Source organism: Schistocerca piceifrons, chromosome 1, assembly GCF_021461385.2.
Source record: "Schistocerca piceifrons isolate TAMUIC-IGC-003096 chromosome 1, iqSchPice1.1, whole genome shotgun sequence".
In the NCBI taxonomy this organism is placed as follows: domain Eukaryota; kingdom Metazoa; phylum Arthropoda; class Insecta; order Orthoptera; family Acrididae; genus Schistocerca; species Schistocerca piceifrons.
Genome location: NC_060138.1, coordinates 446,110,019 through 446,254,197, shown reverse-complemented (window position 1 = coordinate 446,254,197; position 144,179 = coordinate 446,110,019). Strand labels below are relative to the sequence as shown.

The window sequence follows — 144,179 nt, the reverse complement described above, 5'->3', positions numbered from 1 at the left end:
AAACTACACGTCATATACCAGCTGTTATGTAAACACTATTACACCTTCTACATTGCCATGACTACCACCAAATTATCAATTAGGATGAATGGATATAGGCAGAGGGTGTATACTGGCAACTAGCAGTATCCTTTGCAGAGTATGCTCTTCAACATGACATTCATGACATTGGTGCCTGTTTCACCACATGCGCCATCTGAATTCTTCCTGTAGACACCAGTTTGTCAGAACTAGCACCACAACATGTCCTTGGTTTTGCCACCCATCTGGCCTTAACTTCCGTTAATTTCTTCAGTCTCAGTGCTTCTTCACTGTAACTACTCTTTGCTTCAATCTGTTTTAGTTTACTACATCTTTCATTGTCTTTCCCAACTATTTTTCACTGCCCCTCTCCCACCTCTGTTATGTACAATGCACTTAGCTTTTCACTCTTATTAACTCATGCATGATGTTTAAGCAGTAATCTCTTTCTGCATACTACCCTGTCTTCGACTTTTAAGCTCTCATGTTGTCAAATCTCATCTAATGCAGTCCCTAACAATCAGTCTCTCCTTCTCATTCCATACAGTAAGTCTCCCCTGACCTGTGGTTCAGGTGACTTACCTGAAATCTACCCCAGTTCCTACACCTCTCCAGTCCTTTTCCTTCACCCCTCTTCCTTCCCCTTCAACCCTTCTGCCTGAAGAAAGAGCCACTGGCTCCAAAAGCTTGCCAATTACAACCCTCTTTTGTATGAGTGTTCTGGCACCACCCTTTCAGAAGATTTTTTATCTATCCAATTAAACACTTAAAACAGCAGTAGATGGGAGATATTACTAACAAGACTGAGAGTACAGCTGACATGGAGATTACCTATGTGATGCGTATATGCTGGTACTTATGGTACAGCCTAATATGCCTAAATAGTTGCTCTATTGAAATCTGACAGTTCTGAGCGGCTAGCATTTGGCCCAGAGAGGCAATAAATGTTGAGTTCAGGGTGGCTTGCAGGTGGATCAGGCTCTCTCCAGAAAGGGGGACCAGATATGTCACAATAGGTGTCACTAATTATCAGGCCTTGTCCTTACACCTCTAAAAGTTGTGTGTTACTCAAGCTTCCCCAGTGATAACATGTGCAGATGGCAGTTACTGGATCAGACACTGAGAAGAGCTGATATGATCCTCCCCTTTGGAAGTATTCAGTTTTACTTGTAATCACTTCCCAAGAACACACATACGCAGGCTACTTGATGATGATGATGATGATAATGATCATGAATACAATGGGGTTTCATGGGCACATGATAGAAAGTTCATTACCGCCCAAACTAAAATGTAATGTGGAGGAAGATCATAAAAGTGTTAAAATGGGAACTGTGAATACAAATGTGAAGAAACTCCTGAAAACTTGTGCACGTGCCCGCCCCCCCCCCCCCCCCCCCCCACACACACACACACACACACACACAAACAACTAAAAGCATATCGTCAGATCTATCACATGGTAAAAAGGGAAGAATCAGTAGAAAAAATTAAAAGAAGACAGCAGATAGCTTCAGCTGACTGATCACTGCAACACACTAAAATCTCCATCCTAAAAACTTAGGCCGGAGTCCAGACATATCACAAAATTTTTAAAGCTTGACCACACTCGCCTTGTCATCAGATAAAATAGAGAGCAGATTCCAAGCTAAATTTGCTTCTATGTGCTTATTATAAAATACAATTCACTCAATTAAAATGTGGTAGATACTGACTTGCAAGCTGTAAGTATCACACACAGTAGGGGTCTCTCACAGGAATAGAATGCCATGTTTTAGGGGACAGTGCCCAACATAGAGACAGGCCATGGCCATTTCATCTGGTGAGTGACTGGCATGAGGGATGCCACAGCTGGATAGCTTGCTTCACTGACCACAACTTACCACCTGTCACTGCCAGTCACTCCTCCCCCCACAACTGCATGGATCTGTAACTCAGCAGTGAAATGATAGTCTGCAGGGGAATGGTGGAATGGTACATTCTGTAACATTATGCTCCTTGCAGGCCTCCTTGGTGGCTTTGCCTGCCTATTCATTTCCACAAATTCCCATGTGGCCTGGTAGCCAGCAGGATGAAGCTGTCTTCCCCTACTGCTGTAGGAAGTACCAGTTTGCCATTTATGAGCTGTACCATTTTCTCTGCTGGGTACACTAGTTGTAACTATGTACGGCACTGAGGAAATCAGAGCAGTGACAAGCTATTTGCCCTGAGATGCCTAATCTGCTTCAGTACCTTCAGGATTGCATGGAGCTCTGCAGAGAATACTGTATAGGTATGGGAAAGAAGAATCCTGGAGACATGGTCGGGGAATATGATGAAATAGCCAAGAGAGTCGTCTTGTTGTAACCTGTTGGTGCACACAACTGTAAAACAGTGATCCCTATCTAAAATGTTATAAAACAGAGACTGAAATGTAAAATAGGGAGTCAAATCTTTCTTAAAATTCGCCAAGTCTAAAATAATTCTGGGCCTCTGAAGGAGCCAAGGCAGAGATCTGATCCAGCCACAACCATCTCTAAAAGGCAATCCATCATGCGAATTCCATAGGGACACGCTGCTCAGTTTCAAGTATGAAAACATGTTTCCACTGGTCGTCATTCAATGGTATTGTTTCCAATTGTGTATGGTGTGGACAGTAATTACAGGTCAGTCACACCATGAGGAGTCGTCACCTGATGTGAAGCAGCAGCTCACCATCCTCAACACAGTGGCTTGGTATGGGGTTGTTTCTAAAGGCCCCAGTGGCCAGCATAAATACTTCAAGATGCACAACACCTGAAATCTTTAAATAAGAGGGTTGTACAGATATATACACAGCAAAACTGGAGAAGACAAGTCCAGTCTCCTCTCCATGAATTGTGGCCCAAGACATTTTAAAATACTGGGTGCTTTTAGGGACTGTCTTTTCAGGTCCCTAAGGTGTGGCAACCATGTAACTTTTGAGTACAATGTGAGAACACCGGATGGGACATTTAACAACAGACATCATACTACTAATAGCTATGGCAAAACAGTCACACTTAAAACACTGTCTTGAGGGACATCATTTTCCTGCTCACAGTGATCAAAAAGGATGTCACCAACTTACTATCTAAAAAAATAGTGGAATGAGTGGAAGGACTGTATGAAGACAGCAAGACATCCTTAATAACCTCATGCATGGAGCTGCCCAAAAATAATATCACAGGCATTCTTGATGTCAAAAAATATACCCAGAAGGTGATGATGGCACAGGAATGTCTGTTGTGTAGCCATTTCCAGAAGGGCCAGGTTATTAAGACATTGGAGCCTAATGGGTCAGCAATCCAGTTAATACCCAGGTCCTGAGGAAATTTGCTACAATTTACAATTTTTTAATAAATTTACTAATCAATTTACCTCTTTAGGCAGTATATCAGCTTAACCTTCTATCCTTCCTCTTTATGAATATGTATATGTTTAGCACAAATAAATTATACAGGGATTTGTAGATATTACTCTAAAGATGCTGTTGTTTAGCATTTTTATTTTCCCCCGAAGTGGACAATTTTTTCATAAGTCGTAGGGAATGGTAGGCTATTGACTTAAAATCACTTGTCAGCAGGAAATACTAAATGCTTCATTTTATAGGTAAAGTGTTTTAGAGTGAAATGTTTTTTTTTCTCATTTTTACAAATTAGAGAAATTCACTCGGGTATGAAATCTTTCAAAACACTCAGGAACACAAAGGCCTACGTTACATGGCCAATAGTAATATCTGGTCCAAATCAAACAATGGAAAATCCAGGATGGAAGGTAACAATACCAGAAAAGGAAAGTTGCTACTCACCATATAGCGGAGATGCTGAGTCATGATAGGCACAACAAAAAGATTCACACAATTAAAGCTTTCTGCCATTAAGGCCTTTGTCAGGAGTAGACACACATACACACACGCACACACACACACACACACACACACACACTCACATAAACACAACTTGCACACACGTCTGCAGTCTCAGAGAGCTGAGACCACACCATATCTGGTCCCTTTCGTCACTACCTTTCCTGCAGCTTTCCCTTGTTCCCAACAGACCTTGATCTTCTAGCTGGGTTTGTTTTCTTTTCTGATGGTGGCAGTTTCTCAGGAAAACGATGTGCTGTGAGTCTGTCTGCACTTGCAATTCCAGATGCTGAATGTGTTTTTCTTCACCATAGTTCCAACTCCCAATGTATTTCTTTCCCATAGTTCTTCAAGGACTGCAGGACTTGTATAAAATCTGTCCATGTATACCACATGTCCCTTTCCCAATAAAGAGGAAGCAGCAGTAATTTGACTGAATTGTCAACATTGCTTTTTCCTCCAGTACAAACTTCAGCACCGCACATGTAACCTGTTTGAGAATCACTTACAACATACAGTTTTATCCCATATTTCTCTGGTTCGTCTTTCAGATAAACAGGGAATCCAAGTTTTCCTCAAAAAGAACATATTGCTTCATCCACAGTCAGATTTCATGATGGATGAAAGACTTTTCTGCATCTTTCTGTGAAAAAGTCCCAAACACGTCTTATTTTATGCAGAGGGTCATGGCCTGGTTCCACTTGAGGTGTCCATAGTGCATTATTGTTCACACACAGCATCCTGAATGTAGCAAAAAATCCGTCTCATGACATTAGCTGAGAAGCAAATGATGAAACAAGCACAGGGTCTTTAGACCAATAATCCCTAACTTAAGGTTTCCTTACAACACACATGTGCAAAATGATTGCAAAATTTGACACACTTCATGTATCCTCACTGCTCTCAATTTCTTCCATAAAGATCTTGGTTTGAATCTGTTCTGACAGCGAAGTTCAGAAATAGTATCAGTAGCAATATATTTGTCTCTGATTTTACTTTTAGAAACATTCTGTGATAAAAAAACTGCAACAGTCTAGTTCTGTTGATAATGTATCAACAGGAACCTGAATTCCACTCGTTTCTCCAAATAGATGTAATTCAGGGAGTGCATTCATTCTGAAGGGCACGCTGCTGAACTGAATGACAAACCTAACTAATAGAAACTTGTGCATTAGCTTCTTCATACTCACTACCATCGTTTCTATCAGCAGCACAGGTTTCACTCTCCAGCTCATGTGAGTCATCATTGTCTTCTGAAAAATTGGCAATGTCATCCAAAAGATCGTCAAGTTCTGAGCCATTGTTCAAGAGTACTTCAATCTCTAAGTTTGACAAGCGATGTCTGTTAGCCATATTCACCAGTTATATGTTTTTACACATGGGGAGGATGCACACAATAGCACAACAAGGCAGCCGACATAGAACAAAACAACCTTCATCAATATTCTGAGCATGCACGCAGTTCACATAACACTGGTACCATTCATGAGACACTGGCACATGCTAGGCACCAACAATGCACTTACAACATGCAAAACAATTAGTCTTGCCACTTACAAATGTAAAACACGTGTTTAAATCACAAATAAATAAGTCAGAAGTGAAGAACGTATGACATACGTCCGTCGGCTCCAATGTGTTGAAGGCAGAGTGACACCTCCTGAACCCAGACTGAAAGACAACAGATGACCATCCATTTCAAGGTCTTTCCCACACAGCTAATGAGGGCAATACTATGATAATTACTTCCTTCCCTTAAATGTTTAAAATGGCCTCTCACTATGAGCCATGGAAGTGACCTGATACCCAATTGAGATTAAAAAGGGTGAGGAGGATTTCTTTGCTCCACCCCATGAGGTGCCATAACATACTATAATGGACTCTTATCATGACCAGGTGATGTGTCACAAACTTTAGTTAACAGGGAATCCAACTCCCACATGGAGAAGAGGTACTTGTAGTCTTCATTAGTTATGTAACTGAAGTCCCTACCGCCCATCTCAGCAGCCACTCTATGGTGCCAGAAAGCTGAATCCTGACTGGCAGACGTGGTAACTGTGGCAAAATGGGCCACCATAGTCCGGAACGTGTTTTGCAGGTTGGCCTGGAGACTTCCATTGCCTAACACAATAGCCACAGAGCACCTCCCTCCTCACCCAGAAATAGTTCTGATGGTCTTCCATACAACTGTACCTTTAGTGGTCAGGAACCATTGCCATGTGTTCTTCTCACCCTCTCTAATAATTCATCGAAATTTCACCCTTGCTACCAAAAGGTAGGTGAGGTTCCCTGCAGCTGCCAGCACTTTATCCTATATAGAGCCACCTACCTGGTCCTGATGGCAGAGTGGCATTTGTTACTCCATCAAGGGAAAAGTTGCGTTTTCAGCTAGCCTGGAGGCTGCTGAGTGGATGTTTCACTGATGTGGCAGATTACTTGGGTAATATGATCCACCCGTTTCTGGACACTGTCATGGAGTTCAAACACAGCAAGTTGGCTGCAAGGCAACCAGTCCGCAATAATGAGCATCCATCAGGTACTGTACTGTCTGGCAAGTGAAACCAGACTGGGAAGTGAACACTTGAGTCAAGACATCGAACACTTAGAGTTGAGTGGTGTGTGCGAAGGCTGGAGAGAGTACTGAGAGACTGACAGCAGTGCACGATGCTGTTTCAGTGCTGAAATGTGTGCTCTGCCTCATGTTCGATACACATGCATGTGAGGACATGAGAAGGCTCTCAATTGCTCTATCCCTGGATAGGTGGTTGCACAGCCCCAAGCACGTCATGTGCATTAAAATCACCACAAAGAATGAAGGGGTGGGGGATCTGAGTAAGAAGATCATGCAGAGGCTCTTCATCCAGCTCTTCATACCGGTGGGGGTAAGGGGGAAGATGGAGGGCTGGTAGAGTGAACATACCATCAAATGATGACACACATGTAGTGATGCAGTGACTGCTTGTGGGCTGTTTGTGAGAAGACAAGTCAGGAGTGGTAGGCATTATTTATGAAAATAGCCACTCCTCCTTTAGCTCTCTCTCCACTAAGATCATCCTTTTCGTGGAGTGCATAGCCACGTAACTCAGAGTGTCACAGAATTTAAAATGCATCTCTTGAAGACAACACACTTGTTTACCCTGAGGTAATAGACATAGTTCCCCCCCAAGTGTCTTGAAACCATTTAAGTTCCATTGCAGTATGGAAGCCATCTTAATGATGAGGTTTTTCCTCTGTCTTTCCCCTTTTGTTGGTGAGAGGGCACTAGTGGGGGGCAGGGTGGGGGTGGGGGAGTAACGTGAGAGACGTTGTAGTTGCCTCATGTAGACACTGACATCCATACTGTCAAAAATATCTCCTTTTTTTTGGAGGGGGGGGGGGGGGGGGGTGAAAGCAGCCTTCGTGGCAAAATTGTTTTTATTACTACCAACTAATGCGTTTCAGCCTTGTAATGCAACATCTGAGTGTCTGGAGACAATAGAATAAAAATTAATATGACAAAATGATAAACAGAATGAGGTATGGTTCTAAGCTGTGCACCCATGCGTACAGGGGACAGTAATATATGCATAAAATCACATAAAAATGTAATGGGATAAGCTTCATCCATCAGTTTCCATGGATGGGCAATAGATAAGAATTAGAAGGGTCCCATTAAGTTTCGGATGTGCAGCCACAAGATTTCTCCTTCTTCTTCTAATATTTCAGCTGTATAACGTTCAGCCTTCTTCAGAGTGAGCCGCAAGACTGCTGCTCCACTGCTTGCTTTGTTCCTTTATACTCATGTACCGTGCAACTGCGCATGTGGCCACATATGCAAATGTGCCAGAGACGTTGGTCAGCGGCAGAGATGTGCACAAAGCACGAGTTACATCTATGACTCAGCAGTTGATCTGTGTTGGCATGTCGATATATCATTGTGAGCTGCACTGTGATGACGTTTTTGTGAGTTTATCACACCAACTGCCAGATGTAAATTCATCATCAAGTGAATCTCAATTGCCTCCTTCACTATCGAGTCCCAAAAAGATGATGTAGTTTCCCAAAATTTCAGTGTTGTCATACAATATACTGTGACCAGTGTCAATACAGTGCTCTGCCACTGCCGACTCGTTAGGTTGTAAAAGTTGTGTGTACCTCCGGTGTTCCGTACATCTTTCTTGGACACTACAAGTTGTTTGTCCAATGTAAGAAAGGTCACATTCACTGATATATTAGTTAGTTTTGATGTAGTGCCTTTATTTACAAAGGTTCCCCTTCCAAAATCTCTACAACTTATTGAAAGAAGTTTTGACAAAGAGATTTCAGTTTTATTCAAACATGTTCTGGCCTCTACATACTTCTTATTTAACAACAAACTTTTTGAACAGATGGATGGAGTCGTCATGGGTAGTCCCTTATCCCTTCTGGTGGCCGATTTATTTATGGAAGACTTCGAGGAGAAGGCGCTTGAATCTGCTGACTTGAAACCCACAATATTCTGGAGCTATGTTGATGATACCTTTGTAGTTTGGCCCCATGGTGAAGATAACTTGCAAGACTTCTTAAGACATCTGAACTCCCTCCATGATCAAATAAAGTTCACAATGGAAATTGAAAAGGAGGGATGGCTTCCATTCTTGGATGTTCTGGTTCGGTGCAGAGGGGATGGCACTTTGGGACATGAAGTGTATTTGAAGCCGACACACACGGATTTGTATTTATGTGCAAATAGCTGCCACCATCCTGCCCACACGATAAGTGTTCTCCAAACTTTGACCCATAGAGCGCATATTATTTCTGATGAAAGCAGTCTGCAAGATGAACTTTCCCACTTACAAAGAGTGTTTGAAGACAATGGGTACTCCCCACAGCAAATACAGAAGGCACTGAAAATTAAGAGGCCACAAAGAAAGCAGAAGAAGACAAAGAAATCTTTAAATCAATGGCCTTCCTGCCATATGTGGGTAGCCTCACATCAAAAATAGGACAGATTCTCAGCAGACACGAAGTAAAAGTGATTTTTCATCCTCCACCCAAGACAGCTGCACTCGTGGTCTCTGTCAAAGATGATTTGCTGCTCTGAAAATCTGGAGTTTGCAAAATTCCATGTGAATGTGGCCTTTCTTACATTGGACAAACAACCCATCCTGTCCAAGAAAGATGTACAGAACACTGGAGGTACACATGATCTTTACAACCTAAAAAGTCGGCAGTGGCAGAGCACTGTATTGACACTGGTCACAGTATGTTGTATGACAACGTCAAAATTTTGGCAACTATATCATCTTTTTGGGACTCGATAGTCAAGGAGGTAACTGAGATTCACTTGATGATGAATTTAATTAATAGAGATACTGGTTTCAACCTTCATAAATCATGGAATCTGGCACTTGGTGTAATAAACTCACAAAGACGTCATCACAGTGCAGCTCACAATGATATATCAACATGCCAACACAGATCAACTGCGGAGTCATAGATCCCGGAGTCATAGATGTAACTCGCGCTTTGTGCATGTCTCTGCCGCCGACCAACGTCTCTGGTACATTTGCATCTGTGGCCACATGCGCAGTTGTGCGGTACACGAGTATAAAGGGACAAAGCGAGCAGTGGTGCGGCAGTCTTGCGGCTCACTCTGAAGTTGGCTGAATGTTATACAGCCAAAATATTAGAAGAAGAAGGAGAATTCTTGCAGCTGCACACTTGAAACTTAATGGAACAGTCTTTGTGCCATCAAAACCTGAAGATTCACAACAAGAATTAGAAGTGTCTGGATGTAGCCTGCAGCCCTCAAATGTCTTACCAGATGTGGGAAGAACCTAATTGGGAAGTAAATGTAGAAAAATAAAATTAACCATGATTAAGGGTGGTTGGCAGGAGAAATGGAATCTAAAATAGATAAATTACTACAGCAGTTAGTTACTTTACATGTACTAAAGCAGGCGCAGCATGTACACAGCACAGAGCCAAACATACGGCATGTGGATGAAGAGCAGAAAATGGCTAAGCAGGTCCACCCAGCACACCAACAGAACTGACTAAGAGGTGTGCGACTGGATTGCCACACTAGTATCATGGGTATGGGCTAGATGGCACAAAGACTGAACCATAACAGATAACACTAATTGCACTGCTTAATGTTAACAATTTAAAAACTTATTAAAATATAAGGGATACCATGTAGAAAGAGAACAAATCACATTGCAGTTAAAAAAGTGTAAATATGTGACAGAAACTTGCTAATAACAAATGTAATAAATGTGTAAAAATACACAGAACATGTGATTAGTACAAGATTAATCAGTGCCGCATCCCAGAACACTCTTAATTGCAAGTTAAATAAAAGTACAGCAACACTAATAAAATACAGTAGAGTCCTGTTAATCCGAACTAACTGGGACCGGATCTTGTTTGGATTACCGATTTGTTCGGATTAGTCAGAATCATGGTGACGAGTTTCTAGAATGAAGTATACCAAGCAGATAAGTAAGTACACCATGACAGCAAATGGGAACAAGTGTGGGAACAATGGATCACTCTCACTCCCTGCCCTTGTTGTTGTGATTGTTGAGACCTTTGTAATGTCAGAGGTCAGTGCACTGCAAGTTGGCTTGCAAAGCGCTTGATTATGTTAGTTATCAATCGCTGGCACATGCAACAGTTGTATTGTATTCGTTCAGGTGTAGTGGTGTACTTATTTTCGTCATGAGTAAACGGAAACATACAATGTTAACTCTCAAAGAAAAACTGAATGCTTTGAAGCGGATAGATAATAGTGAGAATGTACCTAAACTGGCAACGGAACTGGGAGTTGGTAAAGCAACCATTTGTGATTGGAAGAAGAACCGAGTGAAGCTCGAACAGTCCTGTGCAACGTCTTCGGGAAAAACACTCAAAATTCGGCATACTCTGAAACAGTCCCAGTACGATAAAGTGGATGAAGCTCTTTTCCTTTGGTTTACGCAAGAAAGAGAAAGGGGAACTCATTTGAGTGGAGCACTGGTTCAGGAGAAGGCTGTTTACCTGAACAAGTTAATGAATGGTGATGAGTCTTTTAGTGCGAGTACGGGTTGGTTAGACAGATTCAAAAAACATCATGGAATCCGTCAGCTAGCAGTTACTGGAGAGAAGCTTTCTTCTGACCGTGATGCAGCGAAGGAATACTTGGGCGAATTTGCAAAAATGATAAGAGGAGGAAAGTATTCTCCCCAACAAATTTATAATGCTAATGAGACGGGTCTTAATTTTAGGGCATTGCCAACAAAAAGCCTGGCATCAAAAGCAGAAGTCCATATATCCTGGTTTTAAAATGTGCAAAGATCGTGTGACTTTATTAGCATGCAGCAATGCTGCTGGTAATCACAAGCTGCCTTTAATGCTGATCGGCAAATCTGCTAGGCTCAGAGCTTTTGAAAACTGCAACATGAAGTCCCTGCCCGTATATCATCGCAACCAGAGAAAAGCATAGACGCACGGTAAGCTGTTCAAAGAATGGTTTCACGGCCAGTTTTTTCCCTCTGATCGACTGTTTTCTTAGGAAAATCATTTATGTCCCCTTGCAATCCTTTGATTGATAACTCGCAATCTCATCCCAGCACTAAGTAATCGTGTGATGGAGAAATTGCGGGGAAGTTTTTGCTGCCGAATGTTACACCACTTCTACAGCTGATGGACCAAGGCGTACTGCATACATTAAAACTGATTTACAGAAAACAATTTTTAAGAATGCTAATCCAAGATGATAGCATTCCTTTAGTGAACAAAATAAAAAAGACCAATGTGAAGGATGTTGTTTATTGAGCCGCTGAAGCATGGCAGAATATTTCAGACAATACTCTGGGAAAATCATGGAGAAAACTGTGGACATCTCTTGAATTTCAGGACAACCTAGTTGAAAATGAACAGGAAAATCTACTACAAATGATACAGACAATCCCTGGATATGAAGTAGCTAGTGAAGGAGATGTAGATGAGTGGATGGAATGAGATGGGGTGTGCGTGGAGGACCTTAATGATGCTGATTTAGTTGCTGCTGTGACTCAAGACCAGAAAGAACTGGACTGCTGTGATGGAAGTGACAATGAGCCTTAAAGCAACAAAGGAGAGCTGGTGCCACACAGTGGCGCAGCAGAAGCCCTTGACCTCGCGCTACATTATTTGGAGCAACAGCCAACTGCTACACCTGCTGATTTGATGTTTATGATGATGGTGCAACTATCCATCATATAAAAGACTGTCTTCATTGTGCCAAAAAACAATGACAGAGTTTTTGTCATTAGAAGAGTAGAAATATAATGTCCGCTGTATTTTAGTAAGTTTGACAGCTTTTCTTTCATTATTATGCATTGTTTAAATGTAATGTTTTCTTGCCAATTTTTCTAATACATGTGTACTATAATGTGTAAATTAAAATAGTGTATACATAAAGCAGCTTACTGCATGGTTTTCTATACTTAGACTAACATTTTTCATGTTTGGATTAACCAAATGTTTGGATTACCGGGATTCGGATTAGTGGGACTATGTTGTAATTACAAATGCCAAAGAGAGTCTTATGATGTTGCCAAAGAAACAACCTACATGAAATGTGTCACAAATGCTGGCAGGCTGTGGAGCCAACACATCAATTTATAAACTGCACTAATTTCTAAAATATTGCAAGAGAACCTTAAATAAAACCATACAGAAGTGAAATAAGAGTAGCTAGCATAATAAATATGCTCTATGCATGCATTTCATCTATGATAGATAGTAAGAATAAAACCACTGCCAAAAAAAATGATTTACATAAAAATTCCACAGATAAAAGAATAAGTACTAGACAAAAGCACACTTTAGTGTAGAAGAGAGAATAAACAAAAGTTATTCTGTTCAAATCTGAAAGTAAGCAATATCATCTTATAATTGGCACAATTACAACATCAGAAGGCTGGTTTTTACTAACCAGATGATCACTGTCATCCTTTCTTTATTATGATGTGAGTGTTTAATGATCTCCATCTCTTCTAACAAATTCATCTTCTTTCCTTTGCAAGCAGTATGGAGCACGCTCATATTGATTAACACTGGAGGCTGATGGTCGCATGATTTTAGGTACTCAGCAAAGGTTGAGTGACGCTTAATTTGTCCTGTCTTATTTAGTTCTAAACATTTTGCCAGTTTGCCATATATAAGATGCATTGCACTCACTGCTACACCAGAGCCTGTGTATTGGTTGTTCATTATGCATATTCAGCACTTCAGAACTTTGTTAACCAATGAAGAAACAACTTCCATGCCCCGCTTCTTAAATAGCTTAGCTAGGCAATATAAGTTGTCTACAAACTGGATCTTCACAAATTTCATGTTTGAGACTGTCAAGCCTAATGGGATTTTGGATTCATTTGGTGAAGATTTTATTTGTACAAAACATCAACTATCACTGGTTTGTAATCCAAGTGTTAGATTGCCTAACTCCTTCTCTACAGATGACTGGCTTAGTAGAAATTCGATGATTCAATGTCACATTGATTTGAAGGAACTGATCTCTGAAACTGGTAAGGGTGACAAGAGGAAGCACATATAATTGAATCACTTATGGTCAGTTTACAAAATATATCAAAATTATATATGTGAAGACAGTAACTGTACTCGAAAGAACAGAATACTGTTGATGACCGTGCAGCTTTTCCCTGAAATAAATGATGACTAACTGAAACCCTCAGCTGCCGACAGGTGTTGTTGATATACCTCGATACGGACAGTTGAAAATGTGTGCCCCGACCGGGACTCGAACCCGGGATCTCCTGCTTACATGGCAGACACTCTATCCATCTGAGCCACCGAGGACACAGATGAATAGCGCGACTGCAGGGACTTATCCCTTGCACGCTTCCCGTGAGACTCACATTCCCAACTGTCCACAATTCTACATATGTACGGTAATGTACCTTATAGACATTTGCCCATCCACTCATTACTCGCGCTCGCTTTGGCGATTCCCGTAAGAGTTTGGACAACCTGTGCGCATTCGCACAGATGAAGGTCAATGGCTGGGTAGCCTTTAACTATATATGTGAAGACAGTAACTGTTGGGCAAATGACTATAAGGGTCATTACATATGTAGAATTGTGGACAGTTGGGAATGTGAGTCTCGCGGGAAGCGTGCAAAGGGATAAGTCCCTGCAGTCACGCTATTCATCTGTGTCCTCAGTGGCTCAGATGGATAGAGCGTCTACCATGTAAGCAGGAGATCCCGGGTTCGAGTCCCGGTCGGGGCACACATTTTCAACTGTCCGTATCGAGGTATATCAACAACACCTGTCGGCAGCTGAGGGTTTCAGTTAGTCATCATTTATATCGAAATTTACTGTCTCCTCCCCCCCCCCTCCCCCCTCTAAATCTGGAATTGTAGGTTCAATTCATTAAGAATTTTTTTATCATCCATTAATTCATGAGTGAAAGTCATGTTTGGGTATAATGAGTTGAAGTCATCCACCAACAATGGGACGTTGACTACAGGCCTGTAAGCAACAATGAAATTGAGCGTCTGCATAATGCTGATAAAAAAAAGGATCTGCTTTGATCTGTTCAAGTTTTGTCTAAGGTAACTGTGTTCTAAGTGGTTGACCAAGGCATCAGCAACAGAACCTGTCAAACCAGTGCCCGTGGCTAGGCCATCATTTTCTGTTAAAGACCGAGCGTATTGAATTACGTAGCTTATGTGTCTTAATCTGAGCAGGAAGGGTTGGGGTCTTCGGGATCATAACTTTCATCTTAGTAGCAAGGTCTGTGCTTAAAATGTTAGGGCAATCTTCAAATGAAATTTTCAGCTCTTCGCATATGTCTTGGCTGTGTCAGAATCTATTTGCTGAATATTATTTTCTTCAAAGAAAGATAGTGACTTAGCAGTGTAGACCTTTTTATAGAGTACCACCAATGTGTTGCCCTGATTTGCACAGATTAACATTGCTTCTTCAATTTTAATCGATTATTAATAGCATTTAAAGCAAATTGGTCCTTGTTGGAACTCTGATGGGTAGGTTTCTGAATTAGCTTGCTAGCTCTACATGTTATTTTCAATTTATTGGCATTACTACAAGGAGTGGCATCGAGCACAACCTTCACGTCCACTACTAAAGATGTAGTAATCCTATCATCCAGTCTCAGCTGAACGCTGTGCTTGGCCTTTGATTAATAACTGTCTCTCCTGTGTGTTGAACACTATCTCACTATCTTAATCAGACTGAGCACATGCTCAGCAAACGGGAAATACTGTTGTGTTTAAAACACACTTCTTAAGATGGTGGCCACACACCTTTAACTTCTGTCATTTATGGTCATGTGTTTGGGCAATCAATTGACTGGCCTTGCAGATAATGTAACTAATAATTTTCAATAAACTGTCTAAAAGATCACTAGATAAAATGTTAACAGCAAAAAAAGAAACATCATATGTTAAAATGTCAAGTTTGTCTTTTTCTTTGTAAAGATGCCTAATTTCACCAAAAATAATAATTTTAGCTATACTTTTGGAAATCCTTGTTGAGGTGCATATTCTTCCATATCTTTTAAGTTCTCATGAAGATACTGGGGAGTAGGTTCCCTTGGAGATGATGTTTATTAAATTGTATGGTCATGGAGATATTCATGATTTTTAGCTTAAATTTCCTTAATGTCAGAGCCACCAACTCGGGTGCCCGACATGACAAATCTAGGTAATATTGGTTCCACTGTAATTTGGCTGTCTGATGCAGCAAGTGGTTATGAATACTTGTTAATGAAGACAGCCTTCACTGAGCACCTGAAATCAAATGGCCATCAGCTTCCAACATTGAGCAATGTGAGCATGCTGCATACCACTCACAAAAGGAAGGAGATAAATTTGTTAGAAGCAATAGAGATCATTAAAGACTTACGTTGTAATAAAGAAAGACTACCGAGTGATCAATTGTTTAGTGAAAACCAGTTTTCTCATGATGTAATGGTACCAATTATAAGGTCCCTCCCATAATATTGCCAATTTCCAAATTTGGACAGCATAACTTTTGTTTATTCTCTCTTTTGTGCTAAAGCATCTCTTTGTCTTAGTACTTATTCTTTTATCTGTGGGATTTATATGTAAATCAAAATGTTATACAAATTTTTTATTCTTATTATGCTGGCATAATCAAAATGCATGCAACCATCATATTTATTATGCTAGATGCTGTTGTTTCACCTCTATATGGTTTCATTTAAGGTTCTCTGTGACTCTTTTAGAAACTTGTGCAGTTTATAAATTAATGTGTTGGTTTTGCAGCCCTCTGGCACTTTTGACACACACATCAAGCAGGTGCTTTTTCAGCCACATCATAAGATTTCCTTATGCATTTGCAAATTATTTTATTAATGCCACTGTACTTTTGTTTACCTTTCTATCAAGAGCATTCTAGGATGTGACACTGATTAATCTTGCACTAATCACATTTTCTGTGTTTTTACACATCCATTACATTCAGTCGTTATTAGCAAGTTTCCATTAGTTCTTTACAATTTTGTAACTGCACCATTATTTGTTCTCTTTTTAAGTGGTTTCCCACATATTTTTAAATTGTTGACATTAAGTAGTGCAATGATACATTTGAATCTTTGCCCCATCTAGCTCATACCCATGATCCTAGTGTAGTGCATCGGGTCTCACACCTCACAGACATCTGAACAGACATGCTTAGGCAATCATTTTCTGCTCTTCATCCACGTTTTACATGTGGCTCTATACTGTGTAGACCGTGCTGAGCCTGCTTTAGCACATTTAAGGCATCGAACTGGTGTAGTACTAGATATTTTACATTCCCATTTCTCCTGCCACCCACCATTAATCATGGCTAATTTTATTTTTATACATTTACTTCCCACTTAGGTCCTTCACATATCTGATAAGAAATTTGATGACCAGATGTTATATCAAGAAGCTTCTTATACTTGTTTAGTACCCTTCAGTGACTTCTGAAAGATGAGGCTTATCTTACTGTCGTCGTGTATGAGTTTATGGATATATTACTGTCCATTGTATGGGTGGCTGCATCGCTTAGAACCATGCCTCATTCTGTTTGCTATTTTGTGATATTCATATGTGTTCTATCGTCTATGATGCCTTGCAGGGGCAAAATACATAATTGTTCCTTATAAAAATAATTTTGGAGCCAAAACTTTTTTCATTCAAAAATATTCATAACCGGTTGCTGCATCAGACAGCCAAACTGGTACCAATATTATGATTGAAAGTATTGACATCATCTGATCCATCACACAGGACCAAGATCATATTGTCTGACAGCTTCAGACATGATTGTTTTGGCCTAGTCGTATTCATCCCTTGCTTGGATTTTAGGGATGGTGGCTGTTTGCTCGGTCTCTTCTACAATCTGCTGAGAGGGGCTGTTATCCTTTCTGCCATTCAGTTTGATTATAGCTATGGTGGGTAGGCTTGTTTCTAGTGATACAGCCTTGTGGCTGCATTTACAGGTGCAGGTTGAGGTGCCCCAATCAGCTGTCAAGGTCTGGTTGTCGGTACTAGTTTCCTTTACAGGCTGCTTCAACACTGAGTCAAACAACAGCACTACAGTTGGTGGCTGATCTTAAACATTTTTTCCATGTATGAGTATGAGATGTTCTCTGTCTCTTTGACCGCCTGGGTTTTCTCTTCTGTGGAGAAAGGACGTTCTTTGTTCCAAACAGGATGGGTTTGGCAAGAACTGACACACATGGGCAGGACAGAACATCGAATACTGGGTTCATGTACATTGGAGCCACATCTTCCACCAGTAGCTTGATCGTTGCAACCCTTGACTGTATGACCAAAGCACTGACACTTATAGCAGCACATTGGGTTAGGTACATAGGGCCTAACTTTAAGACAGGAAAAGCTGGCCACAATAAATTCAAGCAACTTTGATGAACTGAATGTCAGGATAAAAGATGCCAACTTGTGGAGTTTACCATCAAGCTTGTTCATGAGATTCTGAACTTCAGTGACTGTTGAGCTTTCCATTCCTGCAGCAGTTTTTTGGTGTCCCTGTCCATAATGTCCTGGCACTTCCCAACATCTCCTTCACAACAATTTAGCCTAGTCTGAAGTTCACTGCTTATAGGATATTCTCCAAGTAGTTTGCCACTTAATAACTTGTTTACTTTGTTAGGTTGCAGTGTATCAATCAGCAGTGGACCATTTTGAGCCTCTTGGCAGATTTAAAGTGACCTGAAAGTCCCTCTACAGCTTTATGGAGTGGAAAGATGTCAACTTTTCAAATGAACCTCCTACAGACTTTACATTATACACACTATACATAATTAACCACAGGATGTAAGTCTGTTACTATTATTGGACACATTGAAATTCACAGGTGTTTCAGGTGGATTCGCCACACAAGGTCATTTTGAGGTTTGGGTGTTAATACCGCCGTATGGACCACTCAAACCTCTCATTGTAAAGGAAAGTGATTTAGGCTTCATGGAAGTCCTACTAGCACCTAGGCAAGTAAGTGTCCACCCAGACAGAGCCTCACTTGTCTGGGTAAGTCTTATACAACTGAGTTGTGGCAGGTTTTTCTAGAGGTTACCCATTAACAGAAGTTCAGTCCAAACAAACAGGCCTCCCCCCCCCCCCCCCCCCCACCACCACACACACTTTTTAATCCTACCCAGAGCTTATAGTTGCAGATTACTGGTGGCACTCAACAGTCACCAGCCCAAACCCATACCCAGCAAATGAATGCTCAGCTCCCAAAGGTGCTTGCCATTTAGAATGACCCAGGGCAGGGGCAGTGATGAAACAGTTGTAGGATTTTCAGTTCATACTTCTGCAATGCATCCATGCAACCATATCAATTTCTGGCATCAGTGTGCTGCTACGTAAAGAAAAATTGTTCCATTGTTAGAGATGTCAGGCGTGGATGACAGTTTTAAGTGCATGCTGGCGAGCCTGAGGTGATTGGTGGACTGGAAGATATAGGGCGGAGTAAGCCATGTAGTGAGAGCCAGGTACATGCTAGTTGTGGACTGCAAGCACGGGGAGTGCTACGCCATTGTCTGCATGAGGGGTCAGTGGCTGCTGCTTCATCAGCAGATGGCAGGGAGCGCATCACATCAAAATTAGTGTTTTGCACTCCCACTGATTTTGGTGAGCATCGGCATTCTGCTTGGAATTTGAACTATGTCATTCGCCTTGTCTGGAACAGTAATTTGTCCATCTGTCATCAACTCCAGTTGCATCCAGGTTCATTCTGTAAATTGAACTGCTTTCTGTTAGCACGTTCCAGGAGCATTTTTGCTATATCCTCTGGGGCACATTACATGGGATGTTGTGCTGAAGAGTGAGTTGGGCTTAGCATTTCCCTGGGAGCTTACAGCAAATTTCACTGTATGTGTGGTTAATAGGATGCCTTTCTGATGCAGACTTTCTGGTGTGTGTGAATCATGTTGTCTATAAGGTACATTACCATACATATGTAGAATTGTGGACAGTTGGGAATGTGAGTCTCACGGGAAGCGTGCAAGGGATAAGTCCCTGCAGTCGCGCTATTCATCTGTGTCCTCGGTGGCTCAGATGGATAGAGTGTCTGCCATGTAAGCAGGAGATCCCGGGTTCGAGTCCCGGTCGGGGCACACATTTTCAACTGTCCGTATCGAGGTATATCAACAACACCTGTCGGCAGCTGAGGGTTTCAGTTAGTCATCATTTATTCCAGGGAAAAGCTGCACGGTCATCAACAGTATTCTGTTCTTTCGAGTACAGTTACTGTCTTCACATATATAATTTTGATATATTTTGTAAACCTACCATAAGTGATTCAATTATATGTGCTTCCTCTTGTCACCCTTACCAGTTTCAGAGATCAGTTCCTTCAAATCAATGTGACATTGAATCATCGAATTCCTACTAAGCCAGTCATCTGTAGAGAAGGAGTTAGCAATCTAACACCTGGATTACAAACCAGTGATAGTTGATGTTTTGTACAAACAAAATCTTCACCAAATGAATCCAAAATCCCATTAGGCTTGACAGTCTCAAACATGAAATTTGTGAAGATCCAGTTTGTAGGCAACTTATACTGCCTAGCTAAGCTATTTAAGAAGTGGGGCATGGAATTTGTTTCTTCATTGGTTAACAAAGTTCTTAAGTGCTGAATATGCATAATGAACAACCAATACACAGGCTCTGGTGTAGCAGTGAGTGCAATGCATCTTATATATGGCAAACTGGCAAAATGTTTAGAACTAAATAAGACAGGACAAGTTAAGCGTCACTCAACCTTTCCTGAATATCTAAAATCATGCGACCATCAGCCTCCAGTGTTAATCAATATGAGCGTGCTCCATACTGCTTGCAAAGGAAAGAAGATGAATTTGTTAGAAGAGATGGAGATCATTAAACACTCACATCATAATAAAGAAAGGATGACAGTGATCATCTGGTTAGTAAAAACCAGCCTTCTGATGTTGTAATTGTGCCAATTATAAGACGATATTGCTTACTTTCAGATTTGAACAGAATAACTTTTGTTTATTCTCTCTTCTACACTAAAGTGTGCTTTTGTCTAGTACTTATTCTTTTATCTGTGGAATTTTTATGTAAATCTTTTTTTTTTTTTTTTTTTTTTTTTGCAGTGGTTTTATTCTTACTATCTATCATAGATGAAATGCATGCATAGAGCATATTTATTATGCTAGCTACTCTTATTTCACTTCTGTATGGTTTTATTTAAGGTTCTCTTGCAATATTTTAGAAATTAGTGCAGTTTATAAATTGATGTGTTGGCTCCACAACCTGCCAGCATTTGTGACACATTTCATGTAGGTTGTTTCTTTGGCAACATCATAAGACTCTCTTTGGCATTTGCAATTTCAACATAGTCCCACTAATCCGAATCTCGGTAATTCAAACATACTCTAGAGAAGTCATGTCAGCTCCAGGCACTTCATAATTATGGACACATGTTCTCAAGTTCCACTGGCTAAAAATTTGTATGTAAGGGAGTTACTGTATTTACTCGAATCTAAGCCGCACTTTTTTTTCCAGTTTTTGTAATCCAAAAAACTGCCTGCGGCTTAGAATCGAGTGCAAAGTATGCGGAAGTTCTGAAAAATAATGGTAGGTGTCGCCACAACTAACTTCTGCCGTCAAATATATGTCGCGCTAGACAAGTATGCTTTCCCAGCACAAAGATAAATACTAGCACCAAACCCTCTGCGTCAGTAAGTAAATTAAAAGGTAGAAGAAAGTAAACATTATGCAATGTATTCTTTCGTGTTTGCTGCTGTTTCATTTAAATCCTGTCTGCCTAATAAACTACGAAACTAGAACAGCAAACGCGGAAGAATACACATATCATGTTATGTTTATATTCGTATTATTCTTATGCTGAATAGTGATACAGTCAGAAACTAAGCACGGCAACTGACTAGATTTTTAAATCTAAGATGACTCTAATTTCTGTGCAGAATGTAATGCACTAAAGAAGCCGTCTGCAAAGATTTTCAAACAGAGAAAAATTTTCGCTAAACTCTCGTTCAGAACATCTTCTATCATTCGCAGTCTGTTATTTGGTTCTTGTTGATCATTATCAAAGAAAGCAGCAGTTTAAGTAACAACAAATAGCAGACTCCCGCCATTGTTTCGCTTATGAGACAATTCCTCTCTTTTTTTTCCTTTTTTTTTAAATTGTAAGCCCCGGTAGCGCGCACAAAAGCAAGCCTTGCCGCGAGCGGCGACAGGTCGTAAACACGCATTATCAGAATGTAACAAACACTGCATGACACAGTACAATAATGCATTTTCAGCTTAGAGTGCCATAAACACATATAACAAAGAGAACGGCACTTATCAGATCAAAGCAAAATAAGCAATCGATTCAAACCAGACGAAGCACACGAAAAAGGAAGGGTACTCGTATAAATACGGACGGAGCGCCTGACATAGCAATGGCTACCTGGTAAAGCTTAACTGTTAAGCTTAAGACTCGAACCAAACTACTGTAGCTGTATCTTCATCCATTCGACCTCAATTGTGTTTCACGTTACAATGGACCAACTGTTTTTCGATTTGGAGGGGCGGTCTAAAACTTTTCTCTCACCTTGAATTTCGAGTCTCAAATTTCGGGAGCGGCTTAGATTCGGAAAAAATTGTTTTCCTTGATTTAGAGTCTCATTTTTCGGGTGCGGCTTAGATTCGAGTAAATACGGTAGTTAATTTCTGTGATTACAAAGCTGTCAATCAATCCTATCAAGGTTTAACTGTATTGTTCCATATTGCGTCACGTTCAACAGGCAGTGTGGATGTAAAGTTGATTAAGACTGTTGTTGTCTTCAGTCCTGAGACTGGTTTGATGCAGCTCTCCATGCTAATCTATCCTGTGCAAGCTTCTTCATCTCCCAGTACTTACTGCAACCTACATCCTTCTGAATCTGCTGAGTGTATTCATCTCTTGGTCTCCCTCTATGATTTTTACCCTCCACGCTGCCCTCCAATGCTAAATTTGTGATCCCTTCATGCCTCAGAACATGTCCTACTAACCGGTCCCTTCTTCTTGTCAAGTTGCGCCACAAACTCCTCTTCTCCCCAATTCTATTGAATACCTCCTCATTAGTTATGTGATCTACCCATCTAATCTTCAGCATTCTTCTGTAGCACCACATTTTGAAAGCTTCTATTCTCTTCTTGTCCAAACTACTTATTGTCCATGTTTCACTTCCATACATGGCTACACTCCACACACATACTTTCAGAAACGACTTCCTGACACTTAAATCTATACTCGACGTTAACAAATTTCTCTTCTTCAGAAACGCTTTCCTTGCGATTGCCAGTCTACATTTTATATCCTCTCTAATTCGACCATCATCAGTTATTTTACTCCGTAAATAGCAAAACTCCTTTACTACTTTAAGTGTCTCATTTCCTAATCTAATTCCCTCAGCATCACCAGACTTAATTCGACTACATTCCATTATCCTTGTTTTGCTTTTGTTGATGTTCATCTTACATCCTCCTTTCAAGACACTACCCATTCCGTTCAACTGCTCTTCCAAGTCCTTTGCTGTCTCTGACAGAATTACAATGTCATCGGCGAACCTCAAAGTTTTTATTTCTTCTCCATGGATTTTAATACCTACTCCGAATTTTTCTTTTGTTTCTTTTACTGCTTGCTCAATATACAGATTGAATAACATTGGGGACAGGCTACAACCCTGTCTCACTCCCTTCCCAACCACTGCTTCCCTTTCATGTCCCTCTTATAACTGCCATCTGGTTTCTGTACAAATTGTAAATAGCCTTTTGCTCCCTGTATTTTACCCCTGCCACCTTTAGAATTTGAAAGAGAGTATTCCAGTCAACATTGTCGAAAGCTTTCTCTAAGTCTACAAATGCTAGAAACGTAGGTTTGCCTTTCCTTAACCTAGCTTCTAAGATAAGTCGTAGGGTCAGTATTGCCTCACGTGTTCCAACATTTCTGCGGAATCCAAACTGATCTTCCCTGAGGTCGGCTTCTACCAGTTTTTCCATTCGTCTGTAAAGAATTCGCGTTAGTATTTTTGCAGCTGTGACTTATTAGACTGATAGTTCGGTAATTTTCACATCTGTCAACACATGCTTTCTTTGGGATTGGAATTATTATACTCTTCTTGAAGACCGGTAATGATAATTTTCATTTACAGAGTTTGTCCATAGCCTGGGACTGTAGTAAAGTGGGATATGTATTGACGTATCTGATACTGATGAAAAGTTAATTTGTACGCAGCCGCATTAGTGTGTGTCATGCTTTAGTGAATTGTAATTAAATTTTGTTATTGGTTCTTCTGTAACTACCGTAACATTGGTTTTCTCACACTCAGATTGGCTGAACTGGCCTCAGGTCATTTGCATGTCATTGTCCCTATGACAAGTTCCGGTCCATTAATGTGAAACTGTTTCTAAATATAAGCTTATTTGGTTGACAAAGAATACCTTGTACAATTGATTCTAATGTTCAAAGAAAAAGGAGACTTTGGCAATCTAGAACTTCAGTGATTATTCTTAATACCTTGGATCACAAATTTTTTGTAGATTATTGGTTCCAATGATAAAGGGAAAGGAAATTTTGGATAATTTAGAATCTCAGTATTACCTTTAAATATTTTGAGAGATTCAACATTCTTAAAAAAAATGAATATTAATGTTTTATTGATTATTGATTTTAATGTTTTAAGAAAAAGACAATATGAATTTTTCTGCATATCTATGTAAACTAAGTAAATCAAAAAATGTTCAGCTACTGGGCTCAACTGTTTACCACATCAGAACCATTGTGTTCCAGCTTGACCAGCTCCAAACGTTACCTTTCCCTTTTGAATCCTTAAGAGAAGATACCAGATGGCACTTACGGCTTTATCAAAAATACGATGGACACAGCGATCATCACCCACTGCAAACTTCTTCACATGGAAGAGGTTGGGCTTGCAAGACCCTGGGACTGTACGTATGAGCTTTGTAGAGCACATTGTGACTCATTCAGCCTGACACTGTAGCAATTCCAACACTGAAAGTATGACGTGGAACTTCCTGTCAGATGTGACTAGGAGTATGTCATGCACCTTCATCTGCACAAACTTCTTCAGAGTCCCCATGCTACTTGGTAGAAGCTGATGACATAGCACTAAAACTGACACCCTTCTTACATTAAGAACATGTAATAGTGTCCCATCTTGGGTGACACTAGCACTGACCATGCAGTAACACAAGAGTATTAACAGTATCTATAACAATTCCAGGTGTGGCTGTAACTCTTCCTGAACCCTCTGTAGTTCTTCGAGAAACTATCTTGGGGATAAAATTGCTGATGTCAGGTGTCCACTGTTAGTGTGGTTGAATGCTTCCTGCAACTCGGTAGCCTCAACGCACAAGTAAGTGGTACTATCTGTACGAGTCTGAAAAAGTCTCACAGTGACAAACTTGGTGCCAATTACATCCGTGCAGATCCTAAAAATGCCCATCTTGGTATACTATTATTCTTGCCTCCTAGAGCGAGACATTAACAGGACAAACAAAATATGAAGATGCCGAGTATTATTTACTATGTCTCTCTCAAGGCTTGCTAACTGTGTTGTGTTGAGTTCAATTGTGTCCTGATTATTCTCTGCTTTGGTCTGTATGTGTCTCAAAACAGAGCACACTTTTTCCAGGTCCTTTGCACCAACTGTACCAAAGACTGTTTTCAGACTCCATCCATCTGCATCTATCCAACCTTTCTTCTGCTGACGCTGGACTCACAGTACAAGTTCTGCAGTCTGATCTTGCTTGAAGACATTTGAACGTTGCAAGATCCCCTCGCTTCTAAATTGATACTGTTATTACTCAGCTTAGCCGCGAGTCCGTAAAGGATCGTATATGTGACGTACAGTATTACTGGTCAGCATTTCCACCCGGAATTTGTGAGGGTAAGTCGGACCTTCCTTGATCTGCCTTGGAGGGTCGTGTTGTCGGATTTCCTCCTACCTGTGCGCGGTGCAGCTCTCGTAAATGTCATCCCGTACAGATTCTTCGTCGGCGCATTGGATGTCTCTGTCGGTGGAAGCTAATTATCTGAAACTGCTGGCGATCAACTTTGGGGTATCTATTTATTCAAAATTAACATTCAGAATGCCGTAATATCACTTTTACTCCTATTAGATCAATAATGAAACACTCATGTCACAAACTACTCGTAACCGAGAGCATGGCTACCATCGAAAAAGACAGGAAGAGCTCGTAAGGCCGACTGCCGACTTTGGTGCGCAGTCCATATCTCTTACTAGTTTCATCACAGTTCATGGATTTCTGATCAAGTTCGTACTTACTAAGATATGCATTTGTCAATGAACGGGTGTGAATTTTAACGAGGCAAAATCATGATATATAGTTTTAAACATCCAGACGCTCCTCCTAGTATTCATGTTGTCACGAATGACTTCAATTATTAAATATAAACAAAATTGGTGACTTTGGCGCCAAGATGGCGGTACTTCCCGTCATGTATATTTCCCAGGCTAAGGCTTGTTGCTACGGTCCAGCACCAAACCCCACCCCACTCTGTGCGACATATGGTCGTTTCATCATCTAGCCAGCCAGCATGGGAAATGCGCTCCGATTCATGGCCGGCCACGGACTACAGTACTTCCTAACTATCGTGAATACATCAATAAAAGACAATAATTTATTAAAACTGGTAAAATTGTCTTCCTCACGTAAGAGGCACCTTTCAAGGTGGACCATCAAAACTGACATTCTGCTTGGATGACATTTACACCTACTTGTCCTGAACCATGAGCTGCGGCTTCTCAAAGGTGTCATCCACCAACCTCATTTTTTATTGCCCAGGCACTGAAGTCCATCCCAACCTCCATCAATGATCAGACAATATCACATCCAACTGCTGAGCGAACAGTGCATTGCTATCCTTAAGGGCTCACGTCGTCCTATAGTGCTAAATAGGCCAAAGACCAAGACTGTGACGATGTCTCATTGTTCTCCCAGTTTTCTGTAGTTACTGTGGTGAGTATCCACATAAATAGCCTAACATTTTTCCCTGTGGTTCTATCCTTCCACTCACTCCAGGATGCGGTACATTCAACCCAAATCTTTGAATCTGTAGCACTCAACATAGCTGTTTCATCAGCTCAGATATAAGATTAATATTATGATTGGATATCGTGGTCAATGGTCTCCCAAACTTCAAAATCCAGTAGTTAGCCATTGCCCGAGCTATCATCTCTGCTCGCTGACTTGGCACAGCAATTATATATGCAACTGAGCACTCACTGTGGCAGCTTCCCTTCATGCACCACTCTGTTTGGCAGGTGTGTACAGATAGGGAACTGATCACTTAAGTGCATGTCACCAATCACTTCTGATTGAGGACTGTGTACAAGGGTCAGAGAGTATTCCAAGATACTGATAGAAGTAAAGGACCCTGTTGCAGTGCTGAAGTGTGTGCTATACCCCACGATCAACAAAAATGCACCTGAGGACATGAAAGGTATCTCAATTGCTCTATCCCTGCAACAGGTGCTGCAAAGCCCAAAAGCACATTGTGTGTGATAGAACCACACAGAGGGAGAAGGGTTGCGGGAGCTGAGAATGGAGTTCACCGAGAGCCTCTTCTTGTAGTACCGCACATGGGGGCAGGTAGAGTGGACATATTGTCAACCTGGGACTGGCAAGTGTTGTTCATGAAAATAGTTTCCATTCCTTTAGCCCTCACTCCACTAAGATTGTCCTTCCTGTGGACATAAGCCACATAGCTCATGGATTTCAGAGAATTTAAAATGTGTCCCTTGAGGAAAGATACACATTGCTCTACACTGAGCTGATAGGCATGGTTCCTCCAAATGTGTCTTGAACCCATTCAAGTTCCACTGAAGTACAGAAGCTTCTTAACAGTAAAGTTTTCCTGTTTCTTTCCTCCTGTCATTCCTCCATGGTGGGCAGATTGTATACAGAGGGAGAGTTATGAGAGGGACCCGCTGATTTTCTCTAGCAGATGTCAGCATCCATTCCATCAACACTATGGTCATCATCTTATCCATCAGACAGGACCAGGGTCGCATGGTCTGATGGCTTTGACACGCTCATTTTGGCCTGTTGGTTTTTGTCACCAGCTGGATTTTGGGAATGGTGGTAAGAACATTTAAACAGAAATATGCTTTTGGTTCTCCTCTTCTGTCTGTCAAGAGGGTCTGTTATTCTTTCCAACATGAGGCACTGCTGCAACTATTATTTCGGATGCGGGAATGCTTGGTTGTTTGACTTGCTGTGCAGGTTTGCAGGATTCTCCAGAGCTGGTGCAAATGACTGCATAGAAGTGGGTGGCTGCAAGATCTTAAATGTCTTCTTTGTGTCAGAGTATGAGATGCCTTGTGTCACTTTAATCTCCTGTATTTTATCCTCTTCTGCAAAGACAGGACATTCTTCCCCTCAAATGGGATGGGCACAGCTGGGTGGGGCTACATATTGAATACAAAGTTTGTGAGCAGTGGAGTCATGGCTCTCACATGTAGCCTGACTATTGCAACCCATGGTGGCATGACCAAAGTGATGACTTTTGATTAGGTTCTTAGAGCATAACATCAAAGCAAAGAAAACCTGCTGCAATATATTCAGGCAACTTGGGTAAATCAAGTGTCAAAATAAAATATGCTGACTTCTTTAGCTCACAATCAAGCCTTTTTATGAAATTCTGAACTTCAGTGACCTTTTCCATTCAAATTCCTGTTGTAGTTCTGTGATATCTACACCCATAATGTCCCAGCACGTTACAACTTCTTTACAACAATTTAGTCCAGTGTGCAGCTTACTGCTGATAGCATATTATTGAAGTAGTTTGGCATTTAATAACTTATTTACATGTATAGAATTCATGCGTGCGTCTCAGCTGTGTACCACTTTACAGCCTCTTTAAGTTGATCTGCAAATCCCTCTACAGTTTTATGGATTTAAGAAGGTGGTGATTTTTCAAATGAACCTTTGACACATTTAACAATAAGCACATTATTTACCACCAGATATGGCTCGTTCCTACTGCTGCTGTCACCTATATTACGAGACATTTCAGGTGGACTAGTCACTTGTGGTCTCTTTGGGGTTTGGTTGTTAATATTATCTAACAGATCACTAACAGATCACCTGAACTACTGCGAGCAGAAAAATGGGATTTACACTTCATGGAAGTTCCAGGAGCGGCTAGGGAAAGTATCTGGACACCTGGCTGAAAATGACTTACAAGTTCATGGCACGCTCCATCGGTAATTCTGGAATTCAACATGTTGCCCCACCCTTAGTCTTGATGGCAGCTTCCACTCTTGCAAGCATGCGCTCAGTCAGGTGCTAGAAGGTTTCTTGGGGAATTGCAGCCCATTCTTCATGGAGTGCTGCACTGAGGAGATGTATCAACGTCAGTCGGCGAGGCCGGGCACAAAGTCAGCATTCCAAAACATCCCAAAGGTGGTCTATAGGATTCAGATCAGGACTCTGTGCAGGCCAGTCCATTATAGGGATGTTATTGTTGTGTAACCACTTCACCACAGAACGTGCATTATGAACAGGTGCTCGATCGTGTTGAGAGATGCAATCGCCATCCCCGAATTGCTCATCAACTGTAGGAAACAAGAAGGTGCTTAAAACATCAATGTAGGCCTGTGCTATGATAGTGCCACGCAAAACAACAAGGGGTGCAAGCCCCATCCATGAAACACACGACCACACCATAACACCACTGCCTCTGAATTTCATTGTTGGAACTACACTCGTTGGCAGATGACGTTCACCGAGCATTCACCTTCCCCCCCCCCCCCCCCCCCCCCCCCCCCCCCCCCCCCCCCCCCCCCCCCGCCATCGGATCACCACATCATGCATGTGATTCGTCACTCCACACAACACTTTTCCACTGTTCAATCATCCAATGTTTATGCTCCTTACACCAAGCGACGTGTCGTTTGGCATTTACTGGCATGATGTGTGGCGTATGAGCAGCTGCTCAACCATGAAATCCAAGTTTTCTCACCTCCCGCCTAACTGTCATAGTACTTGCAGTGAATCCTGATGCAGTTTGGAATCCCTGTGTGATGGTCAGGATAGGTGTCTGCCTATCACACATTATGACCCTCTTCAAATGTTGGCGGTCTCCATCAGTCAACACACGAGGTCGGCATGTACGCTTTTATGCTGTATGTGTCCCTTCACGTTTACACTTCACTATCACATCAGATATAGTGGACCTAGGGATGTTTAGGAGTGTGGAAATCTTGTGTACAGACATATGACACCCAATCACCTGACCACGTTAGAAGTCCATGAGTTCCACGGAGGGCCCCATTCTGATCTCTCAGTTGACTGCACATCAGATACGTATGTACCTAATGAACATTTCATGTGTAACGACGTGTTTCAAACAAAAGGACGTTCTCTATGCCAACAACAAAAACAATGGTCATGAGAAACCCAACTCACACTTCATTCACATGACTCCTTTATAACTATAAATCAAAACAGTAAGGTAGATGCAGTATTTCTTGACTTCAAAAAAATTTGACTCAGTGCATCACTTCAATGCTTATGAATGAAATTATGACCATATGGGATAACAAATAAAATGGGTAACTGGGTTTCGTAATAGGAAGGACGCAGCGTGTTATCTTGGCTGTAGTTGTAACTTTAGGTGTGACCTGGTAGACAAAATTAACAGTAACCTCAGACTTTTTCTGAATTATGTGGTTACCTACAGTTAAGCACTCTCCGGAAAAAGCTGCACCTCCTGTATACAATTTCAAAGTTGTGCAAAGACTGGCAAAGTGCTTCAATGTTCAGAAATGTAAAATTAGGCTCTTCAGGAAACATAGATGACTACTGTATTGGTGAGTCACAATTGTAATCAGTCAACTCATACAAATACCCGAGAGTAACAATTTGCAGCAATACGAAACAGACTGACCACATAGGCTAAATCCTAGGTAAAGTGGTTTGCAAACTTAAATTCATTGGTAGGACACTGGGACATTGTGATCAGTCTACAAAAGAGATTTCTAGAAAAACCCTTGTGTGACCCATTCTAGATTATCTATATTACTAACAGACTATCCCAGAACCTGTGGCCTTGTACCCAGACCCATTCACAGGTTGCCTGTCTAATGGCTTCATGGGCAACAAAAATTTGATTTTCAATATTTCACGTGATTTACTGACCAAATTTCAAAATTTAAAGCAGTCAATCTATTCACTAAGAGGTATAATCATGTGTAAAAAGTATACCATAATAAGGTGAGTATTACAGTCAGAAAATGTGTGACTCAACACAAGGTAACTGATGGTACACAAATGTTTCTACTTGATTCATCCAGTACTTGAGAATGACAGCACTTAGTGACATCCAACAAACTAGACATAATTTAAAACCCCAAAAAATGATGAAAGGAAAAAAATTCTTCTGCTGTCCATGCAGTAAAATTTTACTTCCTAACTACTAACCTATTCACAACACAGTTTCCAGATAGTATTCTCACACACACACACACACACACACACACACACACACACACACATGAATGTACCTGCAAAATTATATGACTCATAGTTCAGGAGATATGAAGTCACAAATATTTACATGTGTGAAAAACTAGTTTTTGCCTAAAATGGAGTGCAAATTACTGAATTTTATTCATCCTGAGTTTCATAATGAGACCACTTAGCAACTTCCAATAAACTTTAAGCATAATTTCAAACCTCTTCTAAACTAAGCATTAAGAACCAGTATTAAATGAGAAATCCGGCTTTCTTTGTATCACTCCTATAGCAAGCACAAAGACAAGTTAGATGAATTACAGTGGGCACAGAGGCATTTAAGCAACCATTCTCTTCCTGCTCCATTTGCAAATGGAATCGAACAAAACCCTGATGTATGGAACAATGGGAGGCACCCTCTGCCATGCATTTCACATTGGTTTGCAGGGCACAGTTGTAGATATTTCGAACGTTGGGTCCTGAAGATAAGTGCTGGCCAGCCATTCTGTGTCCTTGTAATTTTAAATCTTATACACATTGATGAAGTTATGTAGATAGCTCACTCTTGTTGAGTACTGGTTTACCATGATGTGGTAACTCATGGCAGTTACTTAAGTGTCATCTAAAAAGTTATGAATAAGAAAACAGCCAGGGAGCATCTAGTACCCATTATATATCTAATGTTTTGCACATTGAATTCAGCCTGCAGTAATGTACAAGACTTCTTTCATTAGAAAGCTTTACACTCTGATGTTTAAATTGTTATAAATTTACTCTGATTGTATGGCAACATAAAAAAATCAGCGGGGTAAGTGCCGATTAAGTTGTATCCTCAGTCACTTTGATGGTGTACCATTTGGATCGACAGCGGAGTAATTTGCTTCTCAAATTTGTTCATGTTATATGCCAATTTTTTGTTACTGGGCATTGATGACACCCAAAAAAATTTTCACACAAAATTTTCACACTTTTAAGCATATTCAAAGCAGAATGTGTGTTTTTGGCAAATTTAGTCACTCTTAGGTTTCTACCTGATAATTTCATTAAGTTACAGGATTTCAAAATTCTGAATTCTGTCAGAGATGGGAAAGGACTTGGATGAGCTGCTAAAAAGCATGCATAGTGTATTTAAAATAGGTTATATGATGAATATCAACAGGTAAAAGATGGTAATGGTAAAGGTAACAAAATGTAGTCAAATTAAATCAGGCTACGTTGGAGGAATTACATTAGGATATGAGATACCAAAAGTAGATAAGTTTTGCTATTTGGGCAGCAAAATAACAGACAGTGGCTGAAGTAGAGAGGACATTAAATGTAGGCTGGCAATAACAAGGAAAGCATTTCTAAAAAGAACAATTTGTTACAAACTAATATAAATTTAAGTCTCCTGAAGGCATTTGTCCAGAGCGTAAAATAATGCCGAAGACTAGTTGGGTATTAGTTTCTTCATTTGTGGATCTATATCCTTGACATAACATCTGAATGATAAAACCATTTTAAATATCAGCCTAGGCTGTGCCATTGAGAACCTAGGTGGATATTTAAAATGATTTTATCATTCAAGGAATAGTTAGGTAGTTCAGATAACTAATGAAGAAGTATTAAATTGAAAAAGAAATTTATGATTTGAGTAAAGAAAAGAAATCAGTGATAGAACACATCTAAGGCATGAAGTAGTCAATTTGGTAATGAAGGGAAGTGTGTTGGGGGGGGGGGGGGGAGGGTTAAAAAATTTAGTGGTAGATCTAAGCATGAATACAGTATGCAGATCCAAATTAATCAAGTCGCAATGGTTATTCAGAGATGATGAGACTTGCACCGGGTAGAATAGCATAGGGACTTATGTCAAATCAGTCTTCAGACTGAAGGCCACATCGTCATCTACAATAGTATTAAAAAAGTCTTTCAAAATAGTTCTAAAAATACTAAATAAGTAACATATTAATCTAACATAGAACTAGTACAAAATTACAGAATTTTTGTGTCCACAGCAGGGAGTCCACTCAGGCCTGGCTTAGTTCTGATTTTGCAAACCATACATTTGCAACTTGTGGACTGGCTTTTACTTTTTTTAGCAATCACTGCTGGAAGTGATAGAAAAACATTGTGCAATGTGGAGAGCAGAGGTGTTTTCTTAACCATTTGGATCCCCAAAACAGTATGAACAACTACTGAAGATACTCAAAACAGGTGTAACGGTACTGAGGAACGGATGTCAATGCTAAGACTTTTAGATTAGACAGAACTGTCTTAGCATGGATTACTGGTTCAGGATAAATGAAGCAAAAATGAGGGGTACTGAGGAACAATAAAAAGAGAGGAAAACCGACTGATAGTATTTTGAAATATGATGTAATACAATTTGTATTACAAGGAGAGAAAAGAGAAATAAAGAAGGGGAAAGAAATATGCAAGTGCACGAAGGGGGTGGGGGGTGAGGATGAAAGCAGGTATGCATAGGGCTGGAGTGGGAGAAGGGACTAGCAAAGGTTGAGGCTGGGGGAGATTACAGGAACGGATATATTGTCAGGAGAGTTCCCAGTACTGTCAAGCACATTGTGTTTGGTGACACGATCAGCAGCTGGGTGGTCCAGCTCTCTCCTGGCCACAGTTTGGTAGTGGTCATTCATGCCAAGTTGTTAGTGGTCGTGCCAACACAGAATATGGCACAAAGGTTGCAGCTAATTGGTAGATCACATGTCTGCTTTCACATCTGGCCCTGTCTTTACTCAGGTAGGAGATGCCAGTGACACAACCAGAGTAGCAGCAGTGGATCAATGTATGTATATTGTTATTCCATTCCGGGTTTTCTACTGTCTCATTAAGTATTTCTAGTACTTACACTAAAATATTTAGTAAGAAAAACAAAAAATTCACAAATATTTCAAGATGTAAAAAATGAGAATGATATCAAAACTGGTTTTCAGAGTGGAGTTTTGTATTCCATTCATAGCTGCTTCCAACATCTCACTCCTAGCTGTTAAAACGAGTGGCTCTAGAAAGTTTGCCAAATTGTTAATTTTGGCTATCAAACCCTCTATTTCCAACCTATTACATCCTCTGTCAGATAGTGCAAACAAAATAACTTATTCTGTGCTATCCATTTAATTTGAGGTGCTTGTATATTTTGTTGTGCACATAAAAGCACACACTGCAGAGCACGTTATGCAGAGCATGCGAAAGCCACATCTCTGACATCTTAACATTGATGATGAAATTCCTGTAGACTTCATAATTAATCATGAACCTGCGTACAGTACCATCCCAGGTGAACTCTAAAATAGAAAAGTGTTTAGCTGATCAGTGCAAATCTGTCTAAATGATCTCAAGTTTCCGCAGCAGACAGTGCAGGAACACTTTAACCATTATTCATGAGATTTTCTTTATTCCTCCAAGGAGCTGGAAGAGGAGATGAGTCGTGCAGAAGTCTGCAGTCAATCAAAGCAAAAGTGTATACAATGTTATGAGCCCTGCCAAACAGCTTTTGTTCCATTTGAGGGGGTGGGGTTCTGAAACACAATGATACAAGGCCCACACATTGCAAAGCAAGGTTACTAAACTACAAAATATGTAACGATAAAATTTCCAATATTTAATTACTTACCTTCATAGACACGATTATCTCCTAATGTTAGTAAAATATTTACATGACTCGTGTTTATATAGATCTATAACAACAAAGATCTGTATACAAGAACTCGCTATATATCAAGCATTTAAGATTCCCATTAAGTCCTTGAAGATAGCTCGCAGAATGAGTGTTCAATAAGGTACAATTTTAGTGTTCTTTTGAATTTATAAGGTTTCCCAATCTATTGTTTTACATCTAATGGGAGTTGGTAAAGATATCCTCACCACAACACAAAACCCCAATTTGAAACCTTCCAAAAAAAGGAAGTTTACATGGTGGTGGTGGTTAGTGTTTAACGTCCCGTCGACAACGAGGTCATTAGAGATGGAGCGCAAGCTCGGGTTAGGGAAGGATTGGGAAGGAAATCGGCCGTGCCCTTTCAAAGGAACCATCCCGGCATTTGCCTGAAACAATTTAGGGAAATCACGGAAAACCTAAATCAGGATGGCCGGAGACAGGATTGAACCATCGTCCTCCCGAATGCGAGTCCAGTGTGCTAACCACTGCGCCATCTCGCTCGGTGAAGTTTACATGGAAATTACTATTGTTTCTTGTATTGTGATTGCCGGCCAGAGTGGCCGAGCGGTTAAAGGCGCTACAGTCTGGAACCGCACGACCGCTAGGGTCGCAGGTTCGAATCCTGCCTCGGGCATGGATGTGTGTGATGTCCTTAGGTTAGTTAGGTTTAAGTAGTTCTAAGTTCTAGGGGACTTATGACCACAGCAGTTGAGTCCCATAGTGCTCAGAGCCATTTGAACCATTTGTATTGTGATTGTGTAACAGGTATTGACTTTTATTATTAGTAACAAAAACAGCTGCGGAGTAAATTTACTGAGATGTAGATTTACCCTGATTACCTACTTTATACAGTCGTCCTATTGCTGGCTTTTGCTGAAGAGGCACATTACAGTATTTATTTTAGTTATATAACCCCAAATGATAATTCTATAAGAAAATAGGATATGGAAGTATACAACAAAATTAGCTGACACCCCACTCTTCAAGCTGCTGGAATGAGAAGTATAAAAGTCCAAAATATTCCAGCCTGAGCTTCTTGATTAAATCTGTGGTATCCAGCTATGATGCAGGGTTGCATGTGTTCTTGAGGACAATGGAGAATGTGACATATTTCGCCACTACGAAACTTCTCTCCTGCTCTGATTCACTGCATAGTTTACTTGTAAAAGTTTCGATCCCGCAAAAGTAGATTGGTTTGTTTCGTCTCTCTCCTGGCACACTGAATTAATGTAAAGTTCTTTGGTTTCCAGCTAATGATATTTCATTGAGAATTATTATAATCATCTTCCAGCACAGCATACTTCGATAACAGGACAACTCAGATGCTGCCTCAACTGCCTTACACTTAAACTGTCATTGGGTTTTAAAGTTTTTCATATTTTGATACGGATCCTTTCTTCACCTTCCAAATAATACTCACATGGCAGGCATTGCAGGATATTTTCAAACAAATCAGAAGAATTACAGAAAAAAATTGGTTGATTTTAAAATATATGTATTATTTCACTAATATGTATACCTGTTCTTTCCTTTAACGTTTTTCTTTTTCTAATATTGCAGGTGTCTGTGGTGCGCACTTTCCTGCCAGAAATAGCACCATCAGTTGTTAGTTACAGTAATACACCAGTTGGGTTACTAAATTTTATGAGGGATTGTCTAAACAGTATGCAAAACATGGACATACAGACAACAACGCGACTGCAGCAGTTCTTTGTGGCAGCATTTCCTGGTCTTTCACTCACATTATATCGATTTATTGAGAAGACGGATTGGTTGCGGCACCCTGCTTTAGCCTCATTTGTGGATGGAACCAACTATTAAGACATTAGTATAGCCCTTTTGATCTCCGATTTTATTTTTAAATTTTTTTTTACATGCAAATAATTCATGAAGTATCTTTATATACACATCTGGACTATCTAAAGTACACAAAGGAGAACTGGTTTATTGTTATATTTGTAGTTTTATCATCAGTTATGTACTGCATAATTATTTGTAATCATGAAAGAATTTTTGTTTCAGAAGTCTCAAAAGCCATCTACGGGTTTGTGAAAAGTACAAAATTATCATTAAGTTGTATTAGCTTATAACAAGAATTATAATAAACTTTTAACTTTTTGACAAGGATCTGAAGCTAAGAGCCCATAAGACCAACAGCCAAAAAGTACAACTGATTAAAACTTGTGAGACTAACTATTACACACATATGTACACTGATAAGCAACTGAATTAAGTCACACCTATCTAGTACTATGTATCATTGTTTACCTATCTAGTACTGTGTATTATTGTTGTCCACATGTTTGTGGTGAAGGATTTATTTGTTGTTTCATGAGAGACGAAGTGTCGGGGAAACATCCTCCTGATCCATAATCAGCTACCATTTAAATCAGAAAATAAAACCAGTTCACTCTATTCTGTAAAAGAGAGGATATAGTAAATTTTAACGTTAAAAATTCTTGGCTATGCATAGTGATCAGAGCTGGAATTGCAAATCAGTGTCATATATCTTCTTAAATACTTGGGTTAAGAAGCATTTGCTGCATGTGTAACTGCAGATTCTGTTGATGATGAAAACACCACAGAGTTGTGGGGCAGCTGGTCAGTAACTCTTCAATGTACACTTCCTCTCTCAACACTATAGCTAGAGTCACAGAGATGTAGAAGCTGGGGTTTGTAGGACCTCTCATGTTCCTATTTTCTGCCTGTAACAAAAAGCATTTCCCTCACCCTCCAACTCTAAACACATGCTGCTGCCACAGTGAAATTTTGCCAAGTAGCATAATAAAGAAACAACTACTAGTTAACAGAGTTCTATCACAAACATGGTTTCTGGGACAACAGTATACTTGTTTTACATAGCTGCTGACTACACTGCTGATCTGGGCTTAACAATGGAGTTCCTATGGTGTCATATGACCTTGAAGGTCAGCAAGTGGGTAAAATAAAAAAGTAGCAAACAAGTTATTTACCTGAAGGATTCTGATTTTTGTCGACTCAGAACTGGGGCAAGGTGTGATGGTGAACGAAGCAAACAAAAGATGGGAAGGGATATGTAATTTACTTGCCACTCCATACAGTCAATCTTTGTGTAAAAAGTAGCAGAAAGGTATTTTTAAAGGGAGAGAGGGCAGGCAGGTAGTGCAACTTTGGCAGTTCTGCCAGGGGCGCAGTCACACACCACTCTGATAACAAAAGGTCTCACAGTAACACTTACGGCATATACACTGAGGTGACAAAAGCCATGGGACAGCAATATGCATATATACCAATTGCAGCAGTATCACGTACACGAGGTATAAAAGGACAGTGCACCGGTGGAGCTGTCATTTGTACTTAGGTGATTCACATGAAAAGTTTTCGAGATGATTGTGACCTCACAAAGCGAATTAACAGAATCTGAACACGGGATGGTAGTTGGAGCAAGAAGCATGGGACATTCCATTTTGTAAATCATTAGGTAATTCATTATTCTGACAGCCACAGTGTCAAGAATGTGCTGAGAATGCTGAATTTCAGGCATTATCTCTCACTACAGACATCGCAATGGCCGAAAGCCTTCGCTCAATTACAGAGAGCAGCGATGTTTGCATGACGTCAGCGCTAACAGACAAGCAACACAGCATGAAATAACCACAGAAATCAATGTGGGATGTACGATGAACATATCCATAAGGACAGTGACGCAAAATGTGGCATTAATGGACTATGGCAGCAGATGACCGTGGCAGCAGATTACCGAAGCGAGCGCCTTTGCTAACAGCACATCATCGCCTGCAGCTCGTCTCTTGGGCTCATGACCACATCAACTGAACCCTAGACAACTGGAAAATCGTGGCCTGGTCAGATGAGCCCTGATTTCAGTTGACAAGAGACTGGGGTTGGATTCAAGTCTGGTGCAGACCCTAAGAAACCATGGACCCAAATTGGCAACAAGGCACTGTGCAAGCTAGTGGTAGCTCCATAATGGTGTGAACTGTGTTTACTTTTAATGGATGAGGTCCTCTGGTCCAAATGTACTGATCACTGACAAAGTGGTTATATTCGATTACTTGGAGACCGTATGTAGTCATTCATGGACTTCATGTTGCAAACAATGCTGGAATTTTTATGGATGACAGTTTGCCATGTTCCCAGGACACAATTGTTTGAAGATCATTCTGGATAGTTCGAGTGATTGGTTTGGGCACCCATGTAACATTTATGGAACATAATTGAGAGGTCACTTCGTGTACAACATCCTGCACTGGCAAAACTTTCAAAATTATGGGCAGATATAGCGGCTGCACGGCTCAGTATTTCTGCAGGAGACTTCTGACAATTTATCACACCCATGCCACATCAAGTTACTGCATATGCCGGGCAAAATGAGGTCCAATGATATTATGAGGTAACCCACAACTTTTGTCACTTCAGTGGACATCTAACTTCATTAACTTTTAGAACCGCTGCACGACAAATGCCAGGACAAAAATGACTAAGCACTTACAACTCATTGTTCTTTCAAGGGACAGGCTGACTTGTAACACCATTTTAAGATGTTGGAACAGATGATAAAACTGCTTGGTGAATCTTATGTGCATGACACAGCCATTCCTATGAAATGTTTTGACATAGCATTCAACTGTAGTAGTCCCCTATTTATTAACCCTTCGTCTTCACCATTTCACTTGTAGACTGCTATTCATCAGTATCAGGTGGCGGAGCAGAATGAGATGCTTAATCTGGAGGATTAGACAGGCGAAATACCCACAGACTTCAAGAAGAATATAATAATTCCAATCCCAAAGAAAGCAGGTGTTGACAGATGTGAAAATTACCGAACTATCAGTTTAATAAGTCACAGCTGCAAAATACTAACTCAAATTCTTTACAGACGAATGGAAAAACTAGTAGAAGCGGACCTCAGGGAAGATCAGTTTGGATTCCGCAGAAATGTTGGAACACGTGAGGCAATACTAACCTTACGACTTATCTTAGAAGAAAGATTAAGAAAAGGCAAACCTACGTTTCTAGCATTTGTAGACTTAGAGAAGGCTTTGGACAACGTTAACTGGAATACTCTCTTTCAAATTCTGAAGGTGGCAGGGGTCAAATACAGGGAGCGAAAGGCTATTTACAATTTGTACAGAAACCAGATGGCAGTTATAAGAATCGAGGGGCATGAAAGGGAAGCAGTGGTTGGGAAAGGAGTGAGACAGGGTTGTAGCCTCTCCCCGATGTTATTCAATCTGTATATTGAGCAAGCAGTAAAGGAAACAAAAGAAAAATTCGGAGTAGGTATTAAAATTCATGGAGAAGAAGTAAAAACTTTGAGGTTCGCCGATGACATTGTAATTCTGTCAGAAACAGCAAAGGACTTGGAAGAGCAGTTGAATGGAATGGACAGTGTCTTGAAAGGAGGATATAAGATGAACATCAACAAAAGCAAAACGAGGATCATGGAATGTAGTCAAATTAAATCGGGTGATGCTGAGGGGATTAGATTAGGAAATGAGACACTTAAAGTAGTAAAGGAGTTTTGCTATTTACGGAGTAAAATAACTGATGATGGTCGATGTAGAGAGGATATAAAATGTAGACTGGCAATGGCAAGGAAATCGTTTCTGAAGAAGAGAAATTTGTTAACATCGAGTATAGATTTAAGTGTCAGGGAGTCGTTTCTGAAAGTATTTGTATGGAGTGTAGCCATGTACGGAAGTGAAACATGGACGATAACCAGTTTGGACAAGAAGAGAATAGAAGCTTTCAAAATGTGGTGCTACAGAAGAATGCTGAAGATAAGGTGGGTAGATCACGTAACTAATGAGGAGGTATTGAATAGGATTGGAGAGAAGAGAAGTTTGTGGCACAACTTGACTAGAAGAAGGGATCGGTTGGTAGGACACGTTTTGAGGCATCAAGGGATCACAAATTTAGCATTGGAGGGCAGCGTAGGGGGTAAAAATCGTAGAGGGAGACCAAGAGATGAATACACTAAGCAGATTCAGAAGGATGTAGGTTGCAGTAGGTACTGGGAGATGAAGAAGCTTGCACAGGATAGAGTAGCATGGAGAGCTGCATCAAACCAGTCTCAGGACTGAAGACCACAACAACAACAACAATCTGGAGGATGACTCTGCACTCTGTACAGTGTTGAAATAATTGTTTTATCCAGTACTGAGAATAACTGCTCAGCCGTCATTACACTCTTGAAACTCAATCCAATTAATGTTTAGCTCCATAGTACACAATATTCACGGATTTCACAGAGCAGGATAAACACATTTCACTTTGAGGTCAGTGGGAAACCCATTGTCTGTTGGTTATTGCCATGGCAAATAAATGAGCTACATTGTCACTCTAGGTTGTGAAAGTGTGGGGATAGCAACTAACTGAATCTCTATAATAAGTTTGGGCAAATATGGTATAGCACACAGCTGAAACCCTTAGCACTGTCTAAGCATGGTCGCACATTCTGATGGCAGTTATCAGATTATTTACAACCTATTTATTGCAGATCCTAGCACCAAGTTCTTCCCTGTGCAAGGACCTCATTAGTGTTCCTCTATAATAAGGGAGCAATTTTATCATTGACGATTGCCTCCATTTTGTTTTTGTAGTACTGAAGTGTTTTGAGTGTGGCATTTGAGGAATTAAATAAGGGATCAGTTGGTTGTACCACGGAAATTTACAGTATCTTAGTTCTACAGGAAGGTTGTTATTAAGAGTTCAACATCTTCAGCAACAGATGAGCAATCAGATAAAAGTGGACAAGTGAAGTGATTGCTATGTGAAGTTAAAACTTGGAGCTGTTTATTTTGAAAAAAGTGAAGCAAAGGCTTCAGTTGTCTTTCTGCCATGTAAATGCTAACATTAACTGTCACATGTTTTTGCTCAGACATGTTTATTCCTGTTGACTCTTCTGGTAATGGGATGTTATCACTATGTCCCCACTAATATGAATTCGTATAACTGTGATATATATGTACTTTGTACCTGTTCCTGGTTCATTATGCTTTTGCATTTTAGCACTGACGATGACTATGTTATAGTTGAAATATGGATCTGCTATGAACTACAGATTCTGTGACTGACTGCTGTCCTCCATTACACTTTAATATTTGACAGTCACTGTGCACCAATGGATTCCAATTTAGTTACTTTTAAGATTATTTTGGCTGTTGCCCATCCATTCCAGGCAGTTTTCACATGCAGTAAGTTATTTGTATGATGATGGTATGACGGTATATCACACAGTTGAGATAACTGACAAATGGCTTTTACAGAATTATTGTATTTTTTAAAAAGTCTTAGCAACAAATACAAAAAAGTAAATATATACAGCTTGATATTATGTAAGTCACCAGTAAAATTCTCAGGTATGAGATGTGCATCAGTAACTACACATTTACGTTTTGTCTTACACAAGATTCACTGTGATTGGAATGAAGTTCAAACACTTTTCACAAAAATACCAGTTAGTCACTTTCTGATCCAGAGGCAGAGTCTTCATCCTCACTGGTGGGTGGTGTCTTCTCAATTGGTTCTTCAAAATCATCATCATCTTCTTCTTCATCAGACGCCTTTTCTTCCTTTATTTCTTTCTTAACTTCAGGTTTCTTTTCCTTTGGAACACTATCAGCCTTCTTGGTAAAAATTTAGAAGTGGGGAGAAACATTAAAAAAAAGATTAGTCATGAAATGTAACAAGAAAGTCAAAATGTGGACAGCTGACAATGGAAGGACAGGTACTCACCTTCTTAGAAGCAGTTTTCTTCTCATCGTCAGTATCACTACTGTCATCACTTATGTATTCTTTACTCTTATAGGCGCCCGCTTTAACTGGTGAAGGTTTGGATTCACGTTTCTTTGGTTCCTTCTTTTCTTTTTTCTTCTCATCAGCAGGTGGTGGCTTGTACTCCTTCATTGCCTTATTGTACTCTTCTTTTGCCTTTGCTGCTTTTGCTTCCCACTCCTAGTAAACATTTAAAGTATGAAACCAGTTGAATAATGTTTAGCAAGACCACATTTTCTTTTCTTATATTCCATGTTCTATATTGCAAGTACAAGTAAAATGTACAACGGATGTGTGACAATTCTGGCTGCTGTACAATATGATAATCTTTGTAACACAGGACAGTGTCATTGCTCTTACATTAAGTCTTAGTTTTCCTCTGTCAGCTTATGCAAAAAGCAAAATACACTTCACTGCAAAACAAAGTCAGTATGCTAAAAGATAAAGCTAAAGGTATTAATATTTTTTTTCCTATAATTTGACTGCCACATTTATATGTGCATCACTGTTTGTATGGAGTTCTCTAACATTTGTAGTTTATATTACTACTATACTAATTAGGATATAAAAAATTTATAGGAAAGAAGTATGTTACTGGCAGTCACACACACACACACACACACACACACACACACACACACACACACACACACACACACACAATTTTCAGGTCATCTTCAACTATATACAACACAGTTTTAAGAAATATTGTGAACTGATAACACACAAATGTTAATATACAAATCAAGTTATTTGTTAAAAAATTTATTGGGGAAAACATTGTGACAGAGTGAGTTTTTAATTCTGTAAGTATACATTTATCTATTTTCTCCACAGACTTAATTACACAATGTAAACGTGCTTTAGATGGCTAAACAGAGCATATATCCTGGTAAGGGCCAATGGTATAAATACACTATGTGATCGAAAGTATCCGGACACCTGACTAAAAATGACTTCCAAGTTCGTAGTGCGCTCCATCGTTAATGCTGGAATTCAATATGGTGTTGACCCACCCTTAGTCTTGATGACAGCTTCCACTCTCGCAGGCATATATACAATCAGGTGCTGGAAGGTTTCTTGGGGAATGGGAGCCCATTCTTCATGGAGTGCTGCACTGAGGAGAGGTATTGACGTCAGTCGGTGAGGCCTGCCACACAGTCAGCATTCCAATACATCCCAAATGTGGTCTATAGGATTCAGGTCACGACTCTGTGCAGGCCAGTCCATTACAGGGATGTTATAGTTGTGTAACAGTGTTGAAAGGCAATCGCCATCCCCGAATTGCTCTTCAACAATGGGAAGCAAGAAGGTGCTTAAAACATCAATGTAGGCCTGTGCTGCAATAGTGCCACGCGAAACAACAAGCAGTAACAAGGGACACAAGACCCCTCCGTGGAAAATACAACCACACCATAACACCACCGCCTCTGGATTTTACTGTTGGCACTACACACGCTGACCGATGACGTTCACCGGGCATTCGCCATACCCACATGCTGACATCAGATCGGCACATTGTGTACCGTGATTTGTCACTCTTTCCACTGTTCAATTGTCCAACGTTTACACTTTTTACACCAAGTGAGGCGCTGTTTGGCATTTACTGGCGGTGATGTTTGGCTAATGAGCAGCCACTTGACCATGAAATCCGAGTTTTCTCACCTCCCACCTAACTGACAGAGTATTTGCAGTGGAGCCTGACACAGTTTGGAATTCCTGTGTAATGGTCTGGATAGATGTCTGCCTGTTACACATTACAACCCTCTTCAACTGTCAGCGGTCTCTGTCAGTCAACAGACGAGGTTGGCCTGTACGGTTTTGTGCTATACGTGTCCCTTCATGTTTCCACTTCACTATCACATCGGAAACAGCGGACCTAGGGATGTTTAGGAGTGTGAGATAAAATCTCACAGACAGATGTATGGCACCCATTCACCTGACCATGATCGACGTCTGTGAATTCCACAGAGCGCTCAATTCTGCTCTCTCACGGTGTCTAATATCTACTGACATCGCTGATATCGAGTACCTGGCAGTAGGTGGCAGCACAATGCAACTAATGTAAAAAACATATGTATTTTGAGGATGTCCAGATACCTTTGATCACATTGTACTGTGTAACACTAAACTTTGATCAACTGAATGGAAGTTGGTGCTGATCTAAATTCGCAAGAAATAAACTTAACAACGCAAAAAAATCAGCTGTTGACACGATTTCCATTCTTTGACCACAGATCCTAATCATGCAGCATAGATACATAATACAGGGTGTATCAAAAAGAATCATCCAATTTTTAAAAAATCGTAACTATTACGTTATTTGAGACGTGCGCGAACGATGTACTGTTAGGAAGAGCATCGAAGTTTTACATGGTTACCGGTAGGTAGCAAATTGGCATCTGGAAGTGAGGGAATTTTTAAATCAAAGGATTAGTGAACGATGGATTGGTTGCAATGGACCAAATGATTCAGCCTTACATTACTGGCCTCTAAGGTCACCAGACCTGACTGTATGTGATTCTTGTGGGGGTTTACAAAAGACTATTAATGTACCTACATTACCAACGACAATGAATGAACTGCTGTGGAAGGTGGAAGCTGTAACTCAAGACATGCTCGCTGCTGTGTGGGAACAATTTGAATACCGCATTGACATATGCCGTGCATCTCAAGGGGTGGGGGAGTACTGAACACCTATGAAAAGATATTAAAAAACTTTTTGAGTTTCCCATTTATAAAAAAAAACAAAATTCATTGTGTATGTTGATTAGTTTCAGAAATATAGATGTGCCCAATCTGGTGATTCTTTTTGGTACACAATGTACACTCTTGGAAATTGAAATAAGAACACCGTGAATTCATTGTCCCAGGAAGGGGAACTTTATTGACACATTCCTGGGGTCAGATACATCACGTGATCACATTGACAGAACCACAGGCACATAGACACAGGCAACAGAGCATGCACAATGTCGGCACTAGTACAGTGTATATCCACCTTTCGCAGCAATGCAGGCTGCTATTCTCCCATGGAGACGATCGTAGAGATGCTGGATGTAGTCCTGTGGAACGGCTTGCCATGCCATTTCCACCTGGCGCCTCAGTTGGACCAGCGTTCGTGCTGGACGTGCAGACCGCGTGAGACGACGCTTCATCCAGTCCCAAACATGCTCAATGGGGGACAGATCCGGAGATCTTGCTGGCCAGGGTAGTTGACTTACACCTTCTAGAGCACGTTGGGTGGCACGGGATACATGCGGACGTGCATTGTCCTGTTGGAACAGCAAGTTCCCTTGCCGGTCTAGGAATGGTAGGACGATGGGTTCGATGACGGTTTGGATGTACCGTGCACTATTCAGTGTCCCCTCGACGATCACCAGTGGTGTACAGCAAGTGTAGGAGATCGCTCCCCACACCATGATGCCGGGTGTTGGCCCTGTGTGCCTCGGTCGTAAGCAGTCCTGATTGTGGCGCTCACCTGCACGGCGCCAAACACGCATACGACCATCATTGGCACCAAGGCAGAAGCGACTCATCGCTGAAGACGACACGTCTCCATTCGTCCCTCCATTCACGCCTGTCGCGACACCACTGGAGGCGGGCTGCACGATGTTGGGGCGTGAGCGGAAGACGGCCTAACGGTGTGCGGGACCGTAGCCCAGCTTCATGGAGACGGTTGCGAATGGTCCTCGCCGATACCCCAGGAGCAACAGTGTCCCTAATTTGCTGGGAAGTGGCGGTGCGGTCCCCTACGGCACTGCGTAGGATCCTACGGTCTTGGCGTGCATCCGTGCGTCGCTGCGGTCCGGTCCCAGGTCGACGGGCACGTGCACCTTCCGCCGACCACTGGCGACAACATCGATGTACTGTGGAGACCTCACGCCCCACGTGTTGAGCAATTCGGCGGTACGTCCACCCGGCCTCCTGCATGCCCACTATACGCCCTCGCTCAAAGTCCGTCAACTGCACATACGGTTCACGTCCACACTGTTGCGGCATGCTACCAGTGTTAATAACTGCGATGGAGCTCCGTATGCCACGGCAAACTGGCTGACACTGACGGCGGCGGTGCACAAATGCTGCGCAGCTAGCGCCATTCGACGGCCAACACTGCGGTTCCTGGTGTGTCCGCTGTGCCGTGCGTGTGATCATTGCTTGTACAGCCCTCTCGCAGTGTCCGGAGCAAGTATGGTGGGTCTGACACACCGGTGTCAATGTGTTCTTTTTTCCATTTCCAAGAGTGTATTTATTATCAAAAGTGTTGTGATGGAGGAAAGTAAGCAGGAAAAGCTGCGACCTTCAAACTTCTCCCCAGTTGAAAAAGATTTATTGCTTGAAATTGTATTGTTTCAGTATAAAGACACAACAGAGGTCAAAAAACCCAAAGTTACTGTGACCAATAAAGAAAAGACATGGAAAAAAGTAGCTGTTGACTTTGATTTACATAGAGAAAAATGGTGATTGGATAAGTTTAAAAATGTGTTATAACAATATTAAGAAAAGGACCAAGAAAGCATTCATGCCTTTACAATTGTTACATTTCATCTTTATGTAACTGCACATGGTGTGCAAACTGGAGCACAAATGTTGTCAGAACCTTTCAAGGTTGAATGCATAAAACTGGGGGCAGTGATTTCATCAGACCTACTTTTACAGACGGACAGAAGCTAACTGCTGTTCTAAAGTCATAATTTATTCTTATTTCCAACTCCTACAATAACTGTACAGATTTTATTGTGAAGTTATAAGCGGTCATCTGTATCCATTGTAGTATGTTCTGATAAAAATTTTTAAAGCAAATATGCTGCCTGAAAAGTGCCTTATAATATTATAAGTTATGATCTTGTTCATTTCTTGTTTTGACAGAGATTTAAACGACACTAAATGTTGTTGCTCTTTGCAACATCAGTAAATGAGATAATACAAATAAACTTAATTTTATCCTTGTTGATGACAATGGAAATAAGGGGAATTTATTTACGTTGAGCTGGTAAGAATGATAATGCAAGTTAACTATAGCAGCACAACACTGTTATTTTGAAATAAAAATAACTTCTAACTACAACACACAAGCCAGGATTCTGTAAATAAAATCTTCAGTGTCTTTACTGCATCCCAAGAAACAAGAAAATGGGGGCAGTCTGATGGGAAAATATCAGTTAAAAAAAAAAAAGGTTGGAGTGCCTCGAGTGTGAACGTAAAAGTAAACAGCATGCTTGCAGAACATGTATTAAGAATGGCAACATTAAAAATAGTCAAAGAAATTAAAGAACTGGGGCTAAAAGAAAATCAGGCTTTCAAACTCTCAACTGGTAAATCTATTCCACTTTTGTAATAGTTTTTTTTTTTGCGTAAATACTTTGTTAATAAATTCTGCACTAACTGCATCATGACTCCTGCTAGCTTAATTATCTGATGGCACTGGAATTTTTTTGTAGATGAACACAGTGTCACATATTTCAGGCCCTTCATCTAAGGCACTGATAGCTATATTGTACTGTGCAAGCAAAATTCTGCAGCTATCATAGCTGCTGCACAATTTTTTTGAACACTCAGTCCTAAATTTAAACAACTCAGCATTTTCCACATTAACAAACACTACCAGAGGTGAAAAAAGTGGCAAATGGGGGAGGGGGGATCCAAGAACTGACTAGAGATTGAACCTGACTATTCCAGGACACAACTACTGAGCCACATTCTGACAGTTACTAACTTAGGTCTGTTCAAAAAATTCCAAGACATTCGTAATTTTGTGGCAATTGTGTGTTGGAGCGAAATGAGGTTGGAATCCCTGCACACGCCTGTGTTTAATGTGTAACTGCCAGAAGTTTCATTGTTGCTTATCTGTTAGTTTTTGTTCAGTGCTGTATTGCGTATAGCATTGTCTTGCACAGTCTGCAAATTTCGAGGTGGCAGAGTTAGAGGAGTGACACGTCTGCTTTAGATTTTTCGTGAAACTCAAGAAAATCTGTACAGAGAGAAACCAAAAGATGAAGGAAGCCTACAGTGATGAGTATTTAAGCCATACTCTGTGTCACAAATGGTTCACATGGTTTAAAAATGGTTACACAGAAGTTAAACATGACCCTCACTCAGGATGCCCTTCGTTGTCTACCGACAATGCTTGTCAGGAATGTCAACGAAATTGTGTGTGCCTGTCAAAGAATGACTGCCCAAGAGATTGCAGAAGAATATAATATTTCAGTTAGATCATGCAACAAAATCCTGACACAGTTTTTTGGAATGCATCGTGTTGCTGCCAATTTTGCCCTTTTGCCCCAGGGGTCACGAGTCAAGACCAGAAAGATCTTTGCCTCCCAATCTGTGAAGAGTTTTGGATTGCACAAATGAGCCGAAATGTTCCTTAAGAGAATCATAACTGGTGATGAGAAGTGAGTTTACAGTTATGATGAAGAGACCAAGGTTCAGTATTCGCAATGGGCCAGGAAATGTTCTCCAAGACAAAACAAAGCTCATCAAGTCAGGTCAAATGTTAAAGTCATTCTAATAGTTTTCTTTTTTCTGACTTTTGAAGGATTAGTTTATCATGAATTTGTGCCACAAGGACAAACTGTTAATCAATGGTACTATTGGGACGTTTTGTGACACCTACGAGAAAATGTGAGAAGGAAGCGGCCTGAAATGTGGTGAGACATTTCATGGCTCTTGCATTATAACAACACATCCACAGATTCATCCCCGTTGGTGTGTACTACACAAAAAACGAAATCATTGTGCTGCCTCATCCTCCATGCCCTCCAGATCTGGTCCCTGCGGACTTTTTTTTATTTATTTCTGAAGTTGAAAACCCTGTTGAAAGGATGGACATTTACAACAATAGACGAGACAAAAGAAAATTCACAGACTGTGCTTCACATGATCCAGTAAGATACGTACCAAAGCTGCTTCCAGAAGTGTAAACGGCATTGTGAGTGGTGTATCAATTGTGGAAGAGAGTATTTCGAAGGTGATCATGTACAATAAGTAAAAGGTAAATGTAGAAAAATTATACAAATTTCCGGAATTTTTTGAACAGATCTTGTACATATGCTACTTCTGTTCATCATGTGTGAGTGGTTATCATAGTGGTTTACACACTTGTTTTACAGTTCAACATTTATGAGTTGTGTAGTTACTGTTATTTGAGCTTAGCCCTTTGTTACAAATGTGCTAGCTGCAATCTGTACACAGGACGGCTTTTTCTTCACCTCTATACTCCTCCCCACGCTGGGAGACCACCTTCCAGCCACTCTGGTCCTGCTACCTGATCCAGCTCCATTCTGCTGATCATTGGAAGTGTGCTTCTGAGTATAATTTGTTGAAGAGTGGATCCAGTAATTTATTCAATACTGACAACACGGTATGTGCTTCATAATTGTGACTCCAAATGTGCTAGAAGCACAGAAGAGGCATAAAACGTTTTGAAAGAGTACACAGCATTCCAGATGGTCCCCACTTTCTAAAGCTTTGGAAAAGTACAGCACAGACAATAAATTAATTCTGATTTTACAAGGAAGAAGTATTATTATATTAATTACATAGGCCAATTACTATGGAGGGCTGGATAGTAACGAGTTGGATAATAAATAGTCTACTGTAAATACAGTTACTCTAACAACTTAAGTTTTTCACTTTAAAAGTGCTCGAGAAATCAATCACTGCATAGATGAGCACACAGGTATGTCAATGTTGTTTTAAGCCGAAGGATTACATCTGTACTGGAATTTTGAGTTGGATATTAGCGGTCTATGATGAAGGTGAAGTGTCAATTTCAATTCATGTCAGTAATATTGTGCTCTTTCATGGTTACTTTTCCATAAACCTGCTGTCTTACATATATTCATAAATAGCCAGAAAAATTAGCATTTTGGAATAAATGTGAATTCTACCCCAATATGCAAAATTACTTAACAGATGCTATTTTACAGTGAACTGTATCCAGAGGAACTATTTTATCAGAGATAATTCAAAACAGCTTCATTATCTGCTTATAAATATTAGAAACTTAACCAATTTCCAGTTAATGGTATTGTACGTCATCTGGTGAAGCCCAATTGGGTAAGGTAAAGTGCATAAGAACCTGTTTGCAAAATAAAAAGTGTATGAATGTAATGTCGCATCAGTGCACTCAATAATTACATTTCATGCAAATTGTGGACAATTACATAGTTTGTCTAAAAAAACGCCGTGTGAAGGACCTAGCATTTTATAACAAAGAAACACCTATGCTCGTTTGTCAGCTAAAGCTCAAAAGCTGGTGTAATGTGGACACTTTTAAGGTGGGAATTTAGGTGACAGATGTTTTGAACTGTGTTTGCATCGAATACCAGTACAGGTCAGGCCTGAACAATACCCTGCTAACCTCAACAAGCAATAATTGTGTGGTAGCTGCCCGTGAATGCTGTGTGTTGTGCATTGCCAATTGTTTTATTTTCTTATTTTGAAGATAAGTGAAGCGAGTAATCCTGGTCCATCCTGGATTTTGATTATGACGCTTACAACACCAGAAGATATCAGTGATCCCTCTGACAATGTGTCAGTACTGCTGTAGGCTGCTGTCCTGGGGAAGAGGGGCGGGGCTTGTTTGTCTTCACCACTCCTCTCCCCACTGGTGATCAAAGTTATAGTTTGTTTACACTCATGGCCTTCGGCTCCTATAGCCTAAAGTGCCCAAACTCTGTTCTATAGTGACTGGAAAACAAAATGTAACTTTTTTTGACTGCACCGAAATTCTTTCCCTACCATTAAAATATAGTTACTGTATGTTCGGTTCTATTTCTATGCTAAGTGCTTTGTCAGTTCTACCTGTAGCATTATCAAGCGTAGGTCAAACGGCTATGAATTCCTATGAAAGGTAGAAATTAAAAGTCAGCAGATTTTGTAATCACTGAATTGGGTGGGAAAGGCAAATAACGTCTAGAAACCATTAAATCGGTGACACATTCAGTTCACCAGCGGGAAAATGATACTGCTGCTTTTCAATAGTGCAATCATCTTACAGCAAAACAAAGGCCATTTCAAAGAACTGCGGTTTTGTTTGTCCTCACTCATGTGGCAAAACAAATTTTATATATTTTCCACGTTTGTTCATTCTATTCACAAAATGTTAGTGACGCAGCTGACTGGACATACGGGCCACTAATGAAATATTTATCATCTGATTTTAAGAAAACTATTTGACAACAAAATTTGATTCGTTCACATTTTACAGTTTCATGTTTTCGCTCAATAAATGACTGAATTTCCTTTCATTACTTTGTCTCAGTTACTGTGCTGCATCCAACGAAATAAATCATTTCAAAATAATTTAAGATTTTTGCAGAGAAAAAAAACACATTGCTAGACTTTCCACATGGTTCATTTTACATCACTGATTGCACTGTATGAAATATGGCTAACATATTGAAATTGTATTTAAAGTTGAGAACAGAGCTATATATATCATTGTTCTCAAGACACTGGTTTTTATATCCACAGGAAGGTTGAGGGAGTTGCATCCAGTGTTATTTCCAAGCAAAACATGAATCATGTGGTCACAACACCCTCATACTTCACAAACAGTTCAAAATATCTAAACAAGGTGTTTTTCAAATGGTAGCATGCAAAAAGGCACATATATTTTTATGTGATTAACGCTCAAAACATTTTGATCTGTTGAGCTATTGACATAGCTATAATTTTCTCCCTGGAGAAATGTAATTTCTTTACAGCATTTAATATTTAGTCAAAAAAGAATATTGTAGCATTGAACAACATTAATATTTACAATATCCTACATAGGATAATCAGCTTTAATCAAAACCTGTTTTGTGTTAGGTCACAAGATGTAACTGCAGTGGAAGAAAATGTTTTAATTATTTCTGTTTCCAACGAGATCTTTTGTTTATTTACAACCTTTAGAATGCATCACAGTTGCAAGTAATATCAGCTAGCCAGCTAGTCTCTCCAGCAGAACTACTGCAATAGGTTTTACATGGAGGCATCTGATACTCTGCTTCAGTTTCTTTTCTCCTGTGTTGACAAGTACCAGGTGTAATTCATGTCATGAACTTCACAATTTATTTCTGTGTACAAAAACAGTGACATGCAATTTTCTAAGTCAAAAATAATATCTGCACTCATTACTTACATAGCTGATAATTATCTAACCTTAATGGGGAGGGGGGGCAATCCAAGCTTCAGATGTGAGAGTGTGGTGTGTTCACATAATTACTTAATAATTTTTGTGATAATAACTTCTTTATTACTTACTTCTTTTTGACTTGTATTTGCACAAAATGATGGTTTTGTTTTGGAATATCATTTGGATGTGAACTGACGATTGCAGCTGAACTTTACCCTGTTCATGAAATTTCTTCGGTCAAAAATGATCCTAATTCAAGTTGATATAATCTGCGATCAGAGTTTGTACAATACAGATTTCCATGTTCAGTCTGATCTGAGGTCATTTACTGCGTTAATCTTAGGCAAACTACTTCATACAATCAGCCCAAGTCTGCTGTCTTTCATACTTACTGATTTATCCTTTAACTCCCTCCACATTTCTCCACCTTTCTTTGCAATTTCTGTCACTGCAATACCCGGATTGTCGGCCTTAATCTTCTCACGTGAAGCATTTAACCACATCATGAATGCAGTTGCGGGACGCTTGGGCTTATTTTCATCTTTCTCTTTCTTTTCTCTTTTCTTTCTTGGTTTTTCAGACTGCAACAATCAAAAAGTTGGCATCATTCAAACAGTATTAATATATCTGTAAAAAATTTCTCTAAGAATAACAACTGTGTCACACATATAAAAAGATAAAGAAAGACGTACAACAGTCTTTGCTTTCTTGGGAGGCTTTTCCTTCTTTTCTTTTTCTTCCTTTTTCTCCTTCTTTTTCTCCTTGTCTGAACCACCTTCATCAGAGTCCTCTTCTGAATCAGATGGGCTAGGATTACTATCATACCTGTGAAACAAATTTCAGCTTATTTCTGTACAAACATTTTTAGTGTGTTAACATATCATTTGTGAATTCATAAACAATTACAGTGCAGTTTCATTTGAGGACAGTCAACATTTCCTGTTTATAAACATTACAGCAAGCATTTAATACTGCAGAAACAGCTGAACAGCACATACATGTTCACGGATATAAAAACTTACTGCCAGTACATCTAAATCCCTTAAGCATATCTGTTACACTTTTGTTCTGTGTGTACCAACCTGTTATGGGGCATGTCAATGAACTCACTTCAATGTATGCAGTCATTAACACTTGACAGGGACTCCAAGTGCTGGAGAAATACTCTGGAATTAGTATCTTTAGCATCTTTTGTGTGTGTTCCCTTACAGATACAATGCACTTTTCTACAACCCTTCCAACCCCTTTTGACACTGCATAATTTATTAATTAAAGCTTTCATCTACAATATACTAGTTGAAAAGCTGAGTGGCTGAAAATATTCTACAAAATGTTTACTGTTGAAAGCTAAACGTAGTTGTCAAAAGTTAGAGCAACACAATTTGATGATTTAATAATGGCCACAATATTATAATAGGATACTGCTTGCACACACCAGAAACCCTTGCTTGTTCCAAAGCACAAAAAGAGAAACCTAGGGTATGGTAACATCTCTTATCCGAAACAAGGACAGACGTTATCGTCATTCACAAGAAAAAGCCATAAATCGATTTAGAAGCTATTCAGTTTAGTTAATTCAGAGTGGCAAGGATAAGTACGGCAGCAGTTTAAGGAAAGAAATTGGTGAAGATATGGAACTATCTGAATGAAACTGTGCATCAACACAGAAAGATATAAATTGATGTGTAAATTAAAGTTTATTGAAAAAGCATGCAAGTCAAGAAAGGTAATTTCCCAGGAAATGTTCATATTCTGCTTAAAACAACTTAATTTTTTTACTGTAAGCATATGTCACACCATGGCAACTGTGTAAGGTCTAGTTTATCCTAAAAAAAATGTACACCTTCACACTGCTGACCTTTAACAGTTTCTCCCTAAGTCCATCAGTTGCCAACAAATTCATTTGAAACATACTGCAGTATGCCCTAGTACATTAGACAGTACAAAAAGTGTTTGCCTCGACAACTTTACTACAGTAAGAAAACAAAATAATTATGAGCTACAGTAATGCAATCATTAAATTTAGGTACTGTTCCAAATTCGGCAAGAAAACCATAATTTAAAAAAAGGTGGCTTACTCTTCTGCAACATCACTTTCAACTTCATTTGGCTTAAAATCTTCATCTGTTGAAGATTCATCTGACTCGCCACCTCCCTCATCATCTCGTTCCTCAGCTTCAGCTTTAACACGTGCCAGGTATGCATCTGGTTCATCTTCCTGATCTGAATCACCAAAGTCTTCTGCATATGAAAGTTTGTCCTGCAATGCATTTAAAATTAGATTGAAATTTACATGACTGTCTCATAGTATACCAAACGGAGACACTCACTTTTAAGAGAAAGAGAGATACTGAAGAAACCTGAACAAAAAGGTAATAATGGAGCCAACCAGATTAACCACACAGATTGTGGAATTCTGTAACAGTTGCACTAATATTAACATTTAATTAGTAAAATGGATTGATGCAGTGAAAGAAAATCTGAAAGAACCAGCAGTAACACAACAGGATGCGTTACACAAAAACTTTGAGGGAAATATTCTTGACTGGATTGGGAAAAAAACTTAGTCTAACAACAGAAAATGAGCCCATCCTGAGAGAAAGCAAATAATATCATCACGAGGAATAACTTTAAAATCTGAAATGCTCTTTGTTCTACAAGGACCCAGTAGGGCCAGCCAGAAGAGAATAACAATAACTGACTGCCCCTTATTCTTACAACAGTTCAGTCAGAGCTACAGTAATGCAATCACTAAATTTAGGTACTGTTCCAAGTTCGGCAAGAAAACCATAATTTAAAAAAAGGTGGCTTACGCTTCTGCAACATCACTTTCAACTTCATTTGGCTTAAAATCTTCATCTGTTGAAGATTCATCTGACTCACCACCTCCCTCATCATCTCGTTCCCCAGCTTCAGCTTTAACACGTGCCAGGTATGTTGTTCATGTGTCCTGGAGTCTGTGTGACCTGCTCTTCCTTTTTAAACTTCCCCAACCTATCCATCTCTTTACTCTCAGACGAAGCAACTTACAGTTCCAAAAGATAGGATAGTGTACGTACTTTTATTTGCATGTCCCAGCAACACTAAATATTTTGCTTTCTGGTATAGGTACTGACCAACAATCCTGTCTCCAAAACAATTGACAATAATGCCTGTTACCAAAACATCGACACTGATCAGCCACTGACCTACTGTCATTATAAACCTATCCAAGCAATAGAAGCATCACTGGGCGAAGAATGACTATTAGTCATACACTTGCATGGTGCATGTAGTATCAAAGAGGATGTTGTTCATGTGTAGAATGGGGAAGGGATGTAATTTCAGTTTGACTGAGGGCAGATTGTGATGGCCTGGAGGCTCAGCATGAGCATTTTGGTAACTACATGACTCGTCAGATGTTCGAAGAGTGTAATGGTGAGTGTCTTCCACACATGGTAAAACCAAGGTGAAATCATGTCCAGACGTTGTGGGGTTGGGCGGCCATCCCTCATTACAGATGTTGGATGCCACAGTCTGGGCAGACTGGTAATACAGGGCAGGCGGCAAACTGTGGCAGAAATAACATCAGACTTTAATGCTGGGCAGAGTACAAGTGTATCTGAACATACAGTGTACTAAACACTCCTAACAATGGGCCTCCACAGCAGAAGAGCCATGCATGTGGCAATGTTAACAATACGACATCAGCCACAACAACAAATGGGCACTGGATGTTGACAGTCCTGGTTAATCTTCATACCTTCTTCACTGTGCCCTGGGAGAGTGTGAATCTATCACCTTCCAAGGGAACAGCCCCTTGACACCTATACTACTGGACAGAGACAAACTGGTAGTCACTCCATTATGTTCTGGGGGACATCCATATGGCATCCATGGGTCAAGTGGAGCTAGTGCAAAGCACCATGGGACAAGGAGTATCATACACTGGCTGTAGACCATGTACACCCATTCTTGACAATCATGTCTCCCAAAGGCAGTCACAAGGTCAGAAGTGTGATGGAGTGGTTTGAGGAACACAGTGGGAAGTTCCAATTGATGTGCTGGCCCCCCTAGCTGCCAGATCTGAACCCAATAGAACACATCGGGTATGTGACTGAACGTGGCATCAGAACTCATCGACCCCCTCCCCCTCCCTGGCATTTATGGGCGTTAAGTTACTTGTATGTGCAGATGTGGTGCCAACTACCTCCAGCGACTTACCAAATCCTTATTGCTTCATTGCCATGGTGCATTGCCACTGTTATCTGTGCCAACGGCGGACATACCGGCTATTAGGTAGGTAATCATAATCTGTATACACTGCTTCCACACCAGAACATTATGACCACCTAATAGCCAGTAGTCCACCTATGGCATGGATAACAGTGGTGACATGTCGTAGCATGGAAATAATCAGGCCTTGGTAGGTCACTGGAGGGAGACAACACCAAATCTGCACACGCAACTCGCCTAATGCCTTTAAATTCCAGGGGGATAATAAGCTCTGCCGTCATGTTGAGTTACATCCCAGGTGTATTCAACCGGGTTCACATCTGGCAAGTCGGGCAGCCAGCACATCATTTGGAACTCGCCTCTGTGTTTCTTGAACTACTCCATCACACTCCTCATCTTGTGGCACGGCGCATTATCTTGTTGAAAAATGCCACTGCCATCAGGGAACACGACTGTTATGAAGGGGTGTACATGGTCTGCACCCAGTTTATGATACTCCTTTCTGTCATAGTGCCTTGCAAGAGCTCCACTGGACCCATGGATTCCCACGTGAATATTCCCCAGAGGGTAATGGAGCTGTCACCAGTTTGTCTCGATCCCACAGTGCAGGTGTCAAGAAGCTGTTCCCCTGGAAGATGATGGATTCGCACCCTCCCATTGGCATGACGGAGAAGGTATCGGGATTAATCAGACCACACAATGCTCTGCCACTGTGTGAGCATCCAATGCTGATGGTCACATGCCTGTTTCAGTTGTAGTTGCCGATGTCATGGCAACATTCATGGATCATTGGTTGCGGAGGCCCATCTCTAGGAGTGTTCGGTGCACTATGTATTCAGAAACATTTTTATGTTGCACAGCATTAAAGTCTGAAGTTAGTTCTGCCACAATTCGCTGCTTGTCCGGCTTATAATGTCCAACATCTGTAATGATGGGTCGCCACCCCACCCCATGACATCTGGACATAGTTTCACCTTGATTTTGCCACGTGTTGAAGACACCACAGCTCTCCTTGGACACCTGACAAGTCATTAAGTTTCAAAGTGCTCTTGCCATGTCTTCGGACCATCTCAATCCACCCTCAATAAAATTCAAGTGGATTGCACACTTTCCCCATTCTACACACAGACAGCATGCATGTGACTAGTAGCCATTCCTCATCTGGTGACATCGCTATCAGCAGGACGGGTTTATGTAACAGTAGGTCAGTGGTCATAATGTTCTACCACATACATGTATTTAATATTGTTATAACAAGGACCGTGAAGCATGATAGTGGTATTCAGTATTAAATTCACCAAATATGCCACTATTTTCACACAGGAGTATGTCATCCTGTCAATGAGGAGGTCATTACGGACTGTCTTAGATAAGGGAAGGAAATTAGATGTGCCTTTTTGAAGGGACCATCCTGGCATTTGCTTTAAGCAGTTTAAGGGCCATGAAAGACCTAAATCTGGATGGCCCAGGGAATCTGAACTGCTCCCCTCCAAAACCTGCATCCAGTGTCTTGCAACAGCGCCTACTTGGAGGACTAGTAACAAAACAGTGGCAGAAGTCTCTTTGTCATTTACCATTTGTAACTTGTATAAATGGAATAACAATGTGGTATTAATAAATTTACCTTAAATGTAGATCCAATAAAGGGTTGTGGTATTTCTGACCACCAAAGCTGCAGTATTATACATGAAAATACTAATTTCAAAATGTACATTTTTCTTTGTATTTACATATGGCTAAAGGTTAATGGCAATAGATAAACTCTCAAGCCCATGGCAAAACCACAAGGGAAAAAAGGCAATTTCCTCCTTTCTGATAGAATCAATTTAGTAATTATTACACTGCACAAAAGAAGGGGTTTTTTAAGCCCTGTCATCTGCCTCATTGTTGCACTGTAGAGTGAAATTTGGCCAAAGGTACTTAAGGACACTATGGGGCTGCAATCCATTTTGAACATGATCTGACTTCTTTGGGGTGTAGTGTATTCACAAATTTTTACTCTTGGTACACATGATGGAACCTCTAGGGATCATTCAAAACCTTTCGACAAATTTGATCCAAAGCGAAAGGGGTGTTCATGCTTTTTCAGCCCTGCTGCAGCATAATCACAGAGGGTGCAACACTGACATATGCATGGCACAAAGTCTCTCTAAGAACCCCCAGCTCAGCAACAACCTCGGTGCCACCCATGCACCTTTGGTGAGCACTTTAAATATGTACCTCTACAGAGAGAACCCTTGACAATTCCTGGGCACCTGAGAGCAGGCAACCCCTTCAACTCCCTACACCTGAGTGGTGCTATACTGCAGCTCTAGCGCCTACTAGGGGACATGCAGAATATGAGAGTTTTGAAGGAGTTTCATTCTTGCAGGTGCTTAGGAATCAGTCAAGGGTTCTCTCTGTACTGTTGTATTTTTTAAAGTGCTCAACGAATATGCAGGTGTGGCACAGAGGGTGTTGCCAAACTGGGGGTGGGAGGATCTTACAGGAACCCTCCGTCTTACATGTCAATGTCGCACCTTCCCGTGATCACACCACAGGAGAGTGCAGAACAGCAGGTGTGAAAAACCATACATACTATTTGCTGCTTCAGATCACAAGTGGTTTATATTCAAACCTGGGAATACATTTCACTTTCAAATCCATCAAATGGTTTTGAACGTTTCCTAGTCGCTCCAACCAGAGGAAAAATTGTGGCAGCGCTACACTCCAAAGAAGCCTGTCCAAGTTCAAATGAGATATAGACCCATAATCTCCTTAAAGAAAAAATCATCTGTGGGATGCCAGCAGTGTCAATGGTTGTCGAGAATGTCGTTCTGTTGACCATCACAGTGTTAACCCTTTTTAATTCACTGCAAAATGTTTGCAAATGAATGCCCCAATGAAAGCGGTGGTTTCATTGAAGCCCTTTATGCCACTTCCTGAGGCTTCTTTGTGTCGAGTCTGAGCCTGTTTTCCACCCATAAGAAAACTGCATGATTTCAACAATGGGTATTGCGGTTCTCACACCATCATATACGCGTCAAGAGAATGGGTCAGATGTGGTTACAGGGTTGTGAGATGACAGCCTTCCCATCATGTGACACTTCCATGGTGGCCTAGGGCAGAATTGTGGTGAAATTTGGTGCCAATGTGATATCATTAACCTACTTTACACCTGACTTGCATTTCTGAGCTCTGGCCTTTTTTTGCTTGTGACAACATCTTGTTGTGCGAAGCATCACTGAGCCCAAGGGTGTGGTCACAAAGTGCCACGTTTACATTGCACCATTACAGAGGAAGGACGTATGCACCTTGGAACCAAATTTCAAAATGATAGGACAAGTGTTAATCTGTATCAAGGAATAACTTCCATTGTACTAAAGCGAGATATAGAGGGCAAAATCTGTAGGGGAAAACAGAGATGGCAATATATCCAACAAACAATTGCGAGCATCGGTCGTAAGTGCTACTCTGAGACAACAGGGTTGCACAGGAGAGGAATAGTGGTGTGCTCCATCACATCAGTAAGAAGTCTAAAAAACACAAAAAAAGAAGGGGAGGAGCAGGAGGACGAGGAGAAGAAGTAGTAATAATCTTTAGTAGGCATATTTATACTAATTGCTGCTTCAAGCCGGCTTGCTGAACAACAACAACAACAACCTAAATGAACTATTAACAGTAACCTTTTCTGAATGTATGTTATAATGATGGAGGGTATGACTGGAAATAAAACAGATAAAAACCTAATATGCTATGAATATTTATGGCAGGAGAAAAGCAGTCATCAAAACTGAATAAATACGGCAACAGTTTTTTTTCCTCTCTCTCCAGGGTTTTCTTCGAGACAGAAAGAAGGCGGCAGGGACAGCAACTTACAAGAAAAATGACAGAAGTGCCTTACCGATTTTCCTCTGTTCTTCACTCGCAATTTCTTTGCTGTTATAAAATCAAATAATTTTCCATATTCATCTTTTTCAATACTACTAAATGTATGGACAACACTGGATTTTGTTTCAATTTCAAAATCAAATGACCTGTAAAATACAATTGTGAATTAGTGTAGCTGGTACTAAACCATTAAAACAGAAAAATCAAATATTACATGCAAAAGGTCATTAAAAAAGTTTTGGTATAATGTAAATAAAAAAGATACTCACTGAAAGAGTAGAAGCACTGAGTCATCAAATACAGAATTAAGAGGAAAGAACATTCCCTCGAGGAACTGCATTGCATTCTCATGTGAGAATGCTTCCACAATGACTGGCTTTTTCGTTAACATGGCTGTGTTTGAAGTGTCACTGTATACTTTTGTTTGGTTTGCCTGTTACACTTTTTAACACAGGCTGAAATTTCTTTGTGTTGTTAGCAGTTCTGAAGATATAAGTTATTAATGCAAGAGTAATGATTTAAGTTCAATGTTTATTTCTTTCAAAGTTCCTTTAATTGTTCTCATCAACCATGCAATGTTTTTGACTTTTTGTCCTTTGAAAAAATGATCTTATTTTACACTCCACTAATATTTAGCTTTAAAATAACATTTGCATTTTATATTTTGAAAAACATAGCTTGGACATCTAATTTTTAAATTTCCAGCACCCTTCCTTGTCTTTCTTACTAGGTGTGAAAGGCCTAAGTTTTTACTATACAAGCATTACATTTAGGTTTCAAATTGATATTTTTATTGTCAGTTTTTGAAAGAATTCCAGTGGAGGGCCCCCAAACCCCACACCACAATTCTCTTGTTCCCATTGCCAATAGCTTCTTCAAAAACTTGGCATCTCTGCAGGTCTTGGAAACCAGTAAAGAACTTCCATGGCCCATCTACCACTCAATTTCCTTGGTCCATTTCATATTCATTACAGCCATAACAACATCTTCCACACAAGTCTATTCTTTGATCCACATTGCTTGTTTACCTGTCCCTCTTAGCAGTTTCCTAAATGCATATCTCTACTATCCACTGACAACTTTCACTTTCTAAATAGGTTTCACAGTGAAAGTCCATAAATCAAAACTTTTAGTATTCACTGACCATAAACTTCATGTTTAAGGCAAACTGAAAACTTGATCTTCGTAATTCTATTTAAGTTAGCAAATGCACCTTACAACATTTTTCCTCACTTTGTCTTTTGTTGTTCATCCAATCATCTTGAACAGCCCCAAATACAAATATAGAGTTTATTTGTCTTGATCATAAGCTATAATGCTGATGATCAATTTAGATTGCTAAACATTCACCTTCAGTCTTTAACACCATAGTTACGACAAATAACATGTACCAAGTACCAGAGTATGCAGCAAGTATGTCATTACAACTTGCCAGTCTAGTGTTGAATTAAAAATTTGAGGTGAGGTTCTTTAGTGATCTTGTTTGATACGTCGGTACAATGCGAATGCATGGTCTTCAACAAGAATTATCCTATGTGAAGTCTGAACAATCTGTGCATACATACGTGGATGAAAACTGAACAAGGTGCAGAAAGAATCCTCTGCTAGTTCCTATTATGATAAACATGTTCAGGGTTATACATGAAAATCTACTGAATATTATTTACCTTGTACCACCACCACTTCTTGCAAAATTAACACTGACAATTTCTTCAAATCTAATATGCACAGGAGGCTTATGAACATAAATAAATCCCCTTTCCAATGGGTAGAGGTATCCAGCAGCTGCCTTGTATGAACAAGATATAGCTGGTGTACCAGAGTGCCTGCAAACAAAATTATATTTTTGAAGTATTTAACGCACAGCAACAACGTATCACAATATTTCTACACATTTTATACTTCAAAGTAACGGTTAACATAAGAAGATATTAAAACAAGTTCATAGTGCAAATTTTGCAACTTACCCAACAAAATTTCCTGGTGTTGTAATTTTTCTGTTTACAATGGCTTTCATAACTTTTCCCAAAATTTCATATGTTGGGCCAGTCATTTCCTTACTTAATTTTCCTTCATATTTTTCTTGCAGTTCCTCTCTGTAACAAAATTTGAAAAAGAATTTATTTTCTTAGAAAACAGAATAAAAGACATGTGCACACCAAAACTTTTTGACCGCCTGCTTAATAGCATACTGGGCCACCTCTGCAACTCCATATACATGAATAATTCTGTATGGCACAAATTCGACAACTCCTAGGTAGGTTTTGGAGCTATGAGACACCAGATATCTGTACACAGGTCATGCAATGCCTATAAATTACATATTGGTGGTCTGTGAGCATGGGACTGGCATCTGGTAGTGTCCCAGATGGAGTCCATCACTTTCGTACTATGCAAATTTGGTGTGCGAGATAGCAACATTAGTTCATTATCATGCTTTTTAACCCACTGTAACATGATTCTGGCTTTGTGACAAACTTTTATCTTGCTGGAAGATGCCATCACCATAAAGATGCGCACAACAGTAGCATATGACTGTCAGCCAGTTTGGCCATACCTGAGGTGCTTGGTCCCAGGTGCCTTGCCATAACAATCTGTCATCTGTCATAATTGCTTACATTAGTGACTTTCCTTATTTGTAGCTCATATCACCATTACAATTTCTCCCCCTTTACCTCTTCTCCACTTATAAACTTTCGTTTACTACATCACATACACACAATGCCACTGTGCGGCATTCGATCTCAAGGGCGGTAATGATCCAAATGTTTTGATTTGTCAGTGTATGTGCCGCTAATGGTTTTATGTAATTTGTGTTTATTGTTCTTGCAAAGGGGAAATATTTAAACAAGTCCTGTCTTCAACAGTTGGTGAAAGTGTCAAGCACCATAGAGAATTTGTTGAAACTGTTGAAGATGTGTGTTGTTGTGAACTATTTTACAGCCTTGAACTCTATTGAAAGCCTAGCTGTTTTTATTGTTGAGCAGTGCTCAAAATTTTGCAATTTTCTGCTGACATTAGAGAGCTCCAAGATACCATTAATTCATGGTCTACAATCTAAGCTTAGTGACCATTCAAGAGATTAAAAATTATAGAGGAAGCATTCCCATCCCCAACACAACCTTGGATAAACATCAAACTGCTGAAGCAAACGCAAGTAAATTTAACATTCCTGTTCTAATCTGCAGACAGAGCAAGCCTAATGAAACTGAACCTCTTAATCAAGTGTGACACAGGAAAGACTGTCATTTCTTCTATCAGTAAACTGTTTGATTCAAGAAACATAATGAAAGGTTATTAGACAGTTCTCAGCTAATGACGTAAATTCCCATTCTACAAGAACTTTCAACATCAGAATGTCTTGTAACATAGACAACATTAAGAGATTTAGTTGCTCGTTCTTGTAGAAAAGGTAAAGATGTTTATGAAAGTGCTATTCTTCCTTCCTGGAAATCAGAGTATGAGCACTTTGTGGGAGCTGCAGTTAAGACTTTGTGGATCCAGTCATAATATGTTGATGGTGAGAGGTCATTTTCAACATATTGCAATCTACTGTCTGACAGGAGAACAGCTCTGACTCCCAGTGATATGGAAGATATGGTATCGCGTCTTTCTCAGACTAATTTGTAGATTATGTACAGTGGCAGTATACATGTTTTCCAAACATTCACGCTTTGATGTATGTGTTTTCATCAGATTTATAATTTTCATGCTTTTTGAATTTATGTACAAATAAAAGATGTTTCACTGCAAATACGCTACCAATGATTTTTACTTTAGCTTTTATTGTTGAAACTGGGAATAAAATTTAGCAAAACTGACAAAATGATATACAAAAAGTTAAAAATACACTGATACAGCTTTTTAAAAATGATGAAACCAGGCAAAAATTTTCATTACAGACAGTTGCCTCTAATTACAACCTTAAAAAACTTATGATCATTCTTTATTGAACAGCCATCACACAAAAATGTGATGCAGTTGCAATGTGTGGCTGTGTTGTTATGGCAGTTTTACAACTGTATTCACTTTCACTTAAAGCTTCAACTCTCTTTGGCTAATAGATCTTTCTAAACGGATGCACTCAAAGTTCTGATCCTTTATAGCTACTTTAAACTATGTTTTTGATATAGTGCATAATATACTTGTCAAATTTGTAAATGGGTTCTTTCATAATTCTCAGTGAGATGCTACAGTTTTTTCTTACTCCTTTTGCCAATTTGACCTTTTTTTTCTTAATTTAAAAATTGATCCACTTTCCTCATTTCTTTTCCACTTTTAGCAATTGTCTCCAACAATTTTGTTTTATTTTCTTTGGTATGATGTCATACATTTTTTAAAAATCATTTTTCTTAGTGAATTTTGTTCTGGCACTTTAAATTCCCTGTTTTTTTCCTGCCCAACAACAGTGTCAGGATTTGGGAATTGTCACATAAAATAACAAACTGACTGGACATGATGTACAAAAACACTACTGCTTTTATAATGTAGTGCAAAGTTACAAGAGCAGCACATGCAAAACTTACTCTGATATAGGTAGTTCAACAGTAATGTCCTCTTCTTGACCAAATTGAAAAACAAGGTAGTGGTACCTTGTCTGACCCTGCTTTATTGGAGGATCCAAACTGACCTGTTTTAAAATGAAACCAGAAAACTTTTAAGTACATAGCAATTCATTATATCTCAATAATAATGAATATCCATCTACTGATTTTGTATAGTATCATTCTCACAAATATGGTCTTTTTTATGGTTTAATATTCAGCAGCCTACTTTGAGATACACAAATATGTGACTGAAGTCATTTATGGAAAACCTAAACAACTTACCATGTGGCCTAGTGATGGACTGAACACTGCTTCTCTCAAATGGAATGTGTGTAACTGGAATATCTGTTATTAAGACAAAGAACACACACACACACACACACACACACACACACACACAAGCAAAACAAAATTTAAACCATTTAAAAGAAGAGAAATGGCAGTTCATTACCAATGTTAATGGAGATGATCCCAGTTCATTCAGAAATAGAGAATTTCATAAAGGATGCAACCAAATAATTGCTGGAAGACTTCAACCAAATAGTTTTTACAATCCATTCCACTTGCAAAAAATGTACACTATGCACCACAGAACTAATCCTCCGCCGCCACCACCGCTGCTGCTTAAACTGCCAAGGGGGAGGAGACCACGAGAAAAGATTCAATAATCAATGAAAGGATAAGTTCTCCCCCCATCAACAGCAGCAAAAAATGGTATAAAGGGAGTACAATTCACTACAAATAGGAACGTAGAACAGAGATTTTGTAATTGTGAACAGTTCAGCGATAGGGTTGTTCTTATCAGAATCGACAGCAAACCAACACAGTGAACGATATTTCAGATATACATGCTGACATCACAAGCTAAAGATGAAGAGATAGAGAAAATATATGAGGATACTGAAAGGGTAATGCAGTATGTAAAGGGAGATGAAAATCTAATAGTCATGGGGGGACTGGAATGCAGTTGTAGGGGAAGGAGTAGAAGAAGTAGTTCAGGAGAATATGGGCTGGGAACAAGGAATGAGAGAGGAGAAAGACTAATTGAGTTCTGTAACAACTTCAGCTTTTTAATAAAGAATACTCTGTTCAAGAATCACAAGAGGAGGGAGTATACTTGGAAAAGGCCGGGTGATATGGGAAGATTTCGGTTAGATTACATGAGGGCCACACACAGATACTGGATTGTAAGGTGTGCCCAGGAGCAAATATACTTCTACCACAATGTAGTAATGATGAAGAGTAGGACGGATCAATATGCAAATAAGTGGCATACAGGAGTACTGAGGAATGATGAGATATGCTGGTGGACTAAAGATACAGCAATGAGGAATTCCTCAGTAGGCAGTACGGTTGGAGAGGAATGGACATCTCTAAAAAGTCCTACCACAGAAGTTGGAAAGAAAAACACCAGTACAAAGAAGGTAACTGGAAAGAAACCAAGGGTGACAGAAGAGATACTTCAGCTGGTTGATGAAAGAAGGAAGTACAAACTTATTCAAGGAAATTCGGGATTACGGAAATACAAGTTGCTGAGGTACGAAGTAAATAGGAAGCGCAGGAAAGCTAAGACAAAATGGCTCCATGAAAAATGTGCAGAAATCTAATAAGAAACGATTGTCGGAAGGACTGACTCAACTTATAGGAAAGTCAAAACACTCTAGGATAAAACTGAAAACTAGGATGGTAACATTAAGAGTGCTATGGGAGTTCTGCTGTTAAAGCCAAAGGAGTCAGCGAATAGTTGGGAAGAGTACATTGAAGGCCTATATGAGGGGGAAGATGTGTCTGATATGATAGAAGAAGAAACAAGAGTTGATTTAGAAGAGATTGGGGACCCGGTATTAGAATCAGAATTTAAAAGAGCTTTGGTGGACTTAAGATCAAATAAGGCAGAAGGGATAGATAACATTCCATTAGAATTTCTAAAATCATTGGGGGAAGTGGCAACAAAACGACTATTCACGTTCGTGTGTAGAAGATATGAGTCTGGCGACATACCATCTGACTTTCGGAAAAGCATCATCCACACAATTCCGAAGATGGCAAGAGCTGACAAGTGCGAGAATTATCGCACAATCAGCTTAACAGCTCAAACATCTAAGTTGCTGACAAGATCAATATACCGAAGAATGGAAAAGAAAATTGAGGATATGTTAGACAATGATCAGTTTGGCTTTAGAAAAGGTGGAGACCCCAGACATGCGAGTCTGACGTGGTTGATAATGGAAGCAAGATTAAAGAAGTGTCAAGACACTTTCATATGATTTGTTGACCTGGAAAAAACGTTCGACAATGTAAATTGGTGTAAGATGTTTGAAATTCTGAGAAAAATGGGGGTAAGCTATAGGAAGGGACAGGTAATATACAAGAGGGAATAATAAGAGTGGACGACCAAGAACCAAGAGCTCGGACTAAAATGGGCGTAAGACAGGGATTTAATCATTCGCCCCTACTGTTCAATCTGTACATCGAAGAAGCAATTATGGAAATAAAACAAAGGTTCAGAAGTGAAATTAAAATTTAAGATGAAACAATATCAATGATACGATTCACTGATGGCACTGCTATTCTGAGTGAAAGCGAAGAATAATTACAGGATGTTCTGCGTGTAAAGAACAATCTAATAAGTACAGAATATGGATTGAGAGTAAATTGAAGACAGTTAGAAGTGATGACAAATAGCAAAAATTAGAACAGTGAGAAACTTAACATCAGGACTGATGGTCACGAGGCAGATGAAGTTAACAAATTCTACTGCCTAGGGAGCACAATAATCACCGACGGACAGAGCAAAGAGGACATCAAAACAAGCTATCGCTGCAAAAAAGACATTCCTGGCCAAGAGAAATCTACTAGCATCAAACATAGGCCTTAACTTGAGGAAGAAATTTCTGCAAACGTACATTTGGAGCACAGCATTGTATAGTACCCAAACATGGACTGTGGGGAAAGCATAACTGAAGAGATTAGAAGCATTTCAGATGTGGTGCTACAGATGAATGCTGAAAATTAGGTGGCCTGATTAGGTAAGGAATGAGGAGGTTCTGCACAGAATTGGAGAGGAAAGAAATATGGAGAAAACACTGACAAGGAGAAGGGGCAGGATGATGGGATATCTGTCAAGACATAAGCGAATGACTTCCATGGTACTAGAGGAAGTTGTAGAAGGCAAAAACTGTAGAGGAAGACAGAGATTGGAATACATTCAGCAAGTAATTGAGGACGTAGGTTGCAAGGCAGGCACAGGAGAAGAATTCGTAGCATACCACATCAACACCTGTCAAAAGATCGATGACAAAAGAAAGGTCTTTCAAGAGCACTGGATGTTGCTGAAGGTAGATTAGTGAAACCAAATCCAGTTGCAGAAAATTCACATGCAGGGAAAAAAAAAAAAAGATGAAAAAAAAGAAGGCATATAAAGTAGGTTTAGAAATGTCTCCCCTAGATAACAGCAACGCATTATTAGTTCTGACTGCGAATAAAATTCAAAAAAGGTGATGCGATTTGCTTCTCTTCAGGAAGTTTCCACGGAATTTTATAGATTACTTGATGGTATTTCTGATGATAAAGCATATGATCTTAGTTTACAATTCTTTCATTTTAGGAAAAATTTAAAGTAATGATACTGTTGATCAACATGTCTAAACTGATAACTTTATGGAATGATTTGAAGCATGAAATAAACAACAATGCCTGGACGATTACGTCTGAAAGTGATAGAACAGCTGATTATTTGAATGCACAACTGTGTGCTGGTAAAAAGTTTTTATCAAATCAAGAAAAACAAAATACAAATCAAGACACACTTACTTTAGGTTCAAAAGAAGGGAAGAAATATTATACATGCTTCAAATGAAAGACAAAAACAATCTGCCATTACCGCAAAAAAAAATCAAATCATCTGATCAAACAATGTCAAAAGTAGATAGTAGATGGAAAGCTACCAAAATCACAGGCAAGCTGTAATTCTCAAGCGGACAAAGATTCAGATAAGAAATAGAGTTTGCTACGATATCAGATGTGTTTTAGTCTTGACTCCAATAAAAGCATATGTATGTGGGATAATGGTGCAACAAGCCATGTTACCAATTGAAATGCTCAGTTTTAAAACCTCTTTAGTCACTCTTCTTGACAAATTCATTTTATTATGTGGCATAATTAAATTTGAAGGGTAGAGATGTCATTATGTGTTAAAAACCAGTAAGTGTGCTGTACACTGCGGCCATGAGGGGGCTGTTAATATATTCTAAAAAAGATATGTAACATGAAGGAATGATCCAAATGAGACAGGAATCGGTAGATAGGCTGTACATGTACAGACAGACGATTATAATTTCAGAAAAACTGGATGGTTTATTCAAAAGAAAGAACTTCACAAAATCAGCATGTCAGGAATGCATTGGTCAACCACTGGCTCTTATGCAAGCAGTTATTTGGGTTGGCACTGATTGACATAGTTTTTAGATGCCCTTCTGAGGGCTATTGTGCCAAATTTTGTCCAATAGGTGCATTAGATAATCAAAATTCCCAGACAGATGGAGGGCACTGCTTAAAATGCCCCAACATTCTGAATTAGGGAGAGATCTGGTGACTTGCTGGCCTAGGTAGGGTTTGGCAAGCACAAAGACATGAAGCAGAAACTCTTGCTGTTTGTAGTTGGGGATTGTATTGCTGAAATAAAAGCTCAGAACGAAGGGCAACAAAATGGGGCATAGAATACTGTCAACATACTGTTGTGCTGCGAGGGTGCAGCAGATGACAACCAAAGAGGCCATGCTATGGAAAGAAATCGCACCCTATACCATCATTCCTGGTTGTCAGGCTGTATGGCAAACGACAGTCAGGTTGTTATCCCACTGCTGTCCAGGACATCTCCAGCCACATCTGCAGTCTGTAATACAATTGACTGGAGTATACTTGTCCTCAGTGATGAGTCCCACTTTCAACTGAGCCCCGATGACCAGCAAAGACGTATCTGGAGATGTCATGGACAGCAGTGGGACACCAACTTGTCTGCCACCCACCATATGACCCAACAATCAGGAGCAATGGTCCTGAATGCCATTCCTTTTCTTAGCAAGAACCCTATGGTTGTCATTTGTGGCACCCTTACAGAACAGCAGTACATCATGGTATTCTACGCCCAGCTTTGTTGCCCTTACTCTAGAATTATATTGCAGCAAGATAATGTCCATCCACACATGGCAAGAGTTTCTATTGCTTGTCTTCATGCTTGCCAAAACCCTTCATTTGACAGCAAGGTCAATGGATCTTTCCCTAATTCAGAAGATTTGGAGCATTTTGGGAGGGGTCCTCCAGCATCTGGGGATTCTGACAATCTAATATGCCAACTGGACAGAATTTGGCACAATGTCCCTCAGGATGATGCCGAACAACTCTATCGATCAATGCCAACCTGAATAATTGCTTGCATAAGGGCCAGAGGTAAAGCAACACATTACTGACTCGCTCAGTTTGTAATGCTCTTTCTCTTGAATTAATCATTCAATTTTTGTGGAATTGTAATCATTTGTTTGTCTTTGCATGTACATCATTCTTTGAATTTCCATCCAATTTGGATAATTCCTTTGTGGCGTGTTGTTTTTCTTTTGTCTTGGAGTGTATTTGCTTTGGTTTTGAAACTTCATAAATCCCTAACTTGCAGGGTTTCTCACCATAACAGTGTTTTAACACAAGAGTGTACTGTCAGTATCAGCTGCTGGTAACACAAATTTCAAAAATTGTGGGAAGCACATTGCTTTTAGTTTGTCAAGAGAGATTTATGATTGTTTATGCTGCGCAAGCATTTCTTCTTCAGACAATAATGATGTTAGTGAAAAAAGGGGGGGGGAGAATTAGAAACAACAAATGTGCAACATAATAAAAAATGCAAGCATGAAGCAAACTCTGTAAGTAGGTTACAATAATAAAGAATTGCATCCACAAAATTGTAATGTTCCTTGCAAGCAAGTTTTCTACTTGGCCTATTACCTTCTTATTAATGATATGCGATTTTATTGGAAATAAGTATTAACTTACTCCAACCTTTTTGTCTGAAATGTTGGAATTTGTGAAAGATAACCTCTTTCATATTCAATGTAATCTATGATGTAATTAAGTTTAGTTATACCAAGGATGGATTCATAGGAGGATTACACAGTTTTCCACAAACAACCAACATGTTGCTTATTTACAGTCTCTCATCACACTTGTTGCCATACAAAGAAAGGCGGCCTCTTCTAAAAAATCCAACAACTGTAGGGAAGAAACCTTTCATTTATGGTATAACAACCAAAAATTGGAGGCATATTGATTGTAAGAAAGTGTTTTGTATCTTACATGGGATTAATGAAGATTGAGTTCACTCTTTCTGTAGTCTTTTGCATGATGGGAAATCTCCTGTTGATGAAAGATGTTTAGGGAGGCCCTCACATGCAATTCCAGGACATGTTGTGAAAACTAAAAAGGTCCAATTTTGTTTTCTTTCTATAAGACAAAGGAAGCAGGCAAAAAGGAAGACAAACATCTCAGAAATGAGATCAACAGGAAGTGCAAAATGGCTAAGCAAGGATGGCTAGAGGACAGATCTAAGGATGTAGAGGCATATATCACTAGGGGTAAGATATATACTGCCTACAGGAAAATTAAAGATACCTTTGGAAAAAAGAGAACCACATTTAAGAATATCAAGAGCTCAGATTGAAAACCAGTTCTAAGCAAAGAAGAGAAGGCAGAAAAATGGATTAGTATATAGAGTGTCTATACAAGAGTGATGTACTTGAGATTAATATTGCGGAAATGGAAGATTACGTAGTAGATGAAGATCAAATGGGGGATACGATAACATGTGAAGAGCTTGATGGAGCACAGAATGAACTGTGTCGAAACAAGGCCCCGGGAGTAGACAACACTGCATCAGAACTACTGATAGCCTTGGGTGAGCTAGCCATAACAAAACTCTACCATCTGGTAAGTAAGAAGTATGAGACAGGTGAAATACCCTCAGACCTCAAGAAGAATGCAGTAATTCCAATCCCAAAGAAAGCAGGTGTTGACAGGTGTGAAAATTACCGAACTATCAGTGTAGTAAGTCACGGTCACAAATTACTAACACGAATTCTTTACAGACGAATGGAAAACTGGTAGGAGGCAATACTGACCCTATGACTTATCTTAGGAGATAGATTAAGGAAAGGCAAACCTAAGTTTCTAGCATTTGTAGACTAATAGAAAGCTTTTGGCAATGTTGACTGGAATACACCCTTTCAAATTCTGAAGGTGCCACAGGTAAAATACACGGAGTGAAGGGCTATTTACAATTTGTACAGAAACCAGATGGCAGTTATAAGAGTCGGTAGGCATGAAAGGTAAGCAGTGGTTGGCAAGGAAGTGAGACAGGGTTATAGTCTATCCCCGATGTTATTCAATCTGTATGTTCAGCAAGCAGTAAAGGAAACAGAAGAAAAATCTGGAGTAGGAACTAAAATCCATGGAGAAGAAATAAAGACTCTGAGGTTTGCTGATGACATTGTAATTTTGTCAGAGACAGCAAAGGACCTGGAAGAGCAGTTGAACGGAATGGACAGTGTCTTTAAAGGAGGGTATAAGATGATCATCAATAAAAGCAAAACAAGGATAATTGAATGTAGTCGAATTAAATCAGGTGGTGCTCAGGGACTTAGATCAGAAATGAGACAGTTAAAGTAGCAGATGAGTTCTGCTGTTTGGGGAGCATAATAACTGATGATAGTTGAAGTAGAGAGGATATAAATTGCAGACTGGCAATGGCAAGGAAGGTTTTTCTGAAGAAGAGAAATTTGTTAACACTGAGTATAAATTTAAGTGTGAGGAAGTACTTTATGGAGTGTAGCCATGTGTGGAAGTGAAACAGGGACGAAAACTACTTTAGACAACAAGGGAATAGAAACTTTCTAAATTTGGTATTACACAAGGATGCTGAAGACTAGATGGGAAGATCATGTAACTAATGAAGAGGTACTGAATAGAATTGGGAGGAGAGGAATTTGTGGCACAACTTTACTAGAAGGAGGGATCAGTTTGTAGGACATGTTCTGAGGCATCAAGGGATCACCAAATTAGTATTCGAGGGCAGTGTGGAAGGGTAAGAATTGTAGAGGGAGACCAAGAGATGAATACACTAAGCAGATTCAGAAGGATGTAGGTTGCAATAGGTACTTGGAAATGAAGAGGCTTGCACAGGATGGAGTAGCATAGAGAGTTGCATCAAACCAGTCTCTGGACTGAAGACAACAACAACAACACCAACAACAACAACAAACATGACAATAATAAAATTTTGATTATTTATTCTTAAAAACCTGTTAAGTCACAGAGTTGTTAAGGTAGCTACACAAAAATTTAATAAGCAGCTTAAGTGCATATCATATCATGATGTTTCATAAGCATTAATCCTCAGAGGCAAAGCAGTTTACAAAAAGTTACTAGTTTATCCAGCAATTAGTTTTTTGTCTTTTTCTCACAAGTTTACATTATGTAGCTTACAGGGTTTCAAAAATAACCGATTAAATTACAAAAAGAACTTCACACAATCTGAAGCATTTCTGTCAGCACATACTCTTATCACTGCAGGTGGGCCTACTGTTGAAGTGAATAGGAGAGCATCTATGGACATTGGAGGAACAGTAGAATGAAATTGGCAGAAACCGGAAATGGGAGATGTATGGTACGTACCAAAAATTTGAAATTATTCATTTTCTGTTCTTGCCGAACAGGATAAAAATACAGATAGTGCATTTGTACAGCTAGTACAAAATTGAAGTCCTAAAATTTATTCAAATATTATACTAGTGGGTACAAGATCATTTTGGAATTTTATTCAAATTACACCTGAGAATTTTTAAACCAGTTTCCTTTTGTAGTAAATGCACTCAATCAAGAAAAATTTATTTCACTTCTATCCTGAAAGATTTGGGTACCTGAATAATCATCATATGAAGGAAATTATCCACAAAGAGCTGAAAGGTCAATGTGGGTCTGGATTCTTGAATTATGTAAAGTTCGTGTTTACAGAAAAGTTAGCAAACTTGTTTTAGCCAGGAGAGAAACAGCACTCAAATCAAGAGTTTTGATTCATGCAAGTGATTGTCATCTGTTTCAAGGTACAGCGTCTGAACACTGTTATACTTTTTGAAGATGATTATACAAAATTTTGAGATATCTAGATCATCATAAGTAAATATGAGGATGTTCATAACTGAGGCATTTTACAGCTGAAGCAAAGCTTCCCCAGGCATTGTGCTAGCCTTCTTTTAAGTGATAATGAAGGAGAGTTTAGAGAAATTCTACATAAAGATAGCACAGTTCAATGTCTGACAATGCCCTACACTTCACAGCAAAATGGCTGCAGTGAAGAGAGAATCCTATCACTGAGGGAACAGCCTGAACCACAATGTGTGTTTGCAGTAATGTTCTAGTGTCTTTGGGTCAAAATGATAAATTCAGCTTCAGACATTTTAAATCAAATACAACCTCCTCTGTATCTGGAGTGTCTTTTTATGAATTTTGGTATGGCATCTTCGGTATGGCATCAAACCTAGAACAAAACATTTGCATATAACAGGAAATGTTTACCACACTTCTGTTCTAAAGCAAATAAGATGTATCAGATTGCTGTACAAGGAATTTTGATTGGTTATGATGCAATGGAAAGTTATTATATTTGGTGAAGACATGATAAGTTAATCAGGTCTTAAGATGTCATCTTTACCACAAAAGACATTACTTCAGAAGTAAGACATGTCTACTTCAGTAACCATATATTCAAAATGAAGATAGGTAATTACTGATGAAGAGCACAGGGCAAGTCATACAGCAGGGACAAGCCATAGGGTAGGGACATGGGTGCAGAGGTACACAGGGTCTGACCAGGATGTTGCAGAGATTGGTGGGGGGGGGGGGGGGGGGGGGAGGGAGGGAGGGAGGGGGTGAAAGGGAGGGAGGGGGGAGGGGACGAAAAGCAACTCTATGTGTGGTGTGCAGAATGTCATGCAGAATGGATCTCATTTAAGTGCATGATTTTAGGAAGCTGAAGCCTTATCAAAATAGCTGATAAACACAGTCAGGATTGGAACAGTGCTGACTGACAGGAAGTGTAGTCCTGGTTGTTTTTTGGAGCGATCAGCAGTATCAGGATTGGATGTGATGGCACAGGAAATCTGCTTTTGAACTAAGCTCGTGGTGTAATTACACTAATGAAGGCCAAGGTTAGAATAGTGATGTATTGCTGTAAACAGTGTGCATCTGAACAAATATGTTTGCCTTGAATGCCAAGGCTACAAGTGGGAGAACATTTGATATGGGAAGGATGGCAACTATCAAAATGTAAGGACTGTTGCGTGTTAGCAGGTTTAATGTGAACAGAAATGAGTAGCTGACCTAGCTGACCTTCGTGAGAATGATTTATTACTATTTGAGGTGTGGGGTGCTCAACAGCATGGTCATCAGTGCCCTGATGAAAATACAGCATGCCAATCTCATGGGTGGGGACAAAGGCTGTCCTAACATGCGGAGCAGCTGATAATGCATTAAAGTCTGGCTCCCTTCCCAACCAATTTAGGAAGCCTCCCACTGGAGGAGACGGAAGCCATGTGATAAAGGGCTATGTCTGATGCATAGCCTGGTAAACAGAACTTCTTTCCAGGATGAGGCTGACACGAAGTCCACCATGTCTGTGTGGTCCATCTGAGCGACCACAGTTTGTTTTCTATCATCTTCTATCATTCAGTCACCCACTGACACATGATGCATCCAAAATGAGACAATGTGTGCAACGGGCTGGGCCACTCAATTCCAACGCGCTTCCTTGGCTGCTTTATTGGCCGTATCACTTCCCTGTATCCCGATATGGCCAGGTACCCAGCAAAAGATCACCACCTTGCCACAATGTTGGAGCCACTGTAAGGAATCACTGATGAGCTGAATCAACTGGTCTACTGGATACATTTGGTGAAGTGCTTGTAGTGCACCAAGTGAACAACACCATCCCAACGCACTTCCTTGGCAGACAAGAAACCTTGTATGGTGATGTCTATGAATCCCCGCCAGCGCATTCATAGTGCCATACAACTACGTGTCGTAATTTGTAAATTGTTCTGGAAGACACACTTTGACAACTCCAACAGGGGAACAGCAGAACAACCAAGGACATTCTCTTGCTGGAATCCATACGAATAAACAGCGATAAAACTGTGGTACATACTTAAAATGGAAGAAAACAAAGTAGTAAATATGTAATCTGAAGTACAAGTTTTCTTGTTCCATGTCAAGCTTAAAATCACTTTGGGTCTCTGAAGGCACCAAGGTGGCAACATGTTCCATCTGTTGATATGTATTTGGAGGTCTATAGATCCAGATCCTGGAGGCAGTCAGTAGCACGTATCCCAAATGATTTGGTTGCACGGGACCGATTCCTGAACAGCTGGTCAAAGTTGGGTTGGACCACTGTACTAAATGTCAATGACTGAGACGACGCTGAAATTTTCAGTGCCTGTCGAGCCAAAAGGATATGTCCCCGAATCCAGAGTGATGGTTCGACCAGCCTCTGTACACAGATTCCAAACTGGGCTGGTCCAAAAGGCTTCAGTAAATATCTGAATGCGCTCATGGTGGACAGCATCTAGTATCTTGAAGTAGGAAATACTGGCTGATCCACAGACCAAGCAGCCATAATCTCAAAGCAACCGAACAAATGCCCTATAAAACTGTAGGTTTCCACCTCGTAACGTTCAGCTGTAGCTGCCCCGTCATTTTAAGAGCAGAGGAAGAGAAGAATATTGCCAAGCCATAGGCAAACAAAGATCATTTGAGAGGGCTCCTGACTGCAGAGGAAATGCCATTGATAGCAATGGCAAACATTGTGACACTGAGTACACTGCCTTGGAGCAACCCATTCTCTTGAATATAGCAGTCAGACAAGGCATCACCAACGCAATATCGAAAATGCTGGTCTTCAAGAAAGGATTGGATAAGAAGCGGCGAACGTCCACGGAGTCCCCATTCATGAAGTTGGCGAAGGATGTTGTACCTCCAAGTAGTGTGTATACTTTTTTGGCACAAGGAGGACTCCTTTATTGCCATCTCCTGTAGAATTAGTTGCCAAGTGTGGATCGGTAGTGCCTAAAATCGCACTGGGAGCAGCTCAGGTGGCCTCGGGATTTGAGCAGCCAGACAAGATGGCAGTTGACCATTCATTTAAGAGTTTTACCCACATAACTAGTAAGGGCTACATTCCATCAACTGTTAGGGGCTCTACGGTCCTTGCCTGGTTTTCACAATGGATTTAATATTGCCTCCTTCAGAGTCTTGGGGGGTACTGTCAGTCAAACCAGATCTGATTGGAACAAGAGAGGAGCTGTCCTTTCACTTCAGGGCACAGATGACTAAACAAGACATAATGAATCTCATCAGGTCCTCTATCAGTGCCTATGACCATGGACAGAGCTGATTCCAGTTTCCACATGGAGGCTGGAAGGTTATAAACTTGCTCATTGTGTGAGAAGAAATGGAGTTTCCTCATCTCCGCAGTCCTACAGAACTCCTGAAACACTTGAGCTTGCCTGGATGACATAGTGACAGTAAAAAGTATTAAGCTAAAACCTGAGCCATGTCCTCAGGAGCATCCACCAAGACCCCATTTCTTGACAAGGCCGTAAGGGGAGTATACTGCCCTTGTCTGAAATCCACCTTATTGTGAAATTTAAAATTTTCCCGGCGAACTGAATAATCAACAAGATTTCGGGCTTGCAGCCGGTCGTCATTAGCTTCCATCCATGATATTTTGACTGGACAACCGCCAGCCATCGTCAGGTGAGCCATCGAAGACTGATGAAGACGCCCTCTGTTCCGTAATATATAGCGTGCAGCGAGTATTCCACACATGCATCAAAATCATATGGAGAGACGAACCACACCGTCCGCCATCAGCGCCCTCGCTGGTGGTACTGCAAAACTCAGCTGTCTTCAGCATTGTCAATTGCCGCGGCCATAGGAGTACTCTGATGTCTTCATCTGGAGCAGATCTTAGAGATGACGGGGTTCCACCCATTATCTAGCTGGTAGCCATTGTCACGGTTGATAAGATTGTCTGTCATGCTAATTTCCACTGATTCTTTTATGACGGAGTCCCAAAAGGATGTTGCTGTGGCCAAAATTGTTGTCTTGTCATACTCCATTGAGTGTCCAGTGGAAATGCAGTGCTCAGCAATTGCAGACTTGCTAGGTCGCAAAAGGCAGGTACAGCGCTGATGTTCAGTGCAACATTGTTCTACTGTTCGCAATGTTTGTCCTATATATGACATGCCACACTGACAAGATATTTATTTAAATACAAATCAGTATGTGTGGGATTGTGATAAACCGAATGCCCCAGAGAGCCATCACTCTTCCGTCTAACTAGCACATCCAATAAAGGGAGGCAACCATTTTTCTCTATTTCCATGGTAAACCGAATGTTCTCGTGAATGGAGTATGACAAGACAATTTTGGCCACAGCAACATCCTTTTGGGACTCCGTCATAAAAGAATCAGTGGAAATTCGCAAGACAGACAATCTTATCAACTGTGACAATGGCTACCAGCTAGATAATGCGTGGAACCCCATCATCTAAGATATGCTCCAGACGAAGACGTCAGAGTACTCCGATGGCCGCGGCAATTGACAATGCCGAAGACAGCTGAGTTTTGCAGTTCCACCAGCAAGGGCGCTGCTGGCGGGCGGTGTGGTTCGTCTCTCCATATGATTTTGCACATGCGCGGAATACTCGCTGCATGCTATATATTACGGAACGGAGGGCACCTTCGTTAGTCTTCGATGGCTCACCTGAGGATGGCTGGCAGTTGTCCAGTCGAAATATCGTGGATGGTAGCTAACGATGACCGGCTGCAAGCCTGAAATCTTTTTGATTAAGAGAGCTAAGCTTTTGTGTTCTTTGACCTTTTTATTGAAATGTCGGGACCATGCCATAATACGAAAATTTGCCAGAGTGACATTTTATTAAGACTGCCACTGCACCGAAGATAATGGAAAAGGCCAGGCCAGTCACGCTACGGTTAAAGAGAGGATTTGCCACACACGACGAAGATTGGATGCCATTTCAGAAGAATTGTTCCATCTGCATCTGAAGATTGCAGCACATCTGTCTACTGTATCATGGGACTGGATTGATGGAGTAACCTCCGCCAAATCTGAGTGGGTACACAAGGATGCAAGTTCTCGGCAGATGTCAGAATTTGATCGTCTGGTGCCACAACAGTCGTCGCCACAGGGGATTACTGCACAACATTCCGTTGTTAACCTCACGGACAAGAATTTGGACGACGCAACGCTGTCGGTATTAAGTAAGGGTTTGAATTTTGCACCTACACCTAGAGCACCACCTTTGATAAGTTTTGTGAGTGGTGTTGAAGAAGCCGTACGACGCCTTCCTATGAAAACTGCAGAGGAAGTAAGGAGGGAAACTTGCCGTGCTCTTCTGAAGGCTCCTCCTCAACACAGTAACATTACCTCCATAGAAAGGGCTGCACTGCGAAATCTCCGAGAAGATCCGGACCTTGTAGTACTGAAGGCCGATAAAGGCAATTTAACTGTACTGTTACCTCACAGTTTGTATGTGAATAAGATGTATGGTCTCCTAAATGATTCTGCCTACAGGAAGATTGATAACGATCCTACAGGATGTGTACAACGGAAGTCATCTACACTCCTTAATTCTTCCTAGTTGCCCCCAGAGACGATCAAGCGCTTAAGACCTCATGGCAGTGTACCTCCAAGACTGTATGGCCTTCCGAAGGTACATAAAGACGGACTACCCTTACGGCCAATAGTGAGTAATATTGGGGCCCCCACTTACGATTTAGTCAAACATCTTGCATCCTTGCTGAGGCCATTTGTGGGCAAATGTCCACATCACACACGTAACACGGTCGATTTTATCAACAGACTGGGGGCTCTCCGCCTAAGTACTTCTGATCTTTTAGTTAGTTTTGACGTGGTGTGTCTTTTTACAAAGGTGCCTATTGCAGACTCCTTGGCACTGATTGGCACTAAGTTTCAGGTGGGAATCACTGCTTTGTTTCGCCACACTCTCTCCTCAACATATTTTATGTTCAACCAAGAATATTTTGAACAGATTGACGGCGTCGCCATGGGTAGCCCCTTGTCTCCCTTGGTGGCCAACCTTTTTATGGAGGATTTTGAGGAGAGAGCACTTGAATCAGCAGCCCTCAAACCAACTGTTTTTTGGAGGTACGTAGATGACACTTTCGTAGTGTGGCCTCATGGAGAAGAAAAATTAATGGAGTGTTTAGATCACCTCAACTCCATTCATGAGAACATTCGGTTTACCATGGAATTAGAGAAAAACGGTTGCCTCCTTTTGTTGGATGTGCTAGTTAGACAGAAGATTGATGGCTCTCTGGGGCATTCGGTTTATCGTAAGCCCACACATACTGATTTGTATTTAAATTTGTCCAGCTGCCATCACCCATCGCAAACAATGAGTGTACTTAAAACACTTGTACACCAAGCTCATGTTGTGTCAGATGCAGATAGTTTGCCTCAAGAGCTTGCCCATCTGAAGAGGGTTTTCAAAGAGAATGGATATTCTACCCGGCAAATTAGCAAGGCACTTGCAATTAAGCCAGAGAAACAGGGAGTGGAGAGAGAAGAGAGCACATCTACTAAATCTTTAGATTTTCTTCCCTTTGTTGGCAACATTTCCTTCAAAATTGCAAGAATCCTCCACAGTTTCGAAGTGAAAGTAACTTTCCGTCCATCATCGAAGATTTCCGACCTGCTGGGATCAGCGAAAGACAATCTGGTATTGCAGAAGGCAGGAATTTATAAAATACCTTGTCAGTGTGGCATGTCATATATAGGACAAACATTGCGAACAGTAGAACAACGTTGCACTGAACATCAGCGCTGTACTCACCTTTTGCAACCTAGCAAGTCTGCAATTGCTGAGTACTGCATTTCCACTGGACACCCAATGAAGTATGACAAGACAACAATTTTGGCCACAGCAACATCCTTTTGGGACTCCGTCATAAAAGAATCAGTGGAAATTCGCAAGACAGACAATCTTATCAACCGTGACAATGGCTACCAGCTAGATAATGCGTGGAGCCCCGTCATCTAAGATCTGCTCCAGACGAAGACATCAGAGTACTCCGATGGCCGCGGCAATTGACAATGCCGAAGACAGCTGAGTTTTGCAATTCCACCAGCGAGGACGCTGCTGGCGGGCGGTGTGGTTCGTCTCTCCATATGATTTTGACGCATGTGCGGAATACTCGCTGTACGTTATATATTACGGAACAGAGGGCGTCTTCGTCAGCTCACTTGAGGATGGCTGGCAGTTGTCCAGTCGAAATATCGTGGATGGAAGCTGACGACGACCGGCTGCAAGCCCGAAATCTTTTTGATTATCCACCTTATTGATTCCTAAACCTGCACAATGGAAGTGGTCTACTTAATAGAAGTCATGAATTCCTTCCAAGTATCTTTCTACCATTCTTTTATCATTCACCTAGCATGTGCTCTCATAGATCTGAAAGCATTAAGGTTTTCTGTAGTTGTATGATGTTTGAAGTTCCGCAGACCTGTTTCTCTGGCTCTGCCAAGTGACAGTCGTCATTCCACCAAGATACAGTCCATCGTCTGAGGAATTACTAGACCAGAGGATAGACCCTGCAGCAGCCCATTGTATCTCACAAGTGATGTGGATCACCATCTCCTGTACACAATCCTTTTGTTCAAAAACAGCCGATTAACTGTACTGCAACCAATTTTCTCTCAGAATCATCCATCTTCATGGTCTACCATTAACCACTGCTTGAAGATGGTGATTATATGTTTAAAGCGACTACACTACTGGGTCATCAGTCCCTCCTTATCATGAGAGAAAAATGTAAAAAGTGAAGAAAATTGAGACTTTGCTGCTCAAACTATATAAGCAAGTCAAAGAGCTTAAAATGGCGTGACAGTAGTTATAACAAGACAGATAACAGAAAATAGAGATAACCCAGGCAGCAAGTTGCACAAGAGGAGCTGAAGATACATCAAGGTGAGAGGGGAAGAAAGTAGCCTGTGGTCACTTGAAGTTCTGGTCTTACGTTAAATCAGTAAGTGGCTCGAAACAGCATATCCAGACACTACGGGATGATGATGGCATTGAAACAGAGGATGACACGCGTAAAGCTGAAATACTAAACACCTTTTTCCAAAGCTGTTTCACAGAGGAAGACCGCACTGCAGTTCCTTCTCTAAATCCTCGCACAAACGAAAAAATGGCTGACATCGAAATAAGTGTCCAAGGAATAGAAAAGCAACTGGAATCACTCAATAGAGGAAAGTCCACTGGACCTGACGGGATACCAATTCGATTCTACACAGAGTACGCGAAAGAACTTGCCCCCCTTCTAACAGCCGTGTACCGCAAGTCTCTAGAGGAACGGAGGGTTCCAAATGATTGGAAAAGAGCACAGATAGTCCCAGTCTTCAAGAAGGGTCGTCGAGCAGATGCGCAAAACTATAGACCTATATCTCTTACGTCGATCTCTTGTAGAATTTTAGAACATGTTTTTTGCTCGCGTATCATGTCATTTCTGGAAACCCAGAATCTACTATGTAGGAATCAACATGGATTCCGGAAACAGTGATCGTGTGAGACCCAACTCGCCTTATTTGTTCATGAGACCCAGAAAATATTAGATACAGGCTCCCAGGTAGATGCTATTTTTCTTGACTTCCGGAAGGCGTTCGATACAGTTCCGCACTGTCGCCTGATAAACAAAGTAAGAGCCTACGGAATATCAGACCAGCTGTGTGGCTGGATTGAAGAGTTTTTAGCAAACAGAACACAGCATGTTGTTATCAATGGAGAGACGTCTACAGACGTTAAAGTAACCTCTGGCGTGCCACAGGGGAGTGTTATGGGACCATTGCTTTTCACAATATATATAAATGACCTAGTAGATAGTGTCGGAAGTTCCATGCGGCTTTTCGCGGATGATGCTGTAGTATACAGAGAAGTTGCTGCATTAGAAAATTGTAGCGAAATACAGGAAGATCTGCAGCGGATAGGCACTTGGTGCAGGGAGTGGCAACTGACCCTTAACATAGACAAATGTAATGTATTGCGAATACATAGAAAGAAGGATCCTTTATTGTATGATTATATGATAGCGGAACAAACACTGGTAGCAGTTACTTCTGTAAAATATCTGGAAGTATGCGTACGGAACGATTTGAAGTGGAATGATCATATAAAACTAATTGTTGGTAAGGCGGGTACCAGGTTGAGATTCATTGGGAGAGTGCTTAGAAAATGTAGTCCATCAACAAAGGAGGTGGCTTACAAAACACTCGTTCGACCTATACTTGAGTATTGCTCATCAGTGTGGGATCCGTACCAGGTCGGGTTGACGGAGGAGATAGAGAAGATCCAAAGAAGAGCGGCGCGTTTCGTCACTGGGTTATTTGGTAACCGTGATAGCGTTACGGAGATGTTTAATAAACTCAAGTGGCAGACTCTGCAAGAGAGGCGCTCTGCATCGCGGTGTAGCTTGCTCGCCAGGTTTCGAGAGGGTGCGTTTCTGGATGAGGTATCGAATATATTGCTTCGCCCTACTTATACTTCCCGAGGAGATCACGAATGTAAAATTAGAGAGATTAGAGCGCGCACGGAGGCTTTCAGACAGTCGTTCTTCCCGCGAACCATACGCGACTGGAACAGGAAAGGGAGGTAATGACAGTGGCACGTAAAGTGCCCTCCGCCACACACCGTTGGGTGGCTTGCGGAGTATCAATGTAGATGTAGATGTAGATGTAGACCTGCCACAACGGGAGGCTCTCACCCCCACAACCACCTCTGACACTGGAATTGGAAGACTGTTATAGGCTATAATAAAATCCACTCTCCCTCAGAAAATGCAACTCTTTGGTAGTGGCTGTCATGTCATTGCAAGGATCTAAGGTAAGAGGTACGCAAGCTGATGGCATGCCGTAGATTGGCCGGCAGGGCGACTCAACTGGAACATGCGCTACTGTCAATGGACTACCGCAGCTGCAGTGAGGAGGATATGCCACATCTTAGTGAACCCTCTAATCATTCTGAACTTGTTTTGTAGTAGCCTGCCATTCCAATATCCATAGCCTCAAAATATTGCATCAAATTTGTAATCTTAAGTTTGTGCTCAGTATCCAGATGTCAAGTTGATCTCCTGTAGTTGCAACTTTAGTTAGACGGTCAGCAAGTTCATTTCCTGGAATGCTTATGTGACTCAGTGTCCAGATGAAAGTCATTGTCTTTCAATAACTGTAGAGGTCAGCCAGTAGGTCCTAGATGTTGGTGACAAAGAGTTCTGGAATACGCACAGGGTTATGACTTTTAAGCAACTCGTGGAATTGCTACAGATAAGAAAGTTTGTTGTAGCTGGGATTTAACACACAGCAAAACCTGAGAGATGGTACTTGACAGAGAGTGCTTTCTGTGTTCTCTTGCATGTGCAGTGTAATCAACCCTGTCACTGACTTTCGAACCACCAGTGTAGATGTATACTGAATTAGAATAATTGAGGAGGATTGAAAGGAACAAGTGCGGAGACGGGTATGATCAGGACCATTCTTGGGGCCACAAAAAAGGTCCATCCGTATCACAGGACACGATACAGCCCACTGGAGGTGTCGAAAGAGAGCACTAGGTACACAGACTAATGGAGCCTGTTCGAGGTCCTTCAGTAGAATATCAAGTCAGATCCCAGATGGTCTTCCCAGTTTTTGGCGATGCGCAAACAGTATGCACTGCTGGTTGTGGAACAGAGTTCAGTGACATGGATGGGTAGGCCTATGACATTGTGACTAAGTAACTTGCCAGAAGCTGCTTTCATCTTAACCACAGCAGTGAGACACTGGGGTCTGCCAGGGGGCCGTCAAAAGGACTCGTATGGAAGGCCCCTGCTGCCAACTGCATATCAGTGTGATGAACAGGGTTCAGCAGGCTCAGTAAGGATGGTGATGCTGACCCATAGGCAACACATTCACAGTCCAAGCGGGATAAAATCAGCACTTTGTAAAATCCCAGAACGAAGAGTGAGTAAGAAAATAAAGAGCATTCAGCTTCTTCCTGCAAGTTGCCTTGAGCCAGCAGACATGCATCAGCCAAGTTAGCTTTTGGCCAAATAAAATACTTAATAACTGGAAAGTTTCAATGGCTTCAAGTAACTGGTCACCAAGATAAATCTCTGGGAGTAGGTGCACAGTCGAGAATTGACAAAAGTGCACAACTCATGATTTCGCAAGAGAAAATTGATAGCAGTGATTAAGGACTCAATCATACTCTCCAGACAGCCCCCTGAAGTTGGCACACTGTGATGCAGAGGCATAGTTCAGATAAAAGTCATCCACATACCATGACGGACAGACTGTGATGCCCACTGCATTTACAATACCAGTGATGGGCAACAGCAAACAGCGTTACACTCAGAACCGATCCCTGAGGGACTCCAGTTTCCTGTACATATTGGTTGCCGAGAGTCGAAGCTATCGGAGCCGAAAAAATCAGAGAGATGGGAAATACTGGATAAAAATGGGCAAACTGCTCCAAAAACCCCACTCATGCAGTGTAGATAGGATGTGATGTTGCCAGGTAGCATTGTATGCCTTCGGTAGATCAAAGAACACAGCAATCAGCTGTTGGCAATGCACAGACGTATTGTGCACTACGGATTCCAAACGAACCAGGTGATCTATGGTGGACCGGAAAGCCAAAAAGCTGTTTTGGCATCTTGATATACGCCCTCAGACTTCAAAGGCACCAACAAAGATGGAGGTTGATCATTCATTCAAATTAATTACGTAACTCATTCGTCAGATTTGCTGGTAGTTAGTTAAAATATGTGAGTCGTTTCCTTGTTTTAGGGCAGGAATACCACCACCTTCCTGTCATTGAGAGGGAAATATTCCTCCCGCCAAATGCGGTTAAAATGTCCAAGGATATGTTTCATGTTGTTGGCACGAAGATGTTTGAGCATTTGGTTGTGCATTTTGTTGGGTCCAGGGACTGTATCACAACACACTGCGAAAGTGCTGCAAAGCTCCCATTCACTAAAATGGGCATTATATGATACAAAGCCGTGTGAGTGGAAAGATAATGTGCGTCACTCAGTAAGGTGATTCCGGGTCAGGAAATGAGGATGATAATTATTACAAGCAGACACTTCAGTGAAGTTTGCCGCAAAACTTTTGCCAAGTACCATAGAATCAGTGCAGATGTTACGTTTGAGAAGGATGCCAGGACCCACCGTAAGTGGATGATGGCCACAAATGTGGCAGAGTTCAGTCCATACTTAGGATGATGGGGTGTGGGATAACATAGTTGAGACATACTGCTCCAGCACTCCTGCTTCCTTTTCTTTATCAAAAACTTCACTTTTGCCAGGAGTCTCTTGAATGGTATTAAATTATCGATAGAGGAATAGCACTTGTGCCATTGAAGTACCTTGCGACATTCCCTGATGGCTGTGGCTATATGTTCAAACAACCAAGCACAGACAGTAATCCGGATGGGCCGAAGGAGTAGGGTATCACTGCTGCTGCAGCAGCAGCAGCAGCAGCAGCAGCAGCAGCAGCAGCAGCAGCATGCACAATAGTATCAATAATACCTTGTATCAATTTGTCAATATCCATCACACAACTGGCTGCAAAAGTGGCTGCAGAGGAGAAAGCCTGCCAATCAGCTTTCTGAAGTGACCAACATGGAGAATGTTCTAGATGTCTGTGGGTGGAGAGGGAGAGAATGATAGGAAAGGTTCACCGTCACAAAGATCACCACGGATGTGCTACTGAATCAGGGGTAAGATACTCAGGCTGCAAACTGCGAGATCAATAGCTGAAAACGATCTGTGGGCCACACTGAAATGTGTTGCAGCTCCAGTGTTGAATAGGCAGAAGTCCAATTCTGAAACAAGGTGTTCTAGAACTCAGCCTCTGTGATACATAGTGTCACCACCTCACAGAGGATTATGAGATTAAAGTCCTCCAATAACAAAAGAAGGTGGCAGGGACCTGTGCCACTAACTGCTCATGGTGATGGAAAGATCCATCTAGGGTAAATAAACATTACATATTGTCACCCGAACTGACAGATAGCACTAATGGCCACAGCCTCTAATGCGTGGTAACAGGCATCTGTTCACTGAAAATATCGGAGCATTTGAAGGTACAGATCCCACCAGACGCTCTCTCATCATTAACATGATTGGTACAGTACAGTTGGTAGTTTTTCGGAGCACAGAGGTGTGTTGCCATAGATCGTGTTTCCTGAAGTATTATGCCAATTACCGAGCAAAATGCCATTAAATGACAAGTTCATGACAAGTTCTGTCAAATGGCAACAATAGCCATTACAGTTTCATTGAAAGAGCATTGGAGTCAGGTCTGAGAAAGTGGCAAATGAAAAAGATAGATGTGATTACTTCACCACAAGGTCATTGTCCACCTGACTGCATGATCCATTGTCATGTGTACAGGCTCAACCACTGCAGGGCTGGCGAGCAGAGCATCCGAAGCCTCAGAAAGTAGCTTATCTTTCTGAGACTGATTTTTGTAAAGATTTCCCCATTTTATCTTCCAGGAGAGAAGAGGACTGTACTTTTCTTCGAGCCACAGCTTGTGGCTGCTGTTTCTTGTCTTGAGAAGGGGCCAACTTGACAGGTGTCCTCAACCCTGACACCAGAGGATAACTAGGCATCTCTAGGATGATTAAGCATCTCTGGCTGCACGATGGTGTGGAAACTGCTGGTGCTGTTGGTGTAGTGGATGAGGAAGCTGACATTCCCTCTGCCAACAATGGGGCAGATCTTGGAATATGACCAGAGCCTGGAGATGTCATGCGAGACCTTGTCATCATGCAAGGTGTGGACATGGCAGTTGAAAAATTGGAGGCTATATTAGTCGGATGAAGTCTTTCCAATTGTTTCCTTGCATCTTGGTAATACGGGTGGTCAAGCATTTTATACTCTTGAATTTTCTTCTCCCTCTAGAACCCCAAGCATTGCAGTGAACAAGGAGGGTGCAGTTCTGAACAACTGACACAGGCTGCCCTCATGGGATGCCCATCAACATACCCTGCATATGGTCTCATTAGAATAGCGGGAGGACATGTATCCTAATCTTTGGCACTTAACACATCATTGGAGGTGGAAAGTAAGGCCTGACATCACACCTTTAAACCATGACCTTAACCTTCCCAAGTAAAATGTTAGCGTCAAAGGCTAGAATAAAAGTTCCAGTGTCCACTCTATTGTGCTTGGCACCCTCCTGGATCCAGTGAACAAAATGGATTCCATGCCGCGGCAAATTAGCACGCAATTCTTCATCAGTTTGTAGCATTAGGTCCTAATGGAAGATAACTCCTTGAATGCTATTGAGCTTGTTATGAGGAGAAATGGTGACTGGTATACCTCTTACCTTGATACAGGCAGGAAGTGCCCATGATTGGTTTGTGTGATGTTTTGATCAGCTAAGATACATTTCTCATCTTCTCTACTGCCATCTTCCCCAACCCAATTTTCGATATTTTCAACGAAAAACACAGACTTCATTGAAGTGAAAGAGATGCTGCCAGTGCAGGAACAAACCAAGAACTTGGCAAACTGTCCACTTCTATTTCTCCTTCCCTGGCTCTCATGTTGAGACATGGTCAATGACGGAAATGCCGTAGGATTGCAAACTTCTGCATTAAAATCACTGTTCCTGACTGATAAGATGGCCATATTAGCACAGCCACCATTAAAAGTTTGATCCATTTCATTCTAGATCATCCGCCCTGATGCCACCCACTCCGATCAGATACTCTCCCCACGGGCACCACTCCGCCAAGGCAAAAACCACCTGGCACAGTAGCCGTTCATTGCCTGGGGTCCCCGTACCCCGAAGTGGACAGGCATCAGCAGTGTGATCCTTGGGTTGTCAGGGGGATACCACCGAGAAGGTACATGACAATCCCACCATGACAGACCAGCTATCACACTGGATTTTGGGTGCACAGTTAGATCCACTTGATTGGCAGGTGCAAACGATAACAGCACACAGTGGAGAGGAAATGAATCACAGTACGGCGTACTTTCCCAAACGGCCTGCACCTCAGTAAAATATGGAAAGTGAAGGTCAAACCCAAAAAGAGGACCAGCATTAAAAAGCCGAAAATTGAGAGAGAAAAAGCATTTAAAGAAAGTGAGCCCAAAGGACAGTCACAAGACCAAGGTAAAAAAACTTGACCCAATAAAAAAGGCTCCTATTAGGCACTTCTTACAACAGGCAAGGAAGGGCCACTGAACTATTCTAGCACCTGACACCGCAGGGGGGAGGGGACAGGCTAGTAGGCTTCTGATGGTGGGCAGCTGTATATGGCTGATGGTTTCCGAATGATTTCTGGTTTAAGTGTAGCATTTCCCCCAGAGGTACATCGACAGTCACATGTGCTCATACTTGAATCTGTGGTCCAAGTTTGTGTGGAGGCATCACACTTGGCAACTGGCTTCTCAAGGGCTAAGGCAAAAGAAGTAGCAAAAACCAGAGATTGCATAGCTTTCAGAGCCTTCTTAGCTTCACCTTAAGGTATGCGTCTCGCGACTTTCACCTTCTGCATTTTCCTTTCCTTGTTGTAAACCTCACACTTTCTGCTCTATACTGAGTGAGCCCCAGAGCTGTTCATACATTTAGGAGGAAATGCACTATTGCCTGATTCATGCGCTGAACCTCCACAATTTCCACAGGTAGCCTTCCCATTACATCCTATAGTGGTATGACTAAATCTGACATTTGAAGCATTGCATTGTTTTAGAAGGAAACAGGTGAACTTTAAGACAGACGTAACGTGCAAGGATGTGTTCAGGTAATTCTGAAGTACTAAATGTTAGAATAAATGTTGCAGATTTTTTCCAATGTTCCACTGAATCTTGTCATATAGTTCTGCACTTCCATGACTCCCAAATTTTTTTTTTAATCTTCACCTAACTCCACAGGTTCCAGCCCCATTATATTGGAACAGGGAACAGGTAACAGGGTGTTATGCAATTCAGCCTCAACTGGATAGTCACCTTAGGCCTTACATCTCAGAACCTTAGATACTTGGTTTGAACTAGTGGTTTCAACTAGAAGTGTTCCATTACAAAGTCATTTGACATTTTTTAGGGACCCAGCAATACCCTAGTGAACATAGAAAGAGTAAACTGTCTCAAAGGTTTGCCCAGTTTTTACAATGAAAGTGTTATGGCACACTAATGATATGTTACTATGATTCTGAGACTACTACTCTGGCAGACTGACCAACCGAGCACTCTTTGATGAGTGGGTGCAGGTATAGTCTGATGGTACAACCATCTCATCAGTAGTAGTAGTAGTAGTAGTCTGATGAGACCATTCAAAGGGATCCCACAAGATGCTAGGGAAACAAACGTTGAACCAGGCACAGCCCTGCATACCTGAGCAAACCTTATACAACTAGGGGCAGCAAGTGCCACAGACATTGCCTGCTAGAGACTGTTTAACCTCAGCAGCCATTCCCTTCATCAGCAAGTTGTACACTTTGTCATTGCGTGTTTTTTTGAGGTGTGTACCTTCATCATGGTCCATGCAGTGAAGTGAAGGGTCCAGTTCTCCATAACACATAACATTCCACCACCGCGCCACACGGTGGTCACTGAAGCCTGCCCAGAGCTTATGGTAACAGAGATTTGGTGATTTTACCAGTTCCCAGCTCAGGAATTTGGGGTCACTAAGCCTGTACCCAGCGAACGAATGCTGAGCCCTTGGTGGGTGTGGGTGGGGGCGGGGGGGGGGGGGGGGGGGGGGGTGATAATAAGGTCAACATCACGGAAAGTGGTATGGGATTTCAAACAGGATCACACGAAATTTAATTGGGAGAAGATATTTAGAGTGTCCAAAAACTTTAACAGGTCAGCCTCATCATGAGACCATGTAACTTATATATCACCACTGTATTTAAACCAAACCAGGAGCAAAAGGCTTATGGATTCCACAAAAGCCACCTCCAAGCAACACGAGACGTTTGGCACATGAAGGATCAATCCTGGTTCCCATGACCATGCCTATGATACATTTGTCTGCCTCTCAAAGATGAAAGTTATTGTTCATACATATAAATTTGATTAGCCCTCTATTGCATGGTGTTGCTCTTCGGCAACAAACCATAAATTTACATATAATGCTAAGGAAACCAATTATTCATACATGATGTTGTCATCTGATAACACACACAGTCTGGCTACACCGAGCTAGCCTTTGTTTAGCACCGTTATCTTAGCAGAAATAGTTGAAAACTGTTAATCGTTGTCGAAGATTGAGTGTATGTAACCACACGCAAAAGCAGATGCAAGAGTGAATTAGAGTGTTAGATTTTTAAGATATGTCAAATGATGCTTAATGAAAGCAAGATTATGTTTCCATGTCTCTGTAAATGAACAATTAATAATTAATCCAAAAAATTTTGGTTTGTTGCCATATGGCGGGAGGTGACAAGTAAGATGTGTTGTAGGACAGGTACATATTTCAGATTATCTAGGAAATATAGGAGGGGAGTCTTTGTACTACAATGTGCTACAGGTTGCAGGTGTTTGTCAACTAAGGCGGATGTACGTTCAGCAAATGCTTGGAAGCCAGCAGCTATGGGACACTCAGGGTGTGATTGGGTTTGTGGATCTTAGGAAGAAGGTAAAAGGTGAGAGTGCCTGATCTTGGTGGGTAAGAAGAAGAGCTGTGGATTGAGGTGTTAGTCCCTGAGGGGCCTGAGGTTTTAAGGAGAAACTGTGAGTCAGTTTGAATCACAGGGATGGGATCTTGATGCAGATACTTTATGTAGTAGTGCCAGAAAGCTGGCATAGACTCTCTCTTACAGACTCCCACTGTCAAATACCATGGTGCTAGGATTCCTTGTCTGCTAAGAGGGTGACAATAGAGTCATTAGGTGTTAGGGAATGAAGAGTCTGGAGTTCTGCAGTGGGCAAGTTACAGTCATGTTGTAGGATACTGAGAAACAGTTGTAAGGCAATAATGTATGTTATGGTCGGAATTGCTCAAGTCGGCGTTCAATGTCAGGTTTGCTGTTAGAAAGTGTTTGAGATTGGGTTGCAAAGTGATATTCCCAGCTGACATTATAGTGAAGGAAAGTAGGTCGTTAACCACAGCAGCATGATTAAATGTAGGTTTAGGGCTGAAAGTGAGATCCTTGGCTAATACAGATAGTTCAAGAGGGGAGAGGGCCTTAAATGAGAGGCTGAGAACACTGTATTGGTGTGGCTGGTTCTTGTGATCGTGAGTTGCCATTGCTCTTGGAGGCAGTGGTGACGGTTGGGGGATGTTAAGAAGGTTGGCCAAGTTCAGTTAGTGGGAGAGGAGGGTGGTTGATAGTGTGGGTGTTTAAGGAGATGAAGTGAAACAGGAATGGGAACACCAATGTTGAAGTAGTTTAAACGGTAGGATATCTTTTTGATATGATGTCCAGCCCATTGTTACAGTTTGAAGTTGGTCTTGTAGATGTAACATCAAGGGAAACAAGAGGGGGCAGATAGGTACAGGATTTTGATGAAGTCTGATACAGTGGACTCTGACAGATGAGGTATATAGGTCACAGTTATCCAAGTAAGTGCAACAGATAGCTGTGTTTAAAACTACAAAAGAGGCTTATGTAGAGTGGGATTAAATCCATAAACAGGGACTTGTCAGGCCTTTGGTGTGGCTCCCACGGACAAGCAGGTTTCAAGAGACAGAATATGGGACCTTAGTTCTGACACTATGTGACTGGATTCATCATGACAAAAGATTATGGTTTGGAGTATTAGAATAATCGGGAGAGGGGGGGGGGGGGGGGGATGGAAAAAAAAAGAAGGAAAAAAAGGGCAACGAGTAAGGAAAAAGATTGGTTTGGAAAATGTGGAAAAATTTGCATGAAAATTGTGAGAACAGACTAGGGTTAACAAGGAGTAATGACCAGCTACACACTTCTGTTCACATTAAACCAGCTAACAAACAACAGTACTTATATTTTGATAGTTACCATCACTTCCATGTCAAATGTTCTCTCCACACAGCCTTGGCATTAAAGGCAAACATATTCAGATGCATACTGTTTACAGCAATACACAACCATTCTCACTTTCGTCTTCTCTGGAGCTTCCCCCCACCACGTATCCTGGTTCCTTTGCATCCATTACCGTCCTAAGCCATGTATACTCCTGTGACCAACCTCATTCTAAGACTTGCCCCATCCACCTTCCTACCACCACCTATCCCACCATATAACTGGTAAAACATACAATATCAAAGATAGATCACCTGTGAAACGCTTCTACACTGGTATGACTACCATCAAGTTATCACTGAAGATGAATGGGCATAAAACAATGGTGTATATTGACAACACACAATATCCTGTTGCAGAGCATGCTCTGGAACATGACAGTTGTGCCTACTTCACCACACAAGCCATGTGAATTCTCCCCCAACTCCAGTTTCTCAGAGCTCCTTGCCTGTCTACTACATATTAATGCACTTAGCTTTCTGCTCCTATTAACTTTCGCAGTTAGATATGAATATTATGAAGCTGCTGCTGCTGCTTTAACAGACTGAAGAGCCACAAACATTTCAAGGTGCTATAATATAAGAAGATGAAGAGCTATTCCCAGTAAATGGGTTTACAAAATAAAGATGAATGCTGATGGTTCAGTTTATAAGTTTAAAAGCCAAAATTGGAACTGTTACTTGACTTGCTCAGAACAAAATACAATCAAATAACACAGTTCTGTTCTTGAAGTGCCACTACTGGTGAAACCCATGTATCACAAGAGTGGATCGAAGAGGAACAGCTGGTAGATATTTTGACTAAACCACTGTTGGCAGTTAGATTTCAACTGCTACTGAACAACATGTGAGGTTTTACATTATTAAATAATGAGAGAGTGCTGATGTTTAATGACATTTTCATTTAACAAATTCAGCACAATTTCAAACTTTTTGCATGTTGTTCACTATACATCATTTTTTTACATTGCACTGCACATCTAGTATTTTTTCACATTTTGCTTGTGCTGCCTTGTTCAAAGAATGTTTCAATAAAGAGTTAATATTCTCGAAAACTCTCATGTTCTCTGCATAGAGGCTTGAACATGAACCTCTTGTTTCTTTTTCCTGTTTCCACCATTTTCTGCTAATACAGAGATCTATAATAATGTTTTCTGTGTTGTTTCTGTAACCTTGTTTAGACAATCTTGTCTTTTCTGAATCTAAGAGAAAAAATATACCATAATCTCACTGAATAATTTTAAATGGTGGCGATGACTGTCAGAGCAAAAATGAATAGGAGAAGAGGGGCTGGGCACCCTGTCCTCCAATTCACTGTATGCATCACATTTCTAAAGTGATTCCTTGCCGTCTCTCTCTCTCTCCCTCCTGCACGTACAGAATCCTGTCTCTCTCTCTCCCTCCTGGACTTACAGAATCCTCCATATCATTCAAATCTTCCATACAGTATCAGCAGTCATCTATTGCTCCCAGGGCCCATTCAATACCGCTTAATTAGAGTAATTATTCACCAAAATATCTCCCTCCCCAAAAAAAATTCTTTAGCTATGCTTCAAAACAATGTTTCATTCTTAAATAGAAATTGCTCTTAAGTTTCTTTATTTTATAAAAAATGACATACCACCAAAAAATCTTACGTGAATCTACATGCTCCCTCACACTCTACTGTAGTCATGGTTTGGTTGGCTGATTTGGGGAAGGGGACCAAACAATGAGGTCATCGATCCCAACGGATTAGGGAAGGATGGAAGGAAGTCAGCCACGCTCTTTCAAAGGAATTATCCCGACATTTGCCTGAAGCAATTTAGGTAAATCATGGAAAACCTAAATCAGGTTGGCCAGACACAATCTGAACCGTCATCCTCCCAAACGTGAGTCCAGTGTGCTAACCATGGCGCCACCTCGCTTAGTCTCTGTAGTCCCTTCAAAAAAGTTAAAATGAAATATGCAGTAATTACTTACCACGAAGAACATCTGTCTACTATCTTTATGAGGCAGCACAAAAAGACGTAGTACAGTAGACATAGGTATCTTGTAATCAAATGTTTTACCATGGAGTTGGAAGAATGACTGAAAAATCTTGATATCATATCGACCTCTGAAAAAGGATAAATAAAATCAATTTACAAATTCATAAAACACAGCTTAGATGTTGCTAATTTACTGTTATGAAATGAAATTCTTACATATGCAACGAAATATTACTACTTCAATAAACTGAAAACTTTTTAGAAGAAGAAAAAATAATCTCTTGAGGGGATCAGAGAAAACAAACCTTGGAGTTAAGCACTGAATCTCCTTAAATGTCGTTATTGCATCTCCAGATAAACTAATCACACTAGCTTGTTTCATCACCTGAAAGTGAACAGCAAATAATGTTTCAGAGATAAACATTCAACAGATTTTTTTTTTTAATGAGATGTGTTTTCAGTACACTTCTGTTAAGTTAGTAACAACAAAAAACAGGAACTGTGATCAACATTAGCAGATCACTTAAAAGTGTTTTATGGCCTAAGTTAATGTGGTGATGCAAGGTACAGAAACATCTCACTTAGTAACTATTAATTACGACTAGGTTTGGTTCCCACTGAAAACCATCATGAGAGCTTATAACTCTAGTATCATGTGCAGTTAAGAACTTTCACAGTTTTACTATACATTATGCACAGACCACTAGATCTGACGATGATTCTCAGAGACAACCAAAATCAACCTTAATGAATAACAATAATCTCTGTGATTCATGTGGAAAAGAAACTGTTACAAATTATAGGGTTCTCATAACCCAAAACACTAAATGTCACATTTCAGTTTTTAAAAAAGTGACACTGAAATCTAGTACATATTTAATTTGATAGAATGTGATTAAAAACAAAACATATATTTAAATGCACCCACATTTTGATGGAAGGCTTCTACAGGATCAATATCACCAGCCATCTCACTGGATGGAATGTGGAATCTCATTTCCATCAGACTTACAGGAGCATCATCATTCTGCAAAGCAAAAAGACAATGAAACATTCAGGAAAACAAAGCTCAGATCATTAAATCAAAGGTAAAGTATAATACAGATAGATAAAAAAATTCTACTTTTCAAGTGGCAGCAGGAGAAAATACATACAATATGTAGAAATGCATAAGCTCTTGGTGCCAGTGGCTCCTCCTCCTAGCAAAGGGGTTGAAGATAAAGAAAGAAGGATAAAGGGAAAGGACTAGTGAGGTTTAGGAAATGGGAAAGTTATAGGAAAGAAATGCAAAATCCTAGATCAGATGAGACATAATGGGCAGGATGAGAAAGAGAGGAAAAATCATTAGCTCTTGGTATCTACACCGGATGAGATTTGAAAAACAAAGAATTTAAAGGTGGAAGACAATGTAATAAGCAAGACAGAGACTACCCAAAAAAATTGTGAAAGAGTAATAAGAACAGAACACTAAGTGCATTATGCATGGAAAATAGGGGAGAGGGGGGAGGGGGAGGAGGTAAAAAATAGATAGGTAATAAAATAGTAAAAAACAAAATTAAAAGGGAGCAAAGAAAAGAAATAGTTACTAAAAATTAATGCTGAGACCACAGAAATATATGTGTAAATTTAGGCTCATGAGCATTCCTTTTCTTTGCTCCCTTTATCTTTTTATTGTTTATTTTCCGACCTCTCTATTTCTTCCCACCCTGTTACCTGTCTATTATGTATAATGCCATTAGTTTTCCAGTCTTATGACCCATTCACAACATTTTTCCAGTAATCTCAGTCTTGCCTAATATTCTCTGTTCCACATTTAAGCTTTCTGGTTTTCAGATCTCATTAAGTGCAGATACCAATCAATCTCTCCTCATACCATCCAGGAAGTCTCCTCTAACCTACAATTTTGGGTGACTTTTTCATAACTCTTCCCATTTTCTAAACCTCATGAGTCCTTTTCCTTAATCCATCTTCTTTTTCCTTCAGTTCTGCCAGAAGGAGCCATTGGCTCCAAAAGCTTCTGTGATTCCATACCTTTTACAGGCTTTCTTCAACTGCTCCTTGATGAGTAGATTTTTTAATCTATCCAAATCATTTTTAATCTATCTACATAAGTATTGGTCACTCCATGTCAAATAGCCTAATTTTGAAACATTTTCCTGTTCGGCCATCACCAATTTCATTGCAATTTTATGTAAAGTCTTGCACATGTCCCAAATTAACATTGGTGAAGTTTAACGTTTGTCAAAGCAATACTGGTCAAGATATAGTAGCCTGTTTGACTCCATGCATGACTTTGTACAGAGCAAGCATGAATTTCTGGCGCTTTTTGGGCAGTTGTATCTCAGGCAATATTTTGTTGAAAGAAGGAGTACGTTTTCAAGCAACCACAAATCACATTTGATTTTCCAATGTGAGCTAACAACACTTGAAAATGATGGAAAAATTTGAGGAGATATACCATGGCAACAGGCTACATTTCAGTAACCTGTTACCTGGTTTTGTTACAAGTATTTTTTATTTGCATATTGACGACTATCGCACAATGTTGCCTTGGTCCATGGCAACAGTGTTTACAGTTTACAATTTGATTATATCTCATATGTCACCTACTGCAGAAATGGCTGAAGTAAATAATCAATAGTCTTCCGGCATTACCATGACTGTTATTGCACAGGTACTGGGCATGATCCCTATTGCTAAGGGATTGCTGGTTGATATTCTTGGCCTGACAGTGACAATGTAACCGTGGACCGAAGTAAAATTGTGAGAGATTACTTGTCAATATACAAATAAAAAATACATGCAACAAAACAAAGTCAATGTCTTGTTGAAATGTAACCTGTCGTCATGGTATATTCCCTCAAATGTGTCCTTCATTTTTAGGTAGTGTTAGCATATGTGGAAAATCGAATGAGATTTTGTAAATGTTTGAAAATATGCTATTTCCAACTGTGATTAGTTTGTTAATTATTATGGAAAACAAATTTTCTGAAAGTCAACTGAATGTCACCTATTACTGTAATTTTCATGAAAACCCAATTTGAACCAATTTTGTAGAAATTTAGAAAGCAGTATGTGAATGATATTTTATACTGGGAAACCTTATGTTGCTAAGTTGTTGTACCACAGTTTCACATTAAAACTTTATTCACAACATAATCTTTCCAGCTGCTTTGCCTCAATTTATGTAGCACTGTTGGCCCATGTTGGAAATTAAACTCACTGTTCTGGGGGGGGGGGGGGGGGGGGGGGGGGGGAGGGGAGGAGGAGTGGGGGCTTGGGAGAGGGAGGGGGCTTAAAACATGTCTTGAAAGAGACTGGTTTTGAAACTTTAGCAGAAAATGGTATTTGTAACAGAAGTGTCCAATACAGCCTATTTTCACAGCCTCACAAAAATCGTCTTTTCGATGAATTTGCAGATCATCGGAAGATAGTAGGTGAATGAAATTTTGTAGTCCGTATCCTTGTGCTACAGACCTATTGCATACTGACTTTCATGTTCAGATGCATTTACTCTACGAGATATTAGAATCCAAAGTTTACATTTTTTTCGTGCTGCAATTTTCACACCCACCTTTGATTGAAATTAACTAGCATTATTAGCCTGCACTGGATAATCAATCATTTTTTGAGGTTAAAAGCATGGTCTTCCTAATGAGCCCAGTTTGGAAAGTTTTATGGAACACAGTTTTTGCACAATCAGGCTGAATATATAACATTTTTGACCTTTTTACAAAACCTTTGACTTTGCACTTAACTTTTTCAGTAGTGGAAAGTGGAAGATAAATGAAAGTTTATATATCAGAACCTTGAGCTTTTAGGTTCAGGGTGTATAAACGGACAAGGAAAAAAGCTTCCCAGATCTCCCGGTTAAAAATACATTTTCTCCCGGGTGAAAATACATTTTTTCCATGTTAAGTGACAGTATACTTTCCATCAGAACTGTAAAACTTATCCATCCTTTCAATGGATATGGTTTTATACAGCAGCGTAGAATTTCTCTGCACTATAGAAAACTAAACTCCAGGGAAAAAAACTCGTTTTAGAAAGATCTTTGATATGCATAATCACATACGCTGCATATTTTCGTATTACAAAAGTATAAATTCGAATTCCACCAACAGGAAAAGTTAATGGTTTAAGCTACTATACATAGTGTTGCTACAAGAAAAGCAAAGCTTTTGCATATAATATTTGTCTCTAAGATTAATAGGCTACAAGAGAAGCTAAGATTTTACATATAATGTTGATCTGTTTAGCGCATGTTACACTTTAAGATACATCACATAAATACGCCAGTAAAATTTTTAATACCAACGTAAATCTCTGATCTTCTGGGCTCAAAATTCTTCTAAATGGCTCGTCATCAAAGAGTTGATTTTTAAATGAGAGCAAATGCTCTGTGATTTAAGAAATTCATCATACATTCTTGCACATAGTTCATCTTGTGTAAAAGGAAATTTACTTCGAAAATAATGCTTTTCAAACCACAATTCGCAATATTTTCCCGTGGCCTGTTACAAATAGATTCATTTCAGCAGTTGCCAGAGAGCGCCAGATAAGAGGCACCACAGCGCTTGTGCAGCTACAGTGACGTAGGAAGTCCGTATGTTCATACATGTGAAACATTACAAGATCTTACTTGCATTATGTCATAAAAGAAACGAGACATCAGAGAATACTCCAAAAGTGTCGGAATTTCGTGAACAATACTAAAATGCATGGTGTGCCTTAAAGCGCACATTCATATGTCCAGATTCCCAATGGCGTAGGCCTTGACCTGGTATTAAGCTTTTCGGGACGTAAATTTTCTTGAAGTATCAGTACTGCGTTATCTCATATTTGGTTCTTTATTATGGCATAATGCTATAATTGCTAGAGGATGAAAACGTGCACTCTAAATGCAGTGAACAGTTGTGGTGACACCACAGATGACAACATTTTGATATTTCATGTAGCATAACATTTGATGAACTTTGATGAGGTAATAATTATTTCGCAGAAAGGAAAGCACACCATGTAAAGCTGCAGCAAGGTTAGAGAGAAAAATCACTAGGACCTGCCTGTCTCTTGTCTTTACGCATTTTAGGTATCCTACATTTAATTTTATGTCACACAGAAGAGCAAATTATTACCGGCCGACTGCGAGCAGGAGAGGCACAGGATATTTTAATTTCCACTGTCCTGAAATAGTTTGATGGCATCCATTACAAAATATACATGTTTGAGTTCCATAGAGCGACGAGGATTCCCCTGGCCGAGACATCACATACACTATGCACACATTCAAAAATCAACTTATAATTCATTCAGAAATCAATTTAGAATGTGTTCAAAAATGTCCAAAAACCAGCAGGGGTACATTTCAAAATCATATGAATAATCGATAGACCGCCGTGCTGGATGCTAGGTACTTTGTGAAAAGGTTTTCTTCCTCAAGAATATAGATTTGTCCCCTCCCCCCGAAAATACCGCCAGGTTCAGATACCTCAGTTTGCAGCCCCCCCCCCCCCCCCCATCCCCTATTAGATCCGGGCCTGCTGTGCATGTGTGAATCTGACAGCTTGGGCACTTCAGTAAAATCTTTCCTGGTACCCCACGTGGCTAGTTGCTGCTACTGCTGCTTACACAGCCAACAGCCACATTTCTGTAGCCAGAAGCGGGAGAAGGTATTCCTCATACGTGGCTCAACTCAACTGCGCGTGTGCATGAGCCCGCTTGTAACTGCTTAAATGAATCTAATGAATACAGTTGTGACGTCATGCTCATCGGAGACAATTTGTTGTTGTGAAGCATTGCATAGTCTTCCTAAAGCCTTTGACAAATTTTGCTGTTGGCAGACACTTGTACGTGCACTGTGTTATTTCATATGGCGCATTTCCTTTGCAATTTAAGTTTTATTTTCGTTTTTCTCTCTTTCATGTTTTAATGCTGCAGTATTATTCTGCAGTAGTGGGATACAGTAATATCCTTTGTTAGAGTATCGATTCTTACCAGTCAAAATCACAAAAAATTAACTGGAAACTAAAACAGCGAAAAATTCCCGTGCTTTTCCCGGTTTTCTCCCAGATGAAAAAATTTCCGGGTTTCTCCCAGATCTTCCGATTGTCCTGGGTCATATACACACTGTAGGTTACAACAAGCCAAGTTTCACATTCATCATACCCTTAGTCCCTGAGTTATAAGAAGCTAAACTCTGAAATTTGTTGGGCAATTTTGCCAAACATTTTCTGGTTGAATATGGCTAGTAAAATTCTTTTATTACTCTTCTTAAAACAATGCAGTAAGTTGTACAAGATGGTCAAATTTCATTCCCTTCCACAAAATATTGTCCGAGATATAACAGCTCAAAGCCATCAGAAATTCACATTTGCTCTGTGCAAATTCACATGTGGAGTCAAACAAGTTACTATATCTCGGCCAGTATTGCTTCAACAAATGTTACACTTTACAAATGTTCATTGGGATCGTGTGAATGTTCACATATAATTTCAACAAAATCCATGACAGCTCAGCAGGAAGCCTAAGTTGACATGGAATGACTCATATACAATATTTGTGGCATTATCTATAAACTCGTAGTAGAGGAACACATCTATAATTAAGTGTATTACTTACATTATGTGTGTGTATGCACCAGTAACAACAAATAGTTAAAGGAATTTGCAGAACAAAGGTTGTGAGGGACTTGCAACAGTGATATAATCACAAACACAGTACTAAAATTGTTGCATGATATTAAAAATACTTGACCTGTAACAAAACTAACGTGGAATTTCAACATAATTATCCAAAACCATAAGTGAAAATTATAATGAAAACTTTTAGGCATTGGTGAAATATTGTCTAAAACAACAATGTGAAAATGACTTGTCTCTTGATTTCATTATTTTTATAAAGCATAATAATTTCATGATATGTAGTTTACCAATAATAAAAGTGCGATAGAAATACCTGATGAAATTCTAGAGTGACTTCGTTTTTACCAGTTGTACATTGGGATACATTGTTCAGCGGTATCTCAAATGCAGTGTTACTTCCCACATCAAAGCTTAATACTGCACCAGAAAATTTTGCTGTACCCCAGTTCCATCCTTTCAAACTCAATTCTTTTTCTAACATATCTTTCTTGTAGTTACTAGAGAAGAATTTTGCCACTTTCTCTTGCTCCTGTAACAAGACAATAGTTTACAATAAGAATTTATCATGTGCAGTCAGAAAAGCTTTTGTGTGTGTATTAATGTGTTGGACAATTTCACCATTTAAATTTACATCCCTCTCAAGAAGCAATATACCATTTCTTCCTTTAAGAGAGGAAGGCTCCATATGAATTACAAACCTTTAGGAGTTGCGGAACAGACAAAAAAGGTCTTGAAACTTACTGTTATAAACTTAAGTCAAACTGCTATAAAAATGATTAAGAACTTTCTTGTGCCTCTTAGCAAGCACCAGACAATATCAATTTGACTCTTCCACACATTGCAAAATATGTGGGCCAATGATAACTAGAAATTCTTCCGTGTCTTAAATTATTTTATAATGTATTACACATGAAGTGCTGAGATTCACAAGGGCCTAAGGCACACATTGTCAATTTTGAAATTTTAGCATGAATGCTCCCTCCTGGTATCTGTTCATCTTACGGTGTACCAGCTTTGTCAGTTCGCTAAGCTCGCATTAGATAAATGAACATACATGAAACTCATCTCACCAATTTCTCCGATATTCACCTCCAAGTGGGCATAAAACATAATTTTGTTGCCCAGTGCTGATCAGTTGTTACCTAGGATTGCCAACAGAGTGTAGCATCTACAACACATATGTAGTAGCACTTTGTGATTGGAGACATAGCGGTGCAAAGTCGTAAAGAAATCAAGGCTAGCGAATGAAACCTTTCATAGTCTGCAAAATGGACACTGATGATTTCAGAACCTATAAAGTGTTAATGAAGTCTACACAAAACCAAATGTTGATGTACATTGTAACAACATACATTTCAAAAATTTTACTTTGATGGAGTTATCAACAGGTTGCCAGGAGCTGTTGTTGAAAGTAACATTCTTCATTGTTGTCTTGGGAGGCCACCATTTTCTGCATGTCACATTGAGGAAAACCACAGTTTGTCATTTCCCAGAGTACATAGACATCTTACAAAATCCAGTGCCAAAATACATACTTGGAAGGCTCCGACCTTCACTGATATAAGAGTACAACTACAGAGTGGCAAGTTAAGTTTTCATCTCTTTCTACGCTTTCTTTGTAATATATTTATTAAATTTTGTGTGTGTTTCTCTGTTTAAGAGGTATAATCTCGCATTTTTGTAAGTGTAGATTCATTCAGTCTGTAACACAACAGTTGCTCATTGAACAGCCAGTTACGTAACTCATTAACACATCAGCATCCATTGGTGACACATCAGGAGGGCAGCAAATTGCATATCTACAATTGTCTGCTTTTATGGTTGACTTCTTCACTCAGTCTTGCTAGTACGGCTAGGATGTGTGTGTGCTGTGTGCAGATACTGATGGAGCTGACCGCAGTTCGAGAACAGCTAAAAGCATTTTTGGCTACGGTCAATCACCTTCAGGCTGCTGCCTTGTGTGTAGAAGTGGCACAGAATCTGGCGCACCGCATGGGACACCTCAGGTGTCGCTTGTTTCGTCTACGGGCTCTGCTTCCAAGGCACCTCCTAGAGCATCTGATGCATTGGATCTGCCCTCACAGCGGGGCGAGTGGTAACACGTTCGCATTGCTTAAGGCAGAGGGCCAATGTGGTGACTTGTTGCCTGGCCTCAGCTACTCACCCTGTGAGTGGACAGATGGCCGCTCCTTCAACAGGGTCCCAGCAGGCACACGGGGGGAGCTCCTATGTTAGGCGTGTTATGGAACCCCTTAGGCAGATAGCATTCAGGGCCAGAAACAAGGCCGATGTACACTCAGTATGTCTGCCAGCGGCCTCATCCGAAATGTGGAGGAGGCCTTGCTTGTGGATATCGAGCGTGCAGCGTGCAGTCATCTGGAGTTTGTGACTCACATCAGCACCAACGACGCCTGTCATTCTGAGGTGATCCTCATTTCATACAGTTGTTGGCAGAGGTGAAGAAGACTGCTGGTGTCATGCGCACGATGCAAGCAGAGCTCATAAGCTGCAGCATGGTTCTCACAGTGGACTAGGTTCTTCATCGAGTCTGTGATGGTCTTTGCTGCAGATTTCTAGACCTGCGTTATTGTGTGGGGATTTTTAGGAATACCCTTGATAGGTCAGAGTTGCACTACACAAAAAAATCAGCTATTGGGTAGCAGAATACTTGTGGAGTGAACGTGAGGGTTTTTATGCTAGGTGGTAGTTTGAAGTGCTCTGATGGACACTTGGCAGTTGATATGCAGCTTAGGACTAAACGGCATTCAGAATAAAGACACTTCGACTATCACAATTTTATCAGTAAACTGTCTAATAATCTGTAATAAAGTTCCGTTCTCACACTCAAATTATTCTTGGCACTGATAGCTGGCTGAAACCCGAAGTGAAAAGCTCTGAGATATTTAATGAGTTGTGGACCGTATATCGGAGAGACAGATTAGAAACCACAAGAGGGAGAGTGTTCATTGCATTTGACAGAAGTATTGTCTCTATTGAGGTCAAAGCTGAGTGTGACAATGAAGTCATCTGATTGTGTATAACAGATGTAGGTGAAACCAAGTTAATTGTTGGAGGTTTTTACAGGCCAACCGATTCTGTGTGACAGTTATAGAGTGATTCAGATAGAGTCTATGGTCAATAGTACTTAAATAACCAGAGCATGCAATACTACTTGGAGGCGACCTTAATCTGTTGAGTACAGACTGGTGTATGTACGGATTCATTATTTGGGGAGGGGGAGGGGGGGAACAGGGTCCAGAAAGTCAGTCATGCAAAATACTTCTGAACCCATTTTCTGAAAATTGTCTCGAGCAGCTAGCTCAGCAGCCCACATGCCCACATGCAACGGAAATATCTTATACCTCGTAGCTACAAAAAGGCCAGAACTTATCGACATTGTCCATACAGAAACAAGGATTAGCAATCACGATGTTACTATAGCAACTATAATTACAGAAGTTAATAAACCAGTCAACAAAGGTACGTGTGCATTTCCACTAGATAGAGCAGATAAGCTGTTATGAGCATCTCACTTGGACAGGGAACTGTCATCATTAGTTCCAGTAAGATGGATGTACAGAATTATAGGCAGAGTTTACACAGATTGTAAATTGTGGTCCGAAGATGCACTCTTGGTTCAAAAGGGGATGCACAAATGACAACAAGCAAAGGTTAGTAGAGATTCGGACGCCTGTGAAAAGATCTATGTGCAAAACATACAACAAACTACCACCATCACACCTTAGCAAAAGATCTGGTAGAGAACCAAGAAAATTCTGCTATTATGTAAAATCGCTAAGCAGGTCTAAGGCTTCCATTCAGTCCCTTGTTGGTCAGTCTCATGTGGCAGCTGAAGATAGCAAAACGAAAGCTGAAGTTTTAAATTTCACATTCAAGAAACCATTCACACAGGAGAATCATACAAACATACCATCATTTGACCATCGGACAGACTCCCATATGGAAGACATGGTGATAAGCATATCTGGCGTAGAGAAACAGCTGAAAGGCTTGAAAGCAAATAAATCACCAGGTCCAGATGGAATCCCAGGTCAATTTTACTTTACATCATTGATCCCTTACCTAACTTGAAATTATCGTGAATGGAAAAATCACAGGTGACTCCAGTATATACAAAGGGAAAAAATGGACCTGCAAAATTACAGACCAATATCCCTAACATATTTTTGCAGCAGAATACTTGAACATATTCTCAGTTAGAATTTAATAAACTCTCTTGAGTCTGAAAAGCTGACGTCCATGAATCAGCATGGCTTTAGAAAGCCACGATGGTGTGAAACTCAGCTTGACCTTTTCTCACTTTGTATACTGAGAACTATGGATGAAGGGAATATTTCTAGATTTCCAAAAAGCGCCTGACACTGTCGCAGGCTGTTAACGAAGGTATGAGCACATGGAATAAGTTCACGGATATGTGAGTGGCTCGAAGACTTCTTACATAATACCGAGTGGTTATAATTAAACTTTCCCTATTTAACACTTCATAACAATTTAACACTTCATAACACGGAAACTAATTACCGTATGAGTACCAAACTTGGTAGCATTAATGCCCAGAGTGTGGTGTGCATAATTTCCATTCGTCACAGCACCACCGTCCAGTTCCAACTATGGCCACCAGGTGCCGTGCTCTGTCATTGTGAGTCATAGTCTCACACACCTGATCAGTCGCAGTGCACTTGTTGACATCTCAAAATGAGCTTGGACTAAAGGAGTGGGGCATTAGTGGTGAAGCCCTATTATAGAAATAACACGAATGTTGCAGCTGCACTTCGAGAATATCACTGGCTGAAAGGATTGTGGAAGGGTCCTCTTTCTCCGCCTGCTGTGCGGAGCATCATGATGAAGTTCAAGTGAACTGGAGAACTGGGAATCATTCCGGGAAGACGCTGACGACTGGTTGCACCATAAGTGGTTGAAGAAGTCACCATTCCTATGGCAGACAACACTGCAACAATTCCCTATCAACAGGCAGTGTGCGTGCTGTATCACGACAGTTGAACACCCCATGGTCCACTGCATCGAAGGTGCTTCGAACCATTCTCAAATGATATCCATACAAGATCCAGATGCAGAACAATGTGTTGACTTTGCTCTCCACTTTCTCGCATGGACTGAAATAGACGAGAGGTGGCCTTGGACCATACAATGGACATATGAAGCTCGTTTTTATCTGACGGGTGAGGTGAACACACAGTATTGCCGAGTGTGGGGATCTTCACCTCCAATGATTGTGCATGAAGTTCCTCTGTATGGTGAATGTGTCAGTGTATGGTGTGGCTTCATGGCTATGTTCGTCACTGCCCCATTCTTTTTTGAACAGGTTGGCACGAAGGACCACAGACATGCAGCGTGACTGGCCAGCGTTACTGCAATATGCTTTGCCAGCATGTCATACCCGCCCTACAGGAGAGAGACGCACTGAATTCAACAGTTTTCATACACGATTGGGGGCCGACTGCACATTGGTCATGAAGTTCATCTGCTTCTCCAAAACACATTTGGAAATTATCAAATTATCAGCTTCTTATCCAACTGCTTGGCCGGCATGATCACCTGGCCACACTCCCTGTGGTTTCTGATAGTGGGGCTACCTGAAGGACTACGTTTACCAAGGAAACATTCACATATCTGAAGTGCTCCATATCCGTGAGAGTTTGCCAGCATACCTACGGACATGCTTTGCTGTGCAGGATGCAATCCTGCACTTTCAGTATTCTGCACACTGATGGGCACCATATTGAGCCCCTTTTGTGGCAGTAATGGTACCAGTATGTAATCGTAAGATGTGTCATAGCAGCGCATTAAAAGCGTTTCAATTGAACTGGTCCTGCATTATTTCTCTTCCCGTTGTCCTTGACATTAATTCTACCAAGTTTGGTGCTTGTACAGTAATTAGTTCCTGTATTATAATGTGTTAAATAGGGAAAGTTTAATTATAACCACCCGGTAGAACCCAGTATGTTGTCCTCGATGGTGAGTGTTCATCGGAGACGAGTGTATCGTCAGGTGTGCCCTAAGGAACTGTGATAGAACCGCTGTTGTTCTCTATACACAAAATGATTTCGCAGACAGGGTGTGCAGCAATCTGTGGTTGTTTACTGATGATGTCATGGTGTTCAGTAAGATGCCAAAGTTGAGTGACTGTAGGAAGATACAAGACGACTTAGAGAAAATTTCCAGTTGGTGTGATGAATGGCAGCTAGCCCTAAATGTGGAAAAATGTAAGTTAACGCGGATGAGTAGGAAGATCACACCTGTGTTGTTTGGATACGGTATTACTACTGTCCTGCTTGACACAGTCAAGTTGTTTAAACATCTGGGCATAATGTTGCAAAGGGATATGAGGTAGAACGAGCAAGTAAAAGCCATAGGAAATGTGAATGGTCGACTTCAGTTTATTGGAAGAATTTTAGAAAAGAGTGGTTCACCTATAAAGTAACCCGTATGTAGGACGCTAGTGCAACCTTATCTTGAGTACTGTTCAAGTGTTTGTGATCTGTACCAGGTCAGACTGAAGGAAGACAATGAAGGAAGACAATGAAGCAATTCGGAGGCGGGCTGCTAGATTTGTTACCAATACATTCGAATAACATGTAAATGTTATGGAGATGCTTCGGGAACTCAAACTGGAATCCCTGGAAGGAAGGCAATGTTCTTTTAGAAAGACACTATTGAGAAAATGAGAATCAGCATTGGAAGCTACCCACCGAACGAACCTACTGCCTCCAACATATATTGCACGTAACAATCACAAAGATAAGAAACAAGAAATTGGGCTCATATGGAGGCATATAGACAAGCATTTTTCCCTTGCTCTCTTTTGCGAGTGGAACAGGAAAGGAAATGACAAGTAGTGGTACATGGTAGCCTATGCCACGCACCGTACAGTGGCTTGCCAAGTATCACTGCAAATGTAGATGAAATATCAACCTTGGAACTCAAAGACTTAACGATACTACTAGATTTGCGCGCGCATGTTTTGCACATTTAGTATTTGTTCATTTGTTCTGATTCTATTTTCATAATAATTACCAACTTTTCAACTGTCAAAAATACACTACTGTCAGTATATGAATGTGTGGTGTCTGTTCGGACGTGTCTGAAAGAACAGACACCACGCATTCACATTACTGATTTGCTTTGATGGGCAATGACATCAAAATATTCAGTGCGGCTGCACATTTACATTTGACCACCACCGGGAATCTAAAATTAGTGTGGAGGACAAGGATTGGGACTGTGGATAGGTGGTGCCAGGTGGGAATGTAAGGCAATCTGGGAACGTGCCAAAGTAGTCCATGAATTTACAATAAACACTGTGGCTGGGTAGCACAGTGGTTAATGCAACTGCCTAGTAAGCATGAGATCCCAGGTCCGAGTCCCGATCCGGCACATATTTTCACTCATCAGTGTTGATTCTGTACAAAGTCCTGATGTAACTGATATCATTAGTTACTTCCTTCTCTTTTCTTTCTCTTCCCTTACCTTCAATTTACATACTGTTGTCACTAGCCTGTAAATGAAATTTTCGTACTTACATTAATGATGATGATAAAAATATTAATTAAAACATCATAATTTAAAATGGGTACACTATTTTCTCCTTGGAAATATGGGATGTTGAAACTTGGTTAAAAAACAAATTTAAACTATGGGACGAATGGTTTGCCCCAAAATTCGATTTTCACAAACATCTATTTTTCTCAAAACTTTGTGTTTTGGGCCCTTATGGTTCTCAGTGCCTCATATCTTTTCTACTATATCGTTGTTGTGACTCGCCGATCTTTCAAAGTGCCGCCGCGCAGTTACGCGCATCCTCTACATGCGGCGCTGTCTGCCAGCCATGCAGCAGCAGCGCCACCTAAGCGGCCAGCCAGCGGCCGCTAGACTTGGACACAGTTATGATTTGACTGTTAAAGTGTACACACGTCTTACTCTGTTTACTTGATCTGTGACTTTCATGTATCGCGTGTTCCTTGAAATATATTTGTTCAACTTGAAGTTATAACAATAGTCGATGAAGAAACAATACCGCATAACTGACAAAAGTGCCGATTTTTCGTTTTTCAGTCAGATGATGTCGTTGACCGCACGCACATCTGCTCTTAACGCCATAATGCTGAAGTTTTAATTGTTTAACATGAAAAAATTATCTAAAACAATACCACGTATGTGACACAGCAAATAGATGGCGATACCGCGGAACTGTAGAGAATTAAATTTCGCGTATCTACAATCTATGGATACTGTAAACAATACCACATAAATACAAAAGCGCGCGCAGCCACAGGACATTGTTACTGCCTTATTACGTATTTAATAGTGCTCAAAAGTGGTTCCATGCTTGTAGCTTCATTCGTGACAATAGACAGGGATATAGATGACGATCTTTTTACTGAAGAAGAAATTGTTTCTCAGCTGAAATCAGCTTATGAAAGTGGAGGATCGTTCCTGAGAGTGACTGACAGCGGTAAGAAAATTGTGTTATTATTCACCTTTGAATATTACTAGCACCGCAAGTGTCTTACTGTGATAGAAATCAGAACGCCCCCACTTCACTCGTTCTGTGTTTTATTTATTTCTGCCAAAGATTTCTGGACTGTCCACTTTCTTGTAGGATCTCCCAAAAATGCAGAACAAACAACAGGCGAGAAAAGTCGTAACGCTGAAGTTACATTTACCGAAGAAGACTTCATTTCGTATATGGGGTTCTCGGTTACTGTTCCTGCTACATCTAATGACGCAGGTAAATTTTCTTGGGATTATTGTTAATAGTATTACTGATGCTGTCGTTCTCATTAATACATGAATCTGAGCTTCATCTTTGTCTCCTTAAATTAATTTATAAATATTTTTCATTCTAGAAACTTCAGTGGCTGTATCCAACAATGCTCAAAATGAAACAATAGTCACAGTTTCCACTTGAGACGACAATACTTTACATTCATTGCTATGTGATGGTGCTTATTGTTTGCGAAACACTCTGGATAAATTATTGGAAGATCACGGGAGCAATAATGATGCTGACAGGGAAGGCCAAGAATTTAATGATGAAGTAAGCACTGACAGGAAAAGCAAGTCTAAACCACATCCTGAAGATTGGAAAAAAAATTGCCAGTAAAATTCTGAGAATGCATGGACAGGCGTATATTGGATACAAAAGAAGTCAAATTGGTAAAATCACTCATGATACTCCAAGAGAGGCACGAAAATTAGGTCCAACATGTACTTCGAAGATGCGCCAGAAATCCGTTCAAAGGAAGTGTCATCAGTTTTCTACTGATGATAGGCAGGCAATGTTTAACACATTTTGGGAAACGATGTCATGGGATCAGAGGAAGGTTTACATTATCAACCTTGTGGACATAATTCCAACCAAATGTCCAGGGAAGAACAATGGCGAATCCAGGAGAAAAGGGATGCTCATTTATCATTTGAAAAATGAGCTGAGGAAACAAAGTATGCAAAAAGATGTTTCTCAATACTCTTGGGATTAAAGAATAGACTGTCCAATATTGGTTAGGTAATTCCACACATGGGTCGAGTCCTGATACAGAATCGTCACCACTTCGAATCAAACACACGAAGAAGAAAGATGAGAGAACCTCCATGAAAAAATTCCTGGACTTGCTTCCGAAACTTCTGTCGCATTACTGCAGGAAATCCTCCTTGAAGTTGTACCTTGAGCCTATTCTACAATCCAAACAACAGCTGTATGGACTATGTGGAAAAATGTCATGCAGAGAAGGTTTCACCATTTAGTCGGGCTACCTTTAACTTGATTTCAGAAGATGTTAGTTTATTTTCCCCCAGGAAAGACCAATGCTACTTCTGCTGTAGTTACATACTTGGTAACTTGAGTGACGACGTGTGGAAGCAACACACAGAACAGAAAGAGCAGGCAAGGATGCAAAAAGATGCTGACAAGAAAGAAGCCCAGCAGAAGCTCTGCTCAGTGTACACCATGGACTTATAGGCCATGAAAGTAGCTCTATTTTTAAGTGCAAGTGCAGTTTATAATAAAACAAAGTTGGCTGTTCATAACTTTACAATGTATAATTTAGAAAGTCGTATTGTAGTATGTTACTGGTTCGATGAAACACAAGGTGGTTTGGTTGCATCATGTTTTGCCTCATGCATTCTGGACACCCTATCCAGAACGATTAAGGAAAATCCTGTTCAAGTCGTTCTGTATTCAGATGGCAGCACATATCAGAACATAAATGTGATATTATCAAATGCTCTTTTAAGATTGGCAATTTATACTGGAGTATTGATTCCACAAAAGTTTTTGGAGAAAGGCCATACTCACATGGAATGTGACTTGGTTCATAGTTCCATTGAGTGCAAGCTTAAAGGACATGAAGTTACACTTCCTAGCCAATACGCTACCATATCAAAGAAGCGAGAAAACAACCACAGCCATATGAAGTCCATTACCTAAATTATTCCTTTTTCATCAACTACGCAGAGAAAAGTTTGTGGCTGTACGACTAAGTTAGGCCTGGAAGAGCTGTAAAAAATAACCCTGCAGTTACCGATCTGAGGGAACTACAGTACCGCCCAAATGGTATTATTTACTACAAGTGCTCTTCCAACGAGGTGTGGCAAGAATTACCGAGACGTCCAAGGAAAGTTCTTGGAGATGTTTGCTTCCCGAAACTACACGAGGAAAGAATGAAAATCAAGAAATCCAAATGGGATCATTTACAACAACTTAAATCTGTTCTTCCTAATGATTGTCATAGTTATTATGACAACATTCCTTATGAATGAAAATTATGGTGCAGGTGACTGTGTGATGAGTATCAGTGCAGTGTAATACTCTTTTACTGCTTTGAGTGATGTTTAGGATTTTTCTTGAAGAAATGTGCAGACATTATCAGAACTATGTAAACAGTACATTTATTTAAAATGTTTCTATGAAATCTTTCAATAAAAAATGATTAACTCTCCAAAATGTGTTCTTACTAGCTTTCTCAGCACCAAATACCAACATAAATGTGTCGGCCCAGGAGACTGACAAACAAATACCGCGTAAGTAACAGATCATGGCATAAATACCGAGACAATTCCGTGTATGTGCCGTAGTTAAGCTTTCTAAAGCGTATTTTTTTGTTTCACATTTTTATTTGATCCAATATTTTCTTGTAGTGCTATGATGCAAATCTAGGGCCCCTATGAAATGTATTAGGCATTTTAGACAGTTTTTTATCCCTCATGTAAAATTCTTATTTTGCTACTTACATAGTATTGTTTCTTCACTGACGATATATAGAGTAAAAAGTAGCATATCCATGCTGCCATTCGATCTAAGCATACCAGGCATCTAAGCAACCTACATCTACATTTACATCCATACTCCGCAAGCCACCTGACGGTGTGTGGCGGAGGGTACTTTGAGTACCTCCCTTCTATTCCAGTCTCCTATTGTTCATGGAAAGAGAATTGTCAGTATGCCTCTGTGTGGGCTCTAATCTCTCTATTTTATCCTTACGGTCTCTTCGCGAGATATACGTAGGAGGGAGCAATATACTGCTTGACTCCTCAATGAAGGTATGTTCTCGAAACTTCAACAAAAGCCCGTACCGAGCTACTGAGTGTCTCTCCTGCAGAGTCTTCCACTGGAGTTTATCAATCATCTCCATAATGCTTTCGCGATATTTCATGTCTGCTTGTGTCTGTATATGTGTGGATGGATATGTGTGTGTGTGTGTGTGTGTGTGTGTGTGTGTGTGTGTGTGTGTGTGTGTGTACGCGAGTGTATACCCGTCCTTTTTCCCCCTAAGGTAAGTCTTTCCGCTCCCGGGATTGGAATGACTCCTTACCCTCTCCCTTAAAACCCACATCCTTTCGCCTTTCCCTCTCCTTCCCTCTTTCCTGATGAGGCAACAGTTTGTTGCGAAAGCTTGAATTTTGTGTGTATGTTTGTGTTTGTTTGTGTGTCTTTCGACCTGTCAGCGCTTTCGTTTGGTAAGTCACATCATCTTTGTTTTTTGATATAAATTTGATCATATGTTACACATCAATATAGGAATCCATACAATTACTGATCCAGCTGAACAGCAGAACATCTACAGAACCTAAATAGATATCCTTGCATAATAGATGCTGTGTCCATTTTGTAATCACTTACAACTGATAATCAAATAAACTGGACACACCATTACGAAAGGATAGGGATGGCAGCAGGCCACAGGAACCATTTTGGCATTTGCATGGAATGACTTTGTGGGACCACCGAAAAACTAGGCCACACGGGCATATGATCTGTCGTCGTGCCAACTGCAAGTCTGGTATGTTAGCAACTGTGCCACCTCATTCAGAGGCTGCAATGAATACACGAAGTGAAGAGGCCTGCACTGGATAGTCTAGTGTGTAATGCTGTATCAAAATACTCTTCAGGTCGAAGGCACAGTGACATTTATTTATGTTCAGATTCAAAAGCCAGTCTCTGCATTACTGTCAATCATCTGCTGATCTTCATTTCACTAACTCGTCTCATATTGCAATATTTCTACAGAGAACAGCATCGCCTGCAGATACTCTCGTGGAGGTTCCAACTACACCTGAGAAGTGGCATGCTGGAGGCAATGTGGGGACGTGAATTGAGAGGGTTTAATAGGACAGAGGAAAGGAATACCGTTGGGTGGAGGGTGCTGGATAGACTGAGGCCAGGACAATTCCAGGAGTGGAGAATGTTTCTTAAGGATAGCTCCCATCTGCATAGTTGAGAAGCTGGCGGTGGAGGAAGGGATCAATATGGCTCGGATTATGAAGCAGCCATTGAAATTGAGTGTGTTATGCAACTACATGTTGTGCCACCAGAAGGTCAACTTTGTTCTTGACAACAATTTGATGGTGACCTTTCATCCTGGTTGGTAGTAATACAAACATAAAAAGCTGTACAGTGTTAGCTGCAGAGCTGGTACATGGCATGGCTGCTTTCACAGTTGGCCTAGCCTCTGATGGGACAGGATAAGCCTGTGACAGGACTATACCCAAGCCGCTGAACTTTGCATTGTCATTTCAAGTTGGCAGCAGAACAGGTTAACAAGTAAAGAACGAGAAGCAAGAAGAGCTAGACGTGAATCAATTCCAGCGTGGTAATCGCTGCCGGTCATGATGTCAGAGCTCCCACACTGCCGGCTTCGTTTGGTGTGAAAATAAACAACGTGCATTGTGATCATTTCTACTGTGTCCTGGCATTGTGCTGCGCTTTGGTTTGCTGTGGTTTAGAACATTCTGATATTCCAAAACACTTCATTCGCCTAGTGACAATCCTTTGCATCAAGGCATGTCACTAGACAGTAAGGCACTGAAGTTACTACAAAGAACTCTTGAGTTATATGAGCAGGAGAAAGGACACGCAAGTACTCACGGACAGCCATCAGTTCCTGTTGATAAAGTTATGATACAAACATCAAAAGTTCTTGAACTACTGCAAAAACAATAGTAAGTAAGGGATTGTTACTGCAGAAGTCGAAAGGTGTAGACACAAGTCTTAACACTTCTGAGCCATCTGGTTCAGATATTATACTTATAGTGACACCTGGAAAAAAGAAAAAACAACCTCACCCAGTCACAGAATTGGATTTTTTCAAAACTGGTACAACCACAAGCATATTTATGCTTACTACATCAGGAAAGAGTTTCCTACAGTAGCAAAGTTAGTAGTAACGTTAAAAGAAAGTGAACTTTTCAGGGGTTCCAACATCAGTAAAAATTGTGCAAAAAGCACGTATTTCCATTACAAAGCATTAAAAATGCAAAGCCCAGTTAGAAAACATGCATATTGTTATGGCTCAAAGCATAATCTTGCATAAAACTATGGGAAAGACATTCATTCGTTTTGTGTTTGTAAGATGAACATGAAGACAATTTTGACGCTGATTCCAGTGACAATAGGAAGCTGAATGGAATTGCACACAGTCCCCTTAAAATGGTGAGTGGAAAGATATGACTATCGATCATTTGTTGCATCATTGTCATTATAAGAGCGAAAAGTTACAATCTTGGTCATTACTTATTTTGTAAACTATGTACCATATCGTTTTCAAAATATCAGGCACCATCAAATGCTTATTTTCTGAATTTCTTTGCTCTGTTATCAAAAACATTTGCTTTATTGTGATTATATATACATTATAATGCGTTTGTTTATTTTCTGTCATTGTGGTAGCAAGTGAAAACCTAATTCGTATGTATACTATTATTGTGCAATAGCTTACATTTACCAGATGGAACAGAAAACCATATCGTCTGCTATGTGTAAGAGGCTGCTCTTGCAACTTGAAGTAATGAGAACTGTCAAGAGCAATGTTTTGCCAGTGCATGTATACAGTAGGAGGAACTGGGTGGGTGAATTTGCCAGGGCTTGCACCTTGGTCTCCCCTATGGTTCCTGTGGCAAGGGGCTGGGAGTGGGAGTTGCATAAAAAGTACTAGGATATTCTATAGGTTGGGTGAGCAACAGAACAGCACTTTAAGAGGGGTGAGAAAGATCTCAGGTAGGATGCCCTCACTTCAGGGAAGGATGAGAGGTAATCGAAGCCCTGACAAAGGATATGGTTCAGTTGTTCCAATCCAGAGTGACAATGAGCAACAAGGCTGGCATTCCTTTTTAGCTGATTCTTGGGGTCGGTTGGAGGATTGAGAGTGTATGAGTGTTTTGAGTCATCAGTCTTGTGTAAGGGTTGATGCAGCCCACCAAGAGTTTTCCTCCTGTGCCAATTCTATTTGTCTCCGAGTTGCATTTGCATCCTACATCCTCAATTATATGCTGGATTTTTTTCCAATCTCTGTCTTCCTCTACAGTTTTTACCCACTATAGCTCCTTCTAGTATCGTGTCTTAACAGAGGTCCTACTAATCTATCCCGTTTCCTTCTCAGTGTTTTCCTTGCTGATTCTGCAGGGAACTTCCTCATTCCTTATCAGTCAACCTAGTTTGCAACATTTGTCTGTAGCACCACATTTCACATGCCTCGATTATGTTCTGTTCTCGTTTTCCCACAGTCCATGTTTCACTACCACACACTGCAGTACTCCAAACATAAATTTTCAGAAATTTCTTTCTCAAATTAAGGCTTATGTTTGAAACTACTTGACTTTTCTGGGTCAGGAGTGCCCTTCCAGCCAGTGCTATCTGTTTTTTATATCCTCCTTGCTCTGTTCATCACTGGTTATTTTCTGCCCAAGTAGCAGAATTCCTTGACTTCGCCTACATCTTGATTCTCAATTCTGACATTAAGTTTCTCACTGTTCTCATTTCTGCTACTCCTCATTACTTTAGTCTTTCTTCAACTTACACTCATATTGTGTACTAATTATACTGTTCGTTATATTCAACACATCCTGTAATACTTCCTCACTTTCACCAAAGACAGCTACGTCATCTGAAAATCTTGACATTGATATACTTTCACATTGAATTTTAATTCCATTCTTAAACCTTTCTTTTATATCCATCACTGTTCCTACGAGGTACAGATTGAACAGTAGAGGGAAAAGGCTACATTTCCGCCTTACACTGTATTTCGACCGAGCGCTTCGTTCTTGGTCTTTTGTTCTCTCCTGATTGTTGTATAAATTTTATATTATCTGTCTTTCTCCACAATTTACCCCTATTTTTCTCAGATTTTCAAACATCTTGCACCATTTTACACTGTCGAACAATTTTTCTAGGTCAACAAATCCTATGAGCGTGTCTTCATTTTTCTTCAGCCTTGCTTCAATTACCAGCTGCAAGATCAGAACCGCCTTTCTGGTTCCTTGGCTTTCCTAAAGCCAAAATGATCATCACGTAACACATCTTTGATTTTCTTTTCCTATCTTCTGTATATTATTCTTGTCAGCATCTTGGATGCGTGAGCTATTAAGCTGATTGTGCAATAATTCTTGGAGTTGTCTTTTCTTGCGATCTTCGGAAATGTGTGGATGATGTTTATCCACGTCAGGTGGGACACCACCAGTCTCATACATTCTATTACACCAACGTGAAAAATCGTTTTGTTGCCACTTCCCCCAATTACTTTAGAAATTTCAATGGAATGATACCTACCCTGCCACCTTATTTGATCGTAAGTAATCCAAAGCTCTAAAAATTTGATTTAATACTGGATACCCTACCTCTACCCTGTCAAACTGGAACCCTACCTCTATCCTGTCAAACCAGATCCCCTACCTCTTCCCTGTTGAACTGGATCCCCTATCTTTTCCCCTGTCAAATTGGATACCCTCTCTCTTCCCTGTAACCTCCTGTTTCTTCTTCCATCACATCATCAGGTAACTACTCCCCCCCCCCTCCCCCCCCCCCTCCCCCCCCCCTCACAAAAGCCTTCACAGGGTACTTTTCCTACCTATCTGCTCCATCCTCTGCATTTAACAGTGAAATTCCCATTGCACTCTCAATGTTACTGGCCTCTCTCTTAATTTCACTGGCTTTTTTTAGGGCACAAAACTGCTACAGTCATTAGCTTCGGAAAAGGTAAAAAAACCAAATTGGAAATCAGCAGTAATGGGAGCGAAACTCAAAAAGTGGGGAAACTAAAAAACAGAAGTATAGCTTAGAAAACCACTTGAGAATGCCATCAGCTGAGCGTGTGCCATCTGCTAAAATGGAAGATATATCAGGAGACAGCTGTAGACAGGTGCTTAACGGAGTAAAATAGGGGCACTCAAGTAAAAGGTGTCTCACCGTCCACAGTTGAGAGCAGTGGGGACAAAGTGGGGGAGGATCGCTACTTAAAAGATGTCGATGACTAAAAAGACAGTGCCCTATCTGGAGTCTAGTTAAAATTACCTCCTCCTGACGATGATGTTGGGAGGAAGAGGTTCAAGCACAGGGAAGAGCTTTCACATCCCGCAATGTATTATTGGGAAGTGTAGACCAATGTGTGTGCCATAAAAGAGCAACACGACGACATAAAACACTCTGTAGATCAGCAAACAGCAGGTTGAAGAAGAGAGACTGCAGCCTAGGCCGCTACATCGGTCGCCTCGTTTCCACGGATACCAACGTGTCCAGGGATCCAGAGGAATGCCACACAGATGCCCCCCAAGTGGAGCAAGTGGAGGCAGTCCTGAATCCGGTGGACCAGAGGGTGGACAGGGTAGAGAGCTTGGAGACTGAGGAGAGAGCTGAGCGAATATGAGCATATAATATACTGTATCCGCTGATGGCGACAGATGTATTGGACAGCCTGGAGAATAGAGTAAAGCTCCGCAGTAAAAACCGAACACTGGCCGGGAGGCCAAAATCGATTTGGGGTGTCACCAACAATATAGGCACTCCCAACACCAAATGATGTTTTTGAGCCGTCAGTGTAAATAAATGTGGCATCCTTCATTTGTGCGCATAGAGCAGCAAATGCCCGACGATAAACAAGAGAAGGGGTGCCATCCTTGGGAAGCTGACAAAGGTCACGGAGCAGGCAGGTCCGGGGGCAGAGCCAAGGTGGTGCTGTACCCCCAGTTGTCAAGAAAGATTTATGAAAGAGAATGCAGCAGTTGACGGAAGCGGACTCCCGGTGGTGGTAGTAGAGAGGAAGGGCGGCCTGCATACCCTAAATCCGAGGAGCATAAAAAAAAAAAAAGGTAATGGGCCAGATTAGCAGACATGGAAGACAGATGGCTAGCATAGAGACTCAGAATAACAGCTCGCCTATTGGACAGTGCAGGTTCAGCAGTCTCAGCATAAAGGCTTTCCACAGGGCTGGTGTAAAAACTTCCAGACACTAAACACAATCCACAGTGGTGGTCGACTGAGTCGAGATGCCGAAGACTAGACGGCCGAGCAGACGAGTAAACTATGCTTTCATAGTCCAATTTCAAGTGCACTAAGGTGCTCGAGAGGTGGAGAAGGACTACTCAGTCCGCTCCCCAGGAGGTATCGTTCAGGACACTGAGGGTGTTGAGGGATCGCAGACAGCGAGCCGAAAGATAGGAAACGTGGGAGGACCAGCACAGTTTTCTGTCAAACATAAGACCCAAGAATTTTGAGACGTCCGCGAACGGAAGGTTGACAGGGCCTAGATGTAGGGAAGGCGGAAGAAACTCCGTACAATGCCAAAAATTGACATAAACGGTCTTACTGGGAGAAAAGTGGAAGCCGGTTTCGATGTTCCAAGAGTGGAGGCGATCGAGACAGCCATCAAGACGTCTTTCAAGAAAGCTGGTCCGTTGAGAGCTGTAGAAGATCGCAAAATCATCCACAAAGAGGGAGCCCAAGACGTCGGGAAGGAGACAATCCTCAACTGGATTTATGGCAATGGCGAACAGTACAACACTTAGCACGGAGCCCTGGGGTATCCCGTTTTCTTGGGAGGAAGTATGGGAGGGAGTAGTGTTCACCCGCACTTTAAATGTGTGGTCTGCCATAAATTCATGAATAAAAAGGGGCAGCCAACCTTGAAAGCCCCAGAGAACAGTGTGCGGAGGATGCCTGTCCTCCAACAGGTATCGTATGCTCTCTCCAGATCAACAAATATTGCTACTGTTTGGTGTTTCCTAAGAAAATTGTTCATGATATAAGTGGAGAGAGCAACAGGATGGTCAACTGCAGAACCATGCTTTCGGAAACTGCATTGGGCAGGTGTTAATAGGCTCCGGGACTCCAGCCACCAGGCTAAACGGCAATTCACCATATACTCCAAAACCTCACAAACAGTACTCTTGAGAGAAATGGGGCGATAACTAGATGGGAGATGTTTGTCTTTTCCAGGTTTCAGAACAGGGACGACGATAGCTTCCCGCCATCTTCTGGGAAAAGTCCAAATCTGATTATAATGGTGAAGAAGGTCTATGGCACCTTGGGACTTACAAAGTTCTGGAGAGCTTTATCTGCAGAATCCTCACTGAGTTTTATACAGAAGAATTTTCACTCTCCAAGTAGTTCATACTTTGTGAGCATAAAACATGTCCCATAATACTCCAACAGATTGGCAGCAGCAACACTGTCCAATGTGCTGTTCAATACTGCTTGTCATGGTTAAGTCCTGCTAAAAGCTATTATATTCCCCCTCCCATTAACAACCTTTGTTGCAGTGTATCAAATCAGCATTTCCAATGTTTCTTCTGATAAAAATGAAAACTTACAATGAAATTTTTGTTAAAATGTTGCCACTTCTACATTTGTTATTGTCGGTGTCATCATCGTCATCTTCAGTCTGATTTAATGAAGCACTCTATGCTAGTCTATCCGGTGCAAAAACTCTTCATCTCTGCATGACTTACATAACCTACATCCATTTGAAGCCACTTAATATGTTCTCCTCCTACAATTTTTACACCACACTAACTTCCATTGGCAAGATGATAATTCCTTGATGCCTCAGAATGTGTCCTATAAATCCATCTCTTCTTTTAGTCAAGTTGCGTCATAAATTTCTTTTCTCACCAACCTGATGGTGTCTTTTCATATGTGATTCATTCCACCTAGCTAATCTTCTGCATTATTCTATAGCACAACATTTTAAAAGCTTATATCCTAGTCTTGTTTAGAATGTTTTTGTCCTCATTTCAGTTCCATACAAGGGCACACTCAACTCAAATACTTCATGAAAAAGACATTCTAACACATACATTTATATCAGGTGTTAACAATGAATTATTCTTTTTCAGAAACACTTTTCATGCTGTTGCCAGTATGCTTTTTATTTCTCTCTACTGCAGTCATCATCAATTATTCTGCTGTCCAAAAAGCAAAACACATCTACTACTATCAGTGTCATTTCTTAACCTCAGGCCCTCAGCATTGCCTGATTTTATTTGGCTGCATTCCATTACCCTCGATTTACTTTTGTTGATGTTCACATTATAATCTCTTTTCAAGACACTATCTGTTCCATTCCACTGCTCTTCCAAGTCCTCTGGTGCCTGTGAATGGCAAGGCAAATCTCGAAGTACTGATTTCGTCTCCCTGAATTTACTACCACCTTATCACTCTCTCTTCTCAACTACGGCTTTCTTTTCATGTACGTTAACTCTTCTGACAGCAATGTGGTTTCTGTACAAATTGTAAATAACTTTTCACTCGGTGCAGTTTATCTCTGTTACCGTCAAAATTTCAAATATTGTAATCCAGGCAGCAGCTTTCTCTACATCTATAAAGATTACGAACATGGTTTGCCTTTCGTCAACCTACCCTCTTGGATAAATCATTTGCTATTTGAGCTCATAAATTCATGAAGGGCTTCTCTTTTCTCCAAAGGTCTTTGACTTTACTGTTGGCAACATTTATCTTTTTAGTCATAATGTTTCTATAGCTTCACATTTCTCCTCTAGCCATCCCATCTTTGACATTTTTGCACATTCTGTTTCATTTCTTTTTTGAAAATGTTATTCATTTTTGCCACTTAATTTGCTGCATCTTTATATTTATTCCTTTTGTCAATTTAATTCACCATTTCACATTTTATCCAAGAATTTTTCTTGGCCTTGTCTCCCTCCTCTTACCCTCATACAACATCAATACGACAAAACCATACTACACACATCCATTGCAGTCACCTACACTCAACATGAACACTTAAAACACAACTCTCACACTTACAGTTACGTGGCTGAACTGACAATGTCATACGATAAACAAAAACAACAAGATCATGTGTGTGTCGGGGGGAGGGGGGGGGGTGATGAAAGAAAAGGGAGAGGGTGAGAGGGTGAAATACGGTGCCAGCCCATAGCCTACTCCTCAGGAGTAGCACCGAGGGGGCTGCCAATCTTCCACCAACACCCCATCCAGATGGGCAGATCACAATCAACAGTGCCACATGCCCTCACTTGGGACTTACCCTCATACAACTGTGGAGATGTTTGGTATTTACACCAGGTAAATACCAATGATCAGGAACATCACACCACTACCACTACCTCTCCCCCTACCCCCCCCCCCCACCCCCTTGCTGGCCAAATACTGGCAGTGAAAATTTTTCCTACCACCAGTATTCAAACCAGCTTACCCCTGGGTTGAATGCCATCACACAAGTGTGCTTTAGTGACCTCAGTCACAGAGGCGGGGAAGCAGAGCTATGTGATGAGGGGGACTGATGACCTCAGATGTTAAGTCCCATAGTGCTCAGAGCCATTTTTTATGTGATGAGGACAGCTGCATATAGATATTGTTCAAAACGAGACTAACTGGTGCTACAAAGTGGTGTACTAAAAAAAGTCCTGAATGGTATTTGATAAGAGTGAATAAAGTGTCAGTCAACTCTGCAAATCCAACAAAATATATCATCTAATGGCAAATATCATAGCACGCATATCAAAATCAGGAACACTTCTAATGATGTGTATTAAAAAAGAAAAATTATATAATTGGCAGAATTATTATGCTCTGTACAAAGAACAGAATAACTCACAAGACAAAACTTACCGCTTCCTTAAAGCCTGCAAATCGATGAAGTATGCCATTTTTCAGAAAAAGTCGTATGCCCCAAGAACCAACAAGTCTCTGCCAGTTTACAAGTTCCAAATCACTGGCATTTATCTGTTCAACTTTTCCAGTTTTACTGTTCTTGAAAATTATGTGTTGATCAGTTAACTTTAGTCGACCAAGACACTGCAACAAACACAATGCATGAAGTTAACAAATGTTTATTACAATAGGAGTAAATGAAGTTCATAAAAACAATTTAACAGCATTGTACCCTACCAGCCTAAAAGCTATATCAGTGGTTTCTTCAGTCAATGTAAACATATTAACAACAGACAAGAATTTTACTGATGAAGCTTGAGAAATATGGCTGCTAAAGAATTTGGGAACTTATATACCAATACACTTGGCTGAAAATGACTTCAGCTGTGAAAAATTGACAGCAAATCTAAGAAGACAACCAAATTTCCAACAAACAATGTAAATAAATGCACTAATGAAATAATTTAAACATGCAGACACTTAATGTTCACACTGCAAATACGTTTAACTTTCTTTACAGGATTGTATGCCGATACGTAACCTTGCTGGCATACACAGCAGATGAATATAACCACACTTCATATAAATGTAATCTACATGTAACTGAAATGCACATGAGCATGCACATGGGCATTTACTTCTGAAGATATAAAAAGCTAAACTTCATGTTTACCAAGCATCTAGGTTTTTGGGCTTACTTTGCCTCAAATTGCCTATAAGAAAATTGCCTATGGGATCTTTTTATTTTATTACAAGCTGCCAAAATGTGCCTTGCTAATTAAATATTAATAAAAAAGTGACTGATGCAGTAGAAATTATCATGTAATTTTACAATACAGTTGCAGTCCTCAAAACATTCCGCATAACATGGATAAATTTAGGTTGAAATGCCAAGCCAGTACATGGTCACTGCATGTCAAGTGGTTTAATTTTGGGAGAAGATCCTGCATGACCATCACAGATTTTGATGTAATTTTGTCTGAACATTTGCACATGTTCCCAATGAACATTTGTTCAGTTTTAATTTCAGCAGTGTAATAGTTGTACAGTTACAGTCATTTGTTTGGCTACATAGCACAGTTTTCAACAGTGCACCTCTGAGTTTTTGGCAACTTTTAACAAATATCTCCAACAGTATTTTCTCGAATGAAACAAAACAAAGTCATCTTGTACAACTTTTTGCACTCTCTTACATGGACTAACAATTAAAAAAAAAAAAAATCACAAGCAATTTTCATATAGATAATTTGAAGCAAAGCCAGGGGAAAAAATAACCATATGAAAAAAATGAAGTTTAGCTTTTTATATATCCGGAAGTAAGTGCATGATAAAACTGAAACTTTGCACGTGATCATTAATCAACGCAAGGTATTATAACATAAAACTTCTTTCTCCTAATGCTTTCTAAAAGCTACAAATTGGGAGGTTGGCGATTTTTGTAAAATTTTAAAAAATGGGTATTTTCAGCCAACTTTAACAATAATTTTCTGCAAATTGTTTTACGCCATTTTCATTAGAAAGGCCATGTTCTAAACCACCTAAAAACAGATTAGGTTTTGCAATGCAAGAGTGTAAGGCTATAAAAAATAATGACAAGGCAAAGGAGCAGTGAAAAAACGTACATATTCTTCTTGCATTGAAATTAAATCTGACATTTATTATGTTTCAGAATTGTTCAATAGCCTCTGTGGAAAGCACAATCACAAGTGTTAATGAATAGGAAGTGAGCCTAATAGAAAAAAAGACTGGTCGAGAAACCTCTTCTACCTGTGGCGTGGGATACCTAGAAATGTAGCATCAGGCTTGAGACCCTGTGAAACAAACCCTTATCAGACTTGGGAGCCTGTGGCCACCAAGAAGTTCGCTCCTGCCATCTGTTGCACTGCTTTGAGTATGGCTCCGCAGCAATGGAGACACCGGCCTCTCTCCCCCCTCCCCTCCCTCCAGTATAAAAGAAGCCAGCAGCTTTTGAGCCACCATGGAGCAAAGCAACAAAATTACACCAGAATTAAACTAGCACATCAACAGCATTGCAAAATAAAAAGATGTATTGGAAATTTGAATTAACATGAATCCTTTCCCAAAAACTGTGAGGCAGACTGCTACGAACTTCGCCAAAATTTACACATGTAACAGTGGTGTAAAACCTGAAAGCAGTTTATAGAATAGACTGTGTTATAGCTGTTCTGCAACAGTTCTGCTACTGTGATCTCTGGTTCCTTGGTAATGCACAGTTAAATTTGACAATTACAGCTAGTTTCATTCTGTAGTTATTACAACAGAAAAACTGGTTGCAGCATATCAAGATGGGTTGCGACAAAAATGCCCCTTTTTTGTACATCTTCAAGTTCTGATTCACTTCTTACTCATCAGTATTGTTTATATTAACTCTCCCACAAAGTGTTAAATATTAAAAAATGCCAGATTTAATTTGAATACAAGTGAAATATGAGTGCACTACACTGCACCTTTCCTTCCTCATTATTTTTTAGAGCCTTATGTCCTCACATTGTGAAACCAAACCTAGTCTTTTGGGTGGTTTAGAACATGCTCCTTCTAATGAAAACTGTTTACAAGAGTATGGATAAAAAACTTTTTTAAACTGTCTGAAATCACCCATTTTTGATATTTTTACAAAAATTGTCAACTTTGCTTTCAGTTCATAAACTAATGGAAAGATGTACACGAATGAAGTTTTACATTCAAAGACCCTGTGTTGGTAAGTTATCACATGCAAAGTTTCAGGTTTATCATGCATTTACTTCTCAACACACAGAAAGCTAAGTTTCATATTTTCAAAGTTCTATGTTGTTGGGCTGACTTACGTCTCAAATCACCTATACGAAAATTGCCTTTGGAATCTTATTTTATTATTATTCCATTTAAGAGTGTGCAAGAAGGCCTACTTTTGCTTCCTTCAAGAAAATAATGAAGACATTATGTTTCAAAAGCTACAGAAAACTCAGGGGCACACTGCTCCATCATGGGGTCATACAAATGGCTTTATTTCTGCATGTATCAAATCGGTGATTGTGAACATGTGGTCAGACCTGTGCATTTCAAAGCAGACAGGTGGTTTTCCTAGGTTCAATATTGCCACTTAAGTGATTATAGTCTGTAAACAAATATAAGTCATATAGAAACCTACAACTTTTTTATATGAACTGGGGCTAATTCAGAAAGTTAACAAGTGATGAACAAACTGTGTAAGATTAGATACGGTGAGCCATTTCCCTACAACAGCAATCAAAACATTAGTAAGTTCATCATATCAAACTGAAACAAATTCATTCACCCAGAAGAATCTTAATGAAATGAATTCTCACTGACAAAGCTGATGCTCTTATAATTGTAAGAATATAGGTACCAAAACAATTGTTTGTGGACAATCATGTTGTGCTTGTCACCGATGAAGAAGGTCCAAACTACATGATGCAAAAACTAATGGTGATATATACTAAATTGATTCTTGTTATACACTGAATATTTTAAATTTGGTGGAAACAATGACGATCTGGAACTAGAAAACACTCCTACTGAATAATGCAAGCAATATAAGTACTTTGGAAGTTTTGTATCAGAGAAGAAAGATAATTTAATAATTTAATTGGATTGATAAAAATCTACTCACCAACCAGTGGCAGAACACACACATAAAAGACGGTTGTAACCTGCAAGCTTTCAGAGCCCGTAGCGCCTCCTCAAGGCAGATGGGTCAGGTGTAAATTACCGCATGGGATGAGAAGAAAAGACTGATTGTTGGGGACTGCATCGGACGAGATTTGAAAACCTGAGAGCTTAGCTCTCCCCATGTGGTAAGTCTCCCCTGACTCGCAGTTCTGGGTGACTTTCCCAAAATTTATCCCTTTTCCTAGATGTCTCCAGTCCTTTTCCTTCACCTCTATTCCTTCCCCTTCAACCCTGCTGCCTGAAGGAGGCGGCACTGGCTCCGGAAGCTTGCCAATTACAACCATCTTTTAAGCGTGTGTTCTGCCACCGCTTGGTGAGTAGATTTTTTATCCATCCAATTAATTATTTTGTCAATAAATGACTGTTTTCATTGTTATAGAGAACTGAAAGAGAGAAAGATGCCCACCAAATACGTTAATCCTTGACAACTCCTCCTATTCCACAGATGAATTTCTATTATCGTGATGTGTGAAAGGTGGTGAATAGTGATATGTAAAAGGTAGCAGCTAGGATTTACTAACTCACATCGAGAAAAATGCCAATCTTATAAATGCGCTGCATATTTACAAATTAATTTGGAATGTGAAAGTAAAATGACTTGGACTTGTTTCTCATCATAATGAGTCATCATACAAAACGGTTAACGGAAAAAAATTTGCTACATCACTTAGTTTCATGTTGCATAGATCATGTGCACGATAAATTGTAATGATGCGGAACAAGTCTGTATACATTCACAACACAAGTGAATTTGTAAATATTGCTAAACGCTGACTTTATTTATTTATTTTTATGTGAGTTAGTAATTGTTACCCACCATCTTTTACACATTACAATGATAGAAATTCTTCTACAGAACAGGAGTTATTTTTTCACGTTGTTTTCAAATTTTACTTCGCTCAGACTGATTACTGATAAAAAAATTTCTGCTAAAAAGACCTTAACGTAGAATAATGAACGTCATTTTTATATGGTTTGTACTTACTCACATTATAGTTATTTTTCAACTGTGTTGGATTTCTTACAACAAACTTCATGAGGGAATAAATATAATGCGAAGCAGTAGTCAAAATGCCTAGCTCCTTAAATAGAGGTCTATAAAATGATAATGGTTAATCTCAACATATATTCTTACCGCACATTATTGAACAATTAGAACTTTCTTTTTTGAAGGTGAGTTGCCCCATAACATTATTCCACACGACATTATTGAATGGAAATATGAAACATTTGTGAATTTATTGATTTGTCTCTCTGCACCGATTCCAAGTGCAAATGTGGCTGAACTAACTTGAATTATGAGATCCAAAATGTGCATTTTTCAGTTTACATTCTCATCAAAACAAACAAAATTTTGAATTTTCTCCTGTATTTAAAACTCCCCCACACTATGTTATGCTTATTAGTGTAGTGCCTCTAGATGTGTGGAACTGAATACATTGTGACTTTTTGAAATTGGCATGAGACCATTCACAGAAAGCCAGTCAAAGAACATTGTTTAGCATTTCTTGTGTTAGTGCATAAATGCCTGAGTTTATTATAATACTAGTGTCATTTTCAAAAAGAACTAATTTTGTTTTATATTGCATGGAATTGTTTACATATATGAGTAACAAAAGAGGATCTAAGATTCCAACTCAGGGACCCACATACATAACTGACTTCCTCCAGTCAGAAGAATCTCTCTGACTACACTGCTTGAATTACTAAGTACAACTATCTGCATTCTTTTGGTTAGACATGAGACATATTTATTCAAATTCTCCATTTAATGAACTGGACTAATAACATAAAAATCAATACAAAGTTTAAAATACATAGAACAACTAGAGTCAATTAGTGCTTAGGAAGCAATGTTCACAAAAGAACAGTGGGGTTGGAAGAAACTTGAAGCACAAGAAATTGGCTAGTATATCAGACAAGCACCTCTGATATCAAGACCACAAATAAATAGGAATAAAGAAACAAGATATTGTGTCAATATGAAAGAAAATATTACTGAATACTGTACTTCAGCATACGGAAATGAGATGGGAAGAGAGGAACACCTACTGTTAGAAAAACCTGTAACTTCAGACACAAAGAAGATGATACTACAGATATCTGGGTACAAAGGACTGGAATTTGTCATGAAAAGTAGATTTAAAGGATAATGCTTCTATACATAAACTGTCAATAATAATCGAAAATTTACCTATTCATGTTATATCATAACAACAAAGCAACTTACGATGGTTACAGTAAGCCAGTCATTAAGCTATACATTCGTTAGGATACTGCATTGCTTTAATACTGATGGTCTTTTTGGAGGTGGACTGCCTTAATCTTTTTTGAGTTGTGATCTGAATATGAAAACAACATCAGGTGTGCCCAAAAGAAGTTAACTAGTACCTTCTGTGAATGTCTTCAACATACGTGAACATTTTATCAGATAGGATCAGCAGCACTATGCAACTGTTCACTGCCAATGCAGTTGTGTACACGAAAGTATCAGTCAACAATTGTAATGAGTAGCAGATAGACAAATTTCCACTTCATCTACTGAACAGCAGCTCTCTAAATGTGGAGACCTGTAAGACAAAGCCTGTAACTTGACAGTATCTAATTACAAGATTAATGGTGAACATGTTGAGCTCATCAAATCATATATTTTGGATTAATACTAAGAAGCAATATGAAAGAAGACTGTAATGTAAATATACTATTAGAATAAGCAACCAGAAGACAGATTTGTTGAAAGGCTTCTGGGGAAGTGTGGTGCACCTGTAAAGCAAATCATGTCAATGTGACCAATTCCAGAATACTGCTCTCATGTTTGGAACCCTTACTAAGTAAGCATGGCACATCAAACTCAGACAGTAACACATCAGCGAGCCATACAAAAATGACTCCAAAAATTGAGATAGGCAAGTGCCTTGGAAGCTTTGCATCGGAGAGACTGACAAATGCAATCTAGACACACTGGTTGAACACTTTTCAAATAAACCCTCTTGTTAATTGAAACAAAAATGACAGCAAACAAGAAAAATGTACTCACTAGAGCTTGTAAGTACATTTCAACTATCAATGTTGTTTCTTTCTACATCTTGTTCCTCTTCCATTGTTGGTTGACATTTACAAGGCACTCCTCTTTGATTTTTAAAAAGTAATAAACAATATGTGAATAACCAGAGATTTGTCAATTGTGTAATAAACTGCTTTTCAAAAAGTGTGTCAAAAATGGAATGAACATAGACATCAGGTTATGCTACAGATCAATTTTGACATCACACTTATACTTTGCATTCCACAAATTGACACCATCCTAACCTCGTACTACAATGCAAATCAGCCCGGTCAACGGAGGCGTCCGATCCCACCCGTCGACTTTGACCCGTGACATAAGGGTGTTTTGTTTGTGTGTGTGTGTGTGTGTGTGTGTGTGTGATCATGGAGTTTAGTTTATGAGTGTGTTGTGTTTGTAGATGTCGTCTTGTTGTGGATGGTGGTGTCCTCTGCTGCTATGTGTATGGTCTGCATGTTAATTTTATCCGTCATATCCGTTCCTGAACAAAAACAACAATCGATTAATTTTACTAAAATTACCACACGATGTACAGCGAACAACACTAAATTAACCTTCACACAAAATCGTTAACTCACTGAAACGAATTCCACTACAAACACAGCCGACACTCTAACAATTCTGGATAATGAGCAAAAGCAAACTGAGCCCATTACACCACACAAACGAAAATCCTGAAAATACCACCAGAAACCACAACACGATATCATCTACAAACACGCCACACTCACAAACCAAACTCCGCGCCGTCATGACGTCACGGATTAAAGCCGACGCGTGGGATCGGATGCTTCTGTCTCTTACTTCGTTCTTTTTACCCTTCGCAGATGATGTCGAAGCACCAAGAGTGCCGTCCACATTGACAAGTGATTTGTAAACCAGCATTCGCCGGCGGCGACGAAAACAGCGGTTTGGAATCCTTTGAAACTAGGTAAATCTTAGCTTAGCGTACTATACCCACCAATTTCCCGTGCTGGCCATATTAGTTTGATTATGTTATTGGATGGAGATGTGTCTACTGATTTTGGAAATACGGAAGCGTCCGATCCCACCCGTCTGCTTTGACCCATGACGTCACAAATATGGCGGAAAAGACCATAAACCACGATTCCAATATGGTGCACATAAAGTCGGTACGTACACGTTATAAGGACGAAAATACATCGAAAAACAAACACACACTTTCCACAAAAAGCCTAATGACACTAACGGGACAAGGGCGGATAATGGGGTGTTTTTGGGTGGGGGCAAACTAAATATAAACAAATTTAGACACCCACCCCCATACAAAACCACACAAAACGACGAAAAAACCGACTTCACAAAACTCCCCAAATACCACTAAACACAATATCATCTGGAATCGGACACTTCCCTTGACCTATATAGCTCAACAGCAGCTCCCGATGCCATAAATTAGGATCAAACACTTCCCTTGGCCTATATAGCTCAAAAACATCTCCCGATACCAGTATCAACATACACAGACACACACTGGCATCGAACACTTCACTTGACCTTATTTTGGTATCGAAAATTGCGGCTAAGTAGGCGACAGGAAGTGATTCTCGTTGATACTGTAAGTGTAGCGGAATTTGGGGATTTTGTGGTGTTTTTCTGTCGTCGTTTTGTGTGGTTTGGTATGGTGGTGTGTGTGTGTGTGTGTGTGTGTGTGTGTTTATATTTAGTTTGTCCCCACCCAAAACCCACCAATTTCCCGTGCTGGCCACATTAGTTTGATTATGTTATTGGATGGAGATGTGTCTACTGATTTTATATTTATTTTCGTCTTTGTTGTCATGTTTATGTAATGACGTCATAGGCGACTTATTGGTGACGTTGAGAATGGTCGTTTCCGCCATACTGGTGACGTCTTGGGTTAAAGCAGACGGGTGGAATCGGCCGCTTCTGTAATCCCAATCAGTCTACCACTAAAACCAACATTTTAGGAGCAACTATTTCTAAAAATCTATGTAAACCCCTATACGCATTCTGTACCACAATGTGATTAATTACAAAGGAAAATTAAATTATAAAATATTCGCTTTCCATAGGGTTGAGATCATAAAGTCGAATTATAAACATGCCTTCCAATACAGCAGCATGTCTTACTTTACACATCTCATCAAATATCAAATGTTTCTGACAAATCTGCTAATATTTTGGTGCATATTATGAAAAACTACAGAGGAGGAAGGATGGGCTATCATAGCCTGTGGTGCACATCTGTCAGTCTCTCCCATGCTTTAACGTTACTTGTTAGCAAAGATGACCTAAGACGTCCATATATGTTGCACAGGAATGGGGATGTACTTTCGTTGACATACAACTTCCCACCTGAACAGACGAGCTAAAATGGTGACCCAATTACAATTTGAACATTATCATATGAACACATAATTGTCACTCGCAATCAGATTAGATTAAGTTTTCGTTCCACAGACCCAAAAAATGATATGATTCTCGTGGGTGTGGAACATGTCAGAAACCATAACCAAAAACATAGAACATTTGAATGTAATATTCACTTTCTAGACCACTTGACGCGTGATTGTCAAATATTTGAATAAATTACATTAAACTAGAACTGCTATTATTTACGTAATTAGTACACTGTCAGAATCAAGCATAGTTATGCACTTTCACAATTTTTTTTTTTTACAATGTACCTACTCTTCACTGCTGTGGCCATGCGGTGTCAAAACTGAAACCTAATAGACGTTTTTACTTAGGCTGGTCTCACAATCCCAGTTAAGATATACAACCAAATAGCAGGATGAACCGTCTACCAAAACGTCTTTCAAGGCATGTGTTAGCTGTGCTTTATATGAAATGTAGTTTTTAATGCTTAGAGGATATCCTGCTTTCTCATTTAAGCTATGCGGAGACTAAAGAGCTACAAATTACATATTATCAGTGAAGTGCTATTTCAAATTAAAAAATATCCTCATTCAGCACACAAAAAATTACAAACAGCAGTCTATAAAAACAGCTTACCATAGCGCCTTTTACTTCCGAAGAAATATCCGAATATTCGAGAAAATCCACCGTCATTGTGGATAATCCGTACTCACACACAAAAGACACAAATAATCACACACACATCCACTTCTTTCGGTCGTTGTGTACAGCTCCCGCTACTACCATACACCACCAAAGTTTCTGTCACCAAGCTGTGAAAGATATTGCACTAGCCAAAGGGACTTGTGTTTAGGGACAGCAAATCTTGGTGCCGAACGCGTGGCCGATCTGTAGAGCTCGGCTGACGTCTGTTCTGCAGCACATAGCGCCTCCAGGTGACAGACTGTGAGAGCTTATACATTCGCAAAGGACAAGGAGCTGCTCGATTCATTCGTTACAAAATGCAAAACCGTATGTTAACCGCGTAGATAGCTTAAATTGTTTTAGGATCTAGTTTACGAAAATGAATGACTTCACAAAAACAACTTCGAAAATATATCCCACAATTAAAAACATGGGTCAGTTCTCCCCAAATTAAGAGTAATTTTTCGCGATAGACTGTACCAGTTCTTATTATCTTAAACGACTAATACTATATATTTCTGGTTACAGAGGCCGAGCTGTTCTAGGCACTACAGTCGCAGGTTAGAATCCTGCCTTGGCCATGGATGTGTGTGATGTCCTTAGGTTAGTTAATTTTAAGTAGTTCTAAGTTCTAGGGGACTGATGATCTCGGAAGTTAAGTCCCATAGTAATCAGAGCCATTTGAACCATTTTTGGTAACAGACGAGCAGATTGATAGGTTCGAATCCAGTGTTTATAAACAATGGCTGATCAAACATCATTGACACTGGTTTCCTTCATTAACCTGAACCTGAATTTTATTTTTAAGTGACGCAACTTTATGTAGTTCTCTCGAGAAGTTAGTACCTGACTAAAGCAGTTCACGAGTAGCTATGTATTTTTATGTAATGAATTTACCTATAACGCAAAGACTGTTGTAATCATATTTCACAATCATGGAGGTACAGAAGTATTCTTTAATGTATTGCGCTTGAGTGGAGAGTCAGAAACAGCTGACAGGCATTGTGACATATTCAAGTTGGTTTAATGTGTTGTTTGTTAGAGCAAGATCTATACTATAAAAGTCTTTATGTAGTTTTTGTCTGTGTGAGAAATATTTTGAAAATTGGTGAAACTGCTGTATAGTGCATAGACTCGGAGCAGTGACCTAGAAAATTTTCTTGCTAAAGACGTTTTGAATGAAGAAATTACCAGAAAAGTGTGAACTTTCAGCTTGTTCAAAAACATAAATTTATTATTTCATCAGTTCCGATTTTGATGAAATTTGGTATAAAATTCCACATATGAGAAGCCTAATATTTGGTATGAGAGTAGAAGAACATTGCAGCAACATCGTTTTTTCCATAATGTTCTGGGATAGCAAGATCTGAGGCGTTCAAGATGAAAAGTCAAGGGGAATGATGTTTAAATTAATCTACAGTAAGGATTTCAGGTTAAATAGGAAGCTATTCCTTAGCTCCTCAGCTGAGTTTCACTCTCCTAAAGTAAAGTTTGTCATATACGACACTTGGCTAAAAGAAACTGTTATTCCCCTTATAAATGAAATTCATTTGGTTTACATACGCTATGTAACACAAATTAGGGCCGTTTCCTCTCCAAACGAAAACAAGGCGGTGTCGGATCCGACACTGCCTTGTTGTAGAAAGATTAACTTTTAAGGAAATTCGATTATCATGGCTGTAGCATGGACAATTTGTCGATGTAAGCTTTTATTACTGCCACATGTTACAGAGCACAAATTGCAACTCTATTTTTACATTTTTCAAATAAGGGCTATATTAACGTAAACGAACGCATTACAACCAAAACATAAGAACAGTACACAGCAGATTACATAAACTTTCGCTGACTACCACCAGAAAGCGCTACGATATGCAGATCAGAGGCCAGCCAAGCGCACTCGATCGGCACCAAGATTTTCTGTCCCCAGACTGCCCATCTGCCAACTGGGTCATATGAATAAAAACGAGAACGTTCTCCAGAGTAGATACTCAGTGCAAAAGCACACTCTCAGAGAAAGTTCTCCGTTTCCTATGAATAAAAACTACAAAGTATAATCTCTGACCCGGGAGTACTTTCTCACTACCTCTCCTACTGTTCTTAGTTTGTTTCGTTTGCCTGTGCTTGTGTTACCGAAAGTTTTTCTTACGTTATTTTTGTGCCTAAATGGAAGATACCGAATTAGCCTCATGAATATTATTAAAGATTATCAGGCTATCATCAGCAAATCACAGACTTCGGCCGCAAGAAGGGAGAAGGCAGACAGTATTAAGGAGATACAACACCATTACAGGGTTAGTTTTGGAAAAGAAATTTCAGACCGGCAAATTATGAAAAACTGCACAATATGAAGTCACGCATCAAGTCTAAGACGAATGTAAATAAGATGGACAACATTAAGATCTCCCTAAAAATTGGGAACAGATAGTTTTGAAGTTTTTGTTATAATTTTTTTATAAATTTGTTATAAATTTTTCGTTTCATTATTTCTTTTGTTAAAATTTATAATAAATTAGGAAAGATTAACTGAAGCAGTGAGGCAGCAATCTGGACTGTATGACATGAGTGTACTAAATTACTTACCCTCTACTACATTTATAAAGTGAATTTTTATACGTTTGGCACTGTATTTCATCTTTACAATGAATTGGACTGCAATTTGGCTGCAACTTCAACTCAAAAAAGTTCTGTGGCTAGAATCAGATTGATTAGTTGGTGGAATTTATTTGTATGTTGTCATGCATTTGTAATGTTTCATAAAGAATTGGACTTAAACCTTGGGACACTGCAAGTTGTTGTTTAAAGATGTGTTTATGTCAGGCTTATTTATTGTTAAGTAGCTCTCTGTATTGTGTGTGAATCACATTTGTAAGCTTCGGTGGACAAATTTATGCGTTTTCAATAGCTAAGCCCAGTACAAATAAGGTACTTGGATTATTAAAAATCCAAATACAAGATGGAAAGAAAACTTATAAATCTTGAAGGTAAAGGTAATGATGGAAATATGAAAATTGCATCAAAATTAGCACTGGACTAGCAACTAAATTTAACTTTAAACAAACCAGTTTCTACAGGACGTGATGGCAGCTCGTAGCACTGTGTTCCTTTTAGTAAGTCAGGATGCAATTTGGAGTAACAAGTTAAAAAAAACTGATGCTTCAGTTTTCTAAAATATAAAATACAAATGCCTCTTACTTGTTCTCCTTGTATAGTGTTTCCCATTCTGTACCACTTAAAAGAATTTGTAGGATCCATGCTATTTTTCTGTATTGTTCTTCTCTAGTATACATGTGACCCTACAAGCAGCAAACCATTTGAGTCCAATAAATGTCAATTTCTCACAAAAGTGGACTCCAGCATCCATATACATGTAATTGTCTATGGGCAATTCACACGAAAAAATAGTTGAAAAAACGTCTTGCGAAGAGGCAATTCCCTGCGAAGAAGAAAACGAAGGACAGCCATGTGAACTGAGATCACATGACTTGAACTGACTTGACGTCCCGTGACGTGACAGACAGAATGAATACACCTTGACGCGACAGTGCTGTAACATGGCGGAGCCATGATGGCCAGTGTGAATTGGTCTTAAGGTTTTTCCCTCAAAAGTTCTGCTTTGTTTTTACCTTTAGAGTTAGCACAGTGTAAGAACATTTTGCCACTTGACAAATATTTATTTAGTTGAAGAATAAGAGAATTATTTTTCCATGGCCCTAACTATTCACATACATAAACAAACGAATCAAAATGTCTACTGTCCAATTAAGGGTATATGGAATGAGTTTTTCGATGAAAAAATCGATTTTTGGGTAAATGCATTTTCGAAAAATTTGGACTCTCCCGTTTAATGCCGTGTATAAAATATTTGGATGGGGTGAATAGAACTATTTTAAATAATTTTTTTAAAATAACTTCGACACACGATGTTCCGCATCTTGTATATGAGACGCGAAATATACCTGATATAGACAGCCTTGCCAGAGATATAATTGAGCATGCTAGAGTTAGCTTTTCTGTTGGCTACACTGCTAGACAGTTGACAATAGATTCTGCACCATTTGTATTGTTTCCTTTGTGAGTACACCCATGTCATTGTTGTGAAAGTCGTATATGGAGAAGTCATTGAGTTTTCTTTCCTTCAACATGCCAAGACCTAGTCTGAAGGTATTTAGAAAGCGTGTACATTGGCGCAAGAAAGTAAAGTGTACCAAAAATTCGTCTGATTCATCTTCATCAGTATGTGAAGTCCCACTAGCGACTAACCTCAACACTGGTAGTGATACACTGAGTGATACTGCTGCCACTACACCAGAAAGTGCTTCAAGAAGAAAACTAGCTGGAATTGAAGAAGAATACAAGAAACTAAATGCTGGGACTACAAAATATGAGGTAATTAACGTCTCTTTATTATCAGACGTTTTAGAGAACAATGTGTGCTGCAAACAATGTGGAAAATGTGGTGTTTCATTGAAAACAAACTTACATGTAGGACTTGCTTGTGAATTAGAGTTGATGTGCAGTTATTGCAAACACAGTGTTACTTTCATCAATTCCTCTCATGTTACTGCAGATACAGGTAAACTATACGATATAAACATTAGACTGGTTTATGGATTACGGTGTATAGGAAAGGGCAGGGCTGCAGGTGCCATGTTGTGTGGTGTGATGAACCTCCCTCCTCCACCTTCAAAATTTAACAAACACATAATTGCAATAGGCTCTGCTGTAGAAGATGTGGCACAGGAGTACATGAAAGATGCTGTTGAGGAAGTAGTTGTTGAAAATAATAATAGCAGGGACTTGTCCATAGCTTTTGATGGAAGCTGGCACAAGAGAGGCAACACATCTCTGAATGGTTTAGTAACAGCTACAACTGTGGACACTGGTAAGGTAGTTGATGAGGCAATACTTTCCAAGCATTGCAGATGCAAGGAGAAAATGAAAAATAAACATGAAGAGGAGTGCATGGCAAATTACTATGGGTCAAGTGGTGGTATGGAAGTTGCTGGTGTAAGAAGTATTTATCAACGCTCAGTAAAATGGTACAACGTTAGATACATAAATTAACTTGGAGATGGTGACTCAAAGGCTTTCAAAGAAATTGAGGAACTGAGACCCTATGGTAACGATGTGAAAATTTCCAAACTGGAGAGTGTTGGCCATGTTCAGAAAAGGATGGGATCAAGACTTCGACGGTTCAAGGCTAGCTTGAAAGGCAAGAAATTGAGCGATCGAAAAACATTAGATGGGAAAAATAAACTGACAGATGCTACAATAGATCATATTCAGAAGTGCTATGGTCTAGCAATAAGACGGAATACAGCAGATGCAGAATTAATGAGAAGAGCAGTCTTGGCTCTGTTTTTTCATACAGCTTCAAACAATGAGAATCCCCAACATGGGCTATGTCCAAAAGGAGACGATAGTTGGTGCAAGTACAACAGAGGCAAGGTAACTAAGAAACAATACAATCACCTTCATCACCTGCCACCTGCCGTAATGGATGAAATAAAACCAATATTCCGAGACCTCGCAGATATTAGTCTACTAAAGAAATGTCTTCCTGGCCGGACTCAAAATCCAAATGAGTGTGTGAACCATGTGATATGGAATAGACTACCTAAAACTGTGTTTCTGGGTATAAACATACTTCACTTTGGCGTTTATGATGCTGTTTCATCATTCAATCAGGGCAATATAACAAAGTGCAAAGTTCTGCAGAATTTAGGGCTCTGTGTAGAACTACGAACTGCCGCAGCTATGCTTTGTTTGGACAAGGAACGGCTCAGGTCTTCAGATAATGCCATAGAAGTATATTCAAAGATGGCTAGACAGCATAGCAGAGCCATCAAGAGGAAGCTGTTGAACGATTCTGATGATACAAGCTATGGAGCAGGCTTGTACTGAAGTAAAAGCTATGAAGCTAATTTCCCATAACTTTAGTTTTTTTGTGTATAAGGTACATTTTCTCAGGGCCTATTTATAGTAGAAAGATGAAATTTTCTGTAGTTGTTCCCTAAGACCATCTAATATATCTGAATTAAAAGATATGTGGAATTATTTTGTATTAATGTATGTCATTTTAAAATACTTGTTAAAATGTATAACTTTTTTTAACATTTACAAAAAATAAAATATCTGAAAAACTATACATTATTTTTTCAAAATTAATAATTCAGCAGAAAAGCAGAACATATCTCTGCGTTCTGTGAAAAAATCAAGAGTATCGTCCGAATAACAAATGAGAAAATGTTCCTAACTTTTAGCTCAACTTAACATTGTTAGCATAGGGCGTTCCGTATACCCTTAATGAAAGCAGAATGAGAGCACATCCACCAAGCACAAGTTGGTTAAGCTCGTAGATGGTGGTGTGAGAAGCGACTTCATGCAAGAAAGTTAAGCACCTTTCAACTTTCGTAACTTGCACACAAGTTGGCATGACAGTGTGTAAGTAGGATGCTACCAACATGTAAGTTGAATTATGTTAGTGGTGGTGTAAGTAAATCATGCCTGTTGAAACCTGGCTTTAGTTTTAATCTTTTTGTGTACTTAGCATAAGACATATTGTCACTGAATGCCATCTTGAGCTGGCTTCGTCTCCATCTACAATTTTCATCAGTCATTCCACTACCAAATTCATGACTTCTTGACGTTTCAGCATTCTTTTAGTCAATTTGTACCATAAACAAGTATTTTTCTACAATTCAGGTCTGTGCCTCTCCTTAAGTTAAAGCCAATTTACACGGTGGAACAGAATGGAATGGAACGTCATGTCAAAACATTCAATACAGCATTTTAAATGGCCGTATTCATATAGTCCATCAACAGGACAGTATGGGATGGAAAGGACTGGGATATCACCATCAAGGTTTCTCAGGAAGAAAGCTCTTATATTGACATTGACGGTGCGAGGGGGGAGGGGCAGGGGGAAGAGTGTCATTGCTTGCTAACATCACCTTCTTAGTATTCATTTTATTACTTTGCTTTGTTTTCGTGACAAACTGCAAATGTTCCATTATGGCTTGGGTATTTTTTCCATTGAGTGTTCTTTCTATTAGATGCTATACCCAAAACAAAAACTGTTTAATGCTTTACAATAACAGAATGGCGCTGAATTCTAAACTGTGCATAAATAAGAACATAAATAACGAAGCAGTTATCATAGTAAACGTTTTATTAAGCGATGGAAATGCTGTTCCTTCAGACTATATATATACTCTTTGTGTCACTGGAGCTTGTAACCTCACTTTCGCTGTTTGGTATTGGGCTAAGTGAATTGACATTGTGATGATGTTCTATCTATAGTGAACAATCGTCCATCTCATGGTGACGTTGCTTGATGTTTCATTCCATTGATGTGAATTGGCTTTTATCTTATCTACTCATTGAATTTTCTGTGGCACTATATTTCAAAAGTTTCTGTTCTCATCTTTTGTGTACTGTTAATCGTCCACATTTCATTTCTGTTTCAAGGCTGTACCTAGGCAACTATTTCAGAAAAGATTTAAATTTATATTTGATGTTAATAAATTTCTCTTTTTCATAACACAATGAAATAACAAAATGATTATTTTCGAATGAAGATATCAGTGTAACAAATTTAGTTTACTGCATAAGAATTGAAGATATTGTACAAATTTACAATGGCACTCACAAATGTCCTTATATACAAACTTTATTACAATACAAAGAAGAGTAAAATATTTCGACCTGGAATTTTTGAGTGAGTCTAGCTGGCACGCTGTTTCATACATAGGAAAATCAAGACGCCATCTAAAATATGCAAATAAATGGATGAGTGCATGGACGTTTTTACTTAGCAGAATTTGTGATAACTTTTATACTAGTGAGCCAAATCTTTGGGGGGGGGGGGGCGGAAGTACTATTTGTGAGAACATCCTTGTTGTCATTGGTGCAAAGACAGTTCCTTTTTAAGGCAAACTCATAGTTCAATGTAACATTACTAAAAGAAAAAGTGTAACTGAAAATTTTAAATCTGAGTCATACGACAATGCAAATGGAGGCTGAAGTAAGTCTATTACACAAAAATGGTAATTGGTTGAAGTATAACTGATTTTTGATTTATTTGGCTGAAATAATCTGTGTGTCATGTAGAAATAATATGCTTTTCTGAATAACTTTTAACTACTAGCTAAGGAGTGATATATATATATATATATATATATATATATATATATATATATATATATATATATATATGGAAATAAAGTGTATGATATAATAACTGCTAATTAGATAGGGAGAAAGAAGTAGCTGAGACTTATCTTAGCCATGAATACAATTACAAAAAAATATGTTCTTACAGTTTTCAATGCCCTGTACGTTGTAATTAACATTCAGTACATACAAATTTGTGGAAGTTAATGGAAAGCTACTCTTGACCAATACTGAAGCCCCTTACTCTAATTTCTCTCATAAAACTTGAAACTATAGTTGTGGGGCAAGCACTAATACGAGAGGTACTAACGGTTTTTAAGATACACCCACATTTCCAAACCACAATGCATAGACAAAGTTCCCTCTGACCATGAATTTCAATTACTGGCATTTAAGAACATCATGTTTGTGATAAATAATAACAAAAAGAAGGAAACAGGAGTCTATTGATTAGTATCAATATGGGGGGGGGGGTTATCCATAACATTATAATCAGCACCTCAAAAACATCAAGCTGTTATGATGAAACTGAGAGAATAAATAAATAAAGTAAAGATGATGTTAGTCCTTGTCTACATATTCATGTTTCAGTGCAATAAGCTTTGCCCAGTTGTGGGTTGTTGTAGAAGTCTATGTTTCATCTGCTCAAGAAATCACTAACCTCAAAAATCATATAAGTTCCTTCATTCAGTGACAGAAGAAGAAAGGAAGAATTAAAATTGGGTAAACTTAAGAAGCAGCATGGGTGACTGTGTCCTGTGTGGAATGAGCTAGGGGTTATTGTGGAGTAAAAACACCTGCTTAGACAGCTTCACACAACACTTTTTCTTGAGAGCCTCCTGTAACATCGATACACTATGTCAATAATATTCTGTTGCGATAGTTTCTCCTTACATCATAAGCTGTTGGCATTGCCCCATGGGTAACCCAAGGAATACTTCACAGCACCTACTCAATAAAGGTTAGGTTTTTGTTTTTTGATAGTGATGAACCCACATTTTTCCACTACTTGCTTTGCTATTTTATTGGGGTCGTACAATATATATGCATCATTCGTCCAGGGTGATTAAGTTGCTAAGGAAATAATCTGGATTGGCCTGACTCAATTTTAACATTTCCACTCCTGTATCAGTTCAGTGGTCTTTTTCAAAAGTGGTGAGTAGTGCTGCATCCCAGAGGGCAGAACACTTGGTCATGTCCAAAATGTCATGCACGATATTGAAATCTGATAAGTAAGTGATTTTTAATTTTATCCATCATTGCTTCGATTGTTATACGCTAATTACCGTGCTCCAGAGCCTCCAATATGCTTATAATTCCTAGTTATTCACAGAGAGATGGTCTACCACCTTGTTCTCCTTCAGTGTCAATTCACACCGACTGTCACATCACGTTACATCACAGCACCACTGTCGATTACCTCACATGAAGTCAGTTAACTAAGCCTCATACCGAACAGTGGAAGTAAGGTTATGAGTTACCATCCATGAAAAAAATGCCGGAGTTTAGTACTGGAAATGAGTACCTAACCACGATGGAGTTTACGAATAGCCAAAGCAAACTTCATAATGTTCGTTCTTGATCAATTTTGTGTGGTAAATTGCTGCGAAGTGAAACAACATTTCAAAACATCGACATTTATTTGCTACTTAAAATATGTATGTTGAAACATATGGAACAATATTTATAAGTGACTAAATAGAAGTTGTTTAACTTTTTCATTATGTTTTTCCTTACATAACTAATAACGTCATAAATAACTATATTTGCCTTCTACATAAGAGCTGACTTTTTAGCTTAAAATGTTATTTGATGAAAATCGCTTAATCAACTAATGCTCTTATTTATCAACGCTGATGCGTTTTGGGAAAATCCAAAAAATTAGATATCTGGCCTCGCTTGTGAAGGAACAATCAGTGTAAAAAATATGCAAGTTGTCATGGCATATTTGCAAACACAAACGAAAACAAACCATGTAGCATAATATAGATTACAAATAAACAACAGCACAAAATCCAATACTGTAACTTGACTGACGCGACGAAAGTAGGTGAATTTCCGATGTTAGCAGACAACACCATCAAAACTTTCTTCACGAGAAACCTTGACATGACGTGATATAACGGACAGTTGACGGCCTGTGTGAACGTCGCCATTTGAAATGCATTGTGGAATGTTTTGACATGATGATTTGTGGTGTGATCTGACGGCAAGTGTGAAGGGGACTTCGTTCAGACTGTTTTGACCACACAGAAAGTGTCGGCACCACCTATTTAGTGGCTTCATTTATATGAGACACAACTTCCGGAAGAGGAAAACCGAATTTCGGAAACAGTCTTCCCCTCTTGTATTTACATGTCAAGGCCTGAAGTGGTCTTGCGATACAGTCGAGTAATGGTTTTCCGACCGTCAGGTGTTTTATACAAATGACTCCTGGATATCAGGTACGCTGCTTTCCGATTTAGTCAACAAATTAAATACCAGAGTTAGAAAACTTCATTTCCAGTCTAGAATTTCTAGTTCTACTTCACTGCAGAAATTGTCACTTCGTTCAGATTAGCCGAATTATTTTTAAAAAAACAAGACACAACCTAACAACCCAAGCGCCATTCAAGAACACATGTGCATTTGGGAACTCTGTGACAAGAAAGAATGTTGTTGTAGATGACTGAGACTACATGAAAGCATCTCCGACTGGCAGTTTGGTTAATGGTTTCTGACAGTGTAGATGTACCTACATTGTACCGACTTAGAACGAATAATGAGTTACTTTTCTGGATTGTGGTGGTGTTATGTAACATTCTACATTCCATCTATAACAGAGCACTAAATTCATGACTTATGATGAAGTCACAACTACAGCATCGATTACCTCCTCAAATTATTTGCACCTACACTACAGAGATTATGGGTCGTCAAGCTGCTGCAAAA

The 144,179-nt window shown here is 40.0% G+C and overlaps 2 protein-coding genes and 2 non-coding genes across 5 annotated transcripts; 2 read left to right on the top strand and 2 right to left on the bottom strand.

Moving 5' to 3' along the window:
* Nucleotides 1–13,619: 13,619 nt before the first annotated feature.
* On the bottom strand, nt 13,620–13,693 carry Trnat-ugu. The gene has a single exon. It is a non-coding gene; the product is annotated as a tRNA-Thr (tRNA).
* Nucleotides 13,694–19,416: 5,723 nt separating this feature from the next.
* Trnat-ugu lies at nt 19,417–19,490 on the top strand. The gene has a single exon. It is a non-coding gene; the product is annotated as a tRNA-Thr (tRNA).
* Nucleotides 19,491–41,799: 22,309 nt separating this feature from the next.
* LOC124791682 (FACT complex subunit Ssrp1) lies at nt 41,800–133,196 on the bottom strand. 2 transcript variants are annotated; one of them, XM_047257879.1, is made up of 15 exons: nt 133,023–133,196; nt 123,230–123,415; nt 102,143–102,358; nt 96,117–96,215; nt 95,494–95,573; nt 95,181–95,316; nt 65,057–65,160; nt 62,498–62,626; nt 62,198–62,356; nt 60,544–60,676; nt 54,524–54,705; nt 53,138–53,270; nt 52,838–53,026; nt 42,281–42,499; nt 41,800–42,171 (listed from the first exon to the last, which is right to left on the bottom strand). In XM_047257879.1, the coding sequence occupies exons 1-15, from the start codon at nt 133,077–133,079 to the stop codon at nt 42,004–42,006; spliced, it is 2,190 nt and encodes a 729-aa protein (XP_047113835.1). In that variant the 5' UTR covers nt 133,080–133,196; the 3' UTR covers nt 41,800–42,003. The 2 variants fall into 2 exon arrangements, with proteins under 2 accessions (XP_047113835.1, XP_047113836.1); XM_047257880.1 differs by having other exon boundaries at nt 41,800–42,168.
* LOC124791708 lies at nt 109,977–112,731 on the top strand. The gene is made up of 3 exons (XM_047257881.1): nt 109,977–110,323; nt 110,471–110,599; nt 110,718–112,731. The coding sequence occupies exons 1-3, from the start codon at nt 110,194–110,196 to the stop codon at nt 110,777–110,779; spliced, it is 321 nt and encodes a 106-aa protein (XP_047113837.1). The 5' UTR covers nt 109,977–110,193; the 3' UTR covers nt 110,780–112,731.
* Nucleotides 133,197–144,179: the final 10,983 nt, after the last annotated feature.

What these genes read in the sequence shown, in the direction of transcription:
- LOC124791708 (XM_047257881.1), top strand. Translation starts at nt 110,194, where the DNA reads ATGCTTGTAGCTTCATTCGTGACAATAGACAGGGATATAGATGACGAT. An exon ending in CCTGAGAGTGACTGACAGCG is followed by an intron (nt 110,324 to 110,470) that starts GTAAGAAAATTG and finishes ACTTTCTTGTAG; the next exon opens with GATCTCCCAAAAATGCAGAA. An exon ending in TGCTACATCTAATGACGCAG is followed by an intron (nt 110,600 to 110,717) that starts GTAAATTTTCTT and finishes TTTTCATTCTAG; the next exon opens with AAACTTCAGTGGCTGTATCC.
- LOC124791682 (XM_047257879.1), bottom strand. Translation starts at nt 133,079, where the DNA reads ATGACGGTGGATTTTCTCGAATATTCGGATATTTCTTCGGAAGTAAAA. An exon ending in AGAAGTGGTGGTGGTACAAG is followed by an intron (nt 60,677 to 62,197) that starts GTAAATAATATT and finishes TGTATTTTACAG; the next exon opens with GTCATTTGATTTTGAAATTG. An exon ending in GGGAGTTAAAGGATAAATCA is followed by an intron (nt 42,500 to 52,837) that starts GTAAGTATGAAA and finishes AATGTTTACTAG; the next exon opens with GAGTGGGAAGCAAAAGCAGC.